This window comes from Borostomias antarcticus, assembly GCF_949987555.1.
Source record: "Borostomias antarcticus genome assembly, chromosome: 14".
Taxonomy (NCBI): domain Eukaryota; kingdom Metazoa; phylum Chordata; class Actinopteri; order Stomiiformes; family Stomiidae; genus Borostomias; species Borostomias antarcticus.
The window spans coordinates 14012638-14155166 of record NC_140247.1 but is presented as its reverse complement, the minus strand read 5'-3'; the positions used below and the strand labels follow the sequence as shown (position 1 = coordinate 14155166).

The 142529-nt window shown below is 47.1% G+C and overlaps 6 protein-coding genes and 1 long non-coding RNA gene across 15 annotated transcripts in view; 5 read left to right on the top strand and 2 right to left on the bottom strand.

The window, feature by feature from the left end:
* The window catches only part of usp43b (ubiquitin specific peptidase 43b), a 38139-nt gene extending 36282 nt beyond the window's left edge, over positions 1 to 1857 (top strand). The window contains exon 17 of the mRNA XM_084448499.1: positions 1 to 1857. This exon is cut by the window's left edge and continues 1708 nt beyond it. The gene's annotated coding sequence lies outside the window, so the exon portion shown is untranslated.
* A 5596-nt stretch (positions 1858 to 7453) lies between these two features.
* On the top strand, positions 7454 to 10992 carry LOC311317416 (scavenger receptor cysteine-rich domain-containing protein DMBT1-like; the record flags this gene model as incomplete). The annotated part of the gene is made up of 8 exons (XM_084448498.1): positions 7454 to 7597; positions 7777 to 8085; positions 8250 to 8561; positions 8698 to 8847; positions 9289 to 9492; positions 9767 to 10075; positions 10246 to 10560; positions 10988 to 10992. Exons 1-8 carry the CDS (start codon positions 7486 to 7488, stop codon positions 10990 to 10992), a joined length of 1716 nt encoding a protein of 571 aa, XP_084304624.1. The 5' UTR covers positions 7454 to 7485.
* Positions 10993 to 14918: 3926 nt separating this feature from the next.
* Positions 14919 to 16023, top strand: LOC311317735. Its single transcript, XR_014630767.1, has 3 exons — positions 14919 to 15021; positions 15523 to 15555; positions 15891 to 16023. It is a non-coding gene; the product is annotated as an uncharacterized lncRNA (long non-coding RNA).
* An 11258-nt stretch (positions 16024 to 27281) lies between these two features.
* On the bottom strand, positions 27282 to 39296 carry LOC311318000 (scavenger receptor cysteine-rich domain-containing protein DMBT1-like). 2 transcript variants are annotated; one of them, XM_084449175.1, is made up of 10 exons: positions 38533 to 39296; positions 38088 to 38396; positions 37601 to 37915; positions 37120 to 37428; positions 36635 to 36949; positions 35940 to 36248; positions 30467 to 30781; positions 29986 to 30294; positions 29445 to 29759; positions 27282 to 27487 (listed from the first exon to the last, which is right to left on the bottom strand). In XM_084449175.1, the coding sequence occupies exons 1-10, from the start codon at positions 38744 to 38746 to the stop codon at positions 27462 to 27464; spliced, it is 2736 nt and encodes a 911-aa protein (XP_084305301.1). In that variant the 5' UTR covers positions 38747 to 39296; the 3' UTR covers positions 27282 to 27461. The 2 variants fall into 2 exon arrangements, with proteins under 2 accessions (XP_084305301.1, XP_084305300.1); XM_084449174.1 differs by lacking the exon at positions 27282 to 27487 and having other exon boundaries at positions 28584 to 29759.
* A 7115-nt stretch (positions 39297 to 46411) lies between these two features.
* Positions 46412 to 73696, bottom strand: LOC311317998 (scavenger receptor cysteine-rich domain-containing protein DMBT1-like). Of its 8 annotated transcripts, none has more exons than XM_084449170.1 (22): positions 73539 to 73696; positions 73242 to 73274; positions 72598 to 72912; positions 72114 to 72422; positions 71638 to 71949; positions 71193 to 71501; positions 70707 to 71021; positions 70122 to 70430; positions 69637 to 69951; positions 68940 to 69248; positions 61981 to 62295; positions 61500 to 61808; positions 60959 to 61273; positions 58757 to 59065; positions 58352 to 58654; positions 58114 to 58221; positions 57633 to 57923; positions 56205 to 56528; positions 48659 to 48786; positions 47437 to 47543; positions 47136 to 47208; positions 46412 to 46705 (listed from the first exon to the last, which is right to left on the bottom strand). In XM_084449170.1, exons 1-19 carry the CDS (start codon positions 73579 to 73581, stop codon positions 48686 to 48688), a joined length of 4944 nt encoding a protein of 1647 aa, XP_084305296.1. In that variant the 5' UTR covers positions 73582 to 73696; the 3' UTR covers positions 46412 to 46705; positions 47136 to 47208; positions 47437 to 47543; positions 48659 to 48685. The 8 variants fall into 8 exon arrangements, with proteins under 8 accessions (XP_084305296.1, XP_084305292.1, XP_084305295.1 ...); XM_084449166.1 differs by having other exon boundaries at positions 46412 to 46696; XM_084449169.1 differs by having other exon boundaries at positions 46412 to 46752; positions 47136 to 47543.
* Positions 73697 to 74776: 1080 nt separating this feature from the next.
* Positions 74777 to 108569, top strand: grb2b (growth factor receptor-bound protein 2b). Its single transcript, XM_084448271.1, has 6 exons — positions 74777 to 74924; positions 76260 to 76518; positions 99835 to 99932; positions 101411 to 101533; positions 105672 to 105840; positions 106373 to 108569. Exons 2-6 carry the CDS (start codon positions 76441 to 76443, stop codon positions 106556 to 106558), a joined length of 654 nt encoding a protein of 217 aa, XP_084304397.1. The 5' UTR covers positions 74777 to 74924; positions 76260 to 76440; the 3' UTR covers positions 106559 to 108569.
* A 5555-nt stretch (positions 108570 to 114124) lies between these two features.
* Positions 114125 to 142529, top strand: part of bptf (bromodomain PHD finger transcription factor) — a gene marked incomplete at both ends in the record, with an annotated part of 35202 nt that continues 6797 nt past the window's right edge. The window contains 23 exons of the mRNA XM_084448497.1: positions 114125 to 114623; positions 115823 to 116642; positions 118999 to 119219; positions 120298 to 120486; positions 121656 to 121781; positions 122315 to 122409; positions 122845 to 123164; positions 123431 to 123562; positions 124253 to 124382; positions 125690 to 125825; positions 126378 to 126698; positions 126789 to 128868; positions 129696 to 129820; positions 131333 to 131461; positions 131821 to 131971; positions 132733 to 132862; positions 133089 to 133338; positions 135419 to 135544; positions 136036 to 136289; positions 136728 to 137126; positions 137697 to 138326; positions 139089 to 140282; positions 141758 to 142396. Of these exons, the coding sequence (XP_084304623.1) occupies positions 114125 to 114623; positions 115823 to 116642; positions 118999 to 119219; positions 120298 to 120486; positions 121656 to 121781; positions 122315 to 122409; positions 122845 to 123164; positions 123431 to 123562; positions 124253 to 124382; positions 125690 to 125825; positions 126378 to 126698; positions 126789 to 128868; positions 129696 to 129820; positions 131333 to 131461; positions 131821 to 131971; positions 132733 to 132862; positions 133089 to 133338; positions 135419 to 135544; positions 136036 to 136289; positions 136728 to 137126; positions 137697 to 138326; positions 139089 to 140282; positions 141758 to 142396 (9096 nt within the window). The remainder of the gene's footprint in view (positions 114624 to 115822; positions 116643 to 118998; positions 119220 to 120297; positions 120487 to 121655; positions 121782 to 122314; positions 122410 to 122844; positions 123165 to 123430; positions 123563 to 124252; positions 124383 to 125689; positions 125826 to 126377; positions 126699 to 126788; positions 128869 to 129695; positions 129821 to 131332; positions 131462 to 131820; positions 131972 to 132732; positions 132863 to 133088; positions 133339 to 135418; positions 135545 to 136035; positions 136290 to 136727; positions 137127 to 137696; positions 138327 to 139088; positions 140283 to 141757; positions 142397 to 142529) is intronic.

Here is a 142529-nt window from a genome sequence, read left to right as displayed (position 1 = left end):
AAGGCTGTAGTAAGCTGTAGTAATTTTGGCTCTGCAAGTGTTAATATATAATTTTATTACGTTTAAGTATGTTTTCAGGCGAGGAAGTAACCACATAGATTCTCAGTATGTAGTCAGTTTATCCAAAATAACCCGTTTTTATCCAAATAACCAGTTTAGTATCTGCTCCCACGTTATCAAAGATCACTGGCTGAGTCTGTAACGTTAGTGTACCTTAACTGCGGGGTTGGATAGAAACATCCAACAAACAAACAACGGTATCCCACATTCCTGGCTGGTTGCCATTTCCTCATTAGCTCCTGCTTCACGTTCACCCTAGTCTCGCCAACATCATCAATCTTATTATATATCAACATCTTATTTTTTATTTTTTTTGTCTTAATATTACATCCAACGATGCTTATCTACGGAAGAGCATTAGGGCCAACAGCAGAGTTTTTTTCTCAGAAATTCTGACTTTTTTCTCAGAAATTCTGACTTTAAAGTCAGAAATTCTGACTTTAAACTCAGAAGCTTAAAAAAATAATAAACTCAGTTGTTGGCCCTAATGCTCTTCCGTACTTATCAGACGACGGAATCAACTTGTCGTAGCTAATAGTATCTTTTCATCCAGCTCACTGTAGCTGCAGTACCCAACGTTATATGTGATGTGAACAGTTGAGATGGGAGATAAAAATGAGAATCTTCTTCAATTTCAAGCTCTTAAAGCATCAGAACACCGACAGACTCATTCATAAATTAATCTTGTGATCATCGTTTAATCTTCATGCATCAAACAAATATCAAAGCCTTCAGGGCAGCGTTGCACTTGCCGGTGTAAACGTTGCCGTCTGCCTCGCAGTCCATGCGCAGTTTGACAAGACCGATGAGGCTCAATGCATTTTGGGGCAGTTGAGAATAAGTAACCTCACACAGCATACACTGATATTCTGGCTAATCTAGTATACATCCGGGCATTTCTCACGTACACAACTTTCACATACTATGTGGTGGGAACGCGCTGCATACTCAAATTCATGTCATACATAGTATGAATAGTCGCCTACGTTAGTATACCATTTCGAATACAGCCCATGTTTGTGCATGTGCTGGCTGCATTGCTCTGTCTGGTCTCTGTGAGCTGTGTTAGTAAGAGCTGATCACCACAAGAACTGTCTGTAGTCTTCTATACTATTACTCACTGTTCCTTGAATAGATTTTTAATACATTTAATCCCAATTTGACTACCTGAAAAGAAGTAGCACATAAACACACTGATCTGATCCAATCATGTCATGTTATCATGAAGCTAACGTGTCGTGGATAGCATGTGATGGAACCATGTGATTAACAGTATGCATGTGGTCTCAGGCAGGGCTACTCATCGAACCACCTCTGTTACAAGTGACATTTGCAATGAACTGATACTAAGTGAATGATTTCAACACATAATTACTTCAGTGTTTGTTTAACTGGTTCATTATTGAACGTTTACTTGTTGATTAGTTGATTACGTTAAGCTTGACTTAGACTCAGCGACTTTGATTTCAATCTTGAGGTTCATGTTTTCCTGTGAGTGGTGTTGGTGTTGACCTGCATGTTGGTTTGACTGTGTCAAGCGTACAAAAACTAGCAGCAGTGTGAGGAAATAAAGGGGGATTCCACTCATTCAAGGGGAGGAGATGAGTGATATTTTATATGCAACTTTTTTTTTTATATATAACTACATTTTGTACTTGAGATTTGCAATAATGTAAATGAAGATGTCTAAGTCAGCAACTGTATGCCTCCGACCCAAAGAAAGGTCAGGATAAAGCACAAGAGGACTTTTATTGTGAAATTAACACGCTGAAGTTCTATCGACCTGCCTGCCATGTCTGCGTAATAATAATGGAATTTATTTTAAAAATTAAACCTGCTTTTCTCACACCTCGTCTCGATTACTGGATAATATGAAGACTTGTGAACAGATTGAGAAGATTGCAGAGAAATACAGAAACACGTACATTACACGTGAAAAATAAAGAAATCTTGAAACACCCCTCACCAACCCAGGCCAGAACTCTGCACATGTATCAGTTGATCAATTAAAAACTCTGCTGTGCTTACATTGAGTTAATGTACAAAGCAACATTAAATTACATTTTGCATTGACCACATACTGTTCAGCAGAACATTTTAACCTATTTTGCTGTATAGTTTTGTGAACAGTAGGTGGCGCTAGATGTCCCAATTACTCAAGAATCGGAGCGTTGCTCCAGCATGCTGTGCGCATGCGTGCTGGAGCAAGTGAGGAAGCTATTTAATTTCTAAAGATGTTTGTAAAGATCATATTACAGAGGCATGTGAAAAACCACAACAGGCCTACGCTCTATGTTAGCACAACTAGCGATTCATAAAGACAGATTGATGAAAACAACCGTTTCGCGGCAGAAAATAGATTTTTTAGAAGCTGCATTCTCAGTGCCCCGTCCGCCGCCATTACATGGATATACTTGGCTCGCGCTGGATTTTAATTTTCTTCTACAGGCCTCCAAATTACACCAAAGTTATCTCGGTGAGTGAAACGTCTTATAATATGCCGTAAATAAGGTCCAGGTTGTCAAAAACGAGCATTGTCCTTTAAAAGTTACCACGGTCGCAGACATTCTCAGGGTGTTCCAAAGGCCAGAGGCATAAGAATTTAAGGTTCCTCCCCATGCCTCTTAGTCCTGTCTCTAGGAACCATTAAAAGCTCAGTGCCAGAGGACCTGAGGGACCTACTAGGTGTATATTTTAAAAGCATGGCTGACATGTATTTAGGTGCATGACTATGTATGGATTAATAGACTATTAAAATAATCTTAAAATCTATTCCAAAACTGACAGGTAACCAGTGTAGTGATTTTGGTGTTGTGAACCCTCCTTCTGGTCTTTGTAAGAACATGTGCTGCACCATTTTGCATTAGTTGACCAAACATGGCATAGGCCTATCTAGATTCCTAGATTTCAACAGTAGATTCTCCTAGATTCCACGCAGACAGAATGAAATTTGAGTCTTCCTCATGCAACTAACGATTGAGTAAGACCATTGAGTCTACCAATGTGCTGGATTGTAATTGAGTGTGTGTGTGTGTGTCTTATTTGCAGCGAATCCCTGTTGCTACTACCCCTGTCAGAACGTGTGTGTGTGTGTGAGATTTGACACAGACCGGTATAAATGTGACTGCACCCGCACTGGCTTCTATGGGGAGAACTGCACTGTCCGTAAGTGAATACAGATAAAGAAAGTGATGGTTCTTGAGCCTAGTGGCCCATAGGCCGGAGCCTATCTCCTGATTCTTTAAAGTGAGGCAGCTTGATGTACAAATACACCCCCTGGACATGACGCTAATGTGTCACAGTGACTTAGCCCCAGAGGCCATTATAAAGCACTTTGGATAAAAGCTCTATATAAGTGGAGTCCATTTACCATTACCATTTGCCTTAAGCCTGCATACCATGTGGTTCAGCTACAGTGACTCCCAGAAATTCCTCCCATCTAATCTTCCATGCTCTGACAAATTTCACGTATATGTCCTGGTTGAGCGTTTTTGTGTGTCCTCACCTGACCTCTCTGGCAAACTCAAATGTACATTCCTTGGATGATCACAACCCCTGCCCTCTACTCTGTTAGAAGAGTAAGTCTGCAAGTCTTGGTAGTAAAGAACCCCACTTTGCTGAAAATAAAAATGATAGAATGGAATCATCTGATTGAGGCTGAATATTCCCTAAATACATTTATTATTAATAAAGCTCTATTCATAGCACTCTGGTTTAAAAAGGACATCAAGTCGTTTTATGTGAAAAGGAATATTACAGCAGGGATACACCAATGAGCAACCCACTACCACTGTTGGCTTTTGGCGTTCTTCTTCTTCTGTTGCTCTGCGTTGTGTATTTTTTTGTAAGCCTTGATAAGAGTTGCAGCAAATCTAATATGGACCACGATGTCCTTCTTGTTGTGATAGTCATTGATGAAATCACCCAACACGGGATTGGAAGCGGCGACAGATGACAGATTTATTGGACAAGGATACAATCACATGGAACACTGGCATATTTCCCTAGTCTCTCTCTCTCCCTGCTGCTCTGCTGGCTGCGGCTGTGGGCGAAGACGAGGCCCCAAGTCTTCCCTCCCCGCATGATGCTATCAGCTTGTCTGCCTGCTGGGAGCAACGAATCTGTCCGGCCGAGTTGCCTACCGTTTCCAAATCGAAGTGTCAAGGTTTGGTTGAGACGTTAAATAGTGCTCTCTCGGCCCAACCCCCACGCCTAGGCCTGCCCGTTTAGGGCCTAGTGAAGTTAGATTGGTGGAGGAGTGACCATACAGATGTGTCGCCTGTCACCCTAACATGATATCTTAATCACCATTATACCATGGCCTGGGTTAAAGTCGCACTGAAACGGACGTTTGAGATCATCTAACTTCTGTAGTTTGACGTATTTCACGCAAACAAGCTATGAGGGTGGGACATATGTTTAGAGGAATTTGATTGGAACATTGAAGTGGACGGGTTTTAAGAACTTTGGACAGATTCGATAGAAGGATAGCGTTGATTGACGGGTGGATGTCGTGAGATTATTGGCCAAAAATCTAAGGTACCTGTTGTCGTCATTGCACATGACCTACCGTTTTCCAGGAAGTAGGAAATTATATACTTTGATATAAGATTACAACAAAAGTAGATATTTTTTATTTTTTTTGGCATACATCGTTGAATATGTGAACACTATGACAAATTATGTGAACCAAAATGGGACATAATGCTTTTTTCATTTCAGTGCGACTTTAATACTCTTTTCCTATTGGCCAGCAGACGTGCGTTAAAACCGTGTGTACGCACACATAGTTCGGCTGAAGTTTAATTACCGATCTAAATTAATGCGCCGGCTTTGACAGCAACCCAAATGAGCTAATCCAATAGCCTGCTGTACCTAGCTAGCCATGAATGAAGTGTTGGATACTGCATATTTTCTGTGCAACGCATCCATTGTCCAGTTGTCAAATTTGACAAAAACTTGCCAACTAACTCTTTATGATAGCCAGACACCTCACTGTCCCCAAATCAAAAACTGTTTTTTCACTTCGTGTTATAACGTGGTGGTGCACGTTAGTGGTGTAGTAGCCAGATATGATTTTGTAACGTCAGTCTAAGAGTTGCCGTAAAAGAAGCTAGACGTATGGAAAATGGTCTCCGCCTCGTTTATTCATTTACAGTATATACGGCATCCAAATATATCACAGTGTGAAGACTGCTGGATTCTAATACCCTGTTGCTTCACATAATGATATGATACAGCCCGTCCTCGCAAATCAACTCGCAATGAACGTAAGATACGACTGACAGTGATACCACGACATGAAAACAATACTTTTGGAGTTGAGGACAATTTGGCTATCATACATAGTTTGTTCGCAACTAGGTTTGACAGCTGGACGATTTATATGTTGCACAGCAAATATGCAGTAGCCTTCACTTCGCTCATTGCTATCTAGCAATATCAGGTAGCTACAGACATAGATATATCGGTACAGTAGGCTATGGAATTAGCTAGTTTGGGTTGCTCATGTTTGGTTGCTAGGTCGTATCCAGGGTTGAGAGACATTGTATTGCTGAAAGAAAAGGTAACGGACACTTTCCATTTCACTTACGGTTCCAAACCCATGTTAACTATTGGATGTCATCGCTCCTCCAATATGATATTCAATTTGAAATTCCATAGCAACGTGATTTAGCAGTTAGGGACTATAATGACACTCAGTAATGAGCAACATATAAATAACATTTCTTTATATTTTAATGTAGAAAATGCAAGTAAATGGCACATATTTATTTGTCTTTGGCATGTGAGGCCATGGTATAAGCTAGATAATAAACTCATAGGTGTGCGTTAAACGGTTTTAAGGCACTTCGCCTCCACGTCGTGCCTTAAAACCGTTTAACACACACCTACTCGTTGATTATCCCTTACTTGGTTGTCAGTCTGGGTTGTGTCTGTTTATAGTGTCCCATAGAGATGTGTCATTAATATCCCAGAGGAGAGGCCCCCCCTGTGGCCTAAGTGTGACCTCTTGACACCCACTACCTCGAACGGCCACAGCAGCAGCAGCATCAGCTGTCTCCCTCACTCTATCGACTACACAGTGTCCATGTGAAAACAAACAAACACATTAAATCAAATACATAGCAGTAAGCCTCTGTAGATGTTAGAGACATTTCTCCCTAGATTCACCCCATTATGGTTAATATGACCACTGATGTCACAGCCACCATTGCAACTGGAGCTGTGCTGGACAGGACAGAGGGAGAGGAGGTGACCAGTCCAGCAGACCACAGGACCAGGTGTGAGGGACAGAGTGATGAGGGTTATGGTGCTCTGAGACCAGACTAGTGTTTCTGTATCTGTATGCTGCTGATGGTAAACCACACTGTAGCCAGTTAGTAAGTATGACTGTGACGCACAACTCTGTCTTTGTGCCACAGGATTCACTGCGGCTCGAAGTCTACTTTGCGTAATGAAGTGGATATTTATTTTAGGGTTTTAATGTTTATCTGAACCTGTCTCATCAGAAATTTATCTGTCAGTGAAACCAGTCTGTCATGAAGATTAAGATGCTGAAAGATATCCCCTGTTTGATAATAGGTGAGTTTCTAAAATTATATAGACTTAAATGTTACTGTTTTCTTTCTTTGTTCAAATGTTTTCATATTTATCAGAATATTAGGTCTGAATATTAGATACGAATGTATGTAGGTCACATTTGCACCTAATGTGAGTATTTTCAAATTACTAAATACAGTTCTCAGAACTTCAAAATCAAACTGGAAAACAGTGTCATCATCAGTACATACATACACAGACGGATATGTACTCTTAATCTGATTGGTTTAATCTCTTATTTTTCATGGTATATAGTCTCCATTCTTCTGAATGTGCCCTTACCTGGAGGTCAGTGACACTCCCTCCAAGTACTGTTGATTTATTGACGTCTTTCAAATCCAAAGCAATCATTCACATTTTTCTGTCCACTGTGATGCATTTTGAATTATTTATTTCTAAAACCTGCCAATTTTCAGATGCTACTGTACATCTATTGATCTAGCCTCATTAAATCATCGTTGTCTTGCAAGCAATATATTTTGATTTTCTTCACAGTTCATGAATCTTGTAGCAAGACAGAATGTAAGCTGTGAGATCAGGATGGTTTTACGAGGCTACTGTTGATATTCCATCGTTAAAACACCTGATAAATAACTTCCCTTCTCTGTTTGCCTGACAGGCAGTGACCAGGTCAGGCTAGTCAAAGGGAATGGCCGGTGCTCTGGTAGAGTTGAGGTGTATTACAACTCTCAGTGGGGATCAGTGTGTGATGATGACTGGGACATAAAAGATGCCAATGTGGTGTGTAGAGAGCTGGGGTGTGGAAGTGCTCAAAGTGTCCTAAGCAAAGCCCAGTTTGGTGAGGGTGGTGGACGGATCTGGATGGATGATGTTGCATGTTCTGGAAATGAGAGCTCTCTGACACAGTGCTCACACAGGGGATTTGGAAGAACGAATTGTGATCATAGTGAGGATGCTGGTGTCGTCTGCTCAGGTAAGAAACTGACTGTTTTATCATTGTGTTTTATCATTGTATCCCTCTTCATGCCTTTATAAGGTGTTACAACTAGAGATGGTTACACAAAGTCCTCATATTACACTATCCCTGTTAAGACTGTATGATATCATATGCATAATCTTGACTTTCCTATTGTATTTTTACCCAATACCCAGGCCCAATCAGGCTGGTCAATGGGACTGGTCGTTGCTCTGGTAGAGTTGAGGTGTATTACAACTCTCAGTGGGGATCAGTGTGTGATGATAACTGGGACATTGATGATGCCAGTGTGGTGTGTAGACAGCTGGGCTGTGGAAGTGCTCAAAGTGCCCCAGGAAATGCCCAGTTTGGTCGGGGTGGTGGACAGATCTGGATGGATAATGTTACATGTTCTGGAAATGAGAGCTCTCTGACACAGTGCTCACACAGGGGATTTGGAAAACATAACTGTGATCATTTCAAGGATGCTGGTGTTGTCTGCTCTGGTAAGAAACTAACTCTGTTTTATCATTATATCACTCTTAATGACGTTATAATGTGTTAGCAGTACAGTTGGTTATGCAAAGTCCTTATATTACCCTATCCTCATAAAGACTGTATGAGTAGGCTTCTGGGTAGGCAAATGCTTTCCTGTTGTCTTTTTACCCAGACCCAGTCAGGCTGGTCAATGGGATTGGCCCCTGCTCTGGTAGAGTAGAGGTTTTCTATGAAGGACAGTGGGGAACAGTGTGTGATAACGGCTGGGGCATGGATGATGCCAGTGTGGTGTGTAGAGAAGTGGGCTGTGGAAGTGCTCAAAGTGCCCCACGGAATGCCCAGTTTGGTCAGGGTGGTGGACAGATCTGGCTGAATCTGGTTGAATGTTCTGGAAGTGAGAGCTTTCTGACACAGTGCTCCCATGGGGTATTGGGAGAAACACATTTTTGTGGTCATTACGAGGATGCTAGTGTCATCTGCTCAGGTAAGAAACTGACTCTGCCTTGTCATTGTATTTCTCTTGGTTACACAAAGTATTGCAACATATTTATATGGACTATATGAGTTGGTTACGATATCATATGCATAACCTTGACTTTCCAATTGTCATTTTACTCAAGACCTAGTCAGACTGGTCAATGGGACTGGTCATTGCTCTGGTAGAGTTGAGGTGTATTACAACTCTGAATGGGGAACAGTGTGTGATGATAACTGGGACATGGATGATGCCAGTGTGGTGTGTAGACAGCTGGGCTGTGGAAGTGCTCAAAGTGCCCCAGGAAATGCAAAGTTTGGTCGAGGTGGTGGACACATCTGGATGGATAATGTTACATGTTCTGGAAATGAGAGCTCTCTGACACAGTGCTCACACAGGGGATTTGGAAAACATAATTGTGATCATTTCAAGAATGCTGGTGTTGTCTGCTCAGGTAAGAAACTGACTGTTTTATAATTGTATCCCTCTTCATGCCTTTATAAGGTGTTACCACTAGTGATGGTTACACAAAGTCCTTATATTACACTATCCCTGTTAAGACTGTATTACTAGGTTGTTATATCATATGCATAACCTTGACTTTTATTTTGTCTTTTTACTCAAGACCTACCTGTAGTCAGGCTGGTGAACGGGAACGGCCATTGCTCTGGTAGAGTTGAGGTGAATTACAACTCTCAGTGGGTAACAGTGTGTGATGATGGCTGGGACATAAAAGATGCAAGTGTGGTGTGTAGAGAGCTGGGGTGTGGAAATGCTCAAAGTGCCCCAAAAAGAGCCCAGTTTGGTGAGGGTGATGGACAGATCTGGATGGACAATGCTGAATGTTCTGGAAATGAGAGCTCTCTGACACAGTGCTCACATGGAGGATTTGGAAAACAGAATTGTCGTCATGACAGGGATGCTGGTGTTGCCTGCTCTGGTAAGAAACTGACTGTTCCATCATTGCATCACTCTGTGATTTTATAACTGCAACAGCATATGCCTTAACCCTAGTCAAATTTCTAGCATGTGTGAACCATATACATGGCCAATAAACAAATCTTGAATCCTGAATCTTGAATCTATGAAGTGTTAAAATTAGAGATGGTTACCGAAAGTAGTCATATTACTTCATCCTTACAATAAAGACTATATGAGTAGGCTGCTATATCATATGCATTGACTTTCCTATTGTATTTTTACCCAATACCCAGGCCCAGTCAGGCTGGTCAATGGGACTGGTCGTTGCTCTGGTAGAGTTGAGGTGTATTACAACTCTCAGTGGGGATCAGTGTGTGATGATAACTGGGACATTGATGATGCCAGTGTGGTGTGTAGAGAGCTGGGCTGTGGAAGTGCTCAAAGTGCCCCAGGAAATGCCCAGTTTGGTCAGGGTGGTGGACAGATCTGGATGGATAATGTTACATGTTCTGGAAATGAGAGCTCTCTGACACAGTGCTCACACAGGGGATTTGGAAAACATGATTGTGATAATTTCAAGAATGCTGGTGTTGTCTGCTCTGGTAAGAAACTGACTCAGTTTTATCATTGTATTATTCTTTGTGACTTTATACGATGTTACCACTAGAGATGGTTACATAAAGTCCTTATATCACACTATCCTTGTTAAGACCATGAGTAGGCTGATATATCATTCATAACCTTGACATGCCTATTGTCTTTGCTCCCCAAGACATACCTGTAGTCAGGCTGGTCAATGGGAATGGTCGTTGCTCTGGTACAGTTGAGGTGTATTACAACTCTGAGTGGGGAACAGTGTGTGATGATGGCTGGGACATGAGTGATGCCAGTGTGGTGTGTAGAGAGCTGGGGTGTGGAAGTGCTCAAAGTGCCCTAGGAAATGCCAAATTTGGTCCGGGTGCTAGACAGATCTGGCTGGATGATGTGGCATGTTCTGGAAATGAGAGCTCTCTGACACAGTGCTCACACAGGGGATATGGAACCCATGATTGTGGTCATCACAAAGATGCTGGTGTCGTCTGCTCAGGTGAGAAGCTGAAATCAGAATCCTTTTATTGCCATTTTGTTGTGATTTAGTTTAATTTTAGCTCCCCCACATTTAATCATCTTATTATATCACATAATATTGTAATCATAATCAAAATATGGTATAAATTGTTTTAGACAGCCACAACATTAAATGCAGTAACAGATATCTGCTCAAGAGTAGTACCAGATGGAACCAATAATAAACTACTCAACAGCAATATCAGATACGACCACTAGATGTATCCATAGGGAACTGATCGGTCGGAAGTTGAGTTCTCCTGCTGAGGCTAGCAGTTTAAGGCTGCTGAGGCTAGCAGTTTAAGGTGGCTGGAATAGTGTACGCTCTCTCTGACCACTTAGATATCCCGATTTCTTCCTGTTAATTTCCCAGTTTTCTCCTCTTTCCCCCCCTGATCTGTCAAAAGATTGAATTCATTGATGCTGGCACTGCAGTCTTGACTACAAAAACAGTCTATGCTTGGCCATGTACCGATAGGGTTCCCAACTTTCTCCCTATTTCCCCCCCCCTTGCCGGAAATAATGGCGTACTAAAGGGACATATTTGGGCATAGGTTGGTGCTGAGTCGGCATATTAGACACCATTGGATTTGTGCCAAAGTAGGGATGAGGTTTGGAAAGTGGGTTGTGGTCAAGAAAGAGGGGGGGATGGTGGCAAACTATTTAAGGGGTAACACAAAGACAAGGGTGTGTCTCTTTCCCGGGAAGCACCGGCTTTACTGCTATTTTGTTTCTGAAAAAGCAATAAAGTCATCGCATTGGACTTCTGCGTGCCTCAGCTTGTTTTCATTTTGGACTCAAAATTTATTTTGAACTTAGAACTATTTTGAACTTAGAACTATTTTGAACTTAGAATTATTTTGAAAATTGACCTAGGACATAGTAAATTATTTCACTCAACAATTTGTACTTGACATACATAGGATTCTTTTGCGACATTGTGGAGCCAACAACAACACAACAATGGACCAGTGCAAGAACAGGAAAGGACAGTGCAAAATATAAACAGTGCAAAACTAGCAGTGCATTTTGCCAACACAAGAGAGTGCAGTAGACAGTATAGTGCAAAAATACAAGGGGTAGGGGAGAGAGTCAGAGGGGAGCCTTGTTGATAAGGCAGATGGCCATGTCTTCTCATTCTATCTCTCTTGGTTACACAAAGTATTGCAATATCCTTATATGGACTTTATGAGTCTGCTGTATCATATGCATAACCTTAACTTTCCTATTGTCATTTTACCCAAGATCTAATCAGGCTGGTCAATGGGAATGGCCATTGTTCTGGTAGAGTTGAGGTGTATTACAACTCTGAATGGGGAACAGTGTGTGATGATAACTGGGACATGCATGATGCCAGTGTGGTGTGTAGAGAGCTGGGCTGTGGAAGTGCTCAAAGGGCCCCAGGAAATGCCCAGTTTGGTCGGGGTGGTGGACAGATCTGGATGGATGATGTGGCATGTTCTGGAAATGAGAGCTCTCTGACACAGTGCTCACACAGGGGATTTGGAAAACATAACTGTGATCATTTCAAGGATGCTGGTGTTGTCTGCTCTGGTAAGAAACTGACACTGTCTTATTGTATCACTCTTCATGCCTTTATAAGGTGTTACCACTAGAGATGGTTACACAAAGTCCTTACATTACACTATCCTTGTCAGGTACACTGTCAATTGCACTGTCCTTGTCTTATAACGAAATAGGGAAAGTTAACTAGCCTACTAGCCATAAATAGCTAGATAATAATTACCTAACTGCTAAGTAGCTGCTTATTACCAGACATCTTTAGATGTCTAAGTTATTTCAGAGTAAAATTAAGATGTGAGACACAGACAACTATCGCTATCATTAGCTAGCAACTATCATTAGACCACCTCTAAATATGGATCTGGCTGGGGATGTGTTAATTCACTTGGGGCGGTAAACAGTCTAGCTTCCTTTTTAAATGTAGTTTTACATGAAAGCTCTCATATTTAAAGGGGCGCCCTGGATACGTGTTGTCATAAATGGTGTGCCTGGTGACAAACATTTGAGAACCACTGAGCTAGACCAGCTAGCTAGCTAGCAAGATATTCACCAACCTGAGTTTGTAACGTCTATAAAGCAGTGGCGCCCTCATGGCCTGATTCCTACTCTTCCTCCACCTCGCATGCGCCTGATCGTTGCCTAAATCCTTTTACCTTTTGAAGAAGCTTATTTCCTTCTTGCCAAGCTACCACCAACAATGACAAGTCAAATTCTCTAACTAGTGCTCTCTTTCTCTCTCGACTCTTGGGCTCACAGAAAATTCTCACATGCTTAATAGTGAGAATCAGTCCTCTTGAATGAAACACACGGAGGACCCAAAATATAGGCTACTTGCGTATTATATATATTTATATAATAATAATAATTATTATTATATTATATTATTTTTGGGGCTTTAATACATGATCGGAATAACAGATGGATATAATCCGGAATGTTACTTTCATTCAAAATTCAGGGCTTTTGCTGCGTTCCTTTTGTTTTGGAGCTCCGAATTTGGCGCTTGGGATGACGTCATATCCCAGTTGAATGCGTTCCAGAAAAAAAAACGTGAAAAACACACTTTCTTTGTAGTTCTAGTGAAGTTAGCCATTGCTAACAATATACCTACCAGTTGATAACAATGAACTATGCGATTTTGTGCATACGAACTTCATAGCAACATTGTCCACCGATAGACATTGGACAGTAGCCTACTGATCAGACAACTGATTTAATGAGACAAATTAAACAGAAGCGCTATTAAACAGTCTTATTACAGTTTTCCCTTATTGTTAATGCGCGTAGTATCCATCTTGATTGACGTTAGCAACTGACGTTGATGAAGTTGGGATATATTCTTTATCCCAAGTAAATAGCTGGAAAGCCTGAATTCAGATGAGGTACTGATGACGACTTTGACATTGAACCCGGGAATTCTGACGTTTCCAATACAAAAGAAACACAGCATAAATGATTGCTAACGTCAATCAAGATGGATATTCTGTGCATCAACAATAAGTGAAAGCTGTAATAATGTTTATTAATGCTTCTGTATTATTTGTGGCTCATTAAATTAGCCGTACACTGCACAATGTTGCTACGAAGTTCATATGCGCAAAATAGCATAGTTCATTGTTATCAGCTGGTATTGCTAGCAATGTCCGGAGCTCCGATACAAAAGGAACGCAACATTATCCCCAGATGCCCACCTCTAACAATGCCAGTGGGCCTCATTCACCAATGTTAAGAATTTCTTACACCGTGTCCTAACTGCTACGCGAGCAACAGAATATGACATTGCATGCTTGCTGTCCTAACTGAAACCGTTAAATTTCCTGTTCTGTTACGTCATTTGTCTATATTCCCAACTCTAGCTTCTCGACTTTCGAACGCCTGTCAATGCGAGCGACAGGAGGAAAATAGGAACAGGGCGAGCGTCAAAAGGGCAGTTAAAACGTCGCGCCACTTCGCGCTGCGTCGCTCGCGTCCAGTTAGGACATAACAATAGAAAACAAAGCAATGGAACGCATTTTGTCGCCGACGCTCACTCGCGTCGCGTGTAGTTAGCTCAAGGTGTTAGGAAGCATTTCTTCTTAAACTCCACCTACACCGTTTCCAAGAAGATTCTGGCATTCACCAATGCTGTCACATTAAACAACTAAGAACAGAATCTACAAACACGGAAGAGCAGTCTCAAATAGGCTATGGACTATTCGAGGGAAAGAAATGTTCATTTAAAATGATTTGTGATCGCGTTTATTTCAAATCTACAGTTGTATAACATTATAGGATTGCAATACTATAATATTTTTGACAGCCACTGGTGATTTGGTCCTCAACTCGGCAAACCCTGATTTGCGCTAGAGTGCAAAATATATCTTTCCTTTTTTTGGTCTTCTTTCATATTACAAAAGTTGAAGTTGTACAAAAGGGATTCCTCAGTTAAGTTGATTTAGCAGTACTAGAATTCAAATAAGCATATCTTCTTAAAGGTGCTCTGTTCGATTTGCTGCACTTTTTGTAAAAAATAAATAAAAAAAAATCCAATATATGCAATACATAGGTCTAGGGGAGTCATTACTATTTGTACAGAAAATATAGCCAACGGTGTAGTGCCTGTGAAGCAAATGCAATTTTTATTTTTTTTATTTTTATTAAGAGCGAAGCCGGCCCGGCGCTGTGCCCATCCCCCTAAACGGCACCGTATATAAGAGAGGGGCAGCGTCATCTTGATTGACGTTTGAGACATGTCCGTTGCTGAATATGGCTGAGAGAACTTCTACTCCGGGAGCAAAGACACCACGGTCTTCGGCTAACGTCTGGCTGGATAATGTTGCATGTTCTGGACATGAGAGCTCTCTCACACGGTGCTCACACAGAGGGTTTGGAAAACAGATTTGTCGTCATGAAGAGGTTGCTGGTGTTGCCTGCTCTGGTAAGAAACGGACTCTGTTCCACCATTTCATTACTCTGTGATTTTCTAAGGTGTTAAAACAGGAGATGGTTACATAAAGTCATTGTTACATTATCCTTACAATGAAAACTGTATGAGTAGGCTGCTATATCATAAGCATAGACATTCCTATTATCTTTTACCCAATACCCAGTCCCAGTCAGGCTGGTCAATGGAACTGGCCGCTGCTCTGGTAGAGTTGAGGTGTATTACAACTCTCAGTTGGGAACAGTGTGTGAAGATAACTGGGATATGAGTGTTGCCAGTGTTTTCATATTTATCTGAATATTAGGTCTGAATATTAGCTACAAATGTATGTAGGTCACATTTGCACCTAATGTGAGTATTTTCAAATAACTAAGTACAGTTCTCAGAACTTCAAAATCAAACTGGAAAACAGTGTCATCATCAGTACATACATACACAGACAGATATGTACTCTTAATCTGACTGGTTTCATCTCTTATTTTTCATGGTATATAGTCTCCATTCTTCTGAATGTGTCCTTACCTGGAGGTCAGTGACACTCTCTCCAAGTACTGTTGATTTATTGACATGTCTTGCAAAACCAAAGCAATCATTCACATTTTTCTGTCCACTGTGATGCACACTTTGAATTATTTATTTCTAAAACTTGCCAATTTTCAGATGCTACTGTACATCTATTGACCTAGCCTCATAAAATCATCCTTATCTTGCAAGCAATACATTTAGATTTTCTTCACAGATCATGAATCTTGTAGCAAGACAGAATGTAAGCTGTGAGATCAGGATGGTTTTACGAGGCTACTGTTGATCTTCCATCGTTAAAACACTTGATGAATAACTTCCCTTTTCTGTTTGCCTGACAGGCAGTGACCAGGTCAGGCTGGTCAATGGGAATGGCCGTTGCTCCGGTAGAGTTGAGGTGTATTACAACTCTCATTGGGGAACAGTGTGTGATGATGACTGGGACATAAATGATGCCAGTGTGGTGTGTAGAGAGCTGGGCTGTGGAAGTGCTCAAAGTGTCCTAAGCAAACCCCAGTTTGGTCGGGGTGGTGGACGGATCTGGATGGATGATGTTGCATGTTCTGGAAACGAGAGCTCTCTGACACAGTGCTCACACAGGGGATTTGGAAGAACTAATTGTGATCATAGTGAGGATGCTGGTGTCGCCTGCTCTGGTAAGAAACTGACTGTTTTATCATTGTATCCCTCTTCATGCCTTTATAAGGTATTACAACTAGAGATGGTTACACAAAGTCCTTATATTGCACTATCCTTGTTAAGACTGTATGATATCATATGCATAACCTTGACTTTCCTATTGTATTTTTACCCAATACACAGGCCCAATCAGGCTGGTCAATGGGACTGGTCGTTGCTCCGGTAGAGTTGAGGTGTATTACAACTCTCAGTGGGGATCAGTGTGTGATGATAACTGGGACATTGATGATGCCAGTGTGGTGTGTAGAGAGCTGGGCTGTGGAAGTGCTCAAAGTGCCCCAGGAAATGCCCAGTTTGGTCGGGGTGGTGGACAGATCTGGATGGATAATGTTACATGTTCTGGAAATGAGAGCTCTCTGACACAGTGCTCACACAGGGGATTTGGAAAACATGATTGTGCTCATCACAGAGAAGCTGGTGTTGTCTGCTCTGGTAAGAAACTAACTCTGTTTTATCATCATATCACTCTTAATGACTTTATAATGTGTTAGCAGTAGATATGGTTATGCAAAGTCCTTATATTACCCTATCCTTATAAAGACTGTATGAGTAGGCTTCTGGGTAGGCAAATGCTTTCCTGTTGTCTTTTTACCCAGACCCAGTCAGGCTGGTCAATGGGATTGGCCGCTGCTCTGGTAGAGTAGAGGTTTTCTATGAAGGACAGTGGGGAACAGTGTGTGATGACGGCTGGGGCATGGATGATGCCAGTGTGGTGTGTAGAGAAGTGGGCTGTGGAAGTGCTCAAAGTGCCCCACGGAATGCCCAGTTTGGTCAGGGTGGTGGACAGATCTGGCTGAATCTGGTTGAATGTTCTGGAAGTGAGAGCTTTCTGACACAGTGCTCACGCAGGGTATTGGGAGGAACACATGCCTGTGATCATTACGAGGATGCTAGTGTCGTCTGCTCAGGTAAGAAACTGACTCTGTCTTGTCATTGTATTTCTCTTGGTTACACAAAGTATTGCAATATATTTATATGGACTATATGAGTAGGTTGCGATGTCATCTGCATAACCTTGACTTTCCAATTGTCATTTTACTCAAGACCTAGTCAGACTGGTCAATGGGACTGGTCGTTGCTCTGGTACAGTTGAGGTGTATTACAACACTCAGTGGGGATTAGTGTGTGATGATAACTGGGACATGGATGATGCCAGTGTGGTGTGTAGAGAGCTGGGGTGTGGAAGTGCTCAAAGTGCCCCAGGAAATGCCCAGTTTGGTCGGGGTGGCGGACAGATCTGGATGGATAATGTTACATGTTCTGGAAATGAGAGCTCTCTGACACAGTGCTCACACAGGGGATTTGGAAAACATAATTGTGATCATTTCAAGAATGCTGGTGTTGTCTGCTCTGGTAAGAAACTGACTGTTTTATAATTGTATCCCTCTTCATGCCTTTATAAGGTGTTACCACTAGTGATGGTTACACAAAGTCCTTATATTACACTATCCCTGTTAAGACTGTATGAATAGGTTGTTATATCATATGCATAACCTTGACTTTTATTTTGTCTTTTTACTCAAGACCTACCTGTAGTCAGGCTGGTGAACGGGAACGGCCATTGCTCTGGTAGAGTTGAGGTGAATTACAACTCTCAGTGGGTAACAGTGTGTGATGATGGCTGGGACATAAATGATGCAAGTGTGGTGTGTAGAGAGCTGGGGTGTGGAAATGCTCAAAGTGCCCCAAAAAGAGCCCAGTTTGGTGAGGGTGATGGACAGATCTGGATGGACAATGCTGAATGTTCTGGAAATGAGAGCTCTCTGACAAAGTGCTCACATGGAGGATTTGGAAAACAGAATTGTCGTCATGACAGGGATGCTGGTGTTGCCTGCTCTGGTAAGAAACTGACGCTGTTCCATCATTGCATCACTCTGTGTGATTTTATAACTGCAACAGCATATGCCTTAACCCTAGTCAAATTTCTAGCATGTGTGAACCATATACATGGCCAATAAACAAATCTTGAATCCAGAATCTTGAATCTATGAAGTGTTAAAATTAGAGATGGTTACCGAAAGTAGTCATATTACTTCATCCTTACATTAAAGACTATATGAGTAGGCTGCTATATCATATGCATTGACTTTCCTATTGTATTTTTACCCAATACCCAGGCCCAGTCAGGCTGGTCAATGGGACTGGTCGTTGCTCTGGTAGAGTTGAGGTGTATTACAACTCTCAGTGGGGATCAGTGTGTGATGATAACTGGGACATTGATGATGCCAGTGTGGTGTGTAGAGAGCTGGGGTGTGGAAGTGCTCAAAGTGCCCCAGGAAATGCCCAGTTTGGTCAGGGTGGTGGACAGATCTGGATGGATAATGTTACATGTTCTGGAAATGAGAGCTCTCTGACACAGTGCTCACACAGGGGATTTGGAAAACATGATTGTGATAATTTCAAGAATGCTGGTGTTGTCTGCTCTGGTAAGAAACTGACTCAGTTTTATCATTGTATTATTCTTTGTGACTTTATACGATGTTACCACTAGAGATGGTTACATAAAGTCCTTATATCACACTATCCTTGTTAAGACCATGAGTAGGCTGATATATCATTCATAACCTTGACATGCCTATTGTCTTTGCTCCCCAAGACATACCTGTAGTCAGGCTGGTCAATGGGAATGGTCGTTGCTCTGGTACAGTTGAGGTGTATTACAACTCTGAGTGGGGAACAGTGTGTGATGATGGCTGGGACATGAGTGATGCCAGTGTGGTGTGTAGAGAGCTGGGGTGTGGAAGTGCTCAAAGTGCCCTAGGAAATGCCAAATTTGGTCCGGGTGCTAGACAGATCTGGCTGGATGATGTGGCATGTTCTGGAAATGAGAGCTCTCTGACACAGTGCTCACACAGGGGATATGGAACACATATGTGTGACCATGACGAGGATGCTGGTGTCGTCTGCTCAGGTAAGAAATGTCTCATTGTCAAGGTTTCCCAGGAGTAGAACCCAAACACTAACAAACAAGGCAGGCTTAGCCTATTGAGAGTTAATTCCAAAAATCCCCCAAAAGAAACTAAATATGGTTCTCAGAGAGCACAGACCTTCGCCCTGGAATAGATTTCATGGTTCCGTGCGTGCCAAAATTCAATGGGTTCTGAATTGGATGGGCTGTTAGGTGACCCATACTAGACTCCTCCACTGAGTTTCATGAAAATCAGTCTGGTAGTTGTAGTGTAAACCTGTCTAAAAAATGAATGGAGGTGAATGACTGACTGTGTTTTGGTGGCTTGTGGACCCGCCCCGTGGTTCAGATCCACTCAAAAATTTTATGAGCTATACAAAGGCCCATGCTACACCCCTTCACTGAGTTTCATGAAAATCGGTCTTGTAGCTTGTGTATAACAAACAAATAAACCAAGAAATGGCTCCCAGCCGGGATTAATATCCGCTCCAAAATGTAGCGGGTTCTACGTTGGCCCATGCTACATTGTTCCACTGGAGTGGATTTGGATCCACTCCAGAATTGGATGGGTTGTTACGTGACCCAGGCTACACTCATCCACTGAGCTTCACTAAAATCAGTCTGGTAGTTTTTGAGTAATCCTGGTCCAAAAAATGAATGATGGTGAATGGCCGGCCATGTTTGGGCGGCTCATGGACCTACTCCATAATTATATAATTAATTATGTAAAAGATTATTTTTTTTCAGGGCTTTTCAGCTTTAATGGGACAGGACAGTTTGAGAGAGACAGGAAACGTGGGAGAGCGAGAGGGGAGGACATGCGGCACAGGACCCGAGCATCGAACCCGGGTCTGCCGCGCGAAGGACTAGCCTTCATATTGTGAGCTACCAGGTAGCTCACCTTACCCGGTGAGCTACCGGGGCGCCCCAGTATAGTAGCTTTTAACTACGCGTGCATGCGTCCGCCGCGCGTTTCCTGTGTTCCTTTTGAGAGCTGGCTTCGGTCGACTGTGCACGTACGCAGAAATGAACGCGTCACAAAACACACGCGTCACAAGCCTGATGGGGTGTAAAAAATCTCAAATTCTGCAGTCAGTTTAATGCATCTTTACTTAATGCTACCTCTGAAACTCATTGTTTTGGCTGTTCTCATATATCTTTTAATTTTGTTTTGAAGTGTTCAGAGATGGAAGAGCACTCTGAGTTAATTTTCTTTCATTTGAAGCCCACCCTACTAACACAATCAGGTTGGGGCCAGTAGTTACAGTGGCATTACAGCATACAGTGATGATTGTGATGGCTGGCTGTCCTTCCATCCGTCCGTCCGTCCGTCTCTCTATCTGTCATAGCCAACTTGTGTCAGTTTAAACCCAGTAATCGTCTCAGCTTAATGGAACACCTGCTCGTATCATATTAACCCCTTAGATCCCATGGAGGAGGTCGTACACACGCAGGAAGGAGTGGGTGAGGAGGATGAGGATCACCAGGAGGACTACGTCAACCATGAGGCGATGAGGTCACCATAACAGCCAGGATGAACTTGAAGACCAGCCGTAGGTGGAATTCATAGAATTGTAATATTATATACTGTAAAATAAGATTAACTTTAATAATCCCCAGGGGTTTGGGCGTTTCAGCAGTGAGAATGTCCAGCATAGGTTAGATTAAAGAATATATAGAGTTGAGAATATACAAAATAGAGTACGAGAAATATATATGTACAGTATGCATAACATATTGAATATTTACATACATACAATCTGTATGAATATGTCTAATAACACACATATGCACCTGGTTCCAACCGTGTGTGCCTGCTGAGATTCAATCAGCAACACGATGCAATCTTCAACGGTTTTATTTGGGAGTGTGAGCTCAATCAAACTGCTCAATCAGGCTGAATTTACCCTCAGTCCTCGGGGTGCTGGTTTCATAAGTATAAGTTACATATCCTCACTTTAAGTCTAGAACCTACAGGTAATGTAAGCAGATCTTCCAGTTATACATAAGATCCTGTTTTGAATGTCATTTGTAACCTGTGTCTGAGAATACTCCTTAAGCATTTAAGGCTTAAATGCTTTAGTCTTGATCGTATGGGACCCTTGCTCAAAGACTGCAGAGGAGAAGGATTCTCAGGAAAAAAGTTTATGTTTTAAAGCAATTGAATTTGCAAAACATAAAATGACTCTCTGATTCACCTTCAGGGTCCTCAACGTTTCAACTGCCATGAACCAATGTGGCAGAACCCACCATGAAGAGGAAGAGCTGGTGATTGAGAATGAAATGATGGCCATCTTGATGATTTTCACGAAAATGTCAATTCCATGAACGTTTTATTGCTTATTCATGTCTTTGAATTGCCTTTTAATGTTCTCATTTTTATGCATTTAGATACTCTCACGCTTGGTGGCTCCATACGTGGCAGCCTGTATCGCTCTCGGTTGTCGAATTTGTTGCGCAAGGACTTACATTGTGCGAGTGCGCAGTTAATATCTGCGCGTGTGAAATAACATAATCTGCCCTTGAGTGTGTTTTATGCGCTCTTGACTTTTGACATAAATGTGACGCCATAATTATGTAATTTCAACAGTTACTACGAGTGTAGAGAAATGTACCACCCTTTTAATTTCATGCATATGTAACAAGCTAAAGATACTGTAGACGAGTCTTCCACACCCACCAGGCGGCTGGAATGCAGAGAATCTTGTTCCGAAGTGCCCCAACACTTGGTGTCGCTTTCCAAAGCGTGGGATATGAGTGAGCTCGATGGGGCCTAAGGATTTGCTCTCTGAGTGCTCTGCACTCAGCTTTGTAGGTGACACCCCCCCACACCTAGTGAATATGAACACTGACGTTTCTATTGAGCTATACCCTCCACTGGGACTCACTGGATTCGGTACTCCTAGGTATTCACTCTTTTAGCACCCTTATGTTCAGCCTACCTAGGATAATGCATACCCAATGGAAAAACACTGTAATCATAAACATAAGACACTCCACATCATATTTATAATGATTATTATTATTATTAGTAATCACCAAAGGCAGTTTTACTTTAGTACAATTTAACAAAAAAAAAAAAGCCCTTTTCAGCTCTCAGCCTGAAATTCAACAAAAAAATGGTCCCTTGGACACATCAAATATAAACGGTCCCTCAGAGCACACAGAGAGAACCCCACACACTTATCACACCCCTCAATGTTTCAAATACTCCAATCAATCAGTAACTGAACACATTCTAGACACCTCTGCGCATTTGGTAGTATCAAATCAAATAATAATTGAACATGGGCCCACACTTTCACACCTCTATAACCTAAGCCGGCATACTAGTCAGTGTTTCCTGTGGAACTGATCTCTTGGTGTGGTGGTGTGTGAAAAAAAGAGTCTGATTTAGAAACGGAAAAAGCGGGGGATCGGAGACCACTCTTCTTCCTCCCTTGTTCCTCTCTCCTGTCCCCTTCCTTCTCCTCTTTCCTCTCTTGCGCTCCTCTCAACAACCTCTCTCTCCTCTTCTCTCTCACCTGTGCCTCCACTCTGTGCCTGTGCCACAGTCCTGTCCTCTCCTACCACAATCCCTGCCTCTGCCTAAAAAAACAATTAACTGAAGAGTAGGTCTATAAAGATGGCCTAACTTATCTCGTAAGGCTGGTAAAGTCCTAGAGCTTAAAATGTAATTAATTACATGTAACTGGATGGGATAAAACAGTAAACCCACACAAGCACTTAATAAATCATATGGTTTATAGACATATTTTAATCAAATGTATTGTAGGTTACCATTATAACAGCAGCTGTAGATAAATAAATAAAAAGGTAAGCTAGTCTTTAAAGTCCAGGTTAACCCAGTTCAAATTTTTGTTATGAGCTTCACACACCACAGGAAAACATGTCATTAACCACCCAGCCAAATCTGAGTGATTAAAAATGTCGCTAAGTATATAAAATAAGGCTTCAAAATCGGTTAAAAATCAGCAACATTCTCTGGTCTGAGACTGTGGGGGCGTGTCTGCTGAAGGCACCGAAGCCACACCCAATTGCGTGGGGAGGGGGTGTGGAGGGAAGAACCTGTCAAATAGTACCGTTCTCTGGTCTGCATATTGTCACACTGGCACGCCGTCTCTTTTGTGGTAGGAAGGCACAGCTTTGTGAAAACAGAGAGGAGTTGAAATTACACTTGTCTAATGAGTCAAATGCACAGATGCTTCCTCCTAACCTACCTCCTGACAAACAACACAGGTAAAACTGTAGCTACTCTATACCAACGCGCCAGTGTTACTGCCCTTAGATGCAAAATACAAAAACAGGCAACGAGGAATGTATGAGTCTGTCTCTATTTTCTCCCTGCCACCTCCGGACCCATTCCTATCCCTCCCAGGCGATCCTGTCGTCCCTTGGGATCAATGGAAAAAGTTGTTTAAAATGTACCTTTTAGTCACTGGCTTGAACAGCGCTGATAGCGCGAAGAAGCGTACACTACCGGAGTTGATAATCGGGACAGACTCATCCACTCTCGTTGGCAATGTTATGTGTGAGAATAACGAGCACTCGGCTTCAACTTTCCCGCAACATATCCAACAGAACTGGAATGTTCAGCCAGTAGCCGCCAAGCACCGCTTCGCTAGAAGAGGGTTCGTCTTTCTCCAGCTGCAGCTGGTCTACCTAACCATCCCCCTCGCTCCCGCCTCCCGGTCTCCCGCTGGAGAAATATACTGTAACCATTACCGGTGAACCCATACGCACATCAGGTGCCACAAATATGGCAGGCAGTTTCTGTATAGTTAACGCTTATAGTCATAATATATCATCCGTAACGTTATTTGGTGCATGGTCGCCTGGTCGGTGCTGCTAGCTATGTTAGCTAGACTAAGGTCATATACACACTCCCATCTGCAACAAACTACATAGCTAATGTTAGCTATAATTCCTCCTAAGATTACATATAATTCATCATAGCTGACATTACCACATACATGTCAAGACACATATTTTGTAGATTAACGTAGCAGTGTATTTTCCTATTGCTTACGTTACCTAGCTAACGTTATAACGTTAATTAGCTATAAGCACACAAGGCAGCGGTGTCGGCACCAAAGGTTGATGCGACAGGAGGAGAATGGAGGCCGGGGAGGGAGATGGTTGGCTCCGCCGAATTCACCAGGACCAGTCGTGAGTCTGTGAAACCCAAAAGCCTCATATTATAATTGCAGAAGCTTTCGGGAGTGAAATGTTTGCTGCAGAGGCGGGCGCTAGCGGTGACAGACTCCTCTGTAACACCATGGCTCTTCAAAAATGCTAACCATTTGCTTCTCATTTCAGCTTTACTCGGGAGTTGAAAGAAGGAGACCTTATCATCCCATTCCTGCTGGCATCCAGGAAGGATGCATTTTCGTTTAGTTTTATGCATAGGCATTGCTAACTAAGAAAAACTAGCTAATTCTAGACTGCTGGTTAAAACTAGCTAATTCTAGACTCAAGATTGAGCAGGAGAACCGAAGATTCAAATCCGTTCTAGCTTTATATAGTGTTAGGGCGGGGATATGCTAAGAACACCGCTCTACGTCAACAAGTACCGTTTTAAGCCCGCCCAGAAAATCCAGAAATCAAAACTGGTCAAAAACACAAAACTGGTCTAACTTCACAATTCAGTACTACACATGGTTCATCCCATTTTTACATGTTATCAGCAATGCATCACTAACACATAGAATGTGTTTTCAAGCAAATCTCTGATTTTGGTTAACTGGGACTTTAAACATGCCTAAATAATTTGTTGCTTTTTCTGTTATTTTGATTGGCACATTTTAGGTGGCTGGAGGAAGATTAACGCAAGCTAGTGTTAGTTCTGCCAGCCAAAAAGCTGCGAATGACTCGCATGAAAGTTGCAGAACCTACTCGCGCTTGTGGTTTATGTCTCCTTGACAACGCTCGCTTGAAGGGCTGACCGACTGACAGACAGCAGCGCGTAGATCAAATGGAGCAGGCTCCGCTTCGGCTCAAACTGTATTTTCAGATAACGTTACGTAACATTAGCAACAAGGCCAATTTATCATATTCATTTTTTTACTTGTCCGATCAGACACCTGCATGAGGCATTCCTCTTGCCCGAACAGAGTTTACTGGTCCCTGTGAAGCGGGCAAAACGGTTAGCCTACAGGTAGCTTGCCTTGTTCCTGAATCCCCCTGATGTGAATCATGGCTAGCCGGCAATTACCTAGCCTACCTGACTGGTCTCATCATTCTCCTCTCTCTTCCTCTTCAATTACCTAGCCTACCTGACTGGTCTCATCATTCTCCTCTCTCTTCCTCTTCAATAACCTAGCCTACCTGACTGGTCTCATCATTCTCCTCTCTCTTCCTCTTCAATAACTTAGCCTACCTGACTGGTCTCATCATTCTCCTCTCTCTTCCTCTTCAAAAATTGTCGTATGCCCATCTTGAAAATTGTATTGATATATTAGGTTATAGGATCTGCTAGTTGTCATCAGGGAATTATAAAACCAAAGGCTTTACCAACGTGCTTGAGATGGGCAGGAGCTGTCGGCACGTCTAACTGTAGCTATAACGGCACTTGGTAATGGTAATATGGTAATATTTGAGCGTCAAAAGCCTACCTATGTTTCGTTGTAACCTCATGCCGCTCACTGAAGAAAAAATCCCTTCACGCGCCGAGTCTTCCGATCACCTCAGAGAGGAGCAGCATGGAGCGGCACAGAGCGCGCGGCCTATAGGCTCTTATTGAAAATAAATAATCCTAATGTGGGCGCGACAGTGGTTTTGAAAGCGCATTTAGGCAGAAATATTTAAAAAGTGAAAGATTTTTAATTTAAGACTTTTATATAGTCTAATTTGTATTATTGTTTTTTGTATCAAATGTTTGGTGTGGCGGCAAGGATCTTGCAAAACCTTACCAGCGGAAACGCTGATACTAGTCCTGATGCAGCGCTGTGACGAAGCTAGGGAACGCAGTGACCCCAAAGCGAATGGCCACTTCACTCTGACACCGTGTCCTAACTGCTTGCGACGCGAGCAACAGAACGCGACATCGCATGCTTGCTGTCCTAACTGAAACCGTTAAATTTCCTGTTCTGTTACGTCACTTGTCTATATTCCCAACTGAAGACAGTTAAAGAACGAACGCCTGTCAACGCGAGCGACAGGAGGAAAATAGGAACAGGGCGAGCGTCAAAAGGGCAGTTAAAACGTCGGTCGCGCCGCTTCGCACTGCGTCGCTCGCGTCCAGTTGACATAACAATAGAAAAAAAAGCAATGGAACGCATTTTGTCGCTGACGCTCGCGTCGCGTGTAGTTAGGACATGGTGTGACAGAGCAAAATGATATGAACTGTAGCTCCCACACGCAATCCCCAGAACTGTCACCTGATCTCCGGGTAGCTTGGATGGAAGTGGGCTGGTGACCAATCCCCGATGGGAGAAGAAGCACAGTCTCGAACTCTCGATGCTGTCCCACGTAGCGTCGTCCTCTTCCCAAGCAACGACCGCGTCCCCGCGTACAGTATCTAACCGGCTTCTTGGCTAGCTAGCAAAACTGAGCTCACTATAGCCAGTGTGGCTAACTAGCTGGCTACTCCTCCGAACTTTACCGTTAGCAACTATTTCGAACCAGGAGTCAGTCCTCTTCTTCCTTTAACTAGACCGAACTCAACTCGCAAGCTAAGAACAAAATAAAAACGATGTTGTCTTCCCAACTTTTCTGTCTCGTCTCGTCGTTGCCTTCTCTCCGCGCCACCGCAACTCACGCTCTACCACTCTCTCGGGCCCGCCCGTCCAGACAGCCCCCTCCCAGACTCACACGCGCCACTCACTACGCGCATCTCTACTGCGCACCTCTCGAGTTCCGCTTTGTTCCTGCCGACTCCGCTGGTCACCAGGCCGACGCCCAACTAGCTCTCCCTAGAGCCAGTCCTCCCCAAAGGGAAAAATCACAGCAGAGTTCTAGATGACACTTCTGGTGTCTACACATAGAAACAATGTGTCAACCATTCTCAACATACAGTAGGTATAGGTTTGGCTACACTGTGAATGCATGCACGAATTGAAATTGGCTATGACATCAAAACATATATTCTTACCATGAATTTAGACATTCAATTTATTTTAGTCATGAAATGTGTATACATGTGCTAACTGCATAAGAATGAGAACAATAAACGGCAATTCAAAGACATGAATAAGCAATAAAACGTTCAGGGAATTGACATTTTCGTGAAAATCATCAAGATGGCCATCATCTTCATTCTCAATCACCAGCTCTTCCTCTTCATGGTGGGTTCTGCCACATTGGGTCATGGCATGTGAAACGTTGAGGACCCTGAAGGTGAATCAGAGAGTCATTTTATGTTTTGCAAATTCAATAGCTTTAAAACGTAAACTTTTTTCCTGAGAATCCTTCTCCTCTGCAGTCTTTGAGCAAGGGTCCCATACGATCAAGACTAAAGCATTTAAGCCTTAGGACTGTGTAGAGTTTAGTTATTATTGATTATTTTCCAAATCCCATATTATTGTACATAATTTTGTCTATTCGTGGATTAAGTAAGGGGTGCAGGTATCTCTGGGAGAGTGGGGAAAAGCTGGGTTTTGCCTTCAGTAGCCCCCCCCCCCCCCATTACCAAGACCAAAAATGTCTCTTGATATTAAAAGGTTCTGACCCCTGACCTAGGACAACGTAGGTGCTGGCCTGGTCGACAGCCGGCACACTACTCGGCCACCTGCTCCCTCACACTAGTCTCCTAATCATTCAAAACTGCCGTGAGGTGATATACGGTGGACAAAACTAACAGCCTTAAAAGACCAATGGATTCTATGTGTTTTTGCACTTCCCCAAATTATGGGATATTGTGCAGATCTCGCCGCTCATAAGGTTGTTGACCGGGGTTGGGCGGGGGGTTGCTGACAGATTATTTTGATCGACTTGCGAAAGGACTATTTTCTGTCATTTTCTTACAAGAGCAGGCAACACCACCATCCTCGCCATGATGACATGTATGTGTTCCAAATGCCCTGTGAGAGCACTGTGTCAGAGACCTCTCATTTTCAGAACACGCAACCATATCCATCCAGAGTGGTAAAACATCCTGATCAAACAGGGCATTTCCTGAGGCACTGCACCCCAGCTGTCTACACACATCACTGGCATCATTCATGTCCGAGTCATCATCACACACTGTTACCCACTGAGAGTTGTAATACACCTCAACTCTATCAGAGCAACGACCAGTCTCTTTGACCAGACTAACTAGAGGTAGGTCTTGGGTAAAAAAGACAATAGGGAAGTTAAGGTTATGAATGATTTAGCGCCTTATAAAGTCACAAATAGTGATACAATAGTAAAACTGAGTCAGTTTTACCATGCGCAATGGGCACATAACGCGAATTACAGACGACCCAGCGAAAGGCGGGAACTACAGTCTAGGCAGTGCTTGCTTGCTATGTATGTGACAGGATGGATATACAAAGATTTCTGAAGCGCGTCAACAGCAAGCCTCCCCCTGCCGATGCCAGCAAAAGATCACGACCAGAAAGTAAGGGTAAAAAAAGTTTGTTTGGCCTGTTGCTATGTTCTCGGATTTAGCTGTTCATGATACTGAAAGACAGCAACCTATGGAACTTGGTGGAACGGTGTAGCATGGGCCAACCTAGAATGCATTAGCCTATATTTTGCAGCAGATCCGAATTATGGAGCAGGTCCATGAGCCGCCCAAACATGGCCGGCCATTCACCATCATTCATTTTTTGGACCAGGATTACACAAACACTACCAGACTGATTTTAGTGAAGCTCAGTGGATGAGTGTAGCGGGTCACGTAACGAGCCATTTCTTGGTTTATATGTTTGTTATACACAAACTACTAGACCAATTTTCATGAAACTCATTGGATGGGTGTAGCATGAGCCTTTGTATAGCTCATTAAAGTGGAGTGGATCTGAATCACAGGGCGGGTCCACAAGCCACCAAAACACAGTCAGTCATTCACCTCCATTCATTTTTTAGACAGGTTTACACTAAAACTACCAGACTGATTTTCATGAAACTCAGTGGAGGAGTCTAGTATGGGTCACCTAACAGCCCATCCAATTCAGAACCAATTCAATTTTGGCACGCACGGAACCATGAAATCTATTCCAGGGCGAAGGTCTGTGCTCTCTGAGAACCATATTTAGTTTCTTTTGGGGATTTTGGGAATCAACTCTGAATAGTCTAAGCCTGCCTTGTTTGTTAGTGTTTGGGTTCTACTCCTGGGAAACCTTGACAATGAGACATTTCTTACCTGAACAGATGACACCAGCATCCTCGTCATGGTCACACACATGTGTTCCATATCCCTTGTGTGAGCACTGTGTCAGAGAGCTCTCATTTCCAGAACATTTAACACTAAACAGCCAGATCTCTCCATCACCCTCACCAAACTTGGCATTTCCTGGGGCACTTTGAGCACTTCCACACCCCAGCTCTCTACACACCACACTGGCATCATCCATGCCCCAGCCATAATCACACACTGTTCCCCACTGAGAGTTGTAATACACCTCAACTCTTCCAGAGCAAAGGCCGTTCCCGTTCACCAGCCTGACTACAGGTAGGTCTTGGGTAAAAAGACAATATGAAAGTCAAGGTTACGCATATGATATAGCAGGCTAGTCATACAGTCTTAACAAGGATAGTGTAATATGAGGACTTTGTGTAGCCATCTCTAGTATGCATATGATATAGCAGCAGCCTTAATAAGGATAGTGTGATAAAAGGACTGTGTAACCATCTCCGCCTTATGAAATCACAGTAATATTGATGAAACCGAGTCATTTTCTTACCTGAGCAGACAACACCAGCATTCTTGAAATTATCACAATTATGTTTTCCAAATCCCCTGTGTGAGCACTGTGTCAGAGAGCTCTCATTTCCAGAACATGTAACATTGTCCAGCCAGATCTGTCCAGCACCTTGACCAAACTGGGCATTTCCTGGGGCACTTTGAGCACTTCCACACCCCAGCTCTCTACACACCACATTGGCATCATCCATGTCCCAGTTATCATCACACACTGATCCCCACTGAGAGTTGTAATACACCTCAACTCTACCAGAGCAGCGGCCAGTTCCATTGACCAGCCTGACTGGGCCTGGGTATTGGGTAAAAGATAATAGGAATGTCTATGCTTATGACATAGCAGCCTACTCATACACTTTTTATTGTAAGGATAATGTTACGAGGACTTTCTGTAACCATCTCCTGTTTTAACACCTTAGAAAATCACAGAGTAATGAAATGATGGAACAGAGTCTGTTTCTTACCAGAGCAGATTACACCAGCATCCTTGAAATTTTCACAATCATGTTTTCCAAACCCTCTGTGTGAGCACTGTTTCAGAGAGCTCTCATGTCCAGAACATGCAACATTGTCCAGCCAGATCTGTCCATCACCTTGACCAAACTGGGCTCTTCCTGGGGCATTCTGAGCACTTCCACAGCCCAGCTCTCTACACACCACATTGGCATCTCTTATGTCCCAGTCATCATCACACACTGTTCCCCACTGAGAGTCGTAATACACCTCAACTCTACCAGAGCAACGACCTGTTCCGTTGACCAGCCTGACTACATGTAGGACTTGGGTAAAAAGACAATAGGAAAATCCATATGATACGTAGCAGTCATACAGTCTTAACAAGGATCAATGGGCCTCATTCACCAATATCTTCCTAAGTTCCATTCTTAAATTTCTTCCTAAGAACGTTTCTAAAGAATGCTCCCATCTGATTCACAAAGTGTTCGTAAACCGCTGGATGAGTTCGCATTTCCCTTCTCTTAATGGTGAATCCCATGGTTTCGCCAAGTGAAAGCATGTGGCCGCTCACCCGAGTTAGTATTAGGTAATCTCCCCGCCAGCCCAATATAAGGACATGCAACTACAACGTTGTGCGCAGATGTCACTCTTCTGAATGAATACCGGTCATCCGTACCCTTGACACGCCAACTTTTCGATAGCATAGCCTATTGGTTTAGGTGGGGTTGTGTCAAGTGCGCTGGCAAGTCAAAGGTCTGCAGGTCGAATCCAGCGTGGAAAAAATCCGATTTTTATTTAGCCAAGTCTTACTATGAGGAATTTGCCTTGGGCATAAACATAGTGTGGCAGAACAGTGCAAAATGTCAAAGTGATAGAATTCAATATACAATATCTACAGTCTACAAAAATGTAGGATATTAAATAGGCTAAACAGCTGTCAACGCGGCATGCCCAAACAAAAGACCGGACCCCACCTGTCATATTTAGCAGCATCAGTAAAGTGAATGGGATGATATTAGTCCACTCGTTCAGTTAAAGGTGGGCTAGGTAGTTTGCTTTTGGTTTTATTTGGTAAAATTGGCATAATATCCTTTTAGCTATCAGTAACAGAAGTGCTGTGAGAATAACCATGGATCTCCGTGTTTACCGCTGCCTCTGTATTTTGGATTCAAAGAATGCACCGCGCCCGAATGTATTGACCAATCAGGGTCTCCATCTCGCCACACTTATCAGTCATGTTGAGAACATTAAACGGCAGGGGGAGGGAGGGACTACATCATGATTGACAGGAGGGAGGGGCGGATTCTTTTGAAAAAGATGACCAATCGGAGGCCTTGTTTACATCAAAATACCTACCCCACCCCGGAGAAGGGCATCACTCTCACTTTGTAAAATAATGAAAAGCATTATTATAAGATAAATGATACAAATGTGACAGCCGCTGGTGTTTTGCTCCTCAAGTAGGGCAAGGTCATTTTTTACTTTTTTACAGATTATGAAAGTGCAGATTGTAAGCTTTCAAATGAGGTCTCATACATTGAAATCTTAAAATAGTTTAAGAAGATATGCTTATTGGAATTCTAGTGCTGCTAAATCAACTTAACTGAGGAATCCCTTTTGTTAACCCTAACCCAAAAGTTGCAGCATCCATGGTTACACTTGGAACTAAATGTAAACAAAGCCGGTGTGTTGTTCTTATGGGAGGTGTGGGTGGTAGAGAATCCGGAAGCAATAGCCAATGAAACTAGAAATGCTAATCAATGCTAATCGATCAGCCCGCCTCTAAACTCGGCTGGAAAACAGACAAGAACAAGCTTAGTTTGCGGACTAATTATATGTATTTCGTGAACCTAAAACTGTTGTCTGTTGTAGTAAATGGGTTCTTCACAACTTCAACTTCCGTAATATGAAAGAAGACCAAAAAAAAGAAAGACGTATTTTGCACCCTAGCGCAAATCAGCGTTTGCCGAGTTGAGGACCAAATCACCAGTGGCTGTCAAAAATATTATAGTATTGCAATCCTATAATGTTATACAACTGTAGATTTGAAATAAACACGATCACAAATCATTTTAAATGAACATTTTTTTCCCTCGAATAGTCCATAGCCTATGTTGGAGCCATTAACCCTAGAAGGGAATTTTGTGGAAATGTGTGTTATACTGACCTTTGTTGATCCTGTGGAAAGTTTACTATTTTCTGTTGGTACTTACCTGTACTAACCTTTGGATCTGATCCTGTGGAAATACATTGATTGATATAATTTGCACTGGATAGTACATACATTTGTTGTAGTTTGTTGTTGTAGCCCATAGCCCATATTATATTATGGTAGTTTTTGTTGAAGTATGCCACCTATTGGCCAGGTGTGGTCACTGCACTTAGGTGTGCATTCCTTACTAGCACAGGTTAAAAGTAAGATGGCTGCCTCCCTTTGTAGTGGAAAGCATGGAAGCAGGCCTCTCGGCTAGTTAAGGTTTTTCAAGCGTTATTTTGGCAATTTTGAAGCATTAGTATAGTTTTGTTTACCATCTACCCATCCACAACCTATACTCTGGTTCCTGACCACGCCAGAAGCACCAAAACAGTGAGTCAAGTCAACAAACAATTGCTGTGGAACGCATTGAAGCCCATGCTGATACCTGCTCATGATTGGAACTTGTTGAATGAAATGAAAGTGGAATAATTTTGAAACAATAGCAATTACAGCCTACTTAAGACTGCTCTTCCGTGTTCGTAGATTCTGTTCTTAGTTCCCACATGTGACAGCATTGGTGAATGCCAGAATCTTCTTGGAAACGGTGTAGGTGGAGTTTAAGAAGAAATGCTTCCTAACACTGTGTCCTAACTACACGCGACGCGAGTGAGCGTCAGTGACAAAATGCGTTCCATTGCTTTGTTTTCTATTGTTATGTCCTAACTGGACCCGAGCGACGCAGCGTGAAGCAGCACAACGTTTTAACTGCCCTTTTGACGCTCGCCCTGTTCCTATTTTCCTCCTGTCGCTTGCGTTGACACACGTTCGAAAGTCGAGTAGCTACACAATAGTCAGTTGGGAATATAGACAAATGACGTAACAGAACAGGAAATTTAACGGTTTCAGTTAGGACAGCAAGCGTGCGATGTCGTGTTCTGTTGCTCGCGTCGCAAGCAGTTAGGACACAGTGTAAGAAATTCTTAACATTGGTGAATGAGGCCCACTGGCATTGTTAGAGGTGGGCATCTGGGGATAATGTTGCGTTCCTTTTGTATCGGAGCTCCGGACATTGCTAGCAATACCAGTTGATAACAACGAACTATGCTATTTTGCGCATATGAACTTCGTAGCAACATTGTGCAGTGTACGGCTGATTTAATGAGCCACAAAGAATACAGAAGCATTAATAAACAGTATTATTACAGCTTTCACTTATTGTTGATGCACGGAATATCCATCTTGATTGACGTTAGCAATCATTTATGCTGTGTTCCATTTGTATTGGAAACGTCAGAATTCCCGGGTTCAACGTCAAAGTTGTCATCAGTATGTCATCTGAACTTCGGATTTCCAGCAATTTACTTGGGATAAAGAATATATACCAACTTCATCAACGTCAGTTGCTAACGTCAATCAAGATGGATACTCCGCGCATTAACAATAAGGGAAAACTGTAATAAGACTGTTTATTAGCGCTTCTGTATAATTTGTCTCATTAAATCAGTTGTCTGATCAGTACTGTCCAATGTCTATCAGTGGACAATGTTGCTATGAAGTTCGTATGTGCAAAATAGCATAGTTCATTGTTATCAACTGGTAGGTATATTGTTAGCAATGGCTAACTTGGCTAGAACTGCAAAGAAAGTTTTTTTTTTCATATGCAGCCCCTTCCTCTTGGAACTCCTTACAGCTGAGTCTTAAGTTGTCCAATTTGATCTCTTTCAAAAGGTTTAAGCGACTATTGCCTGATTTAGTGAGTGTGCCAATATCATGTTCTTGCACTCCAAGATAACTCTCCCCTGTTCTCATCCCCCATGCACTTTGCACTTTTAGACTTCCATTGTTGTTATTGTTACACATAGTCCTGTATGTTTTATTTGTAATTCTGTCCTGTTGTTTGTAATTTAGTGAAACGAGTGTTGAATGATTGTGAACAGGTCACACTTGTAAATGAGTCTCTGAACTCAATGTGTTTTTTACCTGTATAAATAAAGGTTAAATAAAAATAAAAAAAAGTGGGTTTTTCGCATTTTGTTTCTGGAACGCATTCAACTGGGATATGACGTCATCCCAAGCGCCAAATTCGGAGCTCCAATACAAAAGGAACGCAGCAAAAGCCCTGAATGTTGAATGAAAGTAACATTCCGGGGGCTATTATATCCATCTGTTATTCCGATCATGTATTAAATCCCTCAAAAATAATATAATATAATAATAATATATATATAAATAATACGCAAGTAGCCTATATTTTGGGTCCTCCGTGTGTTTCATTCAAGAGGACTGATTCTCACTACTTAGCATGTGAGAATTTTCTGTGAGCCCGAGAGTCGGTGAACGAGAGAGAAAGAGAGCACTAGTTAGAGGACTTGACTTGTCATTGTTGGTGGTAGCTTGGCAAGAAGGAAATAAGAAGCTTCTTCAATAAGTAAAAGGATTTAGGCAACGATCAGGCACATGCGAGGTGGAGGAAGAGTAGGAGTCAGGACATGAGGGCGCCACTGCTTTATAGACGTTACAAACTCAGGTTGGTGAATATCTCGCTAGCTAGCTAGGTAGTCTAGCTCAGTGGTTCTCAAATGTTTGTCACCAGGCACACCATTTATGATAACACGTATCCAGGGCGCCCCTTTACATATGAGAGCTTTCATGTAAAACTACATTTAAAAAGGAAGCCAGACTGTTTACAGCCCCAAGTGAATTAACACATCCCCAGCCAGATCCATATTTAGAGGTGGTCTAATGATAGTTGGCTAGCTAATGATAGTTATACGTGTCTCACATCTTCATTTTCCTCTGAAATAAAACTTAAAAATGGTGCAATTATCAGGTAGACATCGAAATATTTCTTCTAATAAGCAGCTAGTTAGCAGCTAGGTAATTATTATCTAGCTATTTATGGCTAGTAGGCTAGTTAACTTTCCCTATTTTGTTATAAGCAATTGTAGCGCACGCACACTGTTCAGGCTGAGCCCCTGATGCAGGGCTGAAAATTAAAACCTGCCACCGGCCAAATGCAGGTAAAATTTCCAATTGCCGACTAGATTTCGGGAGAATATATAGTTGGCCGGTAGATTTTTTCATCTACAGTCCCCTTGGCAGGTGACTCAACGTGAGCCAAAAAGTTAATTTTCACCCCTGCCCTGATGAATTTGAACCCTAGAAACACCCTGTCCTGACAAGGATAGTGTAATATACTGTAAGGACTTTGTGTAACCATCTCTAGTGGTAACATCTTATAAAGTCACAAAGAGTGATACAATAAGACAGCGTCAGTTTCTTACCTGAGCAGACAACACCAGCATCCTTGAAATGATCACAGTTATGTTTTCCAAATCCCCTGTGTGAGCACTGTGTCAGAGAGCTCTCATTTCCAGAACATGTAACATTATCCATCCAGATCTGTCCACCACCCCGACCAAACTGGGCATTTCCTGGGGCACTTTGAGCACTTCCACAGCCCACCTCTCTACACACCACACTGGCATCATCCATGTCCCAGTTATCATCACACACTGTTCCCCATTCAGAGTTGTAATACACTTCAACTGTACCAGAGCAACGACCATTCCCATTCACCAGCCTGACTATATCTTGGTTAAAATGACAATAGGAAAGTTAAGGTTATGCATATGATATAGCAGCCAACTCATATAGTCCATATAAGGATATTGCAATACTTTGTGTAACCAAGAGAGATAGAATGAGAAGACATGGCCATCTGCCTTATCAACAAGGCTCCCCTCTGACTCTCTCCCCTACCCCTTGTATTTTTGCACTATACTGTCTACTGCACTGTCTCTTGTGTTGGCCAAATGCACTGCTAGTTTTGCACTTTGTATTTTGCACTGTCCTTTCCTGTTCTTGCACTGGTCCATTGTTGTGTTGTTGTTGGCTCCACAATGTCGCAAAAGAATCCTATGTATGTCAAATACAAATGGCGATAAAAGGATTCTGATTTCTGATTTCAGCTTCTTACCTGAGCAGACAACACCAGCATCGTTGTGATGACGACAATCATGGCTTCCATATCCCCTGTGTGAGCACTGTGTCAGAGAGCTCTCATTTCCAGAACATGCCACATCATCCATCCAGATCTGTCCAGCACCCGGACCAAATTTGGCATTTCCTAGGGCACTTTGAGCACTTCCACAGCCCAGCTCTCTACACATCACACTGGCATCACTCATGTCCCAGTCATCATCACACACTGATCCCCACTGAGAGTTGTAATACACCTCAACTGTACCAGAGCAACGGCCATTCCCATTGACCAGCCTGACTACAGGTATGTCTTGGGGAGCAAAGACAATAGGCATGTCAAGGTTATGAATGATATATCAGCCTACTCATGGTCTTAACAAGGATAGTGTAATATAAGGACTGTGTGTAACCTTCTCTAGTGGTAACACCTTATAAAGTCACAAAGAATAATACAATGATAAATCTGAGTCAGTTTCTTACCTGAGCAGACAACACCAGCATTCTTGAAATGATCACAATCATGTTTTCCAAATCCCCTGTGTGAGCACTGTGTCAGAGAGCTCTCATTTCCAGAACATGTAACATTATCCATCCAGATCTGTCCACCACCCCGACCAAACTGGGCATTTCCTGGGGCACTTTGAGCACTTCCACACCCCAGCTCTCTACACACCACACTGGCATCATCCATGTCCCAGTTATCATCACACACTGATCCCCACTGAGAGTTGTAATACACCTCAACTCTACCAGAGCAACGGCCAGTTCCATTGACCAGCCTGACTGGGCCTGGGTATTGGGTAAAAGATAATAGGAATGTTTATGCTTATGATATAGCAGCCTACTCATACAGTTTTTATTGTAAGGATAATTTAACAAGGACTTTCTGTTACCATCTCCTGTTTTAACACCTTAGAAAATCACAGAGTAATGAAATGATGGAACAGAGTCAGATTTTTACCAGAGCAGGCAACACCAGCAACCTCTTCATGACGACAAATCTGTTTTCCAAACCCTGTGTGTGAGCACCGTGTGAGAGAGCTCTCATGTCCAGAACATGTAACATCATACAGCCAGAACCGTCCATCACCCTCACCAAACTTGGCATTTCCTGGGGCACTTTGAGCACTTCCACACCCCAGCTCTCTACACACCACACTGGCATCTTTTATGTCCCAGCCATCATCACACACTGTTCCCCATTGAGAGTTGTAATACACCTCAACTCTACCAGAGCAATGGCCGTTCCCGTTCACCAGCCTGACTACAGGTAGGTCTTGAGTAAAAAGATAAAATAAAAGTCAAGGTTATGCATTATGATATAACAACCTAGTCATACAGTCTTAACAGGGATAGTGTAATATAAGGACTTTGTGTAACCATCTCTAGTGGTAACACCTTATAAAGGCATGAAGAGGGATACAATTATAAAACAGTCAGTTTCTTACCAGAGCAGACGACACCAGCATTCTTGAAATGATCACAATTATGTTTTCCAAATCCCCTGTGTGAGCACTGTGTCAGAGAGCTCTCATTTCCAGAACATGTAACATTATCCATCCAGATCTGTCCACCACCCTGACCAAACTGGGCATTTCCTGGGGCACTTTGAGCACTTCCACAGCCCAGCTCTCTACACACCACACTGGCATCATCAATGTCCCAGTTACCATCACACACTGTTCCCCATTCAGAGTTGTAATACACCTCAACTGTACCAGAGCAACGACCATTCCCATTGACCAGTCTGACTAGGTCTTGAGTAAAATGACAATTGGAAAGTCAAGGTTATGCAGATGACATCGCAACCTACTCATATAGTCCATATAAATATATTGCAATACTTTGTGTAACCAAGAGAAATACAATGACAAGACAGAGTCAGTTTCTTACCTGAGCAGACGACACCAGGATCCTTGTAATGATCACAGGCATGTGTTCCTCCCAATACCCCGCGTGAGCACTGTGTCAGAAAGCTCTCACTTCCAGAACATTCAACCAACTCCAGCCAGAATGGTCCAGCACCCCGACCAAACTGGGCAATCCGTGGGGCACTTTGAGCACTTCCACAGCCCACTTCTCTACACACCACACTGGCATCATCCATACCCCAGCCGTTATCACACACTGTTCCCCACTGTCCTTCATAGAAAACCTCTACTCTACCAGAGCAGCGGCCAATCCCATTGACCAGCCTGACTGGGTCTGGGTAAAAAGACAACAGGAAAGCATTTGCCTACCCAGATGCCTACTCATACAGTCTTTATAAGGATGGTGCAATATAAGGGCTTTGCATAACCATCTCTACTGCTAATGTTATGCCTCCCCGTCGGGCACGCCCCCGTCAGCCTCGTTCCGGCGCCTCATCCCTGCCGGATTGAGCGGGCCGGGTCTCTGCTCTGCTAGCTGCTCAGGTGTTGGCGATTATCATCAGCCCAGCTGCTTCCAATCACCATCAGGACAGCCACCTATATAACGCTGCTGCAGACAGAGACCCGACGCTTGAACGTAATAAGCTGTACGGTTAGTTCTGGCTCCCGTATTTTCTCCTCGTATACATCTCCTTGCATTCTCCTCGAGTTACCGTGTTTTTGTGTTCTTCCTGGCTGAGTTTTTCCCCGTCATTTTGTGTCACCCTCAAGCTCCCTCCGACCCCCTGTGCCTCCTGGACCCGTTCCCTCTCCTGTGTCTCCTGGACCCGTTCCCTCTCCTGTGCCTCCTGGACCCATTCCCTCTCCTGTGTCTCCTGGACCCGTTCCCTCTCCTGTGTCTCCTGGACCCGCTCCCTCCTGTGTCTCCTGAACCCGTTCCCACCCGGACCTCGTATTTTTTGCCCCCTTGTTTTTTTCCCTTCTTGGACTGATCTCCCTGGCTTGACCTCTGGACTACCCTCGATTACCCCCTTGGATCACGGACGTTGCTCTTTAGCTATAGGCTACTTTATTATTAAATCCTTGTTATATCATCTCCTGGCCTCTGTCTCTGTTCTCTGGGTTCCACCACATTTGGCCTCTCCTATTAGGGGTGTGCGTAACAGTACGTTCAAGCCAACATGAGCCAAGGTGGTTCCCCGGGAACAGGGGCAGGGGTCCTCCCTCTGGTAGTCGATTTACGCAGAGAGATAACTAGCCATGCGGCGCAGCTCACCAGTCTGCAGGCCGAGCTCCAGAAAGCCTTCCCCACGGTCCAAAGCCAGATAGCCGTTCTGGAGGACACCACCCGAGCCACCGTCGGGTCTGTAAACAGCCTCGAGGCAAAGGTGGACGCCTTGTCCGGGGCTCTTGCCTCCATCCAGCGTTCTCTGGACGTCATCGCCGCTGGCAGCAGACCATTCACACCAGGGCAGATGGCTAATCCCTCGGTCGATCCTGCAAACCCCGTTTTGCCCATTCCTCCAGTCGCTCGCTCGGAGCCCAGTTTAGTGAGTCCCGCTCCGTTTCATGGGGATTTTAACCAGTGTCGGGGTTTCCTAACCCAGTGTGGATTAATGTTTACGCACCAGCCGTCCAAATACTCCTCCGATGGGGCCAAGATAGCGTTTATAATGTCACTACTAGCCGACAAGGCTCTCAATTGGGCCATAGCCGCGGTCGGGAGCAGTATAGCCTACTCCACGGACTACTCCCTTTTTTTGACTGAGTTCCGGTTCGTGTTCGACCACCCCCAGGACGGGCAGGACGTAGCCAGCCGCTTGCTGGCCATATCCCAGGGTTCGCGCTCAGTAGCTGAGTATATGGTCGAGTTTCGTACTCTAGCCACGGAGACTGCCTGGAATGACGGAGCTCTCCTCAATATTTTCCATAAGGGATTAAATGACTCCATCAAAGACCTTTTGGTGCGCGATGATCCCGGAACCCTAAACGAACTAATCACACTGGCCCTTAGGATGGATGCACGCCTCCAGGTACGACGAACCGACCGGGCTCAGCGAGCTGTCACGCGCCCCGCTCCTCGTCACGCAGGAACAACCCCGCCCCCATCTCAGTCCACGCTGCCTCCTCTCGCGGCTACATCCGGGTCTGGAGAACCGATGGAGATCGGCCGCTCTCGGCTCTCGCGGGAGGAGCGAGACCGGAGGCTTAACAACCAACAATGCCTGTACTGCGGTAAAGAGGGGCACTTCATCCGTGCGTGTCCCATCCGGCCAAAAGATTCAGCTCACTAGTAGGGGGCATACTGGTGAGCAAAGCCTCTTTTTCTCAGCTCCAGGTCACTCCTAGCCGCCTTTTCCCTGCTACCCTCACCTGGGGCAAGGACACCCTTTCTGTCAGCGCTCTAATAGACTCAGGGGCAGATGGTTGTCTTATAGATGAAAACTTAGCCCGCCAGGCGGGCATCCCTTTAGTTCCCCTAGACCGACCCATCATGCCCAGGGCCATAGATGGTCATTCCCTAGGAACCATATCTCACACCACTGATCTGATCTCACTCACCCTCTCTGGGAATCACACTGAAGATATTCGTTTTTTTGTTCTTCAGGCCCCCACAACGCCCCTGGTGCTGGGAAGACCCTGGCTTGAGAAGCATGAACCCCACATCTCCTGGGCTTCAGGCCAGATCCTAGGCTGGAGGGCTACATGCTACGCCTCCTGTCTTCGCTCCGCCCTGTCTCCCTCTAGCGACCCCAAGCCTAGACTAACCCCTCCAGACCTCACTGGAATTCCCTCCACCTACCACGACCTGGCCCAGGTGTTCAGTAAAGACGAGGCGCTCTCTCTGCCACCCCATCGCCCGTATGACTGCCCTATAGACCTCCTTCCTGGGGCCACCCTGCCTAAAGGACGGTTATACAACCTCTCACTCCCGGAGAAAGAGGCAATGAGGAATTACATCACGGAGTCCCTAAACTCGGGTATAATCAAGCCCTCCTCCTCTCCTCTCGCGGCAGGGTTTTTCTTTGTGTCTAAAAAGGACGGCGGGCTTAGGCCCTGCATTGATTTCCGGGCTCTCAATGACATTTCTGTTAAGAACAGATACCCCCTTCCACTCATTAGCTCCACCTTCGAACCCCTCACCCATGCCAAGGTGTTCACTAAGCTGGACCTCCGCAATGCCTACCATCTCGTCCGTATCAGGGAGGGGGACGAGTGGAAGACCGCTTTTAATACTCACCTTGGCCATTTCGAATACCTTGTAATGCCTTTTGGCCTATCCAATGCTCCTGCCATATTCCAGGCCCTGGTTAATGATGTCCTACGAGATATGTTAAACATTTTTGTTGTGGTATATTTAGATGATATCCTTATTTTTTCGCGGTCCATGGAGGAGCACCACCAGCACGTCCGTCTTGTCCTGCAAAGACTCCTAGAGAACAGGCTGTACGTGAAGGGAGAGAAGTGTGTGTTCCACACCAGCTCTGTCACCTACCTGGGCAATGTGGTGGAGGACGGACAGATGCGCGCAGACCCAGCCAAGGTCAAAGCCGTCGTGGAATGGCCACAACCCACGGACCGGACCCAACTGAGGCGCTTCTTGGGGTTCGCGGGCTTTGTGAGGCGGTTCATCAAGGGGTTCAGCCAGGTCGCAGCGCCACTCACCGCGCTTACTTCCACCTCGCGGCCTTTCTGCTGGAACCCTGCTGCTGAGGCTGCCTTCGCCCAACTCAAGCATCTGTTCTCTACCGCTCCAGTGCTGATCCACCCCGACCCTGAGAGACAGTTCATTGTGGAGGTAGACGCCTCGGACACTGGTATCGGGGGTGTCCTCTCTCAGCGGTCTGGGGAGGACCAGAGAATACACCCGTGCGCCTACTTCTCCCGGCGCTACGAACCTGCGGCTAAGAACTACGACGTGGGCAATAAGGAGCTTCTGGCGGTTCACGAGGCCCTGAGGGAGTGGAGACACTGGCTTGAGGGAGCCAACCTGCCGTTTTTGGTGTGGTCGGACCACAAGAACCTAGCCTACCTTGGGTCAGCCAAAAGGCTCAACTCCCGACAAGCCCGCTGGGCTCTCTTTTTTAGCCGTTTTAACTTCACGCTAACCTACCGTCCAGGCTCCAAAAACATCAGAGCTGATGCTCTCTCCCGCCAGTTTCCCAGGGAGGATTCGGATGTCTCGGAGGGTGGGGATACCATCCTGTCCCCTTCCCAGGTGGTGGGTGTCGTAACCTGGGGCATCGAGGCAGTCGTGAAACAGGCGCAGCGGGCTGAACCAGACCCGGGAACCGGACCACGTAACCGTCTGTTTGTTCCCACAGCTGTCCGGGCAAGGGTGTTGGAGTGGGGTCACTCCAGTCGTTTCGCGTGCCACCCCGGCGAGCGGCGGACTGCAGAATTCGTCGGTAGGAGGTTCTGGTGGCCTACTCTCAGGGGCGACACCAAGGAGTTTGTTGCCGCCTGCACCATTTGCGCCCGGAGTAAGGCCTCCCATCGGCCTCCTGCAGGTCTCCTGCAGCCTCTCCCGGTACCCAGTCGACCGTGGTCCCATATAGCTCTGGACTTTGTCACTGGGCTCCCAGTCTCCCAGGGGTGCGACACTATTCTGACCATCGTGGACCGTTTCTCCAAGGCGGTCCACTTTGTTCCCCTCCCTAAGCTGCCCACAGCGGCCGAAACTGCAGACCTCCTGACCCTCCACGTCGTCCGCCTCCACGGGATCCCCTCGGATGTGGTTTCAGATCGGGGCCCCCAGTTTGTCTCTAAAGTCTGGCAGGCTTTCTGCAGGGGCATTGGGGCTACCGCCAGCCTCACCTCCGGATACCACCCGCAGTCTAACGGGCAGGCTGAGCGTGCCAACCAGGCTCTGGAAGCCGCCCTCCGCTGTGTCACCGCCAACAACCCATCCTCCTGGGCGAAGTACCTGCCGTGGGTGGAGTACTCCCTGAACTCCATGGAGAGCGCCGCCACCGGTATGTCCCCGTTTCAGTGTTCACTTGGATACCAACCCCCTCTGTTTCCCCAACAGGAGCTGGAGGTGGCGGTCCCAACCACCAGGGCCCATCTCCGCCGGTGCCGGAACGTCTGGAGGACCGCCAGGGCTGCGCTGCTCCGTGCCACCGAGCGCGCCCGGCGGAGCGCTAACCGGCGGAGGGTGCCGGCCCCTGACTACCAGCCTGGTCAGAGGGTTTGGCTGTTGGCCCGGGACCTGCCCCTCCAGACCTCCCGAACCTCCACCCGGAAACTAAACCCCCGTTACGTCGGTCCCTATCCGGTGGACCGCATCATCAACCCCACGGCGGTACGTTTGGTTCTTCCTCCCTCTCTCAAGATCCACCCCGTGTTCCATGTCTCCCAGCTGAAACCTGTGGCCACCAGCTCTTTGTCTCCCCCCAGCCCGGCTCCGCCGCCGCCTCGTATCCTGGCTGATGGGGACCCTGTGTGGCCAGTTCGCAGGCTGCTTGAGGTCCGCCGCCGGGGTCGCGGATTTCAGTACCTCGTGGACTGGGTGGGCTACGGGCCCGAGGACCGGAGTTGGGTGCCGGCGTCCTACCTCGCCGACCCGTCCTTGTTGGACGATTTCTACCGGGCCAACCCTGGGGCCCCGGGTCCGTCGTCCGGTGCCTCCCCTGAGGGGAGGGGTACTGTTATGCCTCCCCGTCGGGCACGCCCCCGTCAGCCTCGTTCCGGCGCCTCATCCCTGCCGGATTGAGCGGGCCGGGTCTCTGCTCTGCTAGCTGCTCAGGTGTTGGCGATTATCATCAGCCCAGCTGCTTCCAATCACCATCAGGACAGCCACCTATATAACGCTGCTGCAGACAGAGACCCGACGCTTGAACGTAATAAGCTGTACGGTTAGTTCTGGCTCCCGTATTTTCTCCTCGTATACATCTCCTTGCATTCTCCTCGAGTTACCGTGTTTTTGTGTTCTTCCTGGCTGAGTTTTTCCCCGTCATTTTGTGTCACCCTCAAGCTCCCTCCGACCCCCTGTGCCTCCTGGACCCGTTCCCTCTCCTGTGTCTCCTGGACCCGTTCCCTCTCCTGTGCCTCCTGGACCCATTCCCTCTCCTGTGTCTCCTGGACCCGTTCCCTCTCCTGTGTCTCCTGGACCCGCTCCCTCCTGTGTCTCCTGAACCCGTTCCCACCCGGACCTCGTATTTTTTGCCCCCTTGTTTTTTTCCCTTCTTGGACTGATCTCCCTGGCTTGACCTCTGGACTACCCTCGATTACCCCCTTGGATCACGGACGTTGCTCTTTAGCTATAGGCTACTTTATTATTAAATCCTTGTTATATCATCTCCTGGCCTCTGTCTCTGTTCTCTGGGTTCCACCACATTTGGCCTCTCCTATTAGGGGTGTGCGTAACAGCTAACACATTATAAAGTCATTAAGAGTGATATAATGATAAAACAGAGTTAGTTTCTTACAAGAGCAGACAGTCCCAGCTTCTCTGTGATGAGCACAATCATGTTTTCCAAATCCCCTGTGTGAGCACTGTGTCAGAGAGCTCTCATTTCCAGAACATGTAACATTATCCATCCAGATCTGTCCACCACCCCGACCAAACTGGGAATTTCCTGGGGCACTTTGAGCACTTCCACAGCCCAGCTCTCTACACACCACATTGGCATCATCCATGTCCCAGTTACCATCACACAATGATCCCCACTGAGAGTTGTAATACACCTCAACTCTACCAGAGCAACGACCAGTCCCATTGACCAGCCTGATTGGGCCTGGGTATTGGGTAAAAATACAATACGAAAGTCAAGGTTATGCATATGATATCATAGTCTTAACAAGGATAGTGCAATAGGAGGACTTTGTGTAACCATCTGTAGTCGTAACATAAAGGCATGAAGAGGGATACAATGATAAAACAGTCAGTTTCTTACCTGAGCAGACGACACCAGCATCCTCACTATGATCACAATTAGTTCTTCCAAATCCCCTGTGTGAGCACTGTGTCAGAGAGCTCTCATTTCCAGAACATGCAACATCATCCATCCAGATCTGTCCACCACCCTCACCAAACTGGGCTTTGCTTAGGACACTTTGAGCACTTCCACACCCCAGCTCTCTACACACCACACTGGCATCATCCATGTCCCAGTAATCATCACACACTGATCCCCACTGAGAGTTGTAATACACCTCAACTCTACCGGAGCAACGGCCATTCCCATTGACCAGCCTGACCTGGTCACTGCCTGTCAGGCAAACAGAGAAGGGAGGTTATTCATCAGGTGTTTTAACGATGGAAGATCAACAGTAGCCTCGTAAAACCATCCTGATCTCACAGCTTACATTCTGTCTTGCTACAAGATTCATGATCTGTGAAGAAAATCTAAATGTATTGCTTGCAAGATAAGGATGATTTAATGAGGCTAGGTCAATAGAATAGTAGCATCTGAAAATTGGCAGGTTTTAGAAATAAATAATTCAAAGTGTGCATCACAGTGGACAGAAAAATGTGAATGATTGCTTTGGATTTGAAAGACATGTCAATAAATCAACAGTACTTGGAGAGAGTGTCACTGACCTCCAGGTAAGGACACATTCAGAAGAATGGAGACTATACACCATGAAAAATAAGAGATGAAACCAGCCAGATTAAGAGTACATATCTGTCTGTGTATGTATGTACTGATGATGACACTGTTTTCCAGTTTGATTTTGAAGTTCCGAGAACTGTATTCAGTTATTTATAAAATACTCACATTAGGTGCAAATGTGACCTACATACATTCATATCTAATATTCAGATCTAATATTCTGATAAATATGAAAACATTTGAACAAACCCCCTTCTCTGAAGTCACATCTCTTTTACACCACACACAAGAGGAATGTCGTTTCTTTTTGTCTTGACTTGGAAAGAATCTTCTGGAGAAAAATGCAGTTTAAACCAAATTTATTGAGCACGCCTATACAGGTCAAATTTCGGCGGAACTGAATTCCAACAAGGTGGCACCCGAGTTGATATACTTGGCTTCAGGCCAATGAGCACACGACAAACAAGTTTGCATACGAGGGAGGTACATTTACAACTAGTCTTGTAATTGGTCAATAGGTGTCACTGGGCTCTGCCCCCCTCCGGACTGGGGGCAGTCTTAGGGTTCTCCTGTGTCCTGCTTTGATCACCTGTAGACTTCCTGACTTCTTCTTCAGAGGTGCCATCTCTATTGTTCCTCAGGGGCAAAGGAATGTTGACTCAGGAAAGGACATGTGTTGTCATCTAGATGATAAACTAATTAAGTTAACCAAGTTCCTACTGAATGAAGTTGCTTGTAATTACAAAGTTCTATCTCAAATGGAGTTTATTCATTATTCTTAGTAAATGATTACTAAATGAGAGTATCCAAATGTATTGATGTAATACCGTATAAAAATATACTACAGGAACAACCAGCAATATCTACTGTACATTGACTATGAATAATGTGAAAGTTTCGTGCAATGTTCCTCTTTTATCCAACACAATAAAGGTCAAGCCTCTGTATCTCATTATATCAGATAATATAATAAAAAATATTTTGCTAAGTTCTTGTCCAAACTGATCCAAAAAGATAATAAGAAAATAGTAACAACATTTTAGTCTATACAATTTTAGAAACTCACCTATTATCAAACAGGGGATATCTTTCAGCATCTTAATCTTCATGACAGACTGGTTTCACTGACAGATAAATGTCTGATGAGGCAGGTTCAGATAAACATTAAAACCTTAAAATAAATATCCACTTCATTACGCAAAGTAGACTTTGAGCCACAGTGAATCCTGTGGCACAGAGACAGAGTTGTGCGTCACAGTCATACTAACTAACTGGCTGCTGTGTGGTTTACCATCAGCAGCATACAGATACAGAAACACTAGTCTGGTCTCAGAGCACTATAACCCTCATCACTCTGTCCCTCACACCTGGTCCTGTGGTCTGCTGGACTGGTCACCTCCTCTCCCTCTGTCCTGTCCAGCACAGCTCCAGTAGCAATGGTGGCTGTGACATCAGTGGTCATATTAAGAACTCTCTGTCCATGAAAAGACAAGTGGGTGTAAGGTACTCTGTATACCTTTGTATAACCTACTACAGTACTGTTCATAGTTATCTGGAGGCTGCAATATCATGTACTATAGCCCAAATGATTGACTTAGGCTGGAATAACATGGCCAGTCTCTATCATTAAGAGGAGAGAAACGTTGAAGAACTGAATGGTCGTAATAGGCAAAGGTTTGCCTTTGGAGAGCATTATGTAATTTCAACAGTTACTACAAGTGTAGAGAAATTAACCACCCTTTTAATCTGATGCACAGAAACAATGTGTCAACCATTCTCAACATACAGTAGGTATAGGTTTGGCTACACTGTGAATGCATGCACGAATTGAAATTGGCTATGACATCAAAACATATATTCTTACCATTAATTTAGTCCTTCAATTTATTTTAGTCATGAAATGTGTATACGTGTGCTAAATGCATAAGAATGAGAACATCAAACAGAAATTCAAAGACATGAATAAGCAATAAAACGTTCATGGAATTGAAATCCTTCTCCCCTGCAGTCTTTGAGCAAGGGTCCCATACGATCAAGACTAAAGCATTTAAGCCTTAAATGCTTAAGGAGTATTCTCAGACACAGGTTACAAATTACATTCAAAACAGGATCTTATGTATAACTGTATAACTGGAAGACCTTCTTACATTACATTACCTCTAGGTTCTAGACTTTAAGTGAGGATATGTAACTTATACTTATGAAACCAGCACCCCGAGGACTGTGAGGGTAAATCCAGCCTGATTGAGCAGTTTGATTAAGCTCACACTCCCAAATAAAACCGTTGAAGATTGCATCGTGTTGCTGATTGAATCTCAGCAGGCACACACGGTTTGAACCAGGTGCATATGTGTATTATTAGACATATTCATACAGATTGTATGTATTTAAATATTCAATATGTTATGCATACTGTACGTATATATTTCTTGTACTCTTATTTTGTATATTCTCTACTCTATATATTCTTTACTCTAACCTATGCTGGACATTCTCACTGCTGAAACGCCCAAACCCCTGGGGATTATTAAAGTTAATCTTATTTTACAGTATATAATAGCCTATTACAATTCTATGAATTCCACCTACGTCTGGTCTTCAAGTTCATCCTGGCTGTTATGGTGACCTCATTGCCTCATGGTTGACGTAGTCCTCCTGGTGATCCTCATCCTCCTCACCCACTCCTTCCTGCGTGTTTACGACCTCCTCCATGGGATCTAAGGGGTTAATATGATACGAGCAGGTGTTCCATTAAGCTGAGACGATTACTGGGTTTAAACTGAGACAAGTTGGCTATGACAGACAGAGAGACGGACGGACGGACGGATGGAAGGACAGACAGCCATCACAATCATCACTGTATGCTGTAATGCCACTGTAACTACTGGCCCCAACCTGATTGTGTTAGTAGGGTGGGCTTCAAATGAAAGAAAATTAACTCAGAGTGCTCTTACATCTCTGAACACTTCAAAAGAAAATTAAAAGATATATGAGAACAGCCAAAACAATGAGTTTAAGAGGTAGCATTAAGTAACGATGCATTAAACTGACTGCAAATTTATTACACCCCATCAGGCTTGTGACGCGTGTGTTTTGTGACGCGTTCATTTCTGCGTACGTGCACAGTCGACCGCAGCCAGCTCTCAAAAGGAACACAGGAAACGCTCGGCGGATGCATGTACGCGTAGTTAAAAGCCCCCAATAGTCGACTTAACGTTAGTCGACGAGAAGAGTCATAGTCTAGCAAGTTTTCATTAGTCGCAGAAAGAAAAAAAAAACTCAAAATCTGCTTGGGATAACAATGTCCAGGGCCGGCCCCTATAGACGGACTAGGCAATTCTAGAGCGGCACTTTGGCAAGGGCGGCAAAATGTGAGCCAACCAAGGGTACATTTTTTATTAAAAAAAATAAAAATCTAGGCGCGTCAATGGTTGAGATTGACACATTCCTCGTAGTTGAGGAATGTGTGCACCTGCCGCCGCCTCCCCGCCCCCAGCTCTCACGAGCCATGACTGAGGGAAAATGGAAGCATGTTGTCCGAAACGAGCAAAATTATCTGGCAGCGACTACAAAAAAAGAGACTATTGAAGGACCAAGCACTCCAAAAACAGAGGGGTTTGTTGTTTAAATATATTGATCCCACCGGGAGTAGCAAGGATGACGCACCTTCTTCAAATCCACCACTGAACCAAGAGACTGCTAGCACTAGAAACATTAGCACAACTACCTCCGTTGCTCCAGAAGAAGCAGCAGGTGCTAGCTTTAGCAGCATCGGAGCAGACAGGCCGCCTTCAAATCTACCATCAAGCCCACAATGTCAGGAGATTGCCAAACTACCAACTACAGGCATTTGTCCACAAGAAGAAACAGCATGCTAGCTGTAGCACTAGCAGCACCATGAAGAGATGAGCAGATGCTAACATTAGCCTTCCTCCAGGACCAGATCTATCGTCAAGTTCACAAGCAACTTTTTGCGGAGTTGACTCCGGCTTCTGGAGAACGCAGTTTCTCAAAGTTGAAACTAATAAAAAACTACCTTCGTAGTACAATGACAAAGGACAGACTGAAATGGACTTGCAACGCTCTCCATAGAACACGAACTGGCACAGAGAATCGAAGTCGAGGATGCAATTAACCTTCGCTGCGATGAAGACACGTCGTGCCGCTTCTGAAAGGTAGGCTAATCATAAATATGAAGCTAATCTTCATTTGCTCTCTAGTCGTTTAGAGACTGCTTGCGCAAATGCGCACATTCATGCGTGTGTGTGTTTTACGTACATGATAAAGTGGTATAGGACTGAGATTTACACTGGTATTATTTAGTTGGAGAATCTGCTGATATAATGTGCTTGCGCTAATGCGCACATTTCGTGTGTGTGCGTGTATGTGTTTGTTTTACGCACATAGGAGAGGTGCACTGGTATTTAGCTTGAGGAGCTGAAAGATTATTTGGAAAATAGATGTGCTGTAAATAATTTGTAACCAGGTTATATTTATTATGCAGACATTTGTGTTATTTGTATGGATCCCGCATATTGCTCATGCTGCTGAAGCTAATTGTTGCAGGGTGTCTTATGTTATGTAGCCAACAGCCCCACCTTGTGGGTGCTGTTATATATATACCTGCCTCACGTGTTATGCCCCAGATCTGTTATGTGCACGGCCGACTAATACATGGCATTTACAGACACAGCCCGACTCTGTCCTTTATTCATGCACCTGCACTCATAACATGGTGTCAGAAGTCCTATTAGGACCCACAGTGAGCCTAGCGTGACCTGTCGCTGGAAGAGCGTGCTTTTATTTGTTTTGGTCAAGATATTTAGTAGTTTCAGCTAGCCTGCTAGCATTAGCGTCGCGTCGGGACAATGGCATCCAACATACCTGCACCGGAGCCAATGAAGATGACGGGGGATCTTCACAGCAACTGGGTGAACTTTCGGGCAGAGTTCGAGGATTATCTGCTTGCGACCGGGCTCGACAAAGAAGAAAAGCCGGTGCAGGCAGCGACGCTTCGGAGACTGATGGGGAACGATTGCCGCCATGTCTATAAGCACAACTTGGGACTCACGGCGGAGCAACAGAAGGATGTGGGAGCAATATTGGAGGCACTTGAGAGATACTTCATACCCACCAAGAAAGTCATCTTTGAGAGGTACGTCTTTGGCAACCTCAAACAAGAGGAAGGAGAGCTTGTGGATGCTTTTGTCACTAGACTGAGAGAAAAGGCTGCCTCATGTGACTATGGAGCTTTGAGAGACGGGACAGGCTTGGGACAGGCTTGTCCTTGGGATAACTGATGAGGGCGCTAGACAACGTTTGCTTAGAGAAAAGGACCTGAAATTGGATGAGGCTATTAACATCTGTCGTGCAGCCGAGGTGATGGACAATAAGTTAAAATCCATGTCACTGGTCAGCTCTGGGCCTGGGGAGAGCATTAATGCAACACATGTACAGCGACAAGGACGGAGGTCTACCAGCAGGCAATCTGAGTCCACCAACACATCTGCACAGCCAGACGGCATGAGAGGCACAGGGGAATGCAAGTACTGTGGCACACTGCACAGACGTGGGCGAGACCTGTGCCCCGCATTTGGAAAATCATGCCGCTTATGCGGCACTGCTAATCACTTTGCCAAAGTATGCATGAAAAGAGGCCAGCAGGCACGTCAGTTGAACGCCGTGGATGACCTGCCGCTAGGGGACCCGGGTGACAGCGACCGTGATGAGAGAGACGTGTACTCAGCAGAGAGCTTGGGGGCAGTGAACACTCAGGGGAAAAAGTGGTTTGTCAACCTGCCTCTACACAGAGGGGTCCAGAGGTGCCAGCTTGACTCTGGAGCCACCTGCAACGTGATGAGCCTCAAGGACAAGATGAGACTAGCGCCTAGAATGCGTCTTCGTAAAAGTCTCACCAGATTGAAGCTTTACAACAGTGAATGGATGACCTCGATGGGAGCGTACAGCACACAATGCGTCGTTAGGGGCAAAACGCACATGCTAGACTTTGAGATCGTGCGTACTAATCAGAAGCCCTTGCTTTCAGGGGAGACATGCAAGAGACTTGGCCTGATACGTTTCACCATTCCAGAAGAGCTGAACAAACTGGAACATTGTCAGATGGGTGAACTAACTAAAGAATGTCTCGTTAGCACCTACCACGACGTGTTCACGAGCCCTGTCGATTCTCTGCCAGGTGATGTTCACTTTGAGCTGGATAACACTGTGGCGCCTGTGCAGTGCGCTCCAAGGAACATCCCGGTAGCCCTCAGGGAAGCTGTTCGAGCGCAGTTGGATCAGTACGAGAAGGATGGACACTTAACCACAGTCACTCAACCCACAGACTGGATTAGCAATCTGGTCATAGTAAAGAAGCCAGACAAATTGCGGCTTTGCATTGACCCCAAGCCCCTTAATCGAGCTTTAAGGCGGTCCCACTACCTCATGCCCACTTTAGATGACGTGCTGTACAAGCTGCCGAAAGCATGTATCTTCAGCCTGGTGGATGCACGAGATGCATTCCTTCAGTGTCGCCTGGATGAGGAGAGCAGCCTGATGACAACATTCTGGACGCCATGGGGTAGGAAACGGTGGCTGAAACTTCCTTTCGGTGTGTCTGTCGCACCAGAGCTGTACCAGAGGAAGCAGCATGAGCTTCTGGCCGGGTTGAAAGGGATTGAGCCCATAGCCGATGACATCCTCATAGTGGGCTGTGGGGACACAGAGGAGGAAGCCATTCGCGACCATGACACAAACCTCATCGCTCTGATGGACAGATGCAGAGAAGTGAAGCTGAGGCTGAGCCTGAAAAAGCTGCAGTTTTGAGTGAAGGAGGTCCGCTTCCACAGCCATGTACTGTCAGCGGAGGGTCTCAAAGCTTACCCTGACAAGGTCAGAGAGGTTCTGGACATGCCTAACCCCACGGATGCGAAGGGGGTTCAGCGGTTTGTCGGGTTCGTGAACTACCTGTCCCGGTTCATGCCACGCTTGTCAGAGGTGTGTGAACCGCTGAGAAGATTACTGGACAAAGATGTGCTGTGGCACTGGCTGCCCAAGCATGATGCTGCTATGAAGGAAATCAAGACGCTCATCACGGCGGTGCCAGTCCTACGATATTATGATGTCAGCAAGCCGGTCACCATACAGAACGACTCCAGCCAGACCGGTTTGGGCTGCTGCTTGCTCCAGGAAGGACAGCCGGTCGCGTTCGCCTCCCGTGCGCTGACCCAGACGGAGCAGAACTATGCACAGATTGAAAATGAGTGTCTGAGCATAGTATTCGCTTGCCAACGCTTCCACTACTACCTATATGGGAGGGGTGATGTGACTGCAGAGACCGACCACCGCCCGCTGGTGTCCATCTTCAGTAAGCCCCTCCTCAGTGCACCAAAACGCCTTCAGAGCATGCTCCTCACACTGCAGAACTACTGCCTCACGGTGGTATACAAGCCAGGCCCTGAAATGTACTTAAGTGACATGCTCAGCAGAGCCACCACCCCGCCACAGAGAACAGATACTGTGTACCGACGTGAGATGGTCTGCAGCATGCAGCAGGAGCAGTATGACGCGGCAGCCATTCAGCAGGCAGACTATCTGAACGTCACCAGCCAACGCCTCGCACAGATTCGAAAGCACACGGAGGAGGATGTGTGTCTCCAAACACTCAAGTCAGTCGTGCTTGAGGGATGGCCGGAACAAAAGGATGAGAGCCCCATAGCCATCAGGGAATACTGGGCCATCAGAGATGAAATAAGTGCACAGGACGGTGTGCTCTTCAGGAGCCAGCGCGTCATCATTCCGAAAGCTATGCGTCCTGAGATGCTGAAACGGATCCACTACAACCATGTGGGGGGCGAGGCTTGCTATAGGCAGGCCCGAGATACGCTCTACTGGCCCAATATGCAGGGCGAGATCAAGGACTATGTACAGCAGTGCTCCGTGTGTAATGAGTATGCACACGAACAACAGAAAGAGACCATGATGTCGCACCCACTCCCCACACGTCCCTGGCAGCTGGTGAGCATGGACCTGTTCAGCTATGCAAAACAAGACTTCCTGCTCATGGTGGACCATTACTCCGACTTCTGGGAGATCGACCTGCTACCTGACCTGTCAGCAGAGACAACGATCCGAAGATGCAAGGCACAGTTTGCACGCTATGGCATTCCAGACAGGGTCATTTCTGATTCTGGAAGTCAGTTCGGATGTGGAGAGTTTCGGGCATTTGCAAGAGAGTGGGGTTTCGAACATGTCATGTCCTCGCCGAGGCACCCAAAAGCTAACGGCAAAGCAGAGTCCGCAGTGAAGATTGTGAAAAAGCCTCTGCAGGAAAGCAGATCGTGCCAATGAGGACCCCAGGAAGGCTTTTCTACATTGGAGAAACACGCCCACGGAGGGCATGCGCTGCAGTCCGGCACAACGGCTGATGTCACAGAGGCTGAGGACTCTTCTCCCTGTGGCCAACCAGCTACTAGCGCCTCAGGTCGTCACTGGGGTTTCCGACAAGCTGAGAGTGAGACATCAGGCAGCAAAGCTAGTGTATGACAGATCGGCCAAGGATCTTCCAGTGCTGAACATCGGCCAGCCCATAAGGATGAAGCCGCTCCCAGGAGACAGGACGGGCCGATGGAGGAGAGGTGTATGCCTGCAGCAGGTGGGACCTCGGTCCTATCTCGTCAACGTGGAAGGAACTAGGTATCGTCGCAACAGGGTTGATCTCAGACCAGCGGAGGCTGCCCCTCCCCAGCCGGCCGCCCACCCGGAACAGCCACCTGAGCCCAGAGACGCACATGTGAGCAGGGGCGGCGCCGATGAGGTCGTCAGCAGCCCTGGGGTGTCTTCAAGCTTGTCAACCCTGAGGTCGCCGCCTTCTTCACCACAGATTGTGAGCACACCATGCCGTGAGTTACAGGGCCGGGCCTTCTCCCGGAGCGGGAGGCTGATTAAGCCTCCAGACAGACTTGACCTCTAGGTCATACACTGAACTGAGAGTGGAACACACACACACGTATACAGACACAGGAGTGTGATGATTGGGAAACAAAAGAAAAAAGAAAAAAAAAGAATGAAAAGAGAGTAAAGAAAACTGTGATTATGTGCTCTGATACTGTTATTGCTGTTATTATTTTGATACAATTGCTGGTAATGTTCTGGTTGCTAGTGATTAATTGATTGTCTCTGTTTAGGTGCACTATTTGATATTGGGATGGGAGAATTAGTGTTCAAATGGTTAAGAGCAAATATAGCTATTTTTGTATTGATACTTTACTAAAGGAAGGGAGATGTTGCAGGGTGTCTTATGTTATGTAGCCAACAGCCCCACCTTGTGGGCGCTGTTATATACCTGCCTCACGTGTTATGCCCCAGATCTGTTATGTGCACGGCCGACTAATACATGGCATTTACAGACACAGCCCGACTCTGTCCTTTATCACCTGCACTCATAACACTAATATTGTTGACACCGAGCACCTATAAGGCATATGTATAGCATATTGGTGTTTGTGTATTGTTGCTGGTTTTCGCTTTATATTGGCCTTTGCGTTGTTGTCGGTATGGTAGGCCTACGTTGCTAATAGAGAGCGGCATAATTGCTTTTCGCCTAGAGCGGCAGAAATGCACAGGCCGGGCCTGGCGAGAAGCCAACAGGCTTAATTCTTTTCATCGTTCTCATTCGTTGGGCCTCTTATTAAGAAATGTGCGTATAGCCTATAATAGGCCAGCTACATTTTCGTTTGCATTCTGACCTCAGAAAATTGAGTTCTCAAGTAGCTCCCCTTTATTTTTTATTTCTTCACTGATCGCTTGGCTGTTGTGAAAAATGAAATGTGTGTGGGCTACTTTTGTTTTCCGTGTTACAGTTTGTTGTGCTATATGACTGTGTTTAAATAAATGAGTAATAACATGTTGTTCAGTTCAGTCTCCTTGCTGTGTTGCCGAATGCCGACACATTGAGAATTAATCTACCGCTTTGCTGAGGCGGCTGCTGCCGCTCGCTCCGTGTGTATGGTAAGGTTATATGTATAATAATAATAATAATCATAATAGTCGCTTGAAATGAGGACTTCTAGTCGAGCAGGAAAATCTTTAGTCGGGGGCAGGCCTAAAAGCTACTATAGGCTACTGCAGGCTTTACCTGTAATTGTGACCGACAGCAACTTGGTGGAGTCAGAATAAAATGTCCGTGTGGAGATGTTGACTCCATACACACAGCTGTAGCTGCCCTGGTCTGTATGTTCTGCTACAGGGAAGAGGAAGGAGGCAGAGTGTTTGATTGCCAGCTGGGTCTCAGTGCTGTTGGAGCCAGAGAAGGTCAGGGAGAAGAGGCCTCCGGGAAACTGAGGGGGGGTGGAGCAGTCGATGGAGAAGCTGTGACCCCTGGTGACCTCCGTCCCCTTAGTCCACCTGAGAAGCCAAGCATTAGGGTGGTTCAGGGAGATGTCGGGCTGGAGCAGTCTCACTGGGGAGGAGAGGCACAACTGGAGTCAATGAGAGCTCTCTACATGCTAACAATATAAACAACATAAAAATAATACTTCACTCAATACAACTAGGGTAGCGATAAGGAATAAACAATATATTAATTTTCATTGCTGATTTAGTCTGTATAACTATGTATAATAAAGTTTTTGTTGCTGACCTGTAACAGAGAATCTCAGAGTCACTTTGAGAGGTGAAGCCTTGACTAGAAACTCTGGTCTGATACTGACATTGGTAGGAGCCCTCATCAGTAAAGTCCACGTTAGGGAGTCTGGGGTTGGCCACATGCTGGGTTGGTGATGTCTACTCTGTCTCAATCTCAGACAACCTCTGACTTCTGCAGACCACCCTATGCTCACTGCTGTCTACCACAGCCGTGATAGGCAGGCTAGAGTTGAGTTATTATTGATTATTTTCCAAATCCCAGATTATTGTACATAATTTTGTCTATTCGTGGATTAAGTAAGGGGTGCAGGTATCTCTGGGAGAGTGGGGGAAAGCTGGGTTTTGCCTTCAGTAGCCCCCCTTCCCCCCCCCCATTACCAAGACCAAAAATGTCTCTTGATATTAAAAGGTTCTGACCCCTGACCTAAGACAACGTAGCTGCCAGCCTTGTGTTCGGCTGGTCGAGAGCCGGCACACTACTCGGCCACCTGCTCCCTCACACTAGTCTCCTGATCATTCAAAACTGCCATGTGGTGATATACGGTGGACAAAACTAACAGCCTTAAAAGACCAATGGATTGTATGTGTTTTTGCACTTCCCCAAATTATGAGATATTGTGCAGGCCCGTAGCCAGCGTTGTGGAAGGGGGGGGTTTGTTTTTTTCAAAAAGCGGATCTTATCGTATTTTTCCCACAGATCTCGCCGCTCGGAAGGTTGTTGACGGGGGGGCCGACAGATTATTTTGATCAACGTGCGAAAGGACTATTTAGATTCGCGGACGAGTTGTTGACGGGGGGGGGGCGGACCTTTGGTCTTAAAATCTGGACCTTTGGTCGTGAGAGGGGTTCGTTCGATCCACCCGATCCCCCCCTGGCTAAGGGCCTGACATGAATGCCAGTGTGTGCCCATTTACAGTACCTATGGTGATGTCGATGCCGTCACTATGAGAGCTGGTGATCGTCTGGCTGTAAGCCTGGGTCTGGTAGCGACAGCTGTAGGTCGCCTGGGAGATGGCATCCATATTGGACAGGGTGAAGGTCGCACTGTTCTCTCCTGGGCCAATCTTCTGGGTTCTTAGGAAATATCCTCTTCTGTAGAGATCCACGGTGGTTGACGTGCAGTGATGAGGGAATGAGCAGGTGAACTGGACCTCCTCCCCAGGTAAAAATGCTGAATGGGATGGAGTTGTAGAAAGACTGGGTCTTAGATCTGTTGAGTAAAAAATGATTTAGGATGTTATTTACTAGTGCAGAGCAATCATCAAACCCATAGCAACTGTAAAACCTTGAGTAGAGTTGCAAGCACCAAAAACGTCAGATATAAAAATGATTTACTGACATTGATTTACTGACATCTCCCTAAAAAGGAGATGATCAGTTTTAAAAGAATCAACCCTCACCTGAGCAAATGTCCCAGATATAATTGCACACTGATGCCCACTGAGGGTTGTAATACATCACAGCTCTGCCAGAGCAATGACCATCCGACTTGACCAGCCTGACTCGGACTTGGGTAAAAAGATAAGGAAAGTCAATGTTATGGGCTTTGTGTAACCATCTCTAGTGTTAACACCTTATGAATTCATAAAAAAGAATACAATGATGAAACCAAGGCAGTTTCTTATGTCATTTTCTTACAAGAGCAGGCAACATCACCATCCTCGCCATGATGACATGTATGTGTTCCAAATGCCCTGTGAGAGCACTGTGTCAGAGACCTCTCATTTTCAGAACACGCAACCATATCCATCCAGAGTGGTAAAACATCCTGATCAAACAGGGCATTTCGTGAGGCACTGCACCCCAGCTGTCTACACACATCACTGGCATCATTCATGTCCGAGTCATCATCACACACTGTTACCCACTGAGAGTTGTAATACACCTCAACTCTATCAGAGCAACGACCAGTCCCTTTGACCAGACTGACTAGAGGTAGGTCTTGGGTAAAAAAGACAATAGGGAAGTTAAGGTTATGAATGATTTAGCGCCTTATAAAGTCACAAAGAGTGATACAATGGTAAAACTGAGTCAGTTTATTACCAGAGCAGATTACACCAGCATCCTTGAAATGATCACAATCATGTTTTCCAAATCCCCTGTGTGAGCACTGTGTCAGAGAGCTCTCATTTCCAGAACATGTAACATTATCCATCCAGATCTGTCCAACACCCCGACCAAACTGGGCATTTCCTGGGGCACTTTGAGCACTTCCACAGCCCAGCTGTCTACACACCACACTGGCATCATCCATGTCCCAGTTATCATCACACACTGATCCCCACTGAGAGTTGTAATACACCTCAACTCTACCAGAACAACGACCAGTCCCATTGACCAGTCTCACTGGGCCTTGTGTAAAAGACAATAGGAAAGTCAAGGTTATGCATACAATATAGCAGCCTAGTCATACAGCCCATTTAAGGACAATGACTTTGTGCAATCATCTGTAGTGGTAACACTATGTAACTCCCAATTTGGGTTGAGGCCCCAAATGTTTTTCCTCTAGCCCTGAACCTTTTTTGACCCCCCAAAAACAAAAACACCAGGGAGAAAATAGATACCAAATATCCTCCCTAACATACACAAATCACCCCCTTCAAATCGAGCAGTAAGTTGAAGTTCGATGACGTCTGAGTTCTGACCCATGATTGAGAGTGACAGGCTTAGCAGTTCCACTTATAGCCTACGCATGCGCAGTGCGCACATAACGCGAATTACAGACGACCCAGCGAAAGGCGGGAACTACAGACGAGGCAGTGCTTGCTTGCTATGTGACAGGATGGATATACAATGATTTCTGAAGCGCGTCAACTGCAAGCCTCCCCCTGCCGATGCCAGCAAAAGATCGGGACCAGAAAGTAAGGGTAAAAAAAGTTTGTTTGGCCTGTTGCTATGTTCTCCCATTTAGCTGTTCATGATACTGAAAGACAGCAACCTATAGCTAGCTAGGAAGCTAGCTAGCTACAGTAGGTAGCTATAGGTAGCTATCTTGGTTGCAGTTGTCAGTACCCGATCGGTTCCAGCTGCCCGATTGGTTCCAATAGCATCTGCACATGCGCACCCATTGCATTATTTTGTACGGCAACACCACTTGACAAACTTGATAATGGAACCGATCGGGCACTGACAACCAAAAACTCCATACCCTATCAGTTCCGCAATCCGCAAATACAATGTGGCGAACAGCTATTCAGCTAGCTAACGTTAGCTACATATTTAGACAAGTTCATAGTAGCTAGCTAGTAGCTACTGTAGAAGGCTATGAAGACTAGTTAAAGCTAGTAACAAGCTCATAGAAGCTAGCTAAGCAGACTAGCAAAACCTAATAACTTGGTAACGTACTGAGTTCTAAGCATACTGCTGTGACTTCTTCTTTGAGAGGCAATGTTTTTGGTGGCATGTGTGTCCATACGTACAGTACGTATGTACATACGTCTTTTAGCAGGATTATGCAAAAACTACTCCACCAATTTTCATGTAACTTGGTGGAACGGTGTAGCATGGGCCAACCTAGAATGCATTATATTTTGCAGCAGATCCAAATTATGGAGCAGGTCCATGAGCCGGCCAAACATGGCCGGCCATTCACCATCATTCATTTTTTTGGACCAGGATTACACAAAAACTACCAGACTGATTTTAGTGAAGCTCAGTGGATGAGTGTAGCCTGGGTCACGTAACAACCCATCCAATTCTGGAGTGGATCCAAATCCACTCCAGTGGAGCAATGTAGCATGTGCCAACGTAGAATCCGCTACATTTTGGAGCGGATACGAATCCCGGTTGGGAGCCATTTCTTGGTTTATTTGTTTGTTATACACAAACTACCAGACCGATTTTCATGAAACTCAGTGGAGGGGTGTAGCATGAGCCTTAGCTCATTTAATTTTGGAGTGGATCTGAATCACGGGGCGGGTCCACAAGCCACCAAAACACAGTCAGTCATTCACCTCCATTAATTTTTTAGATAGGTTTACACTAAAACTACCAGACTGATTTTCATGAAACTCAGTGGAGGAGTCTAGTATGGATCACCTAACAGCCCATCCAATTCAGAACCCATTCAATTTTGGCACGCACGGAACCATGAAATCTATTCCAGGGCGAAGGTCTGTGCTCTCTGAGAACCATATTTAGTTTCTTTTGGGGATTTTTGGAATTAACTCAATAGTCTAAGCCTCCCTTGTTTGTTAGCGTTTTGGTTCTACTCCTGGGAAACCTTGACAATGAGACATTTCTTACCTGAGCAGACGACACCAGCATCCTCGTCATGGTCACACATATGTGTTCCATATCCCTTGTGTGAGCACTGTGTCAGAAAGCTCTCATTTCCAGAACATTTAACATTAAACAGCCAGATCTGTCCATCACCGTGACCAAACTTGGCATTTCCTGGGGCACTTTGAGCACTTCCACACCCCAACTCTCTACACACCACACTGGCATCATCCATGCCCCAGCCATAATCACACACTGTTCCCCACTGAGAGTTGTAATACACCTCAACTCTTCCAGAGCAATGGCCGTTCCCGTTCACCAGCCTGACTACAGGTATGTCTTGGGTAAAAAGACAATATGAAAGTCAAGGTTATGCATATGATATAGCAGGCTAGTCATACAGTCTTAACAAGGATAGTTTAATATGAGGACTTTGTGTAGCCATCTCTAGTATGCATATGATATAGCAGCAGTCTTAATAAGGATAGTGTAATAAAAGGACTGTGTAACCATCTCCGCCTTATGAAATCACAGTAATATTGATGAAACCGAGTCAGTCTCTTACCAGAGCAGACAACACCAGCATTCTTGAAATGATCACAATTATGTTTTCCAAATCCCCTCTGTGAGCACTGTGTCAGAGAGCTTTCATTTCCAGAACATTTAACATTGTCCAGCCAGATCTGTCCGCCACCCTGACCAAACTTGGCATTTCCTGGGGCACTTTGAGCACTTCCACACCCCAGCTCTCTACACACCACACTGGCATCATCCATGTCCCAGTTAACATCACACACTAATCCCCACTGAGAGTTGTAATACACCTCAACTCTACCAGAGCAGCGGCCAGTTCCATTGACCAGCCTGACTGGGCCTGGGTATTGGGTAAAAGATAATAGGAATGTCTATGCTTATGACATAGCAGCCTACTCATACAGTTTTTATTGTAAGGATAATGTAACGAGAACTTTCTGTAACCATCTCCTGTTTTAACACCTTAGAAAATCACAGAGTAATGAAATGATGGAACAGAGTCCGTTTCTTACCAGAGCAGGCAACACCAGCATCCTCTTCATGATGACAAATCTGTTTTCCAAATCCTCTATGTGAGCACCGTATCAGAGAGCTCTCATCTCCAGAACATGCAACATTATCCAGCCAGATCTGTCCATTACCCTGACCAAACTGGGCTCTTCCTGGGGCACTTAGAGCACTTCCACAGCCCAGCTCTCTACACACCACCCTGGCATCATCCATGTCCCAGTTATCATCACACACTGTTCCCCACTGAGAGTTGTAATACACCTCAACTCTACCAGAACAATGACCTGTTCCGTTGACCAGCCTGACTACATGTAGGACTTGGGTAAAAAGACAATAGGAAAATCATCAAGGTTATCCATATGATACGTAGCAGCCATACAGTCTTAACAAGGATCAATGGGCCTCATTCACCAATATCTTCCTATGTTCCATTCTTAAATTTCTTCCTAGGAACATTTCTAAAGAATGCTCCCATCTGATTCACAAAGTGTTCGTAAACCGCTGGATGAGTTCGTATTTTCCTTCTCTTAATGGTGAATCCCATGGTTTCGCCAATTGAAAGCACGTGGCCGCTCACCCAAGTTAGCATAGCGATGGCCGAAGAACAAAACCTCCTAGGTCAGGGTATGATCGATTAATCCGTAATTAATTTGGAAACCACAATCAAAAAACTGAATTTCTGATTTTGTATTTGAAACCAAAAGTGGAAAAACTGAATTACGAACCTGTATTTTGTTGTTGTTGTCAAAATCAAGATATGAAGAGCAAGATAACCAAATTCAAATTAACAGTCCAATTTCATTTTTTGCCAATACCTTTTTCATGTTTTCTTTATTAATTGGAAAATGATATTCGAAGGCAGCCAGATATTCGTTTTTCGTTTAAGAAACCACCAAACAAAACGCGGAAATACTTGGTCTTTCCGATTTGTCATTTGAACGCAAAAGCTGGAAAACTGAATTACAAACCCTTTTTTTGTTTTTGTTGTGAAACTCAAAATACGAAAAACAAGAAAACCAAATTCAAATAAACCGTCCAATTTTTCTTTTTCATGTTTTGAAAGAAAAATTAACAAAGGCAGCCAGATACACGGAAGTAAAAGTAAATATTTCTAAATAAAAGCCACCCGAGGGTGGAAGTAGGCTAGAGGTCCATAGCTATAGATACGATGGAGCTGTGTTGCATCATATTTATCACTGTATCGCATCTTATTAGTGGAAAGAATAATCATATTTACTATAATTATTATCTGGTTAGATAATTTAGGCTTTAGCCTATATTTCAGTGTGCAATGTGTCTGTTTGTTGTTGAGGTAATGAATATGCCTTGCCCGTGATGAGAGGCTGGGGTTTGAGGCGTGCAGGGTTCGGGCTAGATTGTGATGCAAAGACTTTACCAAGCGCACCTGGTTATGGTTGGACTAGCCTAATTGTAGCGTGATGGACGGGGGGAGGGGGGGGGACCAATTAGGCCTACTAATTAAGCTGAGCTTTTGTTAGTTACAGTATATACAAATGTAGGACATATTGATTGCTGATGTGTTCAGCAACGACCGGGTCATCTTACCACCATACAGACCAGAAAGGTGAGTGATACGGTGGATGTACCAATGTATTGCAAATCCAACACAGTATGTTGCATAATGTAAATGGTAGAAGAATCACACAATCTGTTTTTCAGCCAAGGAGAGCATCACATTAACTTCTCAATGTTGAATCCAACCAGCCCAAATTATGACCTGGTAACAGTGTTTGACCCTTAATGTGTGAAAAGAAACTTAAGTGAGAGGATGCATAATAGATAATTTTCCCAGCAGTCACTTTGACATGTGGTAGTAGGGTAAGACAGTTGTAATTGATCTATTTAATTATTGGCCCCATTCTATTTAGGTGTCATTTACATGACGACGATCCCTGCAACTTTTGTTGCGTTGTGGCCTGTCGTTTACATGACAACGGCGTTTTGCAGGCCTGAATCCGCAAACTTTTGAAACCGGGTCCCAGAGTGGAATCTTTGAAAACGCCACCGTAATTCTCGTCGTGTAAACTGGCGAAAAAGGTGACGACACGGCCCCACTTCGTGCCTAATAGGCATGCGCGAATGGAAGAATGTGAGGGATATAGCACGAGGCTGGAGTTAGAACCCGTTTCTCAGAACCCGGTTGGAATTATCCGGTCCACCTTAAAAAAAAGGTTCAAATAGGGATTGAATCAAGATTAAAAGAAAACTACCCAAAATGTCACGGGTTCTATACTACACAGTGGTAGTAGACCCCCTCCCGGTCTGACTCGTGGAGTTTCACGAGATTCTGATGTGGCATTTCAAAATAAAAGCCTTCTAAAGTCTCAGAAACTGCTTAAATCAGGATTAAATCAGGATTAAAAGAAAACTACCCAAAATGCCACGAGTTCTATGCTACAGAGTGGTAGGAGACCTCCTCACAGTCGGACTCGTGGAGTGGCACGAGATTCTGATGTGCCATTTCAAAATAAAAGCCTTCTAAAGTCTCAGAAACTGCTTAAATCAGGATTAAATCAGGATTAAAAGATCTATCTGCAAATTGATTTTCACTTTGGATGATGAGAACCAAGGAGGCTACACCTATCCAGTAGGCTACGTCTGCAAGATATTCCCGCCCTTCCTTGTGACAGAAAAGTCACCTAACAAAAAACTCAAATCAGGTTCGCTGCAAGAACACAAGACGGTTTTCTTTAGTTTCTCAAAAAAGTTAATTTTCAGATAGGAGGTTTTGTTCTTCGGCCATCGATAGGTAATCTCCACGCCAGCCCCATATAAGGACATGCATTTACAATGTTGTGCGCAGATGTCACTCTTCTGAATGAATACCGTTCATCCGTGCCCTTGATTCGCCAACTTTCGATAGCATAGCATAATGGTTTAGGTGGGGTTTTGTCAAGTGCGTTGGCAAGTCAAAGGTCTGCAGGTCAAATCCAGCATGGGAAAAATCTGATTTTAATTTAGTCAAGTCTTACTATGAGGAATTTGCCTTGGGGCATAAACATAGCGTGGCAGAAGAGTGCAAAATGTCAAAGTGATAGAATTCAATATACAATATCTACAGTCTACAAAAATGTAGGATATTAAATATTAAATAGGCTAAAAAGCTGTCAACGCGGCATGCCCAAACAAAAATCCAAAGACCGGACCCCACCTGTCATATTTAGCAGCATCAGTAAAATGAATGGGATGATATTAGCCTACTCATTCAGTTAAAGGTGGGATAGGTAGTTTGCTTTTGGCTTTATTTGGTAAAATTGGCATAATATCCTTTCAGCTATCGGTAAAAGAAGTGCTCTGAGAATAAACTTGGATATCCGTGTTTACCGCTGCCTCTGTATTTAAGATTCAAAGAATGCACCACCCGAATATATTGACAAATCGGTCTCTATCTCGCCACACCTACCGGTCATATTTGGAGGGAGGGACTACATCATGATTGACAGGAGGGAGGGGCAGGTTCTTTTGAAAAAGATGACCAATCGGAGGCCTTGTTTACAGCAAACTACCTACCCCACCTTTAACACTGTATGGAAGAAGGGCATCACTCTCACTTTGTAAAATAATGAAAAGCATTATTATAAGATAAATGATACAACTGTGACAGCCGCTGGTGTTTTGCTCCTCAAGTAGGGCAAGGTCATTTTTCACCTTTTTTTTTTACAGATTATGAAAGTGCAGACTGTAAGCTTTCAAATGAGGTCTCATACATTGAAATCGTAAAATAGTTTAAGAAGATATGCTTATTTGAATTTTAGTGCTGCTAAATCAACTTAACTGAGGAATCCCTTTTGTTAACCCTAACCCAAAAGTTGCAGCATCCATGGTTACATTTGGAACTGAATGTAAACAAAGCCGGTGTGTTGTTCTTATGGGAGGTGTGGGATGTGGAGAATCCGGAAGCAATAGCTAATGAAACTAGACATGCTAATCAATGCTAATCGATCAGCCCGCCTCTAAACTCGGCTGGAAAACAGACAAGAACAAGCTTAGTTTGCGGACTAATTATATGTATTTTTCGTGAACCTAAAACTGTTGTCTGTTGTCGTAAGTGGGTTCTTCACAACTTCAACTTTCGTAATATGAAAGAAGACCAAAAAAAGGAAAGACATATTTTGAACCCTAGCGCAAACAGGGTTTGCTGAGTTGAGGACCACATCACCAGTGGCTGTCAAAAATATTATAGTATTGCAATCCTATAATGTTATAGAACTGTAGATTTGAAATTAACGCGATCAAAATCATTTTAAATGATTTTTTTTTTCCCTCGAATAGTCCATAGCCTATTTGAGACTGCTCTTCCGTGTTTGTAGATTCTGTTCTTAGTTGCCTCATGTGACAGCATTGGTGAATGCCAGAATCTTCTTGGAAACGGTGTAGGTGGAATTTAAGAAGAAATGCTTCCTAACACCATGAGCTAACTACATGCGACGCGAGTGAGCGTCGGTGACAAAATGCGTTCCATTGCTTTGTTTTCTATTGTTATGTCCTAACTGGACGCGAGCGACGCAGCGTGAAGTGGCGCAACGTTTTAACTGCCCTTTTGACGCTCGCCCTGTTCCTATTTTCCTCCTGTCGCTTGCGTTGACAGGCGTTCGAAAGTCGAGTAGCTAGACACTAGTCAGTTGGGAATATAGACAAATGACGTAACAGAACAGGAAATTTTACGGTTTCAGTTAGGACAGCAAGCGTGCAATGTCACATTCTGTTGCTCGGGTAGCAGGACACGGTGTAAGAAATTCTTAACATTGGTGAATGAGGCCCACTGGCATTGTTAGAGTTGGGCATCTGTGGATAATGTTGCGTTCCTTTTGTATCGGAGCTCCGGACATTGCTAGCAATACCAGTTGATAACAATGAACTATGCTATTTTGCACATATGAACTTCGTAGCAACATTGTGCAGTGTACGGCTGATTTAATGAGCCACAAATAATACAGAAGCATTAATAAACAGTATTATTACAGCTTTTACTTATTGTTGATGCACGGAATATCCATCTTGATTGACGTTAGCAATCATTTATGCTGTGTTCCTTTTGTATTGGAAACGTCAGAATTCCCGGGTTCAACGTCAAAGTTGTCATCAGTACGTCATCTGAACTCGGGATTTCCAGCAATTTACTTGGGATAAAGAATATATACCAACTTCATCAACGTCAGTTGCTAACGTCAATCAAGATGGATATACCGTGCATTAACAATAAAGGAAAACTGTAATAAGACTGTTTATTAGCGCTTCTGTATAATTTGTCTCATTAAATCAGTTGTCTGATCAGTACTGTCCAATGTCTATCAGTGGACAATGTTGCTATGAAGTTCGTATGCGCAAAATCGCATAGTTCATTGTTATCAACTGGTAGGTCTATTGTTAGCAATGGCTCACTTGGCTAGAACTACAAAGAAAGTGGGTTTTTCGCGTTTTGTTTCTGGAACGCATTCAACTGGGATATGACGTTGTCCCAAGCGCCAAATTCAGAGCTCCAATACAAAAGGAATGCAGCAAAAGCCCTGAATGTTGAATGAAAGTAACATTCCGGGGCTATTATATCCATCTGTTATTCTGATCATGTATTAAAGCCCTCAAAAATAATATTATATAATAATAATATATATATATATAATACACAAGTAGCCTATATTTTGGGTCCTCCGTGTGTTTCATTCAAAAGGACTGATTCTCACTACTTAGCATGTGAGAATTTTGTGTGAGCCCGAGAGTCGGTGAACAAGAGAGAAAGAGAGCACTAGTTAGAGGACTTGACTTGTCATTGTTGGTGGTAGCTTGGCAAGGAGGAAATAAGAAGCTTCTTCAAAAAGTAAAAGGATTTAGGCAACGATCAGGCGCATGCGAGGTGGAGGAAGAGTAGGAGTCAGGACATGAGGGCGCCACTGCTTTATAGACGTTACAAACTCAGGTTGGTGAATATCTCGCTAGCTAGCTAGGTAGTCTAGCTCAGTGGTTCTCAAATGTTTGTCACCAGTCACACCATTTATGATAACACGTATCCAGGGCGCCCCTTTACATATGAGAGCTTTCACGTAAAACTACATTTAAAAAGGAAGCCAGACTGTTCACCGCCCCAAGTGAATTAACACATCCCCAGCCAGATCCATATTTAGAGGTGGTCTAACGATAGTTATCTGTGTCTCACATCTTCATTTTACTCTGAAATAACTTGACAACGGTGTAATTATCAGGTAGACATCTAAAGATTTCTGGTAATTGTAATGGAATTAAATCTGATCGAAAGTAAAAAGATTTGCCAAGGTTCGCTCAAAGAGGTCAAGTCTGGTTTATTGAGAAAACATACGAGCGCGAGGACTTCAGGACCACGCACGTGAGTGGTTCATCCAACAGAAGTGCAGTAGGCTTGTCTTGCGCCGCCTTATATTCAAGCAATACACAGGTATGATGCTTCCAGGGATGTGATTGGCTAACCCATCTGTACACGTCATATAAAATGTCGGACATCATCAACAGTGGTCGTGAATACAGACACGTGACATGAGAAAAGGTGGTAAATCTGGCAGGGACAATGGGACAAAGGATGGTTATTCTAGGGCAGCCGTGTCTAGGTGTATCAACCTCCTGGAGAGGTCATCCTGTCATAAATTAGATTAGCACAGCTATGTGAAAGGTTGAGGGAGGTGGTGAGGTGGTGAAACTACAATTTCTATGACATAATAAGCAGCTAGTTAGCAGCTAGGTAATTATTATCTAGCTATCTATGGCTAGTAGGCTAGTTAACTTTCCCTATTTTGTTATAAGCAATTGTGGCGCACGCACACTGTTCAGCCTGAGCACCTGATGTCTTTGAACCCTAGAAACACCCTGCCCTGACAAGGATAGTGTAATATAAGGACTTTGTGTAACCATCTCTAGTGGTAACACCTTATAAAGTCACAAAGAGTGATACAATAAGACAGCGTCAGTTTCTTACCTGAGCAGACAACACCAGCATCCTTGAAATGATCACAGTTATTTTTTCCAAATCCCTTGTGTGAGCACTGTGTCAGAGAGCTCTCATTTCCAGAACATGTAACATTATCCATCCAGATCTGTCCACCACCCCGACCAAACTGGGCATTTCCTGGGGCACTTTGAGCATTTCCACAGCCCACCTCTCTACACACCACACTGGCATCATCCATGTCCCAGTCATCATCACACACTGTTCCCCATTCAGAGTTGTAATACACCTCAACTGTACCAGAGCAACGACCATTCCCATTGACCAGCCTGACTATATCTTGGGTAAAATGACAATAGGAAAGTTAAGGTTATGCAAATGATATAGCAGCCAACTCATATAGTCCATATAAGGATATTGCAATACTTTGTGTAACCAAGAGAGATAGAATGAGAAGACATGGCCATCTGCCTTATCAACAAGGCTCCCCTCTGACTCTCTCCCCTACCCCTTGTATTTTTGCACTATACTGTCTACTGCACTGTCTCTTGTGTTGGCCAAATGCACTGCTAGTTTTGCACTGTTTGTATTTTGCACTGTCCTTTCCTGTTCTTGCACTGGTCCATTGTTGTGTTGTTGTTGGCTCCACAATGTCGCAAAAGAATCCTATGTATGTCAAGTACAAATGACAATAAAAGGATTCTGATTTCTGAAGTCAGCTTCTTACCTGAGCAGACAACACCAGCATCGTTGTGATGACCACAATCATGGGTTCCATATCCCCTGTGTGAGCACTGTGTCAGAGAGCTCTCATTTCCAGAACATGCCACATCATCCATCCAGATCTGTCCAGCACCCGGACCAAATTTGGCATTTCCTAGGGCACTTTGAGCACTTCCACACCCCAGCTCTCTACACACCACACTGGCATCACTCATGTCCCAGTCATCATCACACACTGTTCCCCACTGAGAGTTGTAATACACCTCAACTGTACCAGAGCAACGACCATTCCCATTGACCAGCCTGACTACAGGTATGTCTTGGGGAGCAAAGACAAAAGGCATGTCAAGGTTATGAATGATATATCAGCCTACTCATGGTCTTAACAAGGATAGTGTAATATAAGGACTTTGTGTAACCTTCTCTAGTAGTAACACCGTATAAAGTCACAAAGAATAATACAACGGTAAAACTGAGTCAGTTTCCTACCTGAGCAGACAACACCAGCATTCTTGAAATGATCACAATCATGTTTTCCAAATCCCCTGTGTGAGCACTGTGTCAGAGAGCTCTCATTTCCAGAACATGTAACATTATCCATCCAGATCTGTCCACCACCCCGACCAAACTGGGCATTTCCTGGGGCACTTTGAGCACTTCCACAGCCCAGCTCTCTACACACCACACTGGCATCATCCATGTCCCAGTTATCATCACACACTGATCCCCACTGAGAGTTGTAATACACCTCAACTCTACCAGAGCAACGGCCAGTCCCATTGACCAGTCTGACTGGGCCTGGGTATTGGGTAAAAATACAATAGGAAAGTCAATGCATATGATATAGCAGCCTACTCATAGAGTCTATTGTAAGGATGCAGTAATATGAGTACTTTCGGTAACCATCTCTAATTTTAACACTTCATAGATTCAAGATTCAGGATTCAAGATTTGTTTATTGGCCATGTATATGGTTCACACATGCTAGAAATTTGACCAGGGTTAAGGCATATGCTGTTGCAGTTATAAAATCACACAGAGTGATGCAATGATGGAACAGAGTCAGTTTCTTACCAGAGCAGGCAACACCAGCATCCCTGTCATGACGACAATAATGTATTCCAAATCCTCCATGTGAGCACTGTGTCAGAGAGCTCTCATTTCCAGAACATTCAGCACTGTCCATCCAGATCTGTCCATCACCCTCACCAAACTGGGCTCTTTTTGGGGCACTTTGAGCACTTCCACACCCCAGCTCTCTACACACCACACTTGCATCATTTATGTCCCAGCCATCATCACACACTGTTACCCACTGAGAGTTGTAATTCACCTCAACTCTACCAGAGCAATGGCCGTTCCCGTTCACCAGCCTGACTACAGGTAGGTCTTGAGTAAAAAGACAAAATAAAAGTCAAGGTTATGCATATGATATAACAACCTAGTCATACAGTCTTAACAGGGATAGTGTAATATAAGGACTTTGTGTAACCATCACTAGTGGTAACACCTTATAAAGGCATGAAGAAGGATATAATTATAAAACAGTCAGTTTCTTACCAGAGCAGACGACACCAGCATTCTTGAAATGATCACAATTATGTTTTCCAAATCCCCTGTGTGAGCACTGTGTCAGAGAGCTCTCATTTCCAGAACATGTAACATTATCCATCCAGATCTGTCCACCACCCTGACCAAACTGGGCATTTCCTGGGGCACTTTGAGCACTTCCACAGCCCAGCTCTCTACACACCACACTGGCATCATCCATGTCCCAGTTATCATCACACACTGTTCCCCATTCAGAGTTGTAATACACCTCAACTGTACCAGAACAACGACCAGTCCCATTGACCAGTCTGACTAGGTCTTGAGTAAAATGACAATTGGAAAGTCAAGGTTATGCATATGATATCGCAACCTACTCATATAGTCCATATAAATATATTGCAATACTTTGTGTAACCAAGAGAAATACAATGACAAGACAGAGTCAGTTTCTTACCTGAGCAGACGATACCAGGATCCTCGTAATGACCACAAGCATGTGTTCCTCCCAATACCCCACGTGAGCACTGTTTCAGAGAGCTCTCACTTCCAGAACATTCAACCAGATTCAGCCAGACTGGTCCAGCACCCCGACCAAACTGGGCATTCCGTGGGGCACTTTGAGCACTTCCACAGCCCACTTCTCTACACACCACACTGGCATCATCCATGCCCCAGCCTTTATCACACACTGTTCCCCACTGTCCTTCATAGAAAACCTCTACTCTACCAGAGCAGCGGCCAATCCCATTGACCAGCCTGACTGGGTCTGGGTAAAAAGACAACAGGAAAGCATTTGCCTACCCAGAAGCCTACTCATACAGTCTTTATAAGGAAAGGGTAATATAAGGACTTTGCATAACCATCTCTACTGCTAACACATTATAACGTCATTAAGAGTGATATAATGATAAAACAGAGTTAGTTTCTTACTCGAGCAGACAACACCAGCTTCTCTGTGATGAGCACAATCATGTTTTCCAAATCCCCTGTGTGTGCACTGTGTCAGAGAGCTCTCATTTCCAGAACATGTAACATTATCCATCCAGATCTGTCCACCACCCTGACCAAACTGGGCATTTCCTGGGGCACTTTGAGCACTTCCACACCCCAGCTCTCTACACACCACACTGGCATCATCCATGTCCCAGTTATCATCACACACTGATCCCCACTGAGAGTTGTAATACACCTCAACTCTACCAGAGCAACGGCCAGTCCCATTGACTAGCCTGATTGGGCCTGTGTATTGGGTAGAAATACAAGGAAGGAAGGAAAGGAAAGTCAAGGTTATGCATATTATATCATAGTCTTAACAAGGATAGTGCAATATGAGGACTTTGTGTAACCATCTGTAGTGGTAACACCTTATAAAGGCATGAAGAGGGATACAATGATAAAACAGTCAGTTTCTTACCTGAGCAGATGACACCAGCATCCTCACTATGATCACAATTAGTTCTTCCAAATCCCCTCTTTGAGCACTGTGTCAGAGAGCTCTCGTTTCCAGAACATGCAACATCATCCATCCAGATCCGTCCATCACCCTCACCAAACTGGGCTTTGCTTAAGACAATTTGAGCACTTCCACACCCCAGCTCTCTACACACCACACTGGCATCTTTTATGTCCCAGTCATCATCACACACTGATCCCCACTGAGAGTTGTAATACACCTCAACTCTACCGGAGCAACGGCCAGTCCCATTGACCAGCCTGACCTGGTCACTGCCTGTCAGGCAAACAGAGAAGGGAAGTTATTCATCAGGTGTTTTAACGATGGAACATTAGCCTTGTAAAACCATCCTGATCTCACAGCTTACATTCTGTCTTGCTACAAGATTCATGATCTGTGAAGCAAATCAAAATGTATTGCTTGAAAGATAAGGATGATTTTATGAGGCTAGGTCAATAGATGTACAGTAGCATCTGAAAATTGGCAAGTTTTAGAAATAAATAATTCAAAATGTGCATCACAGTGGACAGAAAAATGTGAATGATTGCTTTGGATTTAAAAGACATGTCAATAAATCAACAGTACTTGGAGAGAGTGTCACTGACCTCCAGGTAAGGGCACATTCAGAAGAATGGAGACTATATAACATGAAAAATAAGAGATGATACCAGTCAGATTAAGAGTACATATCTGTCTGTGTATGTATGTACTGATGATGACACTGTTTTCCAGTTTGATTTTGAAGTTCTGAGAACTTATTTGAAAATACTCACATTAGGTGCACATGTGACCTACATATATTCGTATCTAATATTCAGACCTAATATTCTAATAAATATGAAAACATTTGAACAAAGAAAGAAAACAGTAACATTTTAGTCTATACAATTTTAGAAACTCACCTATTATCAAACAGGGGATATCTTTCAGCATCTTAATCTTCATGACAGACTGGTTTCACTGACAGATACATTTCTGATGAGGCAGGTTCAGATAAACATTAAAACCCTAAAATAAATATCCACTTCATTACGCAAAGTAGACTTCGAGCCGCAGTGAATCCTGTGGCACAGAGACAGAGTTGTGCGTCACAGTGAAACTAACTAACTGGCTACTGTGTGGTTTACCATCAGCAGAATACAGATACAGAAACACTAGTCTGGTCTCAGAGCACTATAACCCTCATCACTCTGTCCCTCACACCTGGTCCTGTGGTCTGCTGGACTGGTCACCTCCTCTCCCTCTGTCCTGTCCAGCACAGCTCCAGTAGCAATGGTAGGAAACTGATTAGAGAATTCAGGAAACTGATTAGAGAATTCAGGAAACTGATTAGAGAATGAAGCAGAGACGAGAGATGGAGGAGTGTGGCAGCTGGTCATCCACAGATGAGACACGTCAGTCACAGCACCATACCCTGTAATAAACTGAGAGTTAACGATCAGTTCCTAAACCTGGCCCTCAGCCAGCAGAACACCAGACATGACTGGTTAGGAGTGTGTGTGGGTGTGGGTGTGTGTGTGAGAGAGAGAGAGACAGAGAGAGAGAGAGAGAGAGAGAGAGAGAGAGAGAGAGAGAGAAGAGAGAAAGAGAGAGAGAGAGAAAGAAAGAGAAAGACAGAGAAAGACAGAGAAAGAGAGGGAAAGAAAGAGAGAGGGAGGAAGGGAGAGAGACACCGGAGGACCTGTCCGGGACCAGTTCAATAGTTCTCCACTAGATGTCGCGCTTGTCTATATCTGCACAGTACACCACAGTTCAAACAGAAAATGTGATTGAAGAGGTAACTTCTCAGGTTTTTGCTGTATATTTATGACAGGTCACAAATAAACACATTGCTTTGAACAGAGTTAACAGAGTTACCATGAAGAATAACAATGCCATACCATAATCCTGTGTCCAGAGACATCCCATGCCATGATTGCATAATAGGCCTACAAACATGTTATTTTATATATAATGGTGGTTGACTGCTGTGCTACTAAATAATACATTCTTGCAAATTAATAATAATACAGATGTGGGCCTATCCAGTGGATTGGGGCGAACATATCGCGATATCCTCCGCTGCAACCGTGAGGGAGAGGCCTGGCATCTCGAGACTAGGGAGAGGTTGGCAGGCAGCAGCGCAGCAACAGCATCTGGAAGGAAGCGGAAATAAACGTCGCTAGCTCTGGCGAAAACAGACGTATTTTTTATTTCACGTCTGTGAAAGGACACAAAAGAAAGAAATTCAAATACTGGGGACATTTTATTTAACAAGACGTTGGAATAAAAAACGATTGACTGGAGGGGTAAGTTTTTTTGTGTGTGTCGTTATAGCTAGTAAAAGTTGTCCAGACACGGTTCGCGACGCGAGCTAACGGTAACTAGCTAACCGTTAGCTTGCTAGGATGGTACGGCGTCATTCGTTTAGGGTGACAGGGTCATCCTACGCTGCACCTGTCAGTATTGGTCAAACGTTGTTTACATTTAGCCATGTACGTCATCACAAACTATGTAGGCATGTGTATGTTATGTACGCAATACGTATACGTGTATATTTTTAACAAAGATTTGTTTTCCTAAATCAGGTCTGTTACAAGTAGCCTAGCTACGAGGTTGATGTCGAGTGGGCAGAGTGGCAAATGGTGTAGCTAAAATCAGTGGTTTGCCTCAAGAACACAACTTAATAGTTGGTTAGCATGGATTAAAAAGCGTTTATCTTTTTATATTTGCCTTTGGTAGTCATAGCAAAGGAGAATCATGTATATCAATACGGGTTTGTTGAGCTAGAACACTGCACTAGGGATTGACGGGCCATCGCCCAGTGCAATTGAAACGAACTAACCCTATGAAAAATGTGTTTTCTTCTTTGCCGTGTTGGCTAGCAGCGAGCTAGCAGGCCTCTGTTCCGCTGAGACGATGAATTCATAAAGCTTAGTTCATCTTCTCAAATCTTAACGGATATTGTCACTGTATACTAGCTCGTTTAGTAACTAATGTTGGCTATAGCCACTACTAGCTGTGTTGTTTAGCTTGTGGCTGATGTAGTGATTGTTAATCTTAGCAGTAGCGGGGAGGGTAGCGCTAGCTATCTTAGCTACGCCGCTATACCTTTGCATGGGTGGATTCTCTAGTAGTACTCGCTATTAGCTTGCCAGTTAACCACGTCTATATTCATGTATAAAAACTGACGGACGGACTGTCAACGTTAGTAATGTGATATCCGCGGACTCCGTCGACGTTTGCTAGCCAGTGTGCTAGTAGTAGCTAGGTTAGGCTAGCTAGCCTCTGCGTGCTGTGGACCCCCTGTCCTGTCAAACCTTGAGTCTAAAATTATTGGGAGTGCATCGCTACCAGCGACATCTCGTCTTCTCCTCTGTCGGATCGGATCGTTCATTTCAGCAGATTATTGGCGCAGAATCAGACCAACGTCAGAGACGTTTCATCCTGTTTTTGAGAGTCTATATGTCACGGACGGGCGCGGTTACATCATAACAGTAGTCCATAGGGATAGACTACTTTTATCTTGTTAGATATCTTGTCCATTTTCATCTATATTAGCTATTGAACGGCTGAAAACGGACCGACGTCTTGAAGTCAGATGGTCTTTCCAGATCTGAGCGACACATGTCCCTCGTTTACAGGTTCCTAACTGTCCCCTGTATGTGAGGATCCTACCGGCGGGGACGGGTCCTAGACGGGCGGACAGACTCGGAGAAGTGCAGCCGGTCACAGAAGTCTGGGTCTGTGTGTGTTTGTACTGTGTGACTGCTCCTGGGACGCACTGCTGTAGCTACACACCTCACACATCCCACCGCCGCAGTCATGGAGGCCATCGCCAAATACGATTTCAAAGCCACGGCGGACGACGAGCTAAGTTTTAAACGCGGGGAAATACTAAAGGTAATCATTGTTGCTTTAATTCCATTTCTGTTTCATTTACATTTTTTTTTTTTTTTTACTTTTTTACAGTAACAACTTTATAACTGTTTTTTTTTTTATCACCATAGACGATCTGTAAGCTATGTGGGCTGTGGGGCCTCATCGTGTTGTGAAAGTAATTGTAGTATTTGCCATACGGAAACGTCAATTGACTGGTATAACTCAGCAAATTGTACAACCAAAAGTTGGTAAGAATGTATAGGCTAATTGCTGTTCTCTTGTAACCGCCATCAGTCCTCAGGCCTTTGAGAACAGCTCTTCCGTCAGCAGTTGTCATCTTGGCTTGATTTTGAATTAGATCCCAGATGATCACATTACACAAACTAGTTCCAAGGAAATGTCTCACGATTTCCAGTATGAATGTTTTCAAGGATGGTCTATATGCAAAGCATGCAAACACCTTTCCAATATTTAGTTCCGCCCCCCTGACTACGCCCGTTCTGTAGAGGGGGTGGGGTGGGGGGCTTCTATTAGATTGGCCTCTGTTGGTTAGTTTGTGCCTGCTTTCCGTGACATGTCCTTCACATATGTACCAGAGGCAACAATGGGGGCACTTCCACAATTCATTTTTCCCTTTGCCAGGTACATTTTGCTTTGTACATTTAAAACGATGTTCTTGGTGTCTCTGTAAATGTATAGTCTGTTCTACCCAGGAGCCCGTCTGCTTTCTAAATCCACAGCGTTCAGAGCTTGAGGTGTTCAGTAGCTCCTTTGGAGCTTGTTCTAAATGTTAGAATTCTTAGGTTAGTATCGGGACTAGGTGCATTGTGGGTACAATTATCATTAGTCATAGTCGTTATATTCACAATATAGATCAGATGACTCTTAGGCGGTTCGATCATGGTGGAAAGATCAGACGGAGCTAGGTCATATTAATGATCTTCCAGCTGTGACTGAGTTAGTGATGCCGTTAGATGGGGGAGTCCGGGGTTCAGTCAGACTGTGCAGAGCAGCGCTCTCTAGTTCCGCGATTGACGTCGAGGCATGCAGCGAGAGGCCTGTGATGTAAGGAGCCCCTCTGGATGTCTCAACACACGCGGCCCAGCTCTGGGAGGCCTCCGGGAGCTCTGTAGTTCTGCGCTCACTGCCTGAGAGCGCACTCTGAATAACAAACTCCAAACAGAACAGACGTCTCCAAGCGAGAAGCGAATGTAACGCAATGGTCAGATGTTGCGTGTGTATCATACTACACCCAGTCCTTTCATTGATCTGCCAGTGGTGGTGAGTGGACAGGAGGATATGCCTGGTCAACACCGGGTCGTCCACAGACGGGCCTCCCATCTTTGTCTCCAGTTATCCCGGTCCTCCATACACACCTGGCCATCTCATCGGTCGTCTCCACCTCCGCCTCCATCTTGATTATGTCCACAAATGTTTGGGTAGGACGTCCTCACGACTTGTGTCCACGCCATGGAGATGGCTCCCATAACACCATCTTGCTGGCAGGAAGCTCTCAGTGTCTGTCTCCTTGCTGCTATCTTCCCTTGCGTGAGGCACGGGCCAAAGAAACACAATATTCATCAGTTACATATGTGTCGTATTACACAGAACATTTCACATTTGCAGCAGTCATCTTGACATGTTACCAGTAAGCCTTGTAGGCAAAATATGCTTAACAGCAACACTAGCCTATAACGTATAATTATGGTCAGTAGTCTTCTGTAACCTGAGATGCAACCATAGAAACCCAAGTCTGAACGGTTAACAATGGACTTAAATGCATTGGTTAATAACAACGTTATTGTGTGCCACTAGGCACGCATCTGTTAATAGCAACATTATCACTACAAAGAACAGTAGATTCTCAAACCATATTATGTCATGGGCCTTTTTTTTTCTTCTTTTTTTTCTTTTTTTACATTGGTCGTTTTCATTACATATTGCTTTTCCTACAGAAAGTTAAAATCGCTCAACATTGTTTTTATATTAACTATTTTAATCACTGATATTTATTTGTATTCTTACTTTTGAATAAATGCTTACATCTTAGACCACACAAAAAATCGAATCGGCCTGCTGGCTCTTAACTAAAGAAGCCCACTCCCGGTACACATCCCACAACTGTATACGCTGACTCCGTGCATTATGGGTGGAGGATGGCTTCACTGGGCACTTCTTTCTGGTTCCATCTCCGGCACAGTGCAGATCAAATGTGTTCATTGTGCTGCGTGTGTCGGTGTGGTTGTTCTTTGTTCTGCCCAAGGAGTCTTCCAGAACAAGCTCTTTCAGTGTGTGTTCCTAGAACACGGAGGAGGTTCCACTTCTCCACAGAACACGTTTCCCACAAAGAGACATGGAGGCTGGAGGTCAGAGGCAGGCTGGGGGTCATCTTGGCCAGCTTACCCAAAGCCCCACTCTCTCTATCTCTGTCTCTCGCTCCGTCTCTCTCTCTCTCTCTCTCGGCCTCTCTGTCTGTCTGTCTCTCTCGCTCTCTGTCTCTCTCTCTCTGTCTGTCTGTCTCTCTCTCTGTCTCTCTCTCTGTCTCTCTCTGTCTCTCTCTCTGTCTCTCTCGCTCTCTGTCTCTCTCCGTCTGTCTCTCGCTCTCTGTCTCTCTCCGTCTGTCTCTCGCTCTCTGTCTCTCTGTCTGTCTGTTTCTCTGTCTGTTTCTCTCTGTCTCTCTCTCTCTGTCTGTCTCTCTCTGTCTCTCTCGCTCTCTGTCTCTATCTCTCTCGCTCTCTGTCTCTCTCTCTTTGTCTGTCTGTCTCTCTCTCTCTGCAAAGAGCTCAAGCCTTTCTCTGAGCTTGATGATGGGACAGCGGAGATATTAGAAAGAGCGTGGAGCAGCTTCTGGGATTTAAATGTAATCACCGTAATCTCCGTGGTTAACGTCACTGGGTCTGAGGTAGGGAGACGACCCGGCGTTTCAAACACCCGAGAGACGTCATCGGCTTGATCTCCCTTCCATTGGGAATGACGCAGTGTGTGCGTGAGAGAGATACCGTGAGCCCATCTGCGCGTGCGTGTGTCAAGAAGTGCAGCAAACGGATAAACCTCAGTCAGCTCTCATAGTGTTTTTAACGATGTGTGTCGGTGCAAGCAAAGACTCCGCATAGCTAGGTTCAATCTAGAAACACTCACTAAATCATAGCTAGGTTCAATCTAGAAACACTCACTAAATCATAGCTAGGTTCACTCTAGAAACACTCACTAAATCATAGCAAGGTTCACTCTAGAAACACTCACTAAATCATAGCTAGGTTCACTCTAGAAACACTCACTAAATCATAGCAAGGTTCACTCTAGAAACACTCACTAAATCATAGCAAGGTTCACTCTAGAAACACTCACTTAATCTAGAAAGACTACTGGATTTCTTCTGAATGTTTTGTGGGGCTGTTATCAGTCCAGAGGCTTCTCATCTGACTGGTCTAGGGCTAGCTTGGGCTGTCACAGACCTGGCTGTCAGAGCCTCCCTGTATGCTTGTCTTGGACCAGGGATTTTTGCTTGTTTTTCTGTATGTATGTAAACAGAAAATATCTTGCAGAATGTTCCGGTTTCCATGCAACCTTTCCAGGGGGCGAACGACAGATCAGCGAAAGTTAGTCATCACAACACTGGCTTGTGTCGATTGGCAACAGGTACCCATCTGTGACAACATGCAGGCGGGGAGAACACTCATATTTCGGAGGTGTGTGTGCATGTGTGTGTGCGCGCGTGTATGTGTGCGTGCGTGTGTGTGTGTGCGCGTGTGTGCGCATGTGTGTGCGCTCCCCCAGCAGTGCTAGCAATAGACATAAATATGGATGACAGAGGGAGGGAGAGGAGAGACGAGAGAGGAGATGAATCTAGAGAGAGGAGAGAGACTAGTATCAGCAGCAGGAGAAATCAAATACTGACACACATCTGTTACAGTACTTGTGTGTGTGTGTGTATGTATGTATGTGTATATATTTTTTTTCCATAAATGTCACTAATGTTAATGTTATATTATTTATACATGCACACACACACACATCTACATACACACACTGTTTTTGTGTTAGTGTTCATTTACTGTGCAAATTCATTGACTGTTAATTGTTATTGCTTATTGTTATATCTATTTTATTTTTTATTTTTCCTGCCATATACTGATGGACAGTGAGTGACAGTCACCTGACAGATGTCCTTTTTGTTGTATCTGACAACATAATTTTGTCCTGTATTTTTTTTTTTACTTACTGTTCCTTGCTGTTGCATATCGACAACTGATCATTCGTTTTTTCTTGTAGCCTATATGTTGAATTTCACTAGAGAGGAGTTAGAGAGAGAGACGGGTGTATCAGCAGGAGAGACTAGAGAGGAGTTAGAGAGAGAGACAGGTGTATCAGCAGGAGAGACTAGAGAGGAGTTAGAGAGAGAGACAGGTGTATCAGCAGGAGAGACTAGAGAGGAGTTAGAGAGAGAGACGGGTGTATCAGCAGGAGAGACTAGAGAGGAGTTAGAGAGAGAGACGGATGTATCAGCAGGAGAGACTAGAGAGGAGTTAGAGAGAGAGAGAGGTGTATCAGCAGGAGAGACTAGAGAGGAGTTAGAGAGAGAGGCGGGTGTATCAGCAGGAGAGACTAGAGAGGAGTTAGAGAGAGAGACGGATGTATCAGCAGGAGAGACTAGAGAGGAGTTGGAGAGAGAGACAGGTGTATCAGCAGGAGAGACTAGAGAGGAGTTAGAGAGAGAGACGGGTGTATCAGCAGGAGAGACTAGAGAGGAGTTAGAGAGAGAGACGGATGTATCAGCAGGAGAGACTAGAGAGGAGTTAGAGAGAGAGACAGGTGTATCAGCAGGAGAGACTAGAGAGGAGTTAGAGAGAGAGGCGGGTGTATCAGCAGGAGAGACTAGAGAGGAGTTAGAGAGAGAGACGGATGTATCAGCAGGAGAGACTAGAGAGGAGTTAGAGAGAGAGACAGGTGTATCAGCAGGAGAGACTAGAGAGGAGTTAGAGAGAGAGACGGGTGTATCAGCAGGAGAGACTAGAGAGGAGTTAGAGAGAGAGACGGATGTATCAGCAGGAGAGACTAGAGAGGAGTTAGAGAGAGAGAGAGAGAGAGACAGGTGTATCAGCAGGAGAGACTAGAGAGGAGTTAGAGAGAGAGACAGGTGTATCAGCAGGAGAGACTAGAGAGGAGTTAGAGAGAGATACGGGTGTATCAGCAGGAGAGACTAGAGAGGAGTTAGAGAGAGAGACGGGTGTATCAGCAGGAGAGACTAGAGAGGAGTTAGAGAGAGAGACAGGTGTATCAGCAGGAGAGACTAGAGAGGAGTTAGAGAGAGAGACGGGTGTATCAGCAGGAGAGACTAGAGAGGAGTTAGAGAGAGAGACGGGTGTATCAGCAGGAGAGACTAGAGAGGAGTTAGAGAGAGAGACGGGTGTATCAACAGGAGAGACTAGAGAGGAGTTAGAGAGAGACAGGTGTATCAACAGGAGAGACTAGAGAGGAGTTAGAGAGAGAGACGGGTGTATCAGCAGGAGAGAGGAGGAGAGCAGAGGGAGAAGGAGGATGTGTTTGAGAGACAGAGAGAGAGACAGAGAGAGAGAGTAGCTTAAATGTGAATCTAGATCGCCCAGGCAGAAACGCTGGACAGTATCTCTCTGTCTCTCTAGAAACGCTGGACAGTATCTCTCTGTGTCTCTCTAGAAACGCTGGACAGTATCTCTCTGTGTCTCTCCCGGGGGTGGTCTTCTCACCCTGTCTGCTGGTTCAGTCAATGTGTCCCAGTCCTAGTTGTTGACGTCAAATCCGTATGACGTCTGTCTCTCTAGCACTTTAACTTACTAATGTAGTCGGTCAGTAGGCTTAGGAGAGTTTATCAGTGAGGGATTCAGCATGAGAGGGTGAAGAGAGGGATTACTTCACCGGGGGAGAGAGGAGAGGAGGAGGAGAGGGGGAGGAGATGGAGGGGAGGAAAGAGGGAGCAGTGGAGTGAGTCAGAGTAGAGAGAAAGAGCTAAATATAAAACGTATAAAATGTACATATCAGATCAGAGGGAGGGGAAAAAAGGGATTCGGGTAATTTTCACAGCCGGCAGTCTGGTACGAAAACCTATGCTCCCCCCTCTCTCTCTCTCTCTCTCTCTCTCTCTCTTTCTCTCTCTCCACTGTGAGAAGTAGGGCAGGCTCAGCCCCAGATAGAGAAGAGGGGAGAGACGAGGGGGAGAAAATAGGGAGGTAAATGGGCGAGAGAGAGATGGAGAAAAAGAGAGGAAGGAAACGAGCCAGAGTTAAGAGAGAGAGAGAGACTAGGTTTCAGTCCAGTTTGATTCCCTAGTGGGACCAGAGTTTAGAGGAGAAGTAGGGGATGATTCTGACTATCACTTTTTTTTTTCTGATCCATTTTTAAGAAGTCGATGGTCCAGCCCACCCTTCCGGAAGGGTTTGGAAGTGTTGGGGTTTCAGAGAGGAGGAGAGAGAGAGGTTAGAGAGAGAGAGGAGGTAGAGGAAGAGCAGCGAGAGAGGGAGAGACAGAGGAAGAAGAGAGAGAGGAGTTGGAGGGGAGAGGAGTTAGAGAGAGGAGTTAGAAAGAGAGAGGTAATAGAGTTAGAGATAAATGAGTTAGAGAAAGAGAGAGAGGTGAGAGAGGGGCTAGAGAAAGAGAGAGAGGTGAGAGAGGGTCTAGAGAAAGAGAGAGAGGAGTTAGAGAGCTTTCCTTTGCTTTCCTCTCTGGGCAGCACTGTAGCTGGTTTCTTCCTGTTGTGCTACTGCTGAGAGAGAGAGGGAGAGATAGTTTGAGATAGAGAGGGAGAGGGAAACAGTGAGATGGAGAGAGAGGGAGACAGTTTGAGATGGAGAAGTGGGTTAAGCTTGATGATGTTTCAGGAGATCCAACACGGACCACATCTCTTTTATCTCACTCACTCATGCACGCATACACACACACACACACACACACACACACACACACACACACACACACACACAAGGGCTGGTTTAGGGCTGTAGTAGTTGAACCTAGAGACAAACATTATAGTCTCCTGCCTGCCCTGAACAACAGGCAACATCCAGACCCTCTAGGGAGAACACACCTTAACGCTGGGGAGAGACAAAGGGAGAGAGCAGAGAGAGAGACGGAGTGAGGAGAGCAGGGAGAGAGAGCGAGTGGCGGAGAGAGAGAGGGAGCAGGGAGAGAGAGAGAGAGGGAGAGAGTAGAGGAGAGCAGGGAGAGAGATAGGGAGAGAGTGGTGGAGAGATAGGGAGAGAGAGTAGGGACTGTGTGACCCAGCAGCCGTCTGTATGGAGGGACAGCTGTTGTGTTCTAGAAGCAGGAATTAGAGCTGAGCTCTTGCCAATGGCTGTCCGCCCCAGCTGTCCTCTGGTGGCATGTACGAAACTACTGAACCCCCCCCCCCCCTGGTGGCATGTATGAAACTACTGAACCTCCCCCCCCCCACACACACACACACACACACGGGTTGAGCATACAGGAAGCAAACAGATCTAGTATGAGACAATCTTACTATAATTCCAGGAAATCTCTCCCGCTCTGTCTGGACCTCTCTCGACCTCAGTCTGTCTGTCTGTCTGTGTTTGTATCACGACTATATCGAGAACCAGGCACTCTATGAACTTGATGTGCAGCATGTGTATTGCTCAGGACCTCAGGAAGTGCAGTGTCACATGTAAAGTTGTTTGGATCAGCGACTCTGGAGAAATCAGCACAAAACCTGCCCGTTTTGGCCCGTTCCGAACATGCACGTCAACGGGCATTAGAGATGTAACGGTATGAAAATTTCATATCACGATTATAGTAAACAAAATTAGCACGGTTATCAGTATTATCGCGGTATTATAAAATGTGCTGACTTTTTTCTAAAACTACCTTTTACAGACTGGACAATAGCCAGATAACATTTTAGAACCTTTTACAAATCTGAACATGAACTCCAGACAGCTCCAAAATTCACCAAAAGGAAAATGTAGGTTTTGGCTAATTTTAACATATTATACTTAGAGTGCGAAATAGTGACTATAGTGCTGCGGCAGGCATGGCAGCCAAGAGACAGACAGACAGTGGAGACACAGATTGAAAATCGTTCATGTCAACTTATGTCACCGTTCTGGCCAGCTGGCTCAGTTGTTACATCAACCGGACAACTTCCAGTGGGTCATTTCCAAGGGTATCCAATGTGAGTAGCTACATATCGTTTTTCTCTTCAGCTCATGAATTGATGGGAAACGGGCAGTTTTGGTAATGAGGAGGTCGTATAGCTACGATGTTTTTTCCTGATTTTCTGCTATGGTGGCAGCGGAGGGGGACAACGTTAGCTAGCTGCTAGCTGGCCAGCTAACATTTGGATAGCCCAGTCCACTTTCTTGACATCAAGCCAACTAGCTAGCTAGCTATCAAAATAACCATGGCTGACGCCTTGTGTGTAGTTCAAATGTTACCGGGGTTACGTCACAAACGGTGTGTGTGCCAGCGTACGTTGCACTGCAGTGCACACTAAGCCCATAGCCTAGTTCCCACTTCCTGTTTTGTGTGTCTTCCACCCTCAGCAACTTCCTGTCTTCGAAGCCCAGGCCCCATCTCTCTCTCACACACACACACACACCTCTAGGGTTGGATGGCGACAGGAGGCAGGTAAGGTCAGCCCAGGTGAAGGAAACAGACAGGAGGGTTAGGGAGAGAGGAGGGGGGAGAGGAGGAGGGGGGGAGAGGAGGAGGGAGGGAGGAGAGAGGACGGTTAGGAGGGAGGAGAGAGGAGGGGGAGGGTTAGGAAGGAAGGAGAGATGAGGGTTAGGGAGGAAGGAGAGAGGAGGGTTAGGAGAGAGGAGAGGGAGGGAGAGAGGAGGGTTAGGAGGAAGGAGAGAGCAGAGGGTGGGAGGAGAGAGATGGGTTAGGAGGAAGGAGAGAGGAGGGTTAGGAGGAGGTGGAGGAAGGAGAGAGGAGGGTTAGGGAGGGAGGAGGGCTAGGGAGGAGTTACTGATGTTAGACATACATGATGAGTTATTACTGGTGTTGTTAGGTCTGTATGGTGAGTTATTACTGGTGTTAGGTCTATATGGTGAGTTATTACTGGTGTTAGGTCTATATGGTGAGTTATTACTGGTCAAGGTCAACTTTATTTATAAAGCACGTTTAAAATCAACCGAAGTTGCACCAAAGTGCTGTACAATATATAAAATAAACTAAAACAGAAAACAGTATAAAGTGCACATAATCACAGAATAATAAAAGGACAGGACACAAAACAGGACAAGGGATGTGGGCTATCAGGCCTCAAAAGCCACTGGTGTTAGGTCTATATGGTGAGTTATTACTGCTGGTGTTAGGTCTGTATGGTGAGTTATTACTGGTGATGTTAGACATTCATGGTGAGTTATTACTGGTGATGTTAGACATACATGGTGAGTTATTACTGGTGATGTTAGACATACATGGTGAGTTATTACTGGTGTGTTGACATATGGACTGAGACTGAGAAGCCCCAGTCTCAGTTAATCCCACCCTCACTGCCGAGTGACTGGACAATACACTCCGCTTCTCAATGAACAGTCGGGATATAGGGGAACTGTGCTTCTCAAATAGCACTGAGTCTTCTGGCTGGGAGAGAGAATAGACTGAGAGAAAATGAGGACTAGCATGTGTGTGTGTGTGTGTGTGTGTGTGTGTGATGGATAGAGAGAGAAACAGAGAGGTGAGACTTCGGAGCGTTGAGAGAGAGACTAGGGTGTTTGCATGTTTTAGAGGAGAGAGAGACCTGTGCTTGCACGCGTGTTTTAGGTTCAGTGCCTCACATTAGCAGTCCCAGTTCCCAGTGCCAGGCTTATGATGGGGTGAATTAGAAGTTCTGATTCTGTGACCGAGTGTGAATGAATCGATGGTTCTGATGAGGACCCCTGGCCCAAACAGAGCAGTTTATAGCAGGCGTTATTATAAAGCCTGTGCTATCATAACTAGGTGTTATTATAAAGCCTGTGCTATCATACCTAGGTGTTATTATAAAGCCTGTGCTGTTATAACTCGGTGTTATTATAAAGCCGGTGCTATCATAACTAGGTGGTATTATAAAGCCTGTGCTATTATAACTAGGTGTTATTATAAAGCCTGTGCTGTTATAACTAGGTGTTATTATAAAGCCTGTGCTACCATAACTAGGTGTTATTATAAAGCCTGTGCTGTTATAACTAGGTGTTATTATAAAGCCTGTGCTACCATAACTAGGTGTTATTATAAAGCCTGTGCGATCATAACTAGGTGTTATTATAACTTCATTTCATTTCAAACCTTTATTTCAACTCGTTACTGAGGTTTCACTGAGGTTTCCCTCATTTGTGGTGTTGACGAGCTAACACAATCATAAACAAACAATTAAGGGAGAACAATAATAAAGAACAACAGATCAATGTACAGTGTTACAGATGGAATCATTTAAAACAATTGCAGGATGAAGTGCAATGGCTGAGGGCCATAGATTTAAACTCTGTCATAGTAGGAAGCACCTCAAGCTTTAAAGTCTGTTGGAGGGCGTTCCACGTATAGGGAGCGTCGTAAGCAAAGGCAGTCCGACCAAGTCCAATGTCACACGAGGAACCTTAAAAACGAGTCGATCATTCGATCGGGTCTGATATGTGCCTACGCTCCAGTCTAAGGGTGCATGTCCACCGGCAAGCTGTATTTTAGAGCTGGCGCTGTTTTCTCATTGTTTACAATGGGTAATGCGCTATAGAGACGAGAGCTGTGTTCCAAGCGCTTTTTAAGGCGATAGCGCCACGAGCTCTAGGCTTTTATGGCAGTTGAAAAAAGATTAACTTTTTGAGCTAGAGCGCAGGCTGTAAACGGCTGTTCTGATGACGACAGCGGTCTGTTTTTGGCAAAACCGCAGAGACAGCGAACGTTAGCACTAGCTAACATTAGCTAGCTATCTTAACCAGGCTTTTGCAGTCTGCAAAAACACGACACTCGTTGCTAACGTATCTGTAAAACATCGGTAGCCTAGCCAGCTCTAAACTCCGGCTCTAGTGCGCTCTACGCAGCTGTAAGCTTGGCGCTGTTCAGCTACATAAAGCTTGTTGGTGGACACACAGCCTAACTGCCACCTTCCTCTTTTTTAGAAGATGAGAAATCACATGATGCGTTGTGAGAGGAAACAGTGACGTGTGCTTAAAGTAAGGCTCAGTGGCTTTTTCTTAGATAAGCCTTTGTGCACGGCTGACAGCTCTGCTGTATTTTGCTCATAGAGTGCGTCAAGCCTTTCGTTTTAAATCACAAATTCCCAGAATGAGAAGATTGACGGAGAGACAGCAGTGTCGTGTTATCTGACTGAAGCACAGTCGTGGTGTAACAGCTTGAAACTGCTCTGTTAAAACAGGAAGGTTAGCAGCTGAGTTCTTCTGAATGCTGTTTACTGATAAGCACTGTGACCCCCCCCCACCACCACCACACACACACACACACACACACACACACACACACACACATGCACATGTCCTTCACCCACTCACAAATACACACAAACACACACTCTCTCTCTCTCTCTCTCTCACACACACACACACACACACACACTTCCATGTAAGTCTATTACTTAGTAATTGTCACTCCACTTTTATCAAAACTTCAATCACAGGATGCTTCATAAGTTAAGTCGCTGTTGGTGAACATACACGCACGCACGCACACACACACACACACACACACACACACACACACACACACACACACAGCCGGAGCCTTGCAGAGCCCCTCCTCCACGCAGGGTCAGGAACCTTTTGAGGAACCGAGTCCCAGAACTTCCCAGAAGGGGAACTGCATGGTTCCTGCGAACGTTGGCGTTCTGCTTCCCCCCATCGCATCACAAGACCCGCGGACATCCGCTTGCATTTCAGACGTAGTTTCGGTATACACAGCAACCAGGACCGGCCCGGGTTCTTCCGCCGGAAAAACGCTCCTGTTCCTGAAAAAACTTCCTGAGAAAGTTCCTGCAACCTCTAGGCCAGGGGTGCCCAGTACACCGATCGCGGTCGATCAGGAGATCACAGAGACTACGCTGGTAGATCTCGAGCCATTAAAAAAAAAGTGGCTTGACACGCGTTGAAGTTGGTGTGCGGAGGAAAATGACACAGACAGTCACGTCACCCGCCTTGTCCAAATGAGCAACATTTGCCCCCTGCGTGTTACAGTTTTGTACTGCAGTTTATTGGCTAGCCCAGTATTTTGTTCATGTGGGCTGTTTTGATCACGTTTAGGCTTGTACAGTATATGGGCTGTAGTAACAACGCAACTCAAATCTACTTTCACTTTTAAATGGGCGTTGTACATCCATGAACTCTTGAAAATTAACCAACTCGGTTTTTATAAAAATCAGTTTTGTACCACGATAAACTAGAGAGCCGATAGTAGCAAAATCAATCAGAAGGTCTATACTCTATAGTAAAAAGGGAGGTAGATCTTATTGAGCTGGTAATTTTAAAAGTAGCTCACAAGCCGAAAAAGTGTGGGCACCCCTGCTCTAGGCTGTTCTCAGTCAGTGACCCAGTCAAGTGTTGTTGTTGTCAATCAGAATGACCCAGTCAGTTGTCGTTGTCGTTGTTGTTGTCGTTGTTGTTGTTGTTGGCCGACCCTCACATCATGTATGTGTGTATGATCCAGAACTGAGACCCCTGATGGCACTTGTTCTTATAGAAAGCTTTAAATACTGATGTCTGGGATGTACAGTCAGTTCTCTTACCCTAGACAAATGTACTTATCGTAAGTGGATTTGAATAAAAGCTTCTACTAAATGATTAACATGTAAAATATAAATGTAGGAGAACATCTTCCCTTATCTCTCTCCAACTCTCTATCTTTCTCTGTATCTCTCCTTATCTCTCTCTCTCTCTCTCTCTCTCCGTATCTCTACCTGGGTTTTGCGGTTTACCTGCCAAACATGGTATGATGCTGGGTGCCAGGAGAGGAGAGGGAGAAAGAGAGTGCGAGTGAAAGAGGAGAGAGGGAGAGAGGGCCTGTTCTGTCCTGTCCTGGAGGAGTCACCTGGAGGACAGAGGATTCAGACTGCGGGTCTCTGCCAGAAAAGATGTCTGGCTCCATCTCAACATCTTTGTGCATTTTTTGTGCCCTCGCAAAAACGAAACTAGCAGCTGATCTAGCCTACTAGCAGCTGATCTAGTCTACTAGCAGCTGACCTAGTCTACTAGCAGCTGATCTAGCCTACTAGCAGCTGATCTAGTCTACTAGCAGCTGATCTAGTCTATTAGCAGCTGATCTAGCCTACTAGCTGCAGATCTAGCCTACTAGATGCAGATCTAGCCTACTAGCAGCTGATCTAGTCTACTAGCAGCTGATCTAGTCTACTAGCAGCTGATCTAGTCTACTAGCAGCTGATCTAGTCTACTAGCAGCTGATCTAGTCTACTAGCAGCTGATCTAGTCTACTAGCAGCTGATCTAGTCTATTAGCAGCTGATCTAGCCTACTAGCTGCAGATCTAGCCTACTAGCTGCAGATCTAGCCTACTAGCGGCTGATCTAGTCTACTAGCGGCTGATCTAGTCTACTAGCGGCTGATCTAGCCTACTAGCTGCAGATCTAGCCTACTAGCAGCTGATCTAGTCTACTAGCTGCAGATCTAGCCTACTAGCGGCTGATCTAGTCTACTAGCAGCTGATCTAGCCTACTAGCTGCAGATCTAGTCTACTAGCAGCTGATCTAGTCTACTAGCTGCAGATCTAGTCTATTAGCTGCAGATCTAGTCTACTAGCAGCAGATCTAGCCTACTAGCGGATGATCTAGTCTACTAGCAGCAGATCTAGCCTACTAGCAGCAGAGGATGAGGGGAGAGAGAGGATGACGAGAGAGAAGATGAGAGGATGAGCAGCTACAGCTTATGGCTCGAGGGTTCTGCTCCCTCCATTCGAGCAGGGAGGGCTGCTTCTCTGCCGTCCTACACACACCACACACACCACACACAGACACAGACACACACACAATGACAGGCGTTAGGAGGACTATCAGAAACAGTGTGCTGTGAGGATAATACACACATACACCACACACACACAAAGCCCCCCTCCCTCTATCTGACCCTCTCTATGGAGAGAAGAGGGATGAAGGAGGGATGAAGTGAGTGGACGAGGACAGAGTCCTAATTAAAGATCTTGGAGACTAGAGAGGGACGGGAGAGAGAGGGAGGGGAGAGAGAGAGAGGGGAGAGAGAGAAGGGGGGGGACCAGTTCAGAGGAATCACACTCCTTGTGATCAGCTTAGTGAAAAGCCTCAGGGGTCAATATAAAAATGAGGCATCTCTATTTCATGAAGCCAAGCTACAGCCAGCAACACACACACACACACACACACACACACACACTGTTAACGGCGCTTATACCAGGCCTTACACACAGTCATTCTGTCATGTTACAGGCACACTCACACACCATGATTCACATTTTAAGCAGCATGCACTCTACGCCAGGGCTGGCAAATAAAATCCATACAGCAACAATATTTTTCGCAATCGCAATATTTTTTCTGTGATACTGTATCAATTTTCAGCGATACAGTATCGATAGAGTAAATTATTTTTATTTTTTTTTACACAAGGAAAATATACAGAACAAGCCGGAATATATATAGAAAATTAATAGAATTCAGTCATGTATATATGATTCATGTTTTAAATGTATTAAAAATGTCCTTATATTCCCTCCGCCCTCAGGGAGTAGGGGATAGAGTTGTATTTTCAGCTGTATTTTACCGTTTTCAGTAAATTATGTAGAGTATCGCGATGTATCGCAATAGGTATCGTATCGCAAAGTATCGTGATGCGTATCGTATCGTGAGGTCCTTGCCAATACCCAGCCCTACTCTACGCACACCATACTGTTCTACTGTATTGTATTGTACCTTTATTATAAGTAGTATCTTGCATTATTATTATGTTGTTACTGCAAGGATTAGGAGCCAGAACCTACAAATTGTACTCTCTTATACTGGTACTGTATAATGGACGAAACAGAATAATACAGGCACGCAGAGACCTAGACACACACACACATGCAGACACACACACATGCAGACACACACACACACATGCAGGCACACACACATACATGCAGACACACACACATGCAGGCACACACACACATGCAGACACGCACACACACACATGCAGACACGCACACACACGCAGGCACACACACACATGCAGACACACGCACACACATGCAGACACACTCACATGCAGGCACAGACATGCGTGCGTACCACTGTGAGCTGAGGAACAGACAGAGGGCCCTTGTTCAGTCTCTTATCTGTTTGTGATCCATCACAGATGCTGCTGTATGTTCTCTGTGTGTGTGTGTGTGTGTGTGTGTATGACAGAAAGAGACCCAGAGAGACAGATTTTTAGCTATTATATTTTGTACTATTTGCACATTGAATACTGTAATACAAGCTAAAATGCACATTTTAATGTACCTCTTAAATTTGTGTTGTCACTTATCTTTACCCTTGCCTGATGTACTTCCACATAGTGGAACACTACATTAGGAATATAGTAACATAGGAATATAGTAACATAGTTGAACACTACATTAGGAATATAGTAACATAGGAATATAGTAACATAGTTGAACACTACATTAGGAATATAGTAACATAGGAATATAGTAACATAGTTGAACACTACATTAGGAATATAGTAACATAGTTGAACACTACATTAGGAATATAGTAGCATAGTTGAACACTACATTAGGAATGTAGCTGAAATGTTGACATCGTATTTGTTTATGTTTTGTTTTCATTTATATTTGGTTTTCACTTGTTTTGGCGATGTAAACATACAGTATGTAAACAGCACAAAGCCCTTTGAAGTGAATCGAATTTAAACTCAGGGAGGCAGAGTGAATAAGAAGGAAAGAGACATGGAGAGAGAGAGGGAGAGAGGGATGGATGGAGAGGGGGAGGGATGGATGGATGGATGGATGGATGGATGGATGGATAGATAGATAGATGGAGGGATGGATGGAGAGAGGGATGGTGGGAGTGTGGGTGGGTGCGGTGTAGAAAAAGGGATGCATGCAGAGAGAGAGAGAGAGTGAAGGATGGATGGAGAGAGAGAGGGATGGAGAGGGGGAGGGAGGTTCATATTCTCGGTCTGGAACGGCTTCATCAGTCCTGGCCCATGAGATGAAGTCATGCTGTAGTCTAATCTAAACCTAGTCTGCTGTAGTCTAGACCACCAGACCCCCCCGCCCCCCCGGCTCAGCCCACTCCTCCTCCCTCTCCCTCCCTCCCCCATCTCTCCCTTCCTCCATCTCTCCATCCCTCCCTCACACTGTGTTGGACAGTGCTGCTAATGTAAGGTGACCCGTTCAGTCATGATGTCAAATTATGTCAAATTATAGTCCAGCAAACCTCTCCCATCTGTGTGTGTGCGTGTGGTTAGCCAGGCTGGGCTCTGGAGATGGTCGGACAGTGTGTGTGTGTGTGTGTGTGTGCGCGCGCACGTGTGGTTAGCCAGGCTTGGGGTCTGGAGATGGTGGGACAGTGAGAGAGTGTGTGCGTGTGCGTGCGTGCGTGTGGTTAGCCAGGCTTGGGGTCTGGAGATGGTGGGACAGTGAGAGAGTGTGTGCGTGTGCGTGCGTGCGTGTGGTTAGCCAGGCTTGGGGTCTGGAGATGGTGGGACAGTGAGAGAGTTCACTTTGCATCTCTGCACAGTCATCTTTTCTTAATGAGGCCTGTGTGTGTGTGTCTGTCTGTCTGTCTGTCTGTCTGTCTGTCTGTCTGTCTGTGTATGTGTGTGTTTGTGTGTGTGTCAGCCTGTCTATCCGTCTGTGTGTGCATGCGTGTGTGTTTGTGTCTGTCTGTGTGTGTTTGTGTCGTGTGTGTGTGTGTGTGTGTGTGTGTGTGTGTGTGTGTGTGTGTGTGTGTGTGTGTGTGTGTGTGTGTGTGTGTGTGTGTGTGTGGTGTGTGTGTGTGTGTGTGTGTGTGTGTGTGCGTGCGCGCGCGCGGGAGTGCATGTTGTTGGCAGCTGGGAGGAGATTATCTCTGGACCTTAGCCTGGCTGATGGAGACTGCTACTAGTCTGATGTGGATCACTCAGATTAGAAAGACTAAATCACTCTACAGAGAGGGAGAAGGAGGAGGGAGGAGGAGGGATGGAGAGAGGGAGGGAGGAGGAGGGATGGAGAGAGGGAATGCAGCCTGCATGGCCACAGAACAGCAGGATGAGCTCACTAGGCCTGTCTGTCTGACTCACCATGGAACACACACACTCACAGGCCGGCCGGCCAGCCAGTCACAATGGTTGTGTGCGTCCTCTCTGTCTGTCTCTCTCTGTCAGTCTCTCTCTCTCTCTCTGTCGGTCTCTCTCCCTTTCTCTCTCAGAGAAAACTGCCAACAAAGCAAAATGCTTTATTTGTCTTCCACCACGGAGCAACCGCAGCTCTCTCAGCTGACTGTCAGCGGCGCCAGCGGAGCCAGGACCAGACCTCGGCCATACCGGGCCATACTAGACGGGTTTATACCAGGAGATACCAGAGGGGTTTATACCAGGAGATACCAGACGGGTTTATACCAGGAGATACCAGAAGGGTTTACACCAGGAGATACCAGATGGGTTTATACCAGGAGATACCAGAGGGGTTTATACCAGGAGATACCAGACGGGTTTATACCAGGAGATACCAGAGGGGTTTATACCAGGAGATACCAGACGGGTTTATACCAGGAGATACCAGAGGGGTTTATACCAGGAGATACCAGAGGGGTTTATACCAGGAGATACCAGAGGGGTTTATACCAGGAGATACCAGACAGGTTTATACCAGGAGATACCAGACGGGTTTATACCAGGAGATACCAGACGGGTTTATACCAGGAGATACCAGACGGGTTTATACCAGGAGATACCAGACGGGTTTATACCAGGAGATACCAGAGGGGTTTATACCAGGAGATACCAGAGGGGTTTATACCAGGAGATACCAGACGGGTTTATACCAGGAGATACCAGACAGGTTTATACCAGGAGATACCAGACGGGTTTATACCAGGAGATACCAGACGGGTTTATACCAGGAGATACCAGAGAGGTTTATACCAGGAGATACCAGAGGGGTTTATACCAGGAGATGCCAGACGGGTTTATACCAGGAGATACCAGACGGGTTTATACCAGGAGATACCAGACGGGTTTATACCAGGAGATACCACACAGGTTTATACCAGGAGATGCCACACGGGTTTATACCAGGAGATACCAGAGGGGTTTATACCAGGAGATACCAGACGGGTTTATACCAGGAGATACCAGAGGGGTTTATACCAGGAGATACCAGAGGGGTTTATACCAGGAGATACCAGACGGGTTTACACCAGGAGATACCAGACGGGTTTATACCAGGAGATACCAGAGGGGTTTATACCAGGAGATACCACACAGGTTTATACCAGGAGATACCACACGGGTTTATACCAGGAGATACCAGAGGGGTTTATACCAGGAGATATCAGACGGGTTTATACCAGGAGATACCAGATGGGTTTATACCAGGAGATACCAGGCTTCAGCAGTCAACTTGTTGATTGAAGTTAGACTGTTGAAAGTTTTAAAACTGATTCACCGTGTCAGATTTTACAGTGAAAGAGATGAACCAGAGTCTTGTCTCTGTGTATGTCATCTCCCTCTGCCATAACAGAAGTCTTATATCTCTCCATCTCTCTCTCTCTCTCTCTCTCTCTCCCCCCATCTCTCTCCATTCCTCCCTTCCTGCCTGCCTTTTGTGTGTGTGTGTGTGTGTGTGTGTGTGTTAGTAGTGAGCAAACATCACTAGTGGTGAAGCTGCCATAGCCAGGGTTCAAGGTACAAGATGAGCAGCCACCCAGCTGGGGAGAGCCAGCTACACCAGGAAACGCCCACTTCAGCACGGCTACGCTGAACGCCTGCTGCACTTACAGCAGCCTGATGTCAGCATGTTTATGGGAGAGAGTGGGAGGGTTTGTGTGTGAGAAGGTTTTGTGTGTGTGCGTGTGTGTGTGTGTGTGTGTGTGTGTGTGTGTGTGTGTGTGTGTGTCTGTGAGTGAGTGAGTGTGTGTATCTGTGAGTGAGTGAGAGAGAGAGAAGCCTGAACTTCGACCCAGGGACAACCAGCACCAGGAAACTACTGACTTAAAGGACGGGTTCAAAATTTAGCATTATAAGCCATGTTATAAGGTTATTTACGATCATATACAACGGCCGATATCAACGTTTCATCAAACGGTGCACTCTCGTGATATAGCCCGTTGCCGCTAAGACATTCAATGGATACATATGTGCATAGACAAAATCCCTCAAAAACACCATCAACTCTCAAAGACAGCATACATTTTCCAGAACAGGAAACTCATAGAGTGGTTACTGGTGTCAGTTGATGTTCTGACAAAAAAATCGCCACAAAGTATGCTTCTGATCGGGTTTTATTTATCATTTAGCATAGAACTATTTCCACTCTCAGTACATATGTTTGTTAACTTCCGCTTGAACTTTGGGAGGTCTTGACTGAGTTTGACAGCGACCGTAGAAGAAGAAGAGCTGCTTCCGGGTCACAGGTCAACACAACAACAACAACAAGTGGAGAAGCCTAGGACTGCTTTGCAGCTGGTATTTCATTGATAGCGTTTGGAAGAAGTGTTTGTTGATCAAAACAAACATCGGACGCGGATGAATCTGAACATCTCTGGCTTTGTTGTCAATACAAATCAATGGATATAATATGATCAATAAAACCCGATGAGAAGCATACTTTGTGGCGATTTTTTTGCCAGAACATCAACGGACACCAGTGACCACTCTGCAAGTTTCCTGTCTTTAAAAACAAGAGTTTATGGTGTTTTTGAGGGATTTTATGCACCTATGGGTCCATTGAGAGTGTTGTGCACCGTTTGATGAAACTTTGATATTGGCCATTGTATATGATAGTAAATAACCTTATAACCAGGCTTATAATGCTAAATTCCGAACCTGTCCTTTAAAGGCTGGCTACCTGCCTCAATACTAACACACGCAAACACACACACACACACACACACACAGCTTATGACCATACCTTATGAGACCCCAGCTGACCAACCAGCCCTGCCCTCCACTGATTGGTCTGTGGCATTTAACTCTCCAATTAAAGGCTGGGCTTTGATTTAAATGGCCTATCACTGGTATAGCCGTGTGTGCGTGTGTGCGTGCGTGCGTGCGTGCGTGCGTGTGGTAAGAGCTGCCTCACTATGTTCAATACTCATAGACCAGAGAGAGGGAGGAGGGTGCTCCTGTCTCGGCGGGGTCATGTTGGATCCTTAAAGGACACCTCTGGTGTGACCGACTGACAGACAGGCAGCCAGACAGACACAGGCAGGCAGGCACTCCTACCCTACCCCCCCCCTGCTGTGATCACAGGAAGGATGTTACAGTCTCCCACTTCCTGCCTCTACAGCCTCTCTAAACACCCTCTGTGCTGCTCTCTGCTCTGGGATCTACAGTAACAGAGGGAAGGGTGTTGGGTCTACAGGAACATTCTGGAACGAATGAGGGGTCGCTGCCCATCTTTTGCCGCAGACTCTAAAACTGACCTCTTCCAGAAGTACTACCACGATCCTCCCTCTTAAGCACCTATTGTATTTATATTTTGCTACTCTTGCACTTTGGCTTTAGCACTAGATGATGCTCTTAGTCACTTGTTTTATAAAGGAGATGCACTTGTGAGTTCTGGCGAGTAGTGGTACACTGACTGCCTACTTTAAATGCAATTATTGTAAGTCACTTTGGATAAAAGTGTGTGCTAAATGATTTCATTTAATGTGTTGCTAATGTCGGTGTGTTTTGCTTGTGTGTGTGTGCGTGTGCTTGTCATCAGTGTTAGTAGAGATTAATATTTCTTCAGAGTTGTAACTGGTGGGTCTGATTAGGAGTCAGGTTTAGGGTCGGGTTAGGGTCAGGGTTAGGGTCGGATTAGGGTTGGGGTCGGGTTAGGGTCAGGGTTAGGGTCAGGTGAGGTTAAGTTTAGAGATGGAAGAGAGGGAAGAATCAGCATTAGCATGTGAGAGCCAGAGAGGAGATAAAGGCTGAGACCGTAGCTGCGTTTACATGCATCTGATTTCATTTAATCCAATTGACGATTTCTGGGCGACTGTTTACATGGGAGGTGATCTAATACATTGTGCTGTTAATATGTGCCAACGCATCTAATCAGAAAAGCTATGTGACATGCGCACGCAGGCAGGAGTTGGTGAGTTACAGTACTATGGTTACGGAAACTCAAGTCAAAACTTTGCTAATGGATATCTATCGTCTGTGTTATTGTGGAGCTCTTAATGACGCAACAGCTTGATAACAACTGACTCTCCTACCGAACCTTTTGAGGTCATTATTCCTTTTGTTCATGCCATCTAGGCGTCCAGTAAGGTTCAGTTCTGCTTTTGGATGAAAAACAAATTCTCCTCTGTGGTCCAGTTCTGCTTGGAAGCAATTTACCCACAATAGACGTACGTCCCCTTTTACAGAGAGCACGCGCAGGAAGAACGCAGCCAGACGGTAATCCGTTTCATCGTTTACATGATACTTGATCGGTTTGTGAAAAGGTTTATACTAACCCTCTGCAACTTTGTTCGAGCCTTTTTATTCGGATTGAGGTGTTTATATGGAGCATTTCTATTCACTTTGGGATTTTAAACCTATTATAATCAGATTATTATGCTCCATGTAAAAGTGCCTAGTGTCTTTAAAGCCGGTTTCACATAGAACAGCCAGGACCATTTTCACACTTCTAGAATGTTTGTTGTTCTAGATTGTCTCACCGTTCTAAAACCGGAGTCAAAAACGTTGTTTGTAAACGCAGCTTAATAGGAGACGACTGAGAGTCGTGAGAGTGAACCATGGCCTACTATATCTACTGCACAGACACGTGCCTTTACACACACACACACACACACACACACTCATGTACCAATGCCCCTCCCCACACACACCTGGCACAGCACTGCAGCAAAGTCAGAACTGAGGGATCTTGCAGCTGTGTGTGTGTGTGTGTGTGTGTGTGTGTGTGTGTGTGTGTGTGTGTGTGTGTGTGTGTGTGTGTGTGTGTGTGTGTGTGTGTGTGTGTGTGTGTGTGTGTGTGTGTGATGCCGCTAGCAGGTCCATGTTGTAGACAACTAGAACACAGCTAACTATAGCCTCTCTGTACTTGTCTTGATGTGAGTCGTATACCAGGATATTTATGAATGAAGTATAGCTCTTACCCTCTAAGTAAGGTTAGTGTGTCCTAGTATAGCTCATACCCTCATAAATAAAGAGATTTATCTACCCTCTAACTACAGTCAGTCTGTCGTTGGTTAATAAAGTATAGCTTATAGTACAGTGTGTCTGTGTCCCTGGTTAAGAGTGCTGTCAGGATAAATATCTATCTACTAAACAAATAACAGGACTTCTCCCAAGAAAGATGCCTCGCCCTTGAGAGATGAGATGATGTAGACCACAACGCTACCCAGTAGTTGTTTCTGCTGTGAGCATTCATTCACTGTAAACCGGATTATGCAATTTATCTACGAATAGTCCTTGTTTGGAACACACCTGTAAAGGTTTGGAGCTCGCCTAGCAGCAGTGGGCTAAACACTTCAAAGAGCCAAACAAACAGATCCTTCCACAGATGGTAGTTGTCAGAATTAGGGCTGGGTATCGATTCGAATTTCAAGAATCGATTCAATTCCGATTCACAAGGTTCAGAATCGATTATTACGATTTGATTCGATTCAATATCGATTCGGTTAGTGTTACTAAAACCTGTTTTTTTTTTTTTTTTTTAGCTGTAACCTTAATTACATGACTGCCAAGTTATGCAATACATCAACAGGCCTACTACGGCTGGGTATTGATACTGATTTCCAAAAATGAATGAATGAATCATTGAATGAATGAATGAACTGTTCATTCCTTCATTTATTCATTCATTCATTAAATAAAAGATCGATTTGGGATTCATGAATCGATTCAGATACACCATTTTTTTTAACCCAGCAGTAGTCAGGATGAATTCCCGGCCTTATTATTCTGATACTGCTCTAGCCTGTTCATCTGATGTTTGTGATGATCATATAGTGACTTGACTGAGCGGGTAGGTGTCCTAAGACCCCACACACACACACAATAAAAGATTGCGTTTCCTGTCCTCTGAGCTCCGTCTGTGAAGAAGTGATGAGTCTACGGGTCTCTGGACACACCAGGCTCCTGACTTGGAACTTCTCCAACTGTTGTGCAAGTGGACAGTCTTTTGTCTATGAGCTTGACATGGTTTTTCTCTCTCTCTCTCTGTCTCTCTCTCGCTCTCTCTCTCTCAGGTATTAAATGAGGAGTGTGATCAGAACTGGTACAAGGCGGAGCTTAACGGCAAAGACGGCTTCATCCCCAAGAACTACATAGAGATGAAGGCCCATCCGTGAGTACCGCTTCCTACGTTAAATGCATTTATTGTATGTCGCTTTGGATAAAAGCATCTGCTAAATGACTAATGTATTGTAATGTACCTCACCCATCCTCTGGTCTGGCTTCTCTTTTCCACACTGTAGACTAGCACCATAGACTAGCACCATAGGCAGAGCTGCAGTCAGCATCATCACTTTAGACTAGCTCCATAGACCTAGCACCGTAGACTAGCACCGTAGACTAGCACCATAGACTAGCACCGTACACTAGCACCGTAGACTAGCTCCAGAGACTAGCACCATAGACCTAGCACCGTAGACTAGCACCGTAGACTAGCACCATAGACTAGCACCGTACACTAGCACCGTAGACTAGCTCCAGAGACTAGCACCATAGACTAGCACCGTAGACTAGCACCGTAGACTAGCACCGTAGACTAGCTCCAGAGACTAGCACCATAGACTAGCACCATAGACTAGCACCGTAGACTAGCTCCAGAGACTAGCACCGTAGACTAGCACCGTAGACTAGCACCGTAGACTAGCTCCAGAGACTAGCACCGTAGACTAGCACCATAGGGAGGAGCTGAGGAGTCACACACAAGGCTGGTGACAGGACATGATGGCAGCACCTCCTATGTAGGTCAAACTCTGCTTGGCCTCTGATGTAGGAGTAGAGTGACTGTCTTACAGTCTGTCACCAGGCTGATATAGAGCAGCAGTCTGTCTCTGTCTGTCTATCTGTCTGTCTGTCTGTCTGTCTGTCTTTCCATCTGTGACTGCTGAGTCAAGCTGTTCCACCATCAGTGCTGCTGTCTGGCTGATGCTGTTAAGGACTGAGTGATCCTGAATGGTGCAAGCACTCTGAAGCCACACATTAGTGTGTGTGTGTCTGTTTGTGTGTGTCTGTTTGTGTGTGTGTGTGCGCGCGCGCAAGTGTGTGCGCGAGTGTGTGTGTTAAGAGGGTGTTCTAGAGGTAGGGGATAGCGTGCGTGAGAGAGGAGAAGAGAGAGAGAGGAGAAGAGAGAGAGAGGAGAAGAGAGAGAGAGGAGAAGAGAGAGAGAGGAGAAGAGAGAGAGAGAGGAGAAGAGAGAGAGAGAGGAGAAGAGAGAGAGAGGAGAAGAGAGAGAGAGGAGAAGAGAGAGTGGAGAAGAGAGAGAGTGGAGAAGAGAGAGAGTGGAGAAGAGAGAGGAGAAGAGAGAGAGGAGAAGAGAGAGAGAGGAGAAGAGAGAGAGAGGACAAGAGAGAGAGAGGAGAAGAGAGAGAGAGGAGAAGAGAGAGAGAGAGGAGAAGAGAGAGAGAGGAGAAGAGAGAGAGTGGAGAGAGAGAGGAGAAGAGAGAAAAAGGAGAGAGAGGAGAGAGAGGAGGGAGTGACTTTGTATTCTCAGTGGGGTGTGTTGATGTGTGTGATGGGCATTGTCTGTCCTCTCTCCTGATCCTGTGCGTGTGTGTGCGCGCGTGTGTGTGTGTGTGTGTGTGCGTGTGTGTGTAGGTGGTTCTTTGGGAAGATCCCGCGGGCCAAGGCGGAGGAGATGCTGAATAAGCAGCGGCATGACGGAGCCTTCCTGATCAGAGAGAGTGAGAGCGCTCCGGGGGACTTCTCCCTCTCCGTCAAGTACGCGCTCACACACACACACACTCACACACACACATCTGCGCGCGCACACGCTCACTCACACACACTCTCACCCGCACACACACACTCTCTCTCACCTGCACAGACACACACTTACACACACACACACACACATTCATCTGCACAGCCACACACACACACACACACACTCACAAACTACGGCTGCACAATTAAGCGCAATTTTGACCTCTGCAATAGAATAATCACAATAATAATCACGAAACCGTGATTAATGCGTTGCTTTGAATTAAGGATGATGATTCCTGGTCTTAAGCAGGTTTACTCAGCATGGGAGGTCTGTTCTAAACAGGTTTTGTTCTCTATGCTGCTCCGATGAATCACAGGAGCTGACGCTGTCTGACGAATCCCACAGTCCCAAGATGACGTCTACAGACATGCCAGACGATTAAACCCACCTTTAACCGCTTCGTACAGAACAGAGTCTATAAAGTGTGTCCCAAAAGCTCTGCCAACATCTGAATGCTCTCATGATCACTGAGCTAGCGACCACTAATTTAACTCAGGTATGTTAGCCAGAAGATAGGCAGGTGTGGCCTGTAAGAGTGAGGCAGGGCAAGAAGTGGCAACTTTGTGGGACTTGCAAGGAACTGACATGAACAAATATTAATTTATTATATTACCTAAACACGTCCATTCAAGTATATGATATAATGCTGTAATGTAAACACTAAAACGATTCTAAGGTGTTGGATCGCACAATTCATAAGGCCGAAACCTGTGTCAGGTCGTTCATGATGAGGGTCATTGTGAATAGATAGTAATGCTGATTTTAGCGCACAAATGTGTTAGTGGACCTTGAAGCACAGATACGACTGATTGTTGCACAATCGTTAATCACACTTGATAATCGCAATTACCGTATCAAGCAAAATAATCACAATTGTTATTTTTGGTCATAATCGTGCAGCCCTCGCTCACTCGCTCGCTCACTCACTCACTCACTCACTCACTCACTCACTCACTCACTCACTCACTCACTCACTCACTCACTCACTCACATTTGAATAATGTCCACCTGGACACACATACACACACACACACACACACACACATACAGCGGTGTTCCACCAGGGTAGAGCGGGCTTAAGAGGAAAGTAGAGGAGTATTAAAAACCCAGAAGGCAGCAGAGCAGTGAAGAGCCTGGTCTTCCTGTGAGCCACGACAACTCTCACTTCCTGATTCTCCTCTACTCTGAGTGCCCCCTGGTGGTCAAGGCTGGAAACACTGTCTACCTGTCTATGTCGGTCACTCTCTCTCTCTCTCACACACACACACACATGGTGAATTACCCCATAATGTGTCTTTCCTGTCAAAACTTATTGTCAGATCTCTACTACAACTTTGTGCTGTTGATCAAGCTCATCATTTCTCCCCCTCTCTCTCTCTCCCCCTCCTCTACATCTCTCTCCCCCCCTCCCCCCTCCCATTCTCTCTCTCTTCTAATCCTGAAAGAATAATTTCATCTGGTGTTATGTCTGATTGTTTTAGTGATCATTCTGTTATATTTTGTGTTTGGAAAATTGGAATTCCACGTTCTCCTAAATTCATTAGAATGAGACAATGTAAAAAAATGAATGTTGACTGTTTCATTCATGACATAACTGCTATTAACTGGGATAGGTTTCAGCTTATCCCTTTTCCTGAGGATGCTTGGAGTTTTTTTCAATCCGAAGTTACAAATATTATTGATAAGCATGCTCCTTTTAAGTTAATCAGAGTTAAAGGCAGGCATTTACCCTGGATCAACTCAGACCTCATCAATCTTTTTAAACAAAGAGACAAAGCCTGGGCCAAATATCGGCAGTCTAAAGATTCTGTTGATTGGGAAATTTACAAAGGTTTGAGGAACTCTTGCAAGACCAAAACAAGAAATGCAAAATCAAATTATTATAAAGATAGTCTATCTCAGGACTTCAACAACCCCAGACAGTTCTGGAATCAGCTGAACCGTGTTCTCAACAAAACTAACAAAGGCCTTATAAACCAGATAAATGTTAATGATCAAACTATCTCTGATCCCTTACTAATTTCTCAGGCCTTTAATCAGCATTTTACCTCCATTTCTGGTCCCCCTGATGCCAATTGCTTTGGTGCGGCTGACTCCTTGAACCTTACAACTTGCAACAATTCATTTTCTTTTCAAAAGATTTTGCCCATGGATGTTTACAATGCGATCTTTGAGTTTAAAGGTAGTAGTGCTGGTCCAGATGGTGTGGAAGCTAAGTTTGTTAAATTAGCAGCTCATGTGTTGATGTATCCCCTCACAGACCTATTTAACCTGTCTCTCTCTACTTGCCTAATTCCTTCAGTATGGAAATGTGCCCGTGTTACCCCTCTTTTCAAAGGTGGAAACCCAGCTGACATGAACAACTATCGTCCAATTTCTATTATTTGTTTTATTGCAAAGGTTTTTGAGAAATTGATTTTTAATCAACTGTCACATTATCTTGATTTATTTAATATCTTATCATCATCTCAATCTGGGTTTAGACCATCCTTTTCAACTACCACTGCCCTGTTAAAGTTTACTAGTGATGTGCTCTCATCCTTTGATAAAGACCAGGTCATTGGTGCTATTTTTATTGACCTTTCTAAAGCTTTTGACATGGTTGATCACTACCTCCTTCTTGATAAGTTATATTTAATTGGTTTTTCTCAAAATGCTCTTTTTTGGTTTAATGCATATCTTCATAATCGCCGTCAATATGTTGCCATTCAGGGTTCTCAGTCTGATTATTTAATTGTTGAAAGGGGTGTTCCTCAAGGTTCCACTCTTGGGCCACTACTTTTTTCCATTTTCATTAATGATCTTCCTCTGTCTTGCTCCAACTGCCTTGTTCATCTATACGCTGATGACACAGTTATCTACACCGCTGATAAAGACATAGCACAAACCCAGAATTCCTTACAATTAGATTTTCACTCAGTCCAAAACTGGTTTTACAAAAACAAACTTGTTTTGAACAAGAAGAAGTCTTGTAGCATGGTGTTTGGCTCAAGACATCGGCGCCCAAATCTCTTAAATTTAAATATTATTTATGATGATGGCTCACCCCTGGAAAAAGTGGAGTTGTTTAAATATCTTGGACTCTGGGTTGATCCTGAACTCTCTTTTAAGCCCCATATTGATTATATTATAAAAAGAGTATGGTTGTCTTGGTTCACTTTACCGTTCTATTAACTGCTTTACTCTGGAGATAAGGAAAATACTAATTTCTCAACTTATTTTACCCATTATTGATTATGTTGATATAGTTTATCAAAACACTAATGACACTTACCTTAGGCCCTTGAATGTAGTGTTTAACTCCCTATGCCGCTTTGTCCTTAGATGCCCCTATAGAACACACCACTGTCTCATGTACGACTCACTTAACTGGATGCCGCTTAAAGCCAGAAGACAATTTCATTGGTATCAATCTATTTTCAAATGTATTCATTTTAATTATCCTCCATATTTGAAAGAGTACTTAGTTCCATCTAGATCCTCCTACCCTTTGAGGCATTTGCAAGATCCCTGTTTCTATGTCCCTAGAATCTTTAAAGAAGTAGGTCGTAGGTCATTTGCATATAAAGCCTCTACTGATTGGAATAACCTTCCCCCCTCTCTTAGGTCCATTACTTCATACCATCGCTTTAAATCATCTTTACTTTCTCAGCTTAAATCAACTTGTTCATGTTTTTAATTCCTGTGTCTGTTTATTGTGTACTTAATTTGATTATTTTTATGTTATTATTTTCATGACTGTTATTAATACTTTATTGTTCTGGTCATTGTAGTTCTTTCCCCTGAATATTTACGTGTGGTCTTCGGATGTGGAGAGTGGCCTTGTTGCCATCCATACCTTGCTGGCTCACTTCTGTGCTCCGTGGGCCGGGTGTGTGTTGTGGTGGTTAAGATGTAACTAGGCTGTGTGGGTGGGTTGGAGTTGTTGAGCTAAGTGTGCGTGTGTATTTGTGTTGTTTTATGTATTCTGTAATTCATTGTTTAATGTTTGTATTTGTGTTATAGGACCCCCTCGAAAATGAGATGATACATCTCAAGGGGCTATCCTCAATAAATAAATTCAAATTCTACCCCCTCTCTCTCCCCCAGGTTTGGGAATGACGTGCAGCACTTCAAGGTCCTCCGCGACGGAGCCGGGAAGTACTTCCTGTGGGTGGTGAAGTTCAACTCTCTGAACGAGCTGGTGGACTACCACCGCTCCACCTCCGTGTCCCGCAACCAGCAGATCTTCCTCCGCGACATCGAGCAGGTCACCCAGGTAAGCCCGCCCACCAGCCCCAGGCCACGCCCCCCTGGTCCCCTGACTAGCGTAGGAGGAGGGGGGAGGGGTGGAGATGACAGCTGGAGGGGAACGTAATCTCACTGCCAGACAGACCCATTAGAGTTCTTTCGCTGATACGCTACGTAAGCTACGCTAACTACGTTACTGCACGCTGCAGATCTCTGTCTGGGTCTGGGACACTATTCAAATCTGGCAATCCCGGCAACACCAATCAGTAATGACTTTGGCGATCAAGCATTCCCACCCATAGATATGCCCCGCCCATCTAACCTGGGCTAGCGTCTCTCATTTGCTGCTATGACCTGTCACGCTTTCAATTTTGACCCCTAGACCCGCCCTCAGAGCACCAACTTGGGCGGCGAAGTGGTACAGACTCCATTACGTAGTATGCGGAGCGCAGCGATTCAACGTAGTATTTGAGTGTGGAGAGAGACCATATTTGAGTGTGGAGAGAGACCAGACCTAGCGTGAGCCGAACTGACGGACGCGTCTCCCTGTCTCCCCGCAGCACCCCACGTACGTCCAGGCCCTGTTCGACTTCGACCCCCAGGAGGACGGCGAGCTGGGCTTCCGGCGCGGCGACTTCATCCAGGTGCTGGACAACTCCGACCCCAACTGGTGGAAGGGAGGATGTCACGGCCAGACGGGCATGTTCCCGCGCAACTACGTCACGCCCGTCAACCGGAACATGTAAACAAACACACCTGTAAAACAACAACAACAACAACATCAAAGACGACAGCCACCACCGTCACCACCGCCCCCCCCCCTCCCCTCCCTCCTCCTCCCCCCACATCAGGAGCAGACAGGAGGAGCAGAACAGCAGGACTGAAGCAGGAGTGGAGGTTGCTGGAAGGCCGTCACCCGGTGGGGTGGACCGCCTGGAACTTTTTCCCCCCGATCGTCTGTCTCCATAGACACCGTCTGTCTCCGTAGAGACCGTCCGTCTCCATAGAGACCGTCTGTCTCCATGGAAAAGGGGCTCAGTCAAGACTGATCTATCGCCCGGGGCAACCACAGCCCGGTGTCACACTGAGTGGACAGAACCCAACGATGCGATCGCTAGACTCCTCCCTCTATCCTTCCCTCCCTCCCTCCCTCTTGACTTCTATACATTCTGCCTTTCTTTGTTTTGCTGCATGTTTTAATCCCATAAATGAAATACTGATGAATCCTAACTCCGTTTTAAAGAAAAGAAAACACGAAAAAAAACTAAATGATTTAAAAAAAGGAATATAAAAAAAAAAAAAAGGACATCCGGACGCCATCTGCAGCGAGTTCCTTTGTCCCGATCATCCAGTCAGCTAGAGAAATCACCTAGAGAGAGAATCCATTTTTTAAGAATATATATTATATATTTGTATGTGTTTTGTCTGTTTTACCTCTCATCACAAATTGTATTTTTTTGGGGGGGGGTTTCTCCATTTGTAAATTATTATGTTTGATGATTTGCAAGTGTGGATTGCGACTCCCGGGCCCTAGCAGCAGAATCTCAGATGTCATCTGAGGCGTTCTAGTGAAGACAGGGCTGCTGTTGGACTGAATCCATTGGAAATGATTTCCTTGTCTCCTCTGCAAATGAGAAAACATTAGAGTGTCTTGTTTTGTTTGTAAAAGAGCCGTGTGCTGCGTGGGAGCCGGCGTGCGTCACCCCGGGGACGACCTTTGACCTGTGTTGGCCGCAGAGGAGATATATCCTGACCACACCCCCCCCTGACTGTACACCCGGGTCCAATCAGCGGCCAGGACGCTTTCCAGCAGCTTTAGAATGACGGAATTCGTTTTTTGCAACGACCTAGTTCTAGAATGTCTGGGTTCCAAAGGTTCCGCCCATCGAGGGTTGAGGGAGAGAGCCCGCTGGAGATGATCGTGGCAGAGGCCTGGTAAAGATAGTCACTCCTCCCAACCGCCGTGGCTGGGCCCTGTTTAAAAGGCCAGCTTCGCCTCCTGCAGAAGCCAATCTATTTATTGCAGCCATCGTCGGCGAGTCGGTGAATGTCGTTGGCGGGGGTCCGTAGACGCCCACGTGGGGGGAGTGCAGCTGGCTGAAGAACTGAACTACACAACCGCAAGGGATTCCCAACACATGCTGAATGACTCATGGTGTCAATATTCATTCATTTATAAAGAGAGAGAGGAAAAAACACACTGAGAATATGCACACATATATAGACGTACAGATAGAGTACATACATAAAGTACGCGCACACACACACACACACACACACACACACACACACTCCTTGCACCTGCTCCTAAGAAGCAGGTGGGTTTGGTTAATCACATGATGTAATGACAGTGCTGTCACTGGCTCAGACTAGCCCCTCCCACCTGGGAGGAGGTCTGGTGTTGATCCATCCATCCATGTTTCCCTCTCTGTGCTCCTCTGTCCTAATGTGGTTTGTGCACAATCACTTGTTTGATTTCTCGTCGTGTGTGTGTGCGTGCGTGCGTGTGTTAGTTTGGGGTGCGCTTGTTCCGTCTCTGTTCTCTCTGGATAGTGCCTTTCTCTCTGGTGTTTCAGTGTCTCCGACCTGCTGCTTTGTGCTACGCCACTCCGTGGGCGGAGCTTGTCAGTCCCGCAGTGAGAAACGTGTACATAAACCTCCCCGCCCTCACCCCCGTCAACCCACCGTGGCCTCCCCCCTAGACCCTGGCCCTCACCCACATGGATCTCTTCTTATTTATGTGTCTCGCCTTCTCGTCCTACCAAGTGATACTCTGTTCTGTTTTGTTGTTTTGCTTTTTCTTGTTTTTTTTTTGTTCGTTTTGTTTTTTGTTGCTTTCTTGTTTTTTTTTTGTTTTCAATTAATAAAATGCAATTATTAAAAAAAACGACAGAACCGTGTGTTGTGGTTTGTTGATTGTCGGCAGCAGGAGGGTTCCTCTGGCTAGGAGGGTTCCGGCCACGTCCCGCCCTGTCCATGGCTCGGCTCGTCTCGTCAGTCCAACGTCTTACACAGCTCAGCTCCCGCCCGGACTGGCCCGTCTCATTTTGTCAATAAAACAAATAAAACGGTTTGATGCTCTCATTCGGGCTCTTATTTTGACTGGGGGAAAGACAACTGTTGAAAACGTGACCGGCTCAGTATCTGGCTCTGGCCCAACTCTCATGATCCACGGCCGCTTTGGGATGCTTCCTTTCCGTCAGGGTCGTCTGCGTACCCCGTCTTGGGTCACAGCTGTGGTGCTCGTCGGTGTCGATACACCCTCGTTTGCCCCCCCGCGCTGGGTTCCACCTGGGGGTCCTCTGATCTGCCGCGACCACCTCGCATAGACGGCGCTGTAGCCAGCCACGCCTCCCCGCTAACCGGCAGCTGGGACGTGCGGGTGGGTGGTGTTTACACTGAAGAGTAAGGTGAAGGGGTGAATATCTGGGTCACAGCGGTGTCCCCCTCGGGGAGCGGGAGACGTCCCTGTCCTCAGGACCACGTCCATCAGCAGGGCTGTGAGCGGGGGACCCCATCCCTGGTGTCCACCTCTCCCCTCACCTCCTCCAAGATCACTGCTCAGGGAGCCAGAGGTGTGGGAGTTCTTGTTCCGGAGGTGTGGGGAGTTCTTGTTCCGGAGGTGTGGGGAGTTCTTGTTCCGGAGGTGTGGGGAGTTCTTGTTCCAGAGGTGTGGGGAGGTGTGGGGAGTTATTGTTTCGGAGGTGTGGGGAGTTCTGTTGTTCTGGTTGGTGGAGGTATTACTGTATAAGCCTGTGTGTGATAGGCCGTGAGTCAGACCAGTCTCAGAGCTCTGGTCCCAGACCACGCCCCCCCCCCCCACACACAGGCCCGGCCGCCACAGCAGGACTCGTTACCGCTGGGGCAGTGAGAGGGGATGACCAGGCCGCCGTAACCACGGTGACCAGGCGACTTCCAAGTCACGTTTCTCTGTCTGCTCCTGAGACGACGACGACGGTATTTTTTTTAGCTCTTCCTCTTAACTCCATCCGGGTGCTTTCCTGTCCATGTCTGCGCCTCGGGGAGCCGGCCAGGCCACCTCTAGAAGCCCCAGCTGAGGGGGAGAGTCTGTGAGGGGGAGGGTCCGGCGTGGTCCCGAGCCTCAGCTGGGCCTCTCAGTCGGACTGACACTGAGGGAAGGACAGGACACATCGCTTCATTCCCTTCCAGTCACAACACACACACACACGCTGATGCCAGCTGCAATTGGAAGCCAGTGAAGGGTGCAGAGGAGAGGGGTCTCATGGGAGAAGCTAGCTTGAAAACCAGACGGGCCCCGGCGTTGTGAATACTGTGAGGGCTGAGTGGTCATAGCAGGAGACGACGGTGCTCTGGACCAGGGGAGGCGCCCTCCTCTGTCGTGAGGAACAGGCTTAAAGGACAATGCTCGGTTTTGACAACCTGGACCTTATTTACGACAAGACGTTTGACTCACCGAGATCACTTTGGTGTAGTTCGGAGGCATGTAGAAGAAATGTAAAATCCAGCGCGAGCCAGTATATCCATGTAATGGCGGTGGTCGGGGCACTTACAATGCAGTTTCTAAAAATCTATTTTCTGCCGCGAAACGGTTGTTTTCATCAATCTGTCTTGATGAATCACTAGTTGTGCTTACATAGAACATAGGCCTGTTGTGGTTTTCACATGCCATGATCTTTAGAAACGTCTTTCGAAACGAAATGGCTTCCTCACTTGCTCAAGGACGCATACGCACAGCGCGCAATCGTTGCTCCAGCACGCTGTGCGCATGCGTGCTGGAGCAAGTGAGGAAGCTATTTCGTGTCTTAAGACGTTTCTAAAGATCATATTACAGAGGCATGTGAAAAACCACAACAGGCCTATATGCTCTATGCAAGCACAACTAGCGATTCATCAAGACAGATTGATGAAAACAACCGTTTCGCGGCAGAAAATAGATTTTTAGAAACTGCATTCAAAGTGCCCCGACCACCGACATTACATGGATATACTGGCTCGCGCTGGATTTTAAATTTCTTCTACATGCCTCCGAACTACACCAAAGTGATCTCGGTGAGTCAAACGTCTTATAATATGTCGTAAATAAGGTCCAGGTTGTCAAAAACGAGCATTGTCCTTTAAGAGCGATCGGCCAAGTGGGACGCAAACCAGCAGAGTACAGAGTCTGTGACCCCCGGCTGTGAGGGGGGGGGGGGGGGGGGGGGGGGAGCATCTGGTGGGTCACTACTGTCCAATACTCTGGACGTTTGTAGGGGCTTCTGTTACACCAGGAAGAGCAGTCTCAGTAGAACCAGCAGCCTCAAAGCCAGATTGATGACCACCACTGGGCCCTGGTCTCCTCCTCCGACTCTAATGCTGGGCTCACTGCAGGATTTAAGAAATCCTAACCGATTTCAAAATCGGGTTGCATCACGCACATGAGGATAATCTTAACAGATGTTCTTCTCGCAAATCTCAAAGAAGCGCACACTACAAGATTTGAAAATGACTACTCATCACACACTACAGGATATTATCATGCCTGAGGTAGCAACGAACCACTGCCTCGCTTAAAGTAGCCTAGTGACGCAGTGAATCTGGGATGAATCCTGTGGTGTTACCCCGGCCTAACCCTCACCGGCTTCCTCAACCCCCACTGGCCTCCTCGAACCCTAGACCCCAGTCCTGGGTCTGCTCTGCACGCTAGACATGTCACTCAGACACCAGACTATTGCGAGGACGTGAACATGCAGTCTGCACACTGCGCATAGCTCATTGTTTGCATATTGTATACAGTATATATCCCCGGTTTTCAGGGGGTAAACAGTGGTGTAGAGGTGACTTCGGAATGCCTCAGAAATACTTTCAGCCACACCACAGCCCCCCTGGTTAAGCAACAGGATAGAGTTATGTAATATCGCGTGCGTTGAGTCTGCGGTCTGAGATTCTGAGGGACAGTTTAGGGAAAGACCGAGAGATGGGGGGGGGGGGGGGGGGTTATTGTGCACTAATACAAAAGAAACACTGGTTGAGATGAGCAGGGATTAAACTGAGCCGCGAGACACGCTTCCCAACAGCCATCCTCTCTGCCGTGTGGAGTCGGGATTTTAAATCTGCTTCAGAAGCCAGCCTCCCCCGCCACCAGAGAAGAGCAGGCATGTCATGCTGCCACGGAAACAAGGGGGGGGTCCTTGTCCAATGGGAGCTGGGGGGAGTATTTTGGCAGTGATCATACCCCTAGGCTCTTAATACTGAAGGGTGGGGGGGGGCATATTTTACAAAGGGAGTTGAGTACGATGGGAGGTTAGTGTGTGTGTGTGTGTGTGTGTGTGTTCGTGTGCGTGTGTGTGTGTGTGTGTGTGTGTGTGTGTGTGTGTGTGTGTGTGTGCGCACGTCTGGTGGAGTGGAGTTCTGGCCGTTACCTGGAGATGAGCATCCCCTCGGCACCATGCCAGGTGAGGATCCACTTTCCCAGAGTCCGTATTCGAGGGCAGAGCTTTCCAGAGCTCCCCCACCACACACACACACACACACACACAGCAGCCCTGTAGGGGCCTGTCGTCACATTCAAATGGGATTAAAGATAAACCTTATTGACATTTCATGCAAACCATCCATGAAATGCAAAAGTGGACTCCTTTGTACCTAACCATCCCCCCAACCACCCCCCCCCCCCCCCCCCCCCCGGATGTTCTGAGCTAATGTCGGGGTTAAGTGCCTTGCTCAAGGGCACAACAGTAGGCAGTTAACGATGGGAACTCAGCCAACCTCGAAACAGTGACCGTTCAACCCACTGGTCAGATGTTCCAACCCCTGGTTACCTACCGCCCCTGTAGACAATCAACTATTATTATCATATAGCCAGTCAGCTGCATGATAGGACAGAAGCAACCGTCCCTGCACGGGGAAACTTCTCACCTCCAGTAATCCAGCCAGCAACCCTCAAGCCTAGCGCCACCTGCTGGCAGACACCTGTACATTCATTGGTTATAGCGCTTCAGCTTTCACTGCTGCGTTCATGGTGTATTGGCGCCCCCTACCGACCTCTACCAGAGGTGGCTAGAGTGAACGTCTACTTCTTTCCACTGTGAGGCGGTCTAGTACCAGCTTTTCTCAGAAAGAGACAGATAGCTCAGCTCGACCTGGCTCCGACCACTGCCCCGTAACAGGCTGGACACCTTAATCGATCTACGTCGAAGGTTTTACGGGTGGAAAGATCATTTAATAACAAAGGGAGCAAAAATCGCTAGCTTAAACCCAAAAAGGTTACGTTGTCGGCAGGATTCGAACCTGCGCGGGGAGACCCCAATGGATTTCTAGTCCATCGCCTTAACCACTCGGCCACGACAACTTGATACCCGGTTTCTGTCGGAAATAAATTTTGTTTCAAGACAAATGTATGACGTTCTGCTGATTTTTTCCACCGATCGTCCGTCTAATTATGTCCTAACCAATTCCTAACAAGGTCCTAACCAATTTCTAACAAAGTCCTGACCAATTCCTAACAAAGTCCTAAAGAATTTCTAACAAAATTGCTGGTTAAACTCACTGACTCATAAGTATAAATACAGTCCACTACAATCATTCCAGGGTTGCGACAACTTCATACGCATACACCTTCTCAGGACTGATCAGGAATGCGGTTGCGGTTACATTGTAATGTCCTTGCGGTCAAATTGTAACATTCAGATGAAACATGTTGATAAGTAGCTACGTGTAGCTGCAGGTGCCACCAGCGCAATACAAACTTTGACTTTGGCCTCGAAGCAAACAAACTACGGTCCATAATAACCAATGCACAGGACCGCAGACTGTATGTGAGGACCAGTCTATAGGCTACACGTGTGAACGTCTACTGATGATGCCCAAGCATGAGATGTCAGTGTTCTCACCATGGCTGTCTCACACACTAGTAGTTACTAGCTGCAGTAGCCTGTATTCTTGAGGGGGAAAAGCTGAATTAATCAAAAGAATTACTGCCAAAACGTATACGGTTCAACGCGTGTGTGAAATATACAAATGTAGCCGTCAGTTTTTCTGTTTTGTCATCTCATCCACTTTGCTGAACTAGCGGCTAGAAGAATAGGTACCACGTGACCTGCAGCACACAGGCCTTGTGTCGGAGCTCCGGTTCAGTTCAGAGAGGAAGAAAGATGGCGGCTGTGTGTGAATCGAAACGGGACGTTTGCCGTTCGTTTTCAGCATAATAACCCTAAACCGACACCGGGGACTCACGGGACTACGAATTCAGAACGTACACAAGGCGAACTTTCAGTCCACGCCTGTTTCCCGGGTCCAGTCGAGGCTGAATAAACGCAAAAATTGACAGTGAAAATAGCAGGTTTTAATACAGCATGAGGGGGAGAAGAGGCAGGCCGCCTAAAGAAGCCCTCCCGACGGAGGAGCCGCCTTCCAGCGGGCCGATGCGCGGTTTGAGACCCCGGAGGGCGGTGAGGGTGAAGGCTAGGAGCAGCCCGGAGGTCGAGTTTGAGAGCCCCAGGAGGAGCGGTGCGAACTCGGCGAGGGGGAAGCGGAGAGCGGGCTCGTCTTCGGCGGGTAGGGGCAGGGGACGAGGCAGAGGCGGCCGGAGCAGGAGCCGGGGCCGGCGGACCGTCGGCACAGGGTCGGTCGTCTACGACGACCACGAGAGCGACGAGGACGACGACGTCGTGAGTCTGAGGTCCGAGGAGGACGAGCTGGTCGAGGAAGAGCCGGTGACAGACGTGGAGGAGGCTGCGAACGTCGAGTCGGACTGCCTGGAGGAAGACATCCTGGACGAGGAGGATGATGATGATGCCAGCTTCTGCACTGAGAGCAGCTTTAGGAGCCACAGCACTCACGCCAGCACGCCCGGTAAACAACCAGCAACAACCGGGAAGTCGGTTCGAGAGAGCCGTAATGCACAAGTGAAGTCAAAGCACCCAGTCATGCTTATTTGGTTATTATTATATGAAACAGAGCAGGAAGCTGTATTGTTCAAAATGGAGAATGTGTGTGTGTGTGTGTGGGCCTTGGTTTGGTTGGTGCTGGAGTCAGGGAGCTGTAACAAGGATGTAATTGCTGCTGGACTGGCTGCGGGAGACCCCCGTTTTTAACGTTCCTCGGTTAGACATGGTTTAGAAACATTTATTAACACACACACAGTAAAGTAAAAGATGCTGTAATTGCGTAACAATAAGCACCCTCGAATCTATCAATGTTTCATGCTAGTTAGTAAGCTAGCTAGGCTAGCTACAAGCGTCCAGCCTACGTTAGCACTCCCTAGCTAGTTCGCTAACCTTAGCTAGCCTTTTTTGGCATAATGTCACAAAAACAAAACAAGTGAAGAGGATTTTACTAGCTACGTGTTTTTATTTAGGTTCCATTAAAAAGCTATGTCATTGATTATCTTTTAATTATCGACATAAAATGGGCCCTATTATCAATGGGGTCCATTTTCCTTTGCAGGGGAAATGCCCGTGTGGTTTTAGAGAGCACCTCTTATAACGCTTTAACATTTCTAATACAATGATCCTACATCTATTTTTGCATGAATACGTTATACTTTCTAAAGGGATAGCCGACCCACCATGGTGAAATGGCTAACGTTGACTAGCCTGCTAGCTCGCTGTCTCTGGCTCCTCTCTTGACCCGGAGGAGCTGCGCATTAGCAGGCGAGGCTAGCCAGGGTAGCTAGGCTACCTAATGACAGGGCACCACATGGTCTTTGTTTTGAAAATAAGCGCCCTCAAGTTCACCTGTGGCAGCAGTCTGTGAGGGAAGCCCCGATGTCACCCTCAACATTAGTCGTCCTCCAAAGAGATGATTGATGTTGTTATATCACATTACTTCTTTTTTTTTATTGATTTGGTGGTTAATTAGTTGTAAATGAGATTATATTTATTTCTCAACCGTAACTACCATGGACTATTATTAACTACTCTCACAACCGTTATTAACGAATCATTGTCCTTATAACCTCAATACTGAGACTGAACATTTTGAATCCTTAATCTCCAGTTGCTTTCTGTCGTTATTGATCACTGGTCTCTCCTCCGGTCTCTCCTCGGCAGGGCGGAGGAGGAAGCCGGCCCGGCCTCGCTCTCCCATCTTCGAGGAGAAGGAGATCCCTCCCCTCGACCTCCCCCCAAGCTCGGAGGACCTGCTCCTCCCCAGCGAGGAGGTCCTGAGCGTGGCCTCCATCTACGAGGTGCTGCGCAACTTCTCCTCCGTCCTGCGCCTCTCGCCCTTCCGCTTTGAGGACTTCTGCGCCGCGCTGGCGTGCCAGGAGCAGTGCACCCTGGTGGCCGAGACGCACGTGGCGCTGCTCCGCGCCATCCTGCGCGGCGAGGACGCCTCCAACACCACGTTTGGCCCCGCCGACCTCCGCGACAGCGCCAACTCCACCCTCTACTTCGTCGACGGCATGACCTGGCCCGAGGTGGTGCGCGCCTACTGCGAGAGCGACCGCGAGTACCGCCACGTCCTGCCCTACCAGGAAGGGGAGGAGTACCCCTACGCTCCTCTGAAGAGCAAGGTCAAGGTGCTGCAGTTCATGGTGGACCAGTTCCTCACCACCAACCTGGCCCGCGAGGAGCTGATGTGGGAGGGGACCATCGCCTACGACGACCACTGCCGGGCGTGCCACCGACTGGGCGACCTGCTCTGCTGCGAGACCTGCTCGGCCGTCTACCACCTGGAGTGCGTGAAGCCGCCGCTGGAGGCGGTGCCCGAGGACGAGTGGCGGTGCGAGGTGTGCGAGGCACACCAGGTGCCCGGCGTGTCGGACTGCGTGACGGAGACGCAGCGTAGCCGGCCGTACATACGGCAGGAGCCCATCGGCTACGACCGGCACAGGAGGAAGTACTGGTTCCTCAACCGCAGGGTCATAGTGTGAGTGTTGTTGAACTTGACCCCTGTCCCTGGTTATGAATACCGTTTTCGTTTACATTTGAGTTGAGGAGATGATCCTCTCGGTTCGTCAGTGCGTGTGGCGGCGTCCTAGTCGTCCGCTGTCACGTCTGTAGCTCGTATCTGTAGAGAAACAGATACTGGTGTCGGCTGTATAGGTGAAAATGAAAGGATTGAGGATGAGCGGATTATTAAAAAAAAAGGAAAAAATAGAGAGAGATGAGAATCAAGAAAAAGAGGAGATAGAAGGTTGAGGAGGGTGAAGAAGAACCAAGGAGAGACCCCGACCCGTCGATCAGAGTGCAGGTGCAGGCAGGGAGAGAGAGACCCACTGAGAAGAGGAAGAAGTAGGCTACTACTTTCAACCACAATGGCTGACGCAGTACCGGTGGTTGTGCTATGAGGGGAATGCTATGCTGTACTGTGAGTAAAGCCCAGACCAATAGTCCGTAAAGGGAGCTTTGCCTGTCCAGTGTGATAAAAATCGTGTGCGACCTATTGTAAAAGTTGGTCGCATCGGTGCTACTACTCAAAGTTATTCTAGATCCCTGAAATGTCATTGTTGAAACCCGTAGGTGCTGGTTGGCAGGGAGGAGGAGGATGGGTAGCTGGAGAAGAAGAGGAATCGTTGACAAGCAACTTAAGACTTGACTAACATGACTAACACATGTTCATTATGACAGGGTTAGGCTTACCAGGGTTAGGCTCACCTCAGCCCTGTTTATGAAGCTGATTGTGTTGTGTTGTAAGGGCTGGTTTGTAGCGCGTAGGACAGAGAGCAGGACAGGACCAGCGATACCGCGGTGGTTCCCCTGTATGATGCTGCTAACTGCTGGGGTGTGTGTTCTATGTATGTGTGTTCTGACTGCCGGTGTGTGTGTGTATTCTAACTGCTGGCATGTGTATGTGTTCTAACTGCTGGAGTATGTGTGTTCTAACTAGTGTTGTTACGATACCAAAATTATAACTTGGATACGATACCTGCTGAAGATATCTCGTTACTCGATACTGAAATGATACCATGCCAAAAACCTAAAACATCAGGAAAAGTAGGCTAATGGAATAATACAATGTCAGGTGTAGCCTACTGATCAGGGTTTGCTGTCTGCTGAGGCGAAGCAGGAATATGAACTGTTAAAACTTAAATTTAAACATTTTATTTTATTCATCATCATGTCGTCAGGAGGAGCCGGGATTCGAACCACCGACCCTACAATCATTGGAATACCCGCTCTACCTCCTGAGCTATACAGTCGCCCCTCAAATCATCACAAAACAACGTTGTTCACGTTATGACTCCAGAATTTACAGATTGCCTCATTAATTGTATGAGATTCCCTATTAGTATTGGGTTTAAATTAAAACTAGTGTAACTAACTGAGCAGCTCTCAGCCCGCTTTCCTTCGCGAACATTCTTTGCAAACTATTTAAAACCTTTTCCCGTTAATGTTTGCCTTGAACGTTTGCAAACATAAGCGAACGGTCTAAAAGTAGTTTGGTGAACTGGACGCTGGACTGATGCTTGGCACGCGCACTAGGGACAGAGAGGAGCAGAGCGCTACACACACACACACACACTGCCCCAGAGGGACAGAGAGGGAGAGAGACACACACACTGCCTCGCTGTCTCACATCGACGCAACTCGGCTCATTCTTAAAGTACCGATACTAATAAAATGGTGGGTTATTGTAGCATTTTTTTAAGGCAGGGTGTTGCGCTACCTTTCTAGTATTGGTATCTAGTTCTAACTGCTTGTGTGTGTGTGTGTGTGTGTGTGTGTGTTGTAACTGCTGGTGTGTGTTTGTGTAGTAACTGCTTGTGTGTGTGTGTAGTAACTGCTTGTGTGTGTGTGTGTAGTAACTGCTTGTGTGTGTGTGTGTGTAGTAACTGCTTGTGTGAGTGTGTGTGCACTGTAACTGCTGGTGTGTGTTGTAACTGTTGGTGTGTGTGTGTGTTGTAACTGCTGGTGTGTGTGGTAACTGCTGGTGTGTGTGTGTGTTGTAACTGCTGGTGTGCGTGTGTGTGTGTGTGTTGTAACTGCTGGTGTGTGTGTGTGTGTGTTGTAACTGCTGGTGTGTGTGTGTTGTAACTGCTGGTGTGTGTGTGTTGTAACTGCTGGTGTGTGTGTGTTGTAACTGCTGGTGTATGTATGTTGTAACTGGTGTGTGTGTGTGTGTGTGTGTGTGTTGTAACTGCTGGTGTGTGTGTGTTGTAACTACTGGTGTGTGTGTTGTAACTGCTGGTGTGTGTGTTGTAACCTCGTGTGTGTGTGTTGTAACTGCTGGTGTGTGTGTGTGTTGTAACCTCTGGTGTGTGTGTGTGTGTGTGTGGTCCCAGGGAGGAGGATGGTGAGCAGGAGCAGAAGCAGGTCTGGTACTACAGCAGCCGGCAGCAGCTGGCAGAGCTGGTGGAGCGACTGGACCCGGAGTTCTGGGAGTTGGACCTGGCGGCCACCCTGGAGGAGCTGAGGGAGGAGCTGCACGCGCACATGGACGTCACCGAGGAGCTCACCAGCAAGGCCCGCGCCAACAACCGGGCCTTCCTCACCGCCGCCAACGGTACCGACCGCCCCCGGCCACGCGCTCACAGGAACACACCAACTTTGGGGGGGGAATGAGCTTATTCCCCAGGGTCAGATAGGGAGAAGCATCAAGTGCCTAAGCGGAAGCAGGAAGAGCCGTCCCATGGGATCTTAATTCGGAAAAAATATGTACGGTAGTTAATGGCGATAAATAATTTCTTGATCCCCCAATTGCGCTTTGACCGTCACATGATGTTTGTGAATTTAAAACACAATTTTGCCAGTCAGGAAAGTCGCAGTTTGTCGTAATACTGTAAAAGTTATTCCACAATGAGTTTAAAATTATTAAAAGCAGTGAAAATCACTATTAGTCTGGGCATGTTGAGAGCTACAGGAATGCAAAATAAGATTAAGTCAGTTCTGTAAGAGCCGGCATGCAAGATTGGCTTTAGAAGGTTTTGGTGAGGGTTAAACGAGTGTAATGTCAGCTAGCTAATATTAGCTACAGTAACTTGCAAGTTAACGAAGATTTGATTAACATTTATGTTTTAAATTGACAAACATCATATGTGATGGTCATGGCACAATTCAGTCGGGATCAAGAAATAATTTTTCTCACGCCGTTCACTTGTGCATGCAGTAGGAAGCGTTAAGACCTGTTAGAGCCGTTAGCCTAGCTTAGCTCAATCACTGGAAGTGGATTGGAAACATAGGCTAGCCTAGGCTAAGGACTCTAACTTGACTCAACACTTCCTACTGCACACACAGAGAAGAGAAGGGTATGAATCTTCTTATCTGGCCCTGGGGAAGATGAACTTATTTCCCCCAAAATTATCATGTTCGTTTAAGCCCAAAGCACACGGCATAGAAGCCTGCAGTGCACCACTTGAAGTCTTTACATGACTCAAAACAATGGTCTTATTATTATTATTTTTTTCAAACATCTCTTGTCTCGTGTGCTTTGGACTTTAGAGGGAATCCTCTGTCTGTGGATGTGTGACTGTGTGCTTAGTGCAGCTCTTAGACAATCCTATAATCACTCAAGCGTGTATCGACATGATAACCTGTCATGATGCACTTTGAGCGAAGTTTGAACGTTGGGGTCGTCTCTGCAGAGGAGATCCAGAGGCGCCAAAAGGCCCGAGAGGAGGAGGAGGAGGAGAGGAGGAAGCGGGCGCTGACGGAGGAGCAGCCAGAGAGCTCCGGGCCGGGGGAGGAGACCCCGGCCAAGACGCCCGCCGAGGCCCCACCGGGGACGGGCAACGGGGAGCAGCCTGAATCTGGAGAACTGGCCAGCCCACCGGGTAAGACTGGGGAAGAAGATGCTCCTCTCAATAGCACCCTCCCTGAGCCCTCTCAGCCTGCCCCCCCCTCCAACCCCACCCCCTGTTCTTGGTTCCTCCTTGTGTTTTTGGTTCTTCAGTGTGGGACCTGTGTCCTTGGTTCCTTGTGTGGGACATGTGTTCCTGGTTCCCCCATGTGGGGCCTGTGTTCTTGGTTCCTCCGTGTGGTACCTGTGTTCTTGGTTCCTCGTGTGGGGCCTGTCTTCTTGGTTCTTCAGTGTGGGACCTGTGTTCTTGGTTCTTCGTGTGGTACCTGTGTTCCTGGTTCCTCTGTGTGGGGCCTGTGTTCTTGGTTCCTCTGTGTGGAACCTGTGTTCTTGCCCGGTGGTTTGAACAGCTCAGCTCACAATTCTGTCAGTGGAGTCAGTAGATATTCTAATCTCATTCTCTAATCTCTCAAGAATTGGTAATGTGTACTGGATTCTAATGCTTTGTGTTGGCAAGTCTCTTACACACACACACACACACCCACCCCCTTTGTGTTGGCAAGTCTCTTACACACACACACACACCCACCCCCCCTCCCCACACACACACACACAAACAAACACACACACACTTCTGGTGCTCTGCAGTTAGTGTTGTTGTCCTCTGGCGGAGGAGATTTAGAGCCTGTGTTGACTGCAGCAGAAGCACTTATTAATATACAGTGTACACACACACACACACACACAGACTGATTAAGCATTCTGCTGGTGTGATATTATCTTTATCATGGAGAAGCAGGTGAGGCAGACAGGAAGGCTCTATTGTGCACATCTGTCCATTTGTTCAGCTCCTTACCAGTGCTTGCCATGCAACCTCCCCATGCTATCAGTCTGTAATCCCAGTCTGTAGTCTGTCTGTAATTAGGGCTGTCAATTTAACATATTAATTAGATCAATTAATTATGCAAAAATGTAATCCTAGTCTGTAATCCCAGTCTGTAGTCTGTCTTTAATCCCATCCAAACCCATTCTGAGACTGGGGCTCTGTCTCTCATCCCCTGTCAGCCATACTCATCTCTCCACCACTCCTCCTCCACTCTTTCACCTCCTCCCTCTCCTCCACTCCTCGTCAGACAAGACTCAGGATTTGTTCTACTGCTCGTAATTATGGCATCTCGTCGTCCCCCCCCCCCCCCCCCCCAGATAACCCAGCAGGGCCGGAGCTACAGGCCCAGCAGCGGTCTGACTCCCCGGCCCTGAGGAGGCCGGATCAGCCGGACCTCCACGACGGCTTCTCCCAGTCCTCCTTCACCAGCCAGGAGGACCCAGGTACTCGCAGGGAGCAGATACACACCCTCTTACTACTACTACTACTACTACTACTAGCTACTAGGGCTGGGTATCAATTCGAATTTCAAGAATCGATTCGATTCCGATTCACAAGGTTCAGAATCGATTATCACGATTCAATTCCATTAGATTCGATTTAATATCGATTCGGTTAGTGTTACTAAAACCTGTTTTTTTTTAGCTGTAACCTTAATTACATGACTGCCAAGTTATGCAACACATCAATACTAGCGCTGGGTATCAATACTGATTTCTAAAAATGAATGAATGAATCATTGAATGAATGAATGAATGAATGAACTATTCATTCCTTCACTTATTCATTCATTCATTAAATAAAAGATCGATTTTGGGATTCATGAATCGATTCAGAATCGATTTTTTAAAAACCCAGCCCTAGTAGCTACTATGTGACTTGGTTTCATTCTTGTAACTGGTTGTGTGTGCGCGCGTGTGTGCGCGCGTGTGTGCGCGTGTGTGCGTGTGTGTGTGCGCGTGTGTGCGTGTGTCAGCTGAGGGGCGAGGGAAGGTGAATGGGAAGTTGAGCCAGGCGAGGAGTCTCCAGGGAAGCAGAGCTGGAAGCCCCGCCCCCAGGAACAGCAAGGAGGTGAGAACACCACCCTATCACCACCTAACACCACCACACACCACCCTACCCAACACCACCAGGCCAACCATCTACCCAACACTACCACACACACCACCCTATCCAACACCACCAGGCCAACCATCTACCCAACACTACCACACACACCACCCTATCCAACACCACCAGGCGAACCATCTACCCAACACCACCCTACCCAACACTACCACACACACCACCCTACCCAACACCACCACACACACCACTACCCTACCCAACACCACCCTAAAAACAACCCCCTTACCCATCACTCTGACGTACTGAACAAATAGTGGAATACCCAAATTACTCGGGCCAGCCCTAATTAAATCCAGTGACTCTCTCTCTCTTCTCTCTCTCTCGCTCTCTCTCTCTCTCTCCCCCTCCCTCTCCCTCTCTCTACCCCCCAACCCCCAGCCCTCCCCCAGGAAGGACCCCTCCCTGCCGACTGATCTGAGCCGCCTGTTCAAACTGGGCCAGGAGGGCAAGTTCAAGGTGTACCAGAACCAGTACAGCACCAACACCCTGGCCCTCAACAAGCACCAGCACCGCGAGGACCACGACAAGCGGCGTCACCTCTCCCACAAGTTCAGCCTCACCCCCGCCGCCGAGTTCAAGTGGAACGGTCCGGTGCACGGCTCCAAGGCCATGACCGTCTCCACGCTGAGGCTCACCATCATCCAGCTGGAGAACAACGTCCCCGCGCCCTTCATGCACCCCAACTGGGCCTCACACAGGTAGGCCTGACCCCCGACTGGGCCTCACACAGGTAGGCCTGACCCCCGACTGGGCCTCACACAGGTAGGCCTGACCCCCGACTGGGCCTCACACAGGTAGGCAGGTAGGCAACATTAGCCTATAGTTCAGCAGGTTGACTAGCTGTCGTCTGTCGAATGGGGAGGGGCTTGTCACATGTCCCACAATGCCTTGAGCCGCGCAGCAGTGAGTGTCGACATCACCCAGCGTATGACATTGACGCTCGCTGCCGCTCCTCTGTTGCCAGGAGCAACTGGACGCGTGCGGTGCAGATGTGCAGCAAGGCGAGGGAGTTCGCCCTGGCGCTCGCCATCCTGGAGTGCGCCATCAAACCCGTGGTCATGCTGCCGATCTGGAGGGACTCGCTCGGACACACCAGGTAACACACACACCAGGTAACACACACCAGCATCACACCAGGTAAAACACACACCAGGTAACACACACACCAGGTAACACACACCAGGTAACAAACACCAGCCTCACACCAGGTAACTCACACCAGGTAATACACACCACCCTCACACCAGGTAACACACACCAGGTAATACACACCACCCTCACACCAGGTAACACACCAGGTAATACACACCACCCTCACACCAGGTAACACACACAAGGCACTCCTAGGTTCCTGTCACACAAATTAGACAGTGACCATTGTGTGCATGTCCAGTTCTGTAGGAATCACATTAACAGAGTCGTCCACACAGGCCTGACCGCTGACCACAACACTGCAGCACACCAGTCAGCTGGTTCACCCTCCCTCTGGGGAGGACAAGGCTGCACAAGTGTGTAGTTCTCTCTCTGTGTGTGTGTGTGTGTGTGTGTGTGTGTGTGTGTGTGTGTGTGTGTGTGTGTGTGTGTGTGTGTGTGTGTGTGTTCACTGTGCTGTGTTGAGGTAGATGAGTCTGATAAGATAGTGCTGACTGAACAAGCAACAGTACACAGTCACCTTGCAGTTAAGACACAAACTCTGCATTTCACCTTCTCCCTCTCTCTCTCCCTCTCTCTCTCTCTCTCTCTCTCTCTCGCTCGCTCGCGCTCTCTCTCTTCCCCCCTTCCCCAGGCTACATCGTATGACCGCTATGGAGCGAGAGGAGAAGGAGAAGGGGAAGAAGAGGGAGAAGAAGCTGGAGGATGAGGAGACTTTGCAGCAGGCCACCTGGGTCAAGTACACGATCCCCATCAAGCACCAGGTACTGTACCATATTACCCCAACCCTCTTACCCCAACCCCTCCTACCCCTACCCTCCTACCCCAACCCCTCCTACCCCTACCCTCCTACCTCAAACCCTCCTTACCCCTACCCTCCTACCCCAACCCCTCCTACCCCTACCCTTCTTCCCCAACCCCTCCTACCCCTACCCTCCTACCTCAAACCCTCCTTACCCCTACCCTCCTACCCCTACCCTCCTACCCCAACCCCTCCTACCCCTACCCTCCTACCTCAAACCCTCCTTACCCCTACCCTCCTACCCCAACCCCTCCTACCCCTACCCTCCTACCCCAACCCCTCCTACTCCTACCTTCCTACCCCAACCCCTACCCTCCTACCTCAAACCCTCCTACCCCTACCCTCCTACCCCAACCCCTCTTACCCCTACCCTCCTACCTCAAACCCTCCTTACCCCTACCCTCCTACCCCTACCCTCCTACCCCAACCCATCCTACCCCAACCCTCCTACCTCAAACCCTCCTTACCCCTACCCTCCTACCCCAACCCCTCCTACCTCTACCCTCCTACCTCAAACCCTCCTTACCCCTACCCTCCTACCTCAAACCCTCCTACCCCTACCCTCCTACCTCAAACCCTCCTACCCCTACCCTCCTACCTCAAACCCTCCTACCCCTACCCTCCTACCTCAAACCCTCCTTACCCCTACCCTCCTACCCCAACCCCTCCTACCCCTACCCTCCTACCTCAAACCCTCCTTACCCCTACCCTCCTACCCCAACCCCTCCTACCCATACCCTCCTACCTCAAACCCTCCTTACCCCTACCCTCCTACCCCAACCCCTCCTACCCCAACCCCTCCTACCCCTACCCTCCTACCCCAACCCCTCCTACTCCTACCTTCCTACCCCAACCCCTCCTACCCCAACCCCTCCTACCCCTACCCTCCTACCTCAAACCCTCCTTACCCAACTCCTCCTACCCCTACCCCAACCCCTCTTACCCCTACCCTCCTACCTCAAACCCTCCTTACCCCTACCCTCCTACCCCAACCCCTACTACCCCTACCCTCCTACCTCAAACCCTCCTTACCCCTACCCTCCTACCCCAACCCCTCCTACCCCTTCCCTCCTACCTCAACCCCTCCTACCCCAACCCCTCCCCCCTAACCCCAGACAAAACCTAAATTCTATCTGCCCTGAAGCAATTATTTGATAGGCATCTAACATTTATATGAGCATGGTACTGTTTTATTGTTACATTTCTCATTCCTACTTTCTTCATTCTACTCTCCTTCTGTGTGTGTGCGTGCGTGTGTGTGTGTACCAGGTGTGGAAGCAGAAGGGGGAAGAGTACCGGGTGACCGGGTACGGGGGGTGGAGCTGGGTCAGCAAGACTCACGTCCATCGCTTCCTACCCAGGTTGCCAGGCAACACCAACGTTCACTACCGCAAGACCCTGGAAGGTGAGAAGTCTGGCGATGTCTCGCTGGCTCTGGGAGAGACTAGAAATGGAGTCTATATTCCCAGCGTTGTGTCTCTGGTTCAGCGACTTGGTCCATGTAATCCTCCAGTACAGCAGCAGCAACAACTACAACAACAATCTGCGATAAGGGTTAACTGCTAGCAAGTCAAGAAATAGCCGCTTGTCGTTTGTAACCTAAATGTTGCTAGCTAGCACCGCTAACTTAGTGTTATAACCGCGGCAAACCAGATGTTGAGGTGGACCAAAGTGGCGTTATTGTTTTGAATATGAACATTCCATGAAACGTTCTATAGGAGGGGAGAATTCTAGAATAGTCGTTGTAGAAGTACAGGCTTTTCTAGAATAGTCGTTGTAGAAGTACAGGCTTTTCTAGAATAGTCGTTGTAGAAGTACAGGTCATATACTTTCATTGAACAGTCTTCACTTCTGCCACAACGCGGAGAGAATATTCTGGAACGGTCTGTGTAGAAGGCGTGGATATTATTCCAGAGTTTGTGTTTTTAAAACCGGACCCATTTTCGTCCCTCTACAGCAGCCAGACGAGGTCAAGAGAAGGTCACGTCTGGCGCTGACCAGACGACAGCCCGGCGGCCCTCGGCTCCAGGCCCGGACCCACAGCGACAGCAGGAGGAGGACGGGACCCTCGGCTCCGCGTTGCCAGACAAGGAGCCCTGCCCCGCTTCTCCGTCACCAGTCTGCTCCTCGTCGGGAGAAGGACGGAGAGCCGCGGAGAAGGAGAAGAAGGCTGGGAAGGTGGAGGAGACGAAGAGGGATGTACCGGTGGAGAGGAGCGGTCATGAGAAGATGGGCGTCGACCCTGGGCCGACAGCAAGCCATCCCGGTGAAGACAAAGGTACGTTTGTTTGAGCTTAATCTTGCGTTTAGCAACAAGCTAAGCTGTTCTACGCGTCCTACACTTCCAACTGTCCTTCCCTCTCGGCAGGTGAAGAACACAGTCAAGGCCACGCCCCGCCGTGTGACCCGACTGTGAAGGAGGAGCCTGGGGGCACGGGGGAGGAGTCCAAGATGGAGGTGGACACCGACCTCAAGGCCGAGTCCAAGATGGAGGTGGACAGCGACCTCAAGGCCGAGTCCAAGATGGAGGTGGACAGCGACCTCAAGGCCGAGTCCAAGATGGCGGCAGACACCGACCTCAAGGCCGAGTCCAAGATGGCGGCAGACACCGACCTCAAGGCCGAGTCCAAGACGGCGGTAGCCACCGACCTCAAGGCCGAGGCCAAGCCCACCATCGGCGCCCGGCCCTTCAACTACGACGTGGTGAACGTGAGCGAGGGCTTCCAGCTGCGCACGGCGTACAAGAAGCTGGTCAAGGCCTCGCGTCTGGACGGCCTGCTGGAGCGCCGGGTCAAGCAGTTCACCCAGGAGGAGAAGCAGAGGCTGGAGAGGCTGAAACACCAGACCAGGACCGCAGCCCCGACCCTGGGAACCCGGCCCCAGGAGAGGCCCCCCTCCACCACCACCACCACCCCAGGGACGGTCAAGACCGAAGCCCCCCCAGCCGTGGAGAGGGAGGGTGGGGGCGGGCAGCCGGAGCCAGCGGAGACCCCCTGCTCCAGACTGAAGGCGGAGGAGGAGGAGGAGGGGCGGAAGGAGGACAGGGACCAGGTGGTGAAGAGGCTGGACTTTGACCAGGAGAAGAGGGTCAACGCTCAAAGGACTTCCGGAGAAACCGACACTTTGGATGTCAGGTTAGGCTCCTCCCAGCCGGCTGCTAGCGGACCAATTGGGGAGGACCAGAGTGGGGGAGGAGAAGGAGGAGGAGCCACATCGGGGACAGCCAATCACGAGGGAGCTGCCCAGAGCAACGGAGAGGAGTCTCGACCTCAAGCGGCTTTTAACGGAGACTCGCAGGGACGTCTGGACCACGGCGGTACAACCAGCCCCCCGCCAGAAAGCTCCGCCCCGGAGTCGGGCCTCGTCGCAGTCAGACCGTGTAGGACGCCGGGAGAGAACGGACAGGGCCCGGGCCGCGAGGGGGCGGGGTCAGGGAACGGGCAGAGCCACGGTCAACCGCAGGTGAACGGGAGAGGCGACGGAGAGGCGGGGGGCGGGGCCTCCCAGGCACGCCCCCCAGACCCGGCGGAGGGCGGAGCCTCCCCTGACCAGGCGGAGGCGGAGTCCAGGGCCCCGCCCCCGAAGGAGCCGGTCCGGTCCCTGACGAACGGGAACCTCCCCCAGGCCGCTGCCTTCCTCAAGACGAATAAGACTACACTTCCCAGCAGCCCGGCTTCGGTGGGCGGAGCCGGGGACGGGCAGCCGGAGCCCGACGACTGCCTCCCTCCGCCCGTCAAGATCCGCAGACTGGAGAGCGGCACCGCCGAGGGCGCCCCGCCTTCCACGGACGAGGAGGAGACGCGGCGGCGGACGGCGCCCAGCCGGCTCCTCCCCCTTTCCCCGGCGCCCGCGGAGGCGGAGTCCAGCAGCAGCAGTAGCGCTAGCAGCACTGCAGGAACGGAGACCATCGCTGAGGTCACCACCACAACCAGCACCACCACGGTGGTGTCCACGCAGTCCCGGACCCTGCAGGTCACCCAGAACCCCAGCGGAGGTCACGGCACCCAGTCTACGTCCGTATCCGCCGCGCAGACCACCGCCACCACCGTCTCCACCACGCAGACCACCACCTCCTCCGCCTCCACCACCCAGACCACCGTCGCCCACATCTCCCGGGAAACCAAGACGGTCGTCACGGCGACGGTAACCACCACCACCGCCGCCGGCTCCATGACGGTGAGCAAGGAGTACTCCACCAGGGACCGGGTCCGCCTCCTCCGCTTCAGCCGCTCCCGGAAGGCGCGCTCCGGCACGGCGCTCCCCTCCTACCGCAAGTTTGTGACCAAGAGCAGCAAGAAGAGCATCTTCGTCCTGCCCAACGACGAGCTGCGGAGGCTGGCTCGCAAGGGGGGCATCCGGGAGGTGCCCATCTTTAACTACAACGCCAAGCCCGCCCTGGACATCTGGCCCTACCCCTCCCCCAGGCCCACCTTCGCCATCACCTGGAGGTCAGTGAGCTACGGTCGGTTAAACCATCACCTGGAGGTCAGTTAGCTACGGTCGGTTAGACCATCACCTGGAGGTCAGTGAGCTACGGTTGGTTAGACCATCACCTGAAGGTCAGTTAGCTACGGTCGGTTAAACCATCACCTGGAGGTCAGTTAGCTACGGCTGGTTAGACCATCATCTGGAAGTCAGTTAGCTACGGTCGGTTAAACCATCACCTGGAGGTCAGTTAGCTACGGTTAGTTTAGTCTTTCATAAGGCCCCTGTAGTGTTGTCGTAGGTCTGTAGGGTTGTCTAGGTCTGTAGGGTTGTCTAGGTCTGTAGGGTTGTCTAGGTCTGTAGGGTTGTCTTGTTCTGTAGGGGGGTCTACGTCTGTATGGTTGTCTAGGTCTGTAGGGTGGTCTAGGTCTGTAGGGTTGTCTAGGTCTGTAGGGGGGTTGTCTAGGTCTGTATGGTTGTCTAGGTCTGTAGGGTGGTCTAGGTCTGTAGGGGGGTTGTCTAGGTCTGTATGGTTGTCTAGGTCTGTAGGGTGGTCTAGGTCTGTAGGGTGGTCTAGGTCTGTAGGGTGGTCTAGGTCTGTAGGGGGGTTGTCTAGGTCTGTATGGTTGTCTAGGTCTGTAGGGTGGTCTAGGTCGGTAGGGTGGTCTAGGTCTGTAGGGTGGTCTAGGTCTGTAGGGGGGTCTAGGTCTGTAGGGGGGTTGTCTAGGTCTGTAGGGTGGTCTAGGTCTGTAGGGTGGTCTAGGTCTGTAGGGTGGTCTAGGTCTGTAGGGTGGTCTAGGTCTATGTGGCTCTCTGCCAGGCGTGTCTGACCTCCTGTCCTCTGCTCCAGGTACCGGCTCCAGACGGTGCGGTCTCTGGCGGGGGTCAGCCTGATGCTGCGGCTGCTCTGGGCGTGCCTCCGCTGGGACGACATGGCCATCAAACCCTCCCCCTCCAGCGGTACCTCAAGGAAAGGTCCGTGGTCACCACAGCTACCAGCCACCTCACACTCCTCTCTAGACCGCTGAGACAGTGGGTCTGGGTCTCCTCTCTCTGGGTCTCTCTCTGGGTCCCCTCTCTCTGGGTTTCTCTCTCTGGGTCTCCTCTCTCTGGGTTTCTCTCTCTGGGTCTCCTCTCTCTGGGTCCCCTCTCTCTGGGTCTCCTCTCTCTGGGTCTCCTCTCTCTGGGTCTCCTCTCTCTGGGTCTCCTCTCTCTGGGTCTCTCTCTGGGTCTCCTCTCTCTGGGTCTCCTCTCTCTGGGTCTCCTCTCTCTGGGTCTCCTCTCTCTGGGTCTCCTCTCTCTGGGTCTCCTCTCTCTGGGTTTCTCTCTCTGGGTCTCCTCTCTCTGGGTCTCCTCTCTCTGGGTTTCTCTCTCTGGGTCTCCTCTCTCTGGGTCTCCTCTCTCTGGGTCTCCTCTCTCTGGGTCTCCTCTCTCTGGGTCTCCTCTCTCTGGGTTTCTCTCTCTGGGTCTCCTCTCTCTGGGTCTCCTCTCTCTGGGTCTCCTCTCTCTGGGTCTCCTCTCTCTGGGTTTCTCTCTCTGGGTCTCCTCTCTCTGGGTCTCCTCTCTCTGGGTCTTCTCTCTCTGGGTCTCCTCTCTCTGGGTCTCCTCTCTCTGGGTCTCCTCTGTCTGGGTCTCCTCTCTCTGGGTCTCCTCTCTCTGGGTCCCCTCTCTCTGGGTCTCCTCTCTCTGGGTCTCCTCTCTCTGGGTCTCTCTCTGGGTCTCTCTCTGGGTCTCCTCTCTCTGGGTCCCCTCTCTCTGGGTCTCCTCTCTCTGGGTTTCTCTCTCTGGGTCTCCTCTCTCTGGGTCTCCTCTCTCTGGGTCCCCTCTCTCTGGGTCTCTCTCTGGGTCTCCTCTCTCTGGGTCCCCTCTCTCTGGGTCTCTCTCTGGGTCTCCTCTCTCTGGGTCTCCTCTCTCTGGGTCTCCTCTCTCTGGGTCTCCTCTCTCTGGGTCTCCTCTCTCTGGGTTTCTCTCTCTGGGTCTCTCTCTGGGTCTTCTCTCTCTGGGTCTCCTCTCTCTGGGTCTCCTCTCTCTGGGTCTCCTCTCTCTGGGTCTCCTCTCTCTGGGTCTCCTCTCTCTGGGTTTCTCTCTCTGGGTCTCTCTCTGGGTCTCCTCTCTCTGGGTCCCCTCTCTCTGGGTCCCCTCTCTCTGGGTCTTCTCTCTCCCGTAACTCTCTCTTCTCCCATCATTCTTCCTTTAAATTATCCCTCACCTCTGCTATCAGTGTGTATGTCCTCCTGTAGAGATGCCCATGTTAACCCCTGATCTCTCTCTCTCTCCCTCTATCCCCCTCTATCTCTATCCCTCTCTCTCTTCCTTTCACTCACACACACAAACACATGCATGCACACACACCAACCCTCCTCTCTATTTCAACCTGAAACAAATCAACTCTCTTTCCCTCTCTCTCCCTCCCCTTCTCTCTCTCCCTCCCTCTCCGTCTCTATCTCTTCCTCCCTCTCTCTCTCCCTCTCTCTCTCCGACCCCCAGAGACCACCGACACAGAGAGCACCACCACGGAGATCATCAAGCGCCGGGACGTTGGCCCATACAGCATCCGCTCGGAATACTGCATCCGGAAAATCATCTGCCCCCTCGGCGTTCCCAACACACCCAAAGGTAGGTGGGCGGGACCTCGTCTTAAAGGGATAGTTCACTAAAACCTTTGCACAGTACTGTATATATCAACAAATTTTTTTCTCTTTGTTTGGGCAATTATCCACATCTCTCTCTCTCTCTCCCTCCCTCTCTCTCTCTCTCTCTCCCTCTCCCCCTCTCTCTCTCTCTCTCTCACTCTCTCCATCTCTCTCTCTCCCTCCCTCTCTCTCTCTCTCTCTCTCCCTCTCCCCCTCTCTCTCTCTCTCTCACTCTCTCCATCTCTCTCTCTCCATCTCTCTCTCCCTCCCTCTCTCTCCCCCTCTCTCTCTCTCTCTCCTTCCCTCTCTCTCCCTCTCTCTCTCCACCCCCCCTCCCTCCAGAGACCCCCACCCCCCAGAGGAAAGGTTTGCGTTCCAGCGCCCTGCGCCCCAAGAAGGCCCCGCCCACCAAGCACACCGGGCCCATCGTCATAGAAACCTGGGTTGCGGAGGAGGAGATGGAGCTGTGGGAGATCAGAGCCTTCTCCGAGAGGTGAGCAGGAGGAGGAGGCGCAGCCGTAGCCCACCTGGGCCTCGAACCCCCGGGTCGCCCTGGGATGGGCTTAGGACATCAGCGTCTACTAACTAACTAACTAACTAACTTAGGGCTCCGGCTGTGAAATCGGACGCGGGCGTGTCCGGTACCCGGGTCGTTGGGCGCTCACAACTTTTGAAAAACACCTGTGATAAGATGTCTACGTTTATCGTCATGTCTGTAGCCGAGTCAAATTACGCGCCTCGCTGTAGGAGCGGGTCTGATATGTTCCCGTGTCGCTGAAATTCCACCGACTCCGGTCGCGGTGCGTTCCGATTACTGTACGGCGGCCGGAGTCGACCGCGGCCGTTCTAGATGATGATCGTGTTTCCCCCCCCAGATGCGCTGCGGCTCGTTTCACAAGCGTCCCAGAACCAGCTCTCCGGTAGAAATAGCCGGTAGAAATAGCCGGTAGAAATATACAGGTCTATTTTTGCTAAATATGCAGGTCTATTTTTGACAGATGTTGCATCTGGGACACATCACCATGTAGTAGTAGAATAATTGAGTAGTTAGGCCCTGCCCCCTGACGACCTGTCAGAATATCAATCAAAACGCTCCGCTCTTGAAGCGCAAACCTGTGGGTGTCGAAGCCGCGCGGAGGACGGAATAAAAACCCGACCGCGTTCGGACGCCGCATGAAACGGAGTCCGTGGAATCGAGGGCGCGTGAGTGTCGGATATACGGCCATAAGACATACCTTTACCCCCGTGTCCCAGGGCGGAGAGGGAGAAGCTGCAGCCGTCAGACCAGGCCAGGACCGGGGCCTCCGGGCGCCTGAGGACCGCGGAGGAGGTGAAGGCCCAGCTGGAGAGCCAGCTCAAGCAGCAGAGGCTGGCAGCGCAGCAGGTAGTGGTGGTGGGGGTGGGGGGGGCAGATTGGACTAGACCAGACCACTTCCACACACACACTCACACCTGCACACTTCTACACAAACACACACACAAGCTCCGCCTATGGACACCCCATTGGTTGGTTCCATGCTGTTTTTTGGGTCTGTTTTTTTGGCTTCTTTTTTTAAAACTCGACCATTCCTCGTAACCCTTTAACGTGCGTCTCCTCGTTCCTGTCGCAGAAACGCTTGGAGCAGCAGAAGCCTGTCACCACCACCTCCTCCACCCCTACCTCCACTCCTACGACCCCGGCCCTAGGGAGTCAGAGGTTCACAGTGGGGTCACTGGGGTCACTGACCAGACCGGCCGCCCAGGCGAACAAGCTGGTGCTGCCCTCAAAGCTGGCCACGCCCCCCTTCCAGCCGAAGAAGAACTTCGAGCAGACCTTCGCTTCCTGGGTCAAAGACGGTCAGGGGCAAAGCAGCAGCCCAGGTGAGGTGGGGATTGGATGAAGGCTGTCCGCCATGTCAAACGAACAAGGCCATTTGTGTCTTGCTAGAATAGTCTAACTTCTCTCTTTTTTCTCTCTTCCTCCTCTCTTTTGAGGTAATATCTGATCTAAAAATGCTTGGATAGGTGGAAGCATGCTCTGCTTGCAAAAGTGTGACTAATTGCATCATTCCAAATCAGTGCTCTCTAAAAGAAAGGATGGGGGAAGAACTGTTTAATTGAGGAATATTCAGACAGGGCCCATATCTAGTGGCAGTGGCTGCTGTGGTGCATCATGGGTTCATATCCCATCCTAGCTGTGTTGTCATGGGTTCACATCTCATCCTAGTTTTGATGTCTTGGGTTCATATCTCATCATGGGTTCATATCTCATCCTAGCTGTGGTTTGTCATGGGTTCATATCTCATCCTAGCTATGTTGTCATGGGATCATATCTCATCCTAGCTGTGGTGTGTCATCGGTTCATATCTCGACCTGGCTCAGCTGTGGTGTGTCATGGGTTCATATCCCATCCTAGCTGTGATGTGATGGGTTCATATCTCGTCCTAGCTGTGATGTCATGGGTTCATATCCCATCCTAGCTGTGGTGTGTCATGGTCACATTTCATCCTTGCTGTGGTGTGTCATGGGTTCATATCCCATCCTAGCTGTGGTGTGTCATGGGTTCATACCCCATCCTAGCTGTGATGTGATGGGTTCATATCTCATCCTAGCTGTGGTTGTGTCATGGGTTCACATCCATTCCTATCCTAGCTGTGGTGTGTCACGTCCCACTCTGGCTGTGGTAAGCGAGCTCAGAGAAGGACAGGATAGGAAGTTGTTCAGTGGTTGTTAAGAAGACTGTGATTTCCCATTTGTCCCGTGTGTGGATGGCGGTTTGTGTATCCTGTGTATGTGATGTCTGCTGGTGTGTGATTGTGACGGCCGCTGTACGGCGTGTCTTCCAGTCTCCACCGGCGTGACGGTGGCTGGTGGAGGCCCCTCCCTCCCTGGGTACCAGGTGGCTGACAGTCAGGTGACGGTGGCGGGCCAGGTCCTTGGCGCCACTCTACCACTGCCCGGCAACAGCAAGATAGTCACTCTCAGCATACCCGCCACAGCAGGAGGTACGCAGGACAGGCCACGCCCCCAACACCACGGCCAGAGCTGGGTCATTCACTACCCAGGGTCCATCGTTAAGGATTTTTTTTCACTTGCAAACTTTCGGCAAACTGCGCAAAACATGGGTAGTTGGGAATTTCGCCCACATCCTCTTAACGCCACCTAACTAAACTCCGACTTTGTCCAAGACGATTGAAATGCTCTCTTGCGCTTGAGCTCATAGGTCTTTCTGCCGTCATTTGAAAGACGTCTGACTGGCAGCCACGCTTCACACTATTAGCCTACTCAATTCTTGATTGGCCAACGATGAGTGTCAGGGGAGGGGGCTATGAACCCAGCACTAAGACCTACAAACTAAGAACCCAGCACTAAGACCTACAAAGTAAGAACCCAGCAATAAGACATACAAAATACAGATGTAAAAATATAAAATTAAATTTCCTGCAGAAAATGTGTGTGAATGCTGAACAGCTGAAAATAAATTGCAAAAGCATTGCTGAAAATGCGTAACGTTGAAAATGTGAACTAACTTGAATGCCTAGGTAATGTTAGCCTACTTGGTTACTAACATCAGAAGACAGAGTAAACTGTGGTTACATGACTTATGTAGCTAGCTACAGCAACAGAATATATTTTCATTTCATCTCTCACTCCCAGTTAGAAAATGTATTTTAGACACAATGCTAATTTTCGCAATGTTAAACTCCATTGACTTATGCTAAAAATGTTAGCGATCTAAAAGTCTGCTATTTTGGGCTTTTGGGGTCTTTCAGGAGGGGTGGGAGGTCCCATTGGGGGGGGCGGCACCCCTCCAAGGCAATGGTACAGGAAACACTGATCCTGGCAGATGCATAGTCCATATTGGTTTGGGTGCCTGTGTAGATGTTCAGACCATATCCCTGTGTTTGTGTGTGTTAATGTGTTTGTGTGTGTTAATGTGCGTGTGTGTGTATCTCCTCAGGTGTGGTCCAGCAGAAGGTCCTGATGTCCTCCAGCACCCCCACCACCATGCGGACCTACAGCACCCTGCACCCCACCACCACCACCTACAGCATGAGGACCAGCAGCTCCTCTCTGGCCCAGCAAGGTGCCCTGGGGGGATGGGAATCGCTGGTTATTTGACCATTCGATTCTTGGGGTCACAATTTGATTTCAAATCGATTATTGACAATTCGATTTTCAATTTGATTATGATAGAATTTTCAATGACATCTCCACCATTTGACTGCATTAACTCATTAAATACAGGGGTCCCGTAATGGTAGGGGAAACACAGAAATACATCCCAAGCACAAAATTATTCTGAAAACCAGATAAAATCCCCAAATTAATTCATGATTATTATTTTTTTTATGGAAAAAAAAACAACAATTTTTCGGAATTTGTGAATCGATCGATAATCGTTGAGAATAGAATCTTGATTGAATAGATTTTTTTCGCCACCCCTAACGTCCTTTCTCTGTCCATCTGTCCCTCCTGTCTCTCTGCCTGTCTGTCCTGCTGCTGTTCTCTCTGACCCTGTCTCTGTCCCCCATGTCTCTCTTGTCTGTCTCTGTCCACCGCTCCTGTCGTCCTCAGGTCAGTCCCAGCAGGTAGTGACCCCGGCGGCGCGAGGCCAGTCCGTGTCCACGCCGGACCCCAGTTCCATCCAGACCACCACCACCACCGCCCCGCCTACCGCTACCCCTCCCCCCGTTCCCCCAGCCCAGGGGCAGACCCCCGCCACTCCTGCCCCGACTGCCCCCCAGACTGCCCCCCAGGCCGCCAGGCCCCAGCAGGGACAGGTCAAACTCACCATGGCCCAGCTCAGCCAGCTGATGCAGGGGACTCAGGTAAAGAGATGCCTCCCTCCATCCCCCTCTCTCCTCTCTCTCTCTCCCTCCCTGTCTCTCCCTCTCTCTCTCCCTTTCTCTCTCTCTCTCTCTCCTTCTGTCTCTCTACCTCTCTCCTTTGCTCACTCTCTTTTCCCATCCTTCCATCTCTCTCTCTCCCCCATTCTCTCATCTCTCCACCCCTCTCTTTCTCTCCCTCTATCTCATTTGCTCCAAACTGCTCTTTCTCTTTCACCCTCCTCTCTTTCTCTTCTCTCTCTCCTCTCTCACACCATCTTTCTCTCTCTCCTCTCTTTCACCATCTTTCTCTCTCTCTCTCTTCTCTCTCTAACCATCTCTCTCTCTCTCTCTCTCTCTCTCTCTCTCTCTCACTAACCACCTCTCTCTCTCTCTCTCTCTAACCACCTCTCTCTCTCTCTCTCTCTCTCTGTGTTCCAGGGTGGCAGCCAGGGCCTGACGGTGGTGATCCAGGGCCAGGGTCAGGTCAGGGGTCAGCTCCAGATCCTCCCCCAGGGGGTGGCCGTGGTTCCCGGGCCGGGACAGCAGCTCATGCAGGCCGCCATGCCCAACGGCCAGGTCCAGCGTTTCCTCTTCACTCCCATGCCCCCCTCCTCCAACTCGACCACAGACTCCGCCCCCACAGACTCCGCCCCCACCTCTACTCCCACAGCCTCAGCCCCCGCCACTACCCCAACCCATATGCCTCCCCTAGCCCCAGTCCCAGCCTTAGTCCCTACCCCAGTCTCAGTCCCAGCCCTAGTCCCAGCCTTAGTCCCTACCCCAGTCTCAGTCCCAGCTCCAGTCCCAGTCTCAGTCCCAGCTCCAGTCCCAGTCTCAGTCCCAGCTCCAGTCCCAGTCTCAGTCCCTACCCCAGTCTCAGTCTCAGTCCCAGTCTCAGTCCCAGTTTCAGCCCCAGTCCCAGTTTCAGCCCCAGTCCCAGTTTCAGCCCCAACACTAGCCCCAGTTTCAGCCCCAGTTCCAACCCCAGGCCTAGCCCCAACCCCAGCCCTAACCCCAGTTTCAGCGCCAGTCCCAACCCCAGTCTCACCCCCAGCCCTAGCCCCAGCCCTAGCATCAGTCCCAGCCCAGGCCCCGGCCCCAGTTTCAGCCCCAACCCTAGCCCAAGTTCCAGCCTCAGTTCCAGTCCCAGTCTCTCACCCAGTCTCACCCCCGGCCCCAACCCCAGCCCCAACCCTAGCCCCAGTCCCAGCCCCAACCCTAGCCCCAATCCCAGTTCCAGCCCTAATGTCACCCCCAGCCCCAGTCCCAGTCTCACCCCCAGCCCTAGCCCCAGCCCCAGTTCCAGCCCTACTCACAGCCTCAGCCTCAGCATTAGCCCCAACCCTAGCCCCAGTTCCAGCTCGAACCCCAGCCCCAGTCTTAGTCCCAGCCCCAGGCCTTTCACAGATGTCTACAACTGTCCCATCCCAAGCTCCAGCCTCCATGTTCAGTGGTGCTTTTGCCCCAGTTCCAGCCACCTTCACCACCCCCCCAGTGCTGGATAAGATGGTTTCATCCACCTCCACCACCCCCCCAGAGCTGGGTAAGATGGTTTCAGCCACTTCCATCACCCCCCCAGAGCTGGGTAAGATGGTCACCTCCACCACCCCCCCAGAGCTGGGTAAGATGGTTTCAGCCACCTCCACCACCCCCCCAGAGCTGGGTAAGATGGTTTCAGCCACTTCCATCACCCCCCCAGAGCTGGGTAAGATGGTCACCTCCATCACCCCCCCAGAGCTGGGTAAGATGGTTTCAGTCACCTCCTCCACCCCCTCATTGTTGGGTAAGATGGTTTCAGCCATCTCCATCACCCCCCCAGAGCTGTGTAAGATGGTTTCAGCCACCTCCATCACCCCCCCAGAGCTGTGTAAGATGGTTTCAGCCACCTCCATCACCCCCCCAGAGCTGGGTAAGATGGTTCCAGCCACCTTCACCACCCCCCCAGAGCTGGGTAAGATGGTTTCAGCCACCTCCATCACCCCCCCAGAGCTGGGTAAGATAGTCACCACCACCACCCCCCCAGAGCTGGGTAAGATGGTATCTTTCCAGCCCACTTTCACTGCAGCAGTACTGCCTCAGCCCCAGCGTCCAGCCACATCGCATCCTCCTGCTCTGGGTCCCATCTCTACCCCTGCCCCTGCCTCTCCTCAGGTCTCCACACAGCCCTCCCTCCCCTCCCAGACTCACGCTCCCCTTCCAACCCTGTCCCCCACCGCTGCACACCTCCACCCAGGGGCCCAGACCCTGGTCTCTCTCCCTGCCCCTACCCCTCTCCAGACTCCTGTCTCTCTCCCTACCCCTCTCCAGACCCCTGTCTCTCTCTCTACCCCTCTCCAGACCCCCACGTCTCTCCCGGCCCCTCTCCAGACCCCCGTCTCTCTCCCTGCCCCTCTCCAGACCCCCACGTCTCTCCCGGCCCCTCTCCAGACCCCCGTCTCTCTCTCTACCCCTCTCCAGACCCCCACGTCTCTCCCGGCCCCTCTCCAGACCCCCGTCTCTCTCCCTGCCCCTCTCCAGACCCTTGTCTCTCTCCCTGCCCCTACCCCTCTCCAGACCCTTGTCTCTCTCCCTGCCCCTATCCCTCTCCAGACCCCTGTCTCTCTTCCTACCCCTCTCCAAATCCCCACCTCTCTCCCTACCCCTCTCCAGACCCCTGTCTCTCTCCCTACCCCTCTCCAGACCCCTGTCTCTCTCCCTGCCCCTCTCCAGACGCCTGTCTCTATCCCTACTCCTCTCCAGACCCCTGTCTCTCTCCCTGCCCCTCTCCAGACCCCTGTCTCTCTCCCTACCCCTCTCCAGACCCCTGTCTCTCTCCCTGCCCCTCTCCAGACCCCTGTCTCTCTCCCTACCCCTCTCCCTGCCCCTCTCCAGATGCCTGTCTCTCTTCCTGCCCCTCTCCAGACCCCTGTCTCTCTACCTGCCCCTCTCCAGACCCCTGTCTCTCTCCCTGCCCCTCTCCAGACCCCTGTCTCTCCACAGCAGGCCCACATGAAGAGCCTCCCCATCTCCGCCACTGTTACCCAGACCACAGTGAGGTCTATCCAGCCGCAGATCCAAATCCAGGCCCAGGCACGGGTCCAAATTCAGCCCCAGGCTCAATTCAAGCACCAACCCCAGGTTCTAGTTCAGCCTCAAGACCAATTCCAGGCCCAACTTCAAGCCCAAATCCAGCACCACGTCAAAATACAGCCCCATACTCAAATCCAGGCCCAATTCCAAGTCCAGCCCTCATCCCAACTTCAAACTCAGCCTCAAGCCCAAATCCAACCACAATCCCAGTCTCAAATCCAGGCCCAAGTCAAAATGCAGCCCCAAACTCAATTTCAAACTCAGGCCCAAGTCCAAATCCACGCCCAAGTCCAAATGCAGCCCCAAACTCAACTTCAAACTCAGACCCAAGTCCAAATCCAGCCCCAGGCTCAAATCCAGGCCCAAGTCAAAATGCAGCCCCAAACTCAAATTCAAACTCAGGCCCAAGTCCAAATCCAGCCCCAGGCTCAAATCCAGGCCCAAGTCAAAATGCAGCCCCAAACTCAATTTCAAACTCAGGCCCAAGTCCAAATCCAGCCCCAGGTCCAAGTCCAAATACAGCCCCAAACTCAACTTCAAACTCAGGCCCAAGTCCAAATCCAGCCCCAGGCTCAAATCCAGGCCCAAGTCCAAATGCAGCCCCAAACCCAACATCAACCCCACCCCCAAGCACAAATCCAAGTCCATCCTCAATCCCAACTTCAAACTCAGCCCCAGTTCCAAATCCAGCCCCAGTCCCCGCTGAGGCCTCAGCTCCAGCTCCGCCAGCCCCAGCTGATCACGGTGCAAGGGGGGCTACAGCAGCAGGTCCAGCTGCTCTCAGCCCTCCCTCCCGAGGTAGCAGCCCAAATCCAGGCCCAGGCTCAGGCCCAGCTCCAGGCCCAGGCCAAGCAGGGAGGGCCTCTACCCCAGCACATCAGGCTGCAGCTGCCATTCCATATCCAGCAGGCTGCTGGCAGCCAGGTAACTCCATTTAAAAAAAAAAAAAAAAAACCTTAAGTTGAGGCCTATTTAGGAACTCTTGAAAACACAAAGAAGGCACATGCATAGGTAAAATTGTCTTAAGTCAGTGAGCAGTGAACCACTGTAGAGCCAGTGACGCCTTTCTCTTTGAGGGTGGAGAGGAGGATCTGGTGGTCTACCGTATCAAATACTGCTGACCAGGGGCGTGCTGGCCATTTGTAGGTTCTGGAGAATCACAGAACGGCCACCGGTGATAACGGCTGTTATCTGTTTTTTGGTCCCAGCACGCCCCTGCTGCTGACAGGTCTAGGAATATCAAGGAGAGAGTTTGCTCTCGTGGCATGAAGGGACTCTCACCAGGGCAATTTGTCTCCCAGGTTGAAATAAATAATAATTCCACCACCGAACAACAAGGTCTTAAACATTTTGAAAAGTTTTCGACCTGTATTTGACTTTTTATTATTTATTTATTTTTGCTGTATCAGCTTTAGTTAACTTGGACCAAGTCATTGCCCTAGTGTCTATACATGATTGGAAAGGAATGAGCTGAAAGAACATATACAATTGTGCATTTATCAGTGTAAGTTGTATATGGTCAGTGCTACGGTATATTTAGCATAAAGAACAAGAAGCAAACTAAATTGGGGCGGCATCTAGCTCGGGAGGTAGAGTAGTGTGCCGAAGTGTCTTGCTCAAGGACACTGAACCCCGAAATCACTCATGTACGGCACGGTGGCGCAGTACCTAGTATTGTCGCCTCACAGCAAGAAGGTCTCCGGGCCCTTCTGTGCGGAGTTTGCATGTTCTCCCTGTGTTTGTAAGGGTTTCATCTCAAAAGAGCCCAATAGGAAAAACATGCAGAAGAACGGATGCTCTTCTGTCCGGTCCTCGACGAAGACTTGGACTAAGCACTTGGACTTGGTCCCCAGGGGCCATAAATGATGGCTGCCCACTGCTCCTGGCTGCCCTTAGAGGCGGGCTTAGATGGAGTTATTAAATACAGGGAGTTATTTCCACCGACGAACCCATTAGAGTTGCATGTGTGTGTCGCTGCTCACTAGGGCTGGGTTAAAAAATCGGTGAATCAACTCATGAATCCAAAATCGATCTTTTATTTAATGAATGAATGAGTAAATGAAGGAATGAATAGTTCATTCATTCATTCATTCAATGATTCATTCATTCATTCATTCATTTTTGGAAATCAGTATTGATACCCAGCCCTAGTATTGATGTGTTGCATAACTTGGCAGTCATGTAATTAAGGTTACAGCTAAAAAAAACAGGTTTTAGTAACACTAACCGAATTGATATTGAATCGAATCGAATCGTGATAATCGATTCTGAACCTTGTGAATCGGAATCGAATCAATTCTTGAAATTCAAATCGATACCCAGCCCTACTGCTCACTGTGTGTAATATGTGTCACCGTGTGGCCGATTTAAAGACACTCTCTCCCTGGCGTTGTCCCCAGCTGCAGGCCCAGCAGGTCCAGAACGTAGTGACCATCCAGGCCTCCAGTGTGCAAGAGCAGATCCAGAAGTTCCAGCAGGTCCAGACCCAGACGCAGGCCCAGACCCAACATCTTCAGCTCCAGACCCAGCATGTTCAGATCCAGACCCAGGTCCAGGCCCTCCAGCCCCAGCATCTTCAGCTCCAGACCCAGCATATCAAGCCCCAGGCCCAGATCCAACGTCTGCAACTCCAGCCACAGCACCTTCAGCTCCAGACCCAGGCCCAACGTCTTCAGCTCCAGACCCAGCATCTTCAGCCCCAGACCCAGCATCTTCAGCTTCAGCCCCAAACCCAACATCTTCAGCTCCAGGCCCCGACCCAACATCTTCAACTTCAGGCCCCGACCCAGCATCTTCAGCCCCAGACCCAACATCTTCAGCTTCAGCCCCAAACCCAACATCTTCAGCTCCAGACCCACACCCAGCATCTTCAGCTTCAACCCCAAACCCAACATCTTCAGCTCCAGACCCAGACTCAACATCTTCAGCTCCAGACCCAGCCACAGCAGCAGCAGCAGAGACGGCCACCACAGCAGCAGGAGGCCAAGAGGGATCATAGCCAGAAAGCCTCCAGCCCCACTGACAACACACACAAGCAGGTGGGATGTCTCTCACAAGCCCTGCATGTCGGCCTCCGCGATCGCTGCTGAAAAGCTAGCAATGCGATGGTGTGGTTGGGTGGTATTTATACTGAGGAGTGAGTTCAGCTCAGTTACAATCTGTTCCCGTCAC

Coding starts and splice junctions, on each gene's coding strand:
- LOC311318000 (XM_084449174.1), bottom strand. CDS start 38,746: ATGGATGATGCCAGTGTGGTGTGTAGAGAAGTGGGCTGTGGAAGTGCT. Junction 37,429..37,600: donor TGCTGGTGTTGCCTGCTCTG/GTAAAAATCTGA, acceptor CCCAATACCCAG/GCCCAGTCAGGCTGGTCAAT. Junction 36,249..36,634: donor TGCTGGTGTTGTCTGCTCAG/GTAAGAAGCTGA, acceptor ATTTTAACCAAG/ATATAGTCAGGCTGGTGAAT.
- LOC311317998 (XM_084449169.1), bottom strand. CDS start 73,581: ATGAAGATTAAGATGCTGAAAGATATCCCCTGTTTGATAATAG. Junction 71,022..71,192: donor TGCTGGTGTCGTCTGCTCTG/GTAAGAAACTGA, acceptor TTTTTACTCAAG/ACCTACCTGTAGTCAGGCTG. Junction 59,066..60,958: donor TGCTGGTGTCGTCTGCTCAG/GTAAGAAATGTC, acceptor CTTTTACACAAG/GCCCAGTGAGACTGGTCAAT.
- grb2b (XM_084448271.1), top strand. CDS start 76,441: ATGGAGGCCATCGCCAAATACGATTTCAAAGCCACGGCGGACGACGAG. Junction 76,519..99,834: donor AACGCGGGGAAATACTAAAG/GTAATCATTGTT, acceptor TCTCTCTCTCAG/GTATTAAATGAGGAGTGTGA. Junction 105,841..106,372: donor ACATCGAGCAGGTCACCCAG/GTAAGCCCGCCC, acceptor GTCTCCCCGCAG/CACCCCACGTACGTCCAGGC.